At 37.6% G+C, this 144,179-nt stretch overlaps 8 protein-coding genes and 3 long non-coding RNA genes across 21 annotated transcripts; 7 read left to right on the top strand and 4 right to left on the bottom strand.

Moving 5' to 3' along the window:
* The first annotated feature begins 7,624 nt into the window (after positions 1 to 7,624).
* Positions 7,625 to 24,495, top strand: LOC309491104 (troponin I, fast skeletal muscle-like). 4 transcript variants are annotated; one of them, XM_082160553.1, is made up of 11 exons: positions 7,625 to 7,736; positions 10,521 to 10,552; positions 10,646 to 10,682; positions 11,367 to 11,495; positions 13,320 to 13,409; positions 13,531 to 13,707; positions 15,180 to 16,492; positions 18,956 to 19,045; positions 20,149 to 20,251; positions 22,872 to 23,089; positions 24,464 to 24,495. In XM_082160553.1, the coding sequence occupies exons 2-7, from the start codon at positions 10,545 to 10,547 to the stop codon at positions 15,264 to 15,266; spliced, it is 528 nt and encodes a 175-aa protein (XP_082016679.1). In that variant the 5' UTR covers positions 7,625 to 7,736; positions 10,521 to 10,544; the 3' UTR covers positions 15,267 to 16,492; positions 18,956 to 19,045; positions 20,149 to 20,251; positions 22,872 to 23,089; positions 24,464 to 24,495. The 4 variants fall into 4 exon arrangements, with proteins under 4 accessions (XP_082016679.1, XP_082016677.1, XP_082016678.1 ...); XM_082160551.1 differs by having other exon boundaries at positions 15,180 to 16,097; positions 16,196 to 20,251; XM_082160552.1 differs by having other exon boundaries at positions 18,956 to 20,251.
* Positions 23,001 to 28,868, top strand: LOC309491106 (troponin I, fast skeletal muscle-like). The gene is made up of 7 exons (XM_082160556.1): positions 23,001 to 23,089; positions 24,464 to 24,495; positions 24,603 to 24,639; positions 25,295 to 25,423; positions 26,304 to 26,393; positions 26,515 to 26,691; positions 28,575 to 28,868. The coding sequence occupies exons 2-7, from the start codon at positions 24,488 to 24,490 to the stop codon at positions 28,659 to 28,661; spliced, it is 528 nt and encodes a 175-aa protein (XP_082016682.1). The 5' UTR covers positions 23,001 to 23,089; positions 24,464 to 24,487; the 3' UTR covers positions 28,662 to 28,868.
* A 391-nt stretch (positions 28,869 to 29,259) lies between these two features.
* On the top strand, positions 29,260 to 33,121 carry LOC309491098 (troponin I, fast skeletal muscle-like). Of its 3 annotated transcripts, XM_082160542.1 has the most exons (7): positions 29,260 to 29,567; positions 30,767 to 30,799; positions 30,993 to 31,029; positions 31,121 to 31,249; positions 32,227 to 32,316; positions 32,410 to 32,586; positions 32,697 to 32,951. In XM_082160542.1, the coding sequence occupies exons 2-7, from the start codon at positions 30,792 to 30,794 to the stop codon at positions 32,784 to 32,786; spliced, it is 531 nt and encodes a 176-aa protein (XP_082016668.1). In that variant the 5' UTR covers positions 29,260 to 29,567; positions 30,767 to 30,791; the 3' UTR covers positions 32,787 to 32,951. The 3 variants fall into 3 exon arrangements, with proteins under 3 accessions (XP_082016668.1, XP_082016667.1, XP_082016666.1); XM_082160541.1 differs by lacking the exons at positions 29,260 to 29,567; positions 30,767 to 30,799 and having other exon boundaries at positions 30,850 to 31,029; positions 32,410 to 32,590; positions 32,704 to 33,121; XM_082160540.1 differs by lacking the exons at positions 29,260 to 29,567; positions 30,767 to 30,799 and having other exon boundaries at positions 30,853 to 31,029; positions 32,697 to 33,118.
* A 26,401-nt stretch (positions 33,122 to 59,522) lies between these two features.
* On the top strand, positions 59,523 to 103,640 carry lsp1a (lymphocyte specific protein 1 a). 2 transcript variants are annotated; one of them, XM_082160466.1, is made up of 13 exons: positions 59,523 to 59,721; positions 67,158 to 67,304; positions 72,701 to 73,073; positions 73,160 to 73,299; positions 78,259 to 78,517; positions 78,688 to 78,828; positions 84,158 to 84,201; positions 85,026 to 85,107; positions 85,415 to 85,555; positions 87,604 to 87,702; positions 94,194 to 94,286; positions 94,407 to 94,515; positions 100,894 to 103,640. In XM_082160466.1, exons 1-13 carry the CDS (start codon positions 59,663 to 59,665, stop codon positions 100,917 to 100,919), a joined length of 1,713 nt encoding a protein of 570 aa, XP_082016592.1. In that variant the 5' UTR covers positions 59,523 to 59,662; the 3' UTR covers positions 100,920 to 103,640. The 2 variants fall into 2 exon arrangements, with proteins under 2 accessions (XP_082016592.1, XP_082016591.1); XM_082160465.1 differs by having other exon boundaries at positions 59,524 to 59,721; positions 78,256 to 78,517.
* On the bottom strand, positions 62,250 to 67,144 carry LOC309491143. Its single transcript, XR_014202935.1, has 2 exons — positions 66,202 to 67,144; positions 62,250 to 66,005 (listed from the first exon to the last, which is right to left on the bottom strand). It is a non-coding gene; the product is annotated as an uncharacterized lncRNA (long non-coding RNA).
* Positions 89,828 to 90,755, top strand: LOC309491150. The gene is made up of 2 exons (XR_014202942.1): positions 89,828 to 90,039; positions 90,093 to 90,755. It is a non-coding gene; the product is annotated as an uncharacterized lncRNA (long non-coding RNA).
* prr33 (proline rich 33) lies at positions 97,232 to 105,176 on the bottom strand. Its single transcript, XM_082160416.1, has 3 exons — positions 104,538 to 105,176; positions 104,217 to 104,262; positions 97,232 to 100,729 (listed from the first exon to the last, which is right to left on the bottom strand). The coding sequence occupies exon 3, from the start codon at positions 100,712 to 100,714 to the stop codon at positions 97,715 to 97,717; it is 3,000 nt and encodes a 999-aa protein (XP_082016542.1). The 5' UTR covers positions 100,715 to 100,729; positions 104,217 to 104,262; positions 104,538 to 105,176; the 3' UTR covers positions 97,232 to 97,714.
* Positions 105,177 to 108,249: 3,073 nt separating this feature from the next.
* tnnt3a (troponin T type 3a (skeletal, fast)) lies at positions 108,250 to 115,299 on the top strand. Of its 2 annotated transcripts, XM_082160528.1 has the most exons (12): positions 108,250 to 108,294; positions 108,606 to 108,645; positions 108,716 to 108,757; positions 110,489 to 110,507; positions 110,606 to 110,651; positions 110,742 to 110,858; positions 110,968 to 111,045; positions 112,892 to 113,005; positions 113,092 to 113,204; positions 113,280 to 113,370; positions 113,497 to 113,537; positions 115,096 to 115,299. In XM_082160528.1, the coding sequence occupies exons 1-12, from the start codon at positions 108,265 to 108,267 to the stop codon at positions 115,130 to 115,132; spliced, it is 768 nt and encodes a 255-aa protein (XP_082016654.1). In that variant the 5' UTR covers positions 108,250 to 108,264; the 3' UTR covers positions 115,133 to 115,299. The 2 variants fall into 2 exon arrangements, with proteins under 2 accessions (XP_082016654.1, XP_082016655.1); XM_082160529.1 differs by lacking the exon at positions 108,250 to 108,294 and having other exon boundaries at positions 108,611 to 108,645; positions 108,744 to 108,757.
* A 1,406-nt stretch (positions 115,300 to 116,705) lies between these two features.
* myod1 (myogenic differentiation 1) lies at positions 116,706 to 118,737 on the bottom strand (the record flags this gene model as incomplete). The annotated part of the gene is made up of 3 exons (XM_082160527.1): positions 116,706 to 117,561; positions 117,696 to 117,774; positions 118,228 to 118,737. 3 exons carry the CDS (start codon positions 118,735 to 118,737, stop codon positions 117,323 to 117,325), a joined length of 828 nt encoding a protein of 275 aa, XP_082016653.1. The 3' UTR covers positions 116,706 to 117,322.
* A 1,420-nt stretch (positions 118,738 to 120,157) lies between these two features.
* Positions 120,158 to 127,675, bottom strand: LOC309491100 (ferritin, middle subunit). Its single transcript, XM_082160544.1, has 3 exons — positions 127,290 to 127,675; positions 126,117 to 126,263; positions 120,158 to 121,183 (listed from the first exon to the last, which is right to left on the bottom strand). The coding sequence occupies exons 1-3, from the start codon at positions 127,455 to 127,457 to the stop codon at positions 120,893 to 120,895; spliced, it is 606 nt and encodes a 201-aa protein (XP_082016670.1). The 5' UTR covers positions 127,458 to 127,675; the 3' UTR covers positions 120,158 to 120,892.
* An 11,181-nt stretch (positions 127,676 to 138,856) lies between these two features.
* Positions 138,857 to 142,799, top strand: LOC309491125. 4 transcript variants are annotated; one of them, XR_014202915.1, is made up of 7 exons: positions 138,857 to 139,134; positions 139,246 to 139,351; positions 139,451 to 139,523; positions 139,606 to 139,678; positions 140,204 to 140,485; positions 140,705 to 140,828; positions 142,409 to 142,799. It is a non-coding gene; the product is annotated as an uncharacterized lncRNA (long non-coding RNA). The 4 variants fall into 4 exon arrangements; XR_014202916.1 differs by having other exon boundaries at positions 138,858 to 139,134; positions 139,455 to 139,523; XR_014202917.1 differs by having other exon boundaries at positions 138,859 to 139,351.
* Positions 142,800 to 144,179: the final 1,380 nt, after the last annotated feature.

Raw genomic sequence — 144,179 nt, 5'->3', positions numbered from 1 at the left:
CACTTTTTTTTCTGGTTTAAAATGAAAGTTTATATTAAAGCCCCGAACTTATAAGTAAGTTGAAACCCAATCCTTACATTTAAAAGTGTAATTCGGCAATTTCTCAAAACAAATAAATAAATAAAAAATGTCGCCATTGGTGCGCAATGCAGCGAAGGATCCATCTATTGTATCCTTAATTTCACAGGAAGCGAAGGACACATTTTAAGGAGCCTTCGAAATTGGGACAGCCTTTGTCACGCCGCAGTGACACAATGGATGCAGCCTTTGAATTGGGACGCAGCAGGGGAGTGTTTGGTAACCTGTCTGGAAAGCGGAAAACAAAAATATCAGTGCAAATATCAACTAATCCACTACCTTACGCTTGGAGCATTGGTTTGGGTGTTTTTAACCTAACCTTTACCCCCGGTTTCACAGACAAGGTTTAAGCCTAGTCCCAGACTAAAATTCATGCTTGAGCTGTTTTAACTGAAAGCAACTTGCACTGACCTATCTTAAAATATGTCAGTCCAATTGTTCTGTATAGAGATGCACATCAGTTATATATTTTTTCTAAGGTACATTTAAAAAAGATACTTAAATGCCCTTATTGCACTAAGGCCAAATCCTGGCTTAATCTAAGTCCTGTCTGTGAAACCAGGCCTTGATTACTATTATATATATATATATATTTTTTTTAAACATAACCTTTGATTCTTCTTTTCCGGGATTAAGGATGAACGTAATCAGGAAGAGAGCTGGATGGAGAGTTGCAGAAGTCTCTAGCGATATCTACTGGTCATGGTGGGAACTGCAGGTAATCTGCATCTTCAAACCGTAACTAGATTTACATGACTGTGTGTTGTTATGCATAATTGTAAATAACATGCACAATATAACTGTACAATAACTGTACATACCATGCAATTGATAAAACAGGATACCGACTGCTATTTTTTTTTTTATAATCAAACTGTAGCTAACTGTAATATAAACTGTAGCCTATGTGATGTGCAGTGATAAATGTGTCAATTTTAGTATTCTTGTTGTTGCATAATGCATAGCCTACCTCATTACATTACCTGTTTAATTAAGTAAGTGGAGTCAATTACCTGTTATGTCAGTGAAGTAAATACTGAATGGTTATTTTACTTTTTTATTCCAAGCATGTGTACAAAATTTGGTTTGGTAAACAGGAGGTTGATGTTACATTTGGTTTATGTATCACACTGTAAATGGAAAGTTACGCTGAGAGCTTTGCATTGTGGGATACAGTATTACATACAGCATAGATACAGCAGTAATTAGTCATGCATACAAAATATGCATAGTGGGCACAGTATATGTACATATTGAACATGCTATATTGAGTGTTGTTGAGAATGCTGTTCCAAATATTGCCAGTGTGGTAAAGTGTGAGCAAAAATATGCATGACATTACTTGGTTGTTGCAAAGTCTTAAGTTGTTTTTACATTGCTGAGTTACCAAAAAAAAAAAAAAAAAAAACCTAATTAGAAATAATTTGTCATTAATTAATAATAATAATAATTCATGGATTTCATCCGGTCCCTTTCAACAGGTGTATTAATCAAGCACAATGCAGTCTGCATTCATAATCTAGGTGCTTGATTTTATACACCTGTGGAAAGGGACCTGATGAAACCCATGAATAAAATTATAAATAAATGTAACAAAAGTATATTTCACTTGCTGATTCGACACTTTTGGTTCTGGTGTAAATTAATAATGGGCAGCAAATTTCACCATTATTTTTTCACTTCTTGATTTGACACTTTTGGTTGTGGACAATTGTCTTGGACTTTATACTGCCATCTGCTGATGTGGATGCAGTTTTAGTCTCGTGTAGCCAGACCTTCAGATTGATGGCTCCATTGGCCAAGGACCACCCAAGAGACCACCTTACTGACTTGTAAAGCAACCAATCCCAGTTTGTTTTGTTCAGCGTCATGTTTAGGGGCGTGGAAATGTAAAGTCAATGACAGACTGGCATGTAAAACTCTTGGACATCTTTTAAGGAGTCTATGCAACAAACTTTACATACTTCACATACTTTTGATAATCCAGCATTTAGTTGACCCTGATAAGCACTCATTGTCACAGTTGTAAACATGCCGGCTTTCTTCTTCCATGAGGGGGTTTGGCCTTTGGCGTCACAATGGCTTTGTTTCCAGACAGACAATTTAAGATCACGATACAGATTTCTCCTGAAAATCCTGTAGAAATTAGAATTCAACCAATAAGATGGTGACTTCAAAATGACAAAGTGTTTCACATTTGTGTGCCTTAAGCATCAGACGTTTGTTCAAGGCAAGGCAAGGCCTTGAGTTATCCCATCACAGGCAAATTTGTTGCCGTTATTCATTTATTCCTCAACCAAAAGTGTCTGAAAACAGGGGAATTATCAAGATAAAGTGAGTAGTATTCAGCTGGTCATGTGATCTCAACATGGCAGCCTCCATTAGAGGGGGTGACCTGCCCCTTGCTGAATAAAGCAGATACTTACATGACTGTAGTCTCCATCTCCTGTAATTAAACATCATATTAGACATTAAATATGCAAAACTTGTTTTTTTACAGTTAACAAAGCTATGTGCTGTCTATGCCTCAGCTTCTGTTTGATTCAGTTATTGTTACGTTTACAGAGTAAAAGATGATGGTCAGCTAATGAGGAGAAATTCATCAGTGGAACTGGTCCAAATTAACCACATTTCCTCTGTTGAATGTGAAGTTCTTTAAGAACAGTTCAGTAAGAAAGAAGTTCTTTTAGTCAGTCATGATCGACGTTAAGTCGACGTGCCGAAGTTATTGGGATCACTTCAGGGAGCCCTATCATCTTCAAGTGTATACAGAATGAGCCAATGCACATTGTCGTGCGAGATTTGCATCTCGCGCCCTTTCCCGCCCTAGCCTGGAAATCCAGACCTAAATCTGAATCGATTAATGAAAATCGGCCAGCTCGAGGGGCGGCACCAAGCATTCGTTTGAAAATCTCACTGCACGCAATTGGATACCACTACGACCAATCACAACAAGCCCCATACGCTTAGCTACCAGCGGAGCTAACTGGTAGATTAGACTTTTGCCGTATCCGGTCGGCAAAATAGCAAAAAAGCCCTTCTTGCAAAGGAACAATTCGAGCGCCTTCGAGCAAGTTCCTCTTTTAGATAAAAAGCCAAGTCTAACTCGTTCATCGTTCATTTTAGTTTTAGTCTAGTCTTTGTGTCAAGCTGTCATTTTAGTCACGTTCATACTCTTTTTAGTCTAGTCAAGTTTCAGTCGACTAAAAGTCGGAGAATTTTAGTCTTATTTTAGTCAGAATTATACATGACTATATTTTCATCTAGTTTTAGTCGACGAAAACTGATAAAATTTAGTCTAGTTTTAGTCAATGAAAATTGTATTTTAGTCTCTTTTTAGTAATGCAATTCTATTTAACCCAGTCAATATAGTAGCCTGGGTTTCCCCATGCTGCCTTGAGCGCAGCGCGATTTTATTCACGCTGCTAGGCAGCCTGGAAACCATGGACCAGATTTTCCCCTCAAAAAGGGAACCAATCACGGAACGGGGAGGGAGCAGCAAGACGATGACGACATCTATGCGACACACCGAAGCAGTTTGTTTATATCTATGGATCCAACATGGCATCAGACGCGAAGTTACCTTTCGATGCAGCCTTAGATAGTGTTCTAAGTAGTTTAGAACGCAAGTTTATTTCGTCTTCTTCCTCGTCGGATTTCTGCCGCTCTACATACGTCATCTGGTATAATTGAAACGATTGGCTATGAGCTACGTACAGGCGCATTTGATAGCACCCAATAAACGGCTCTGGGCATTCGTAAACCACGCCTCAAATACGAGAAAATGAACATGTGGTTCCCAGACCACGTCTCAATGAGACGAGGTCTGACGTTAGCCAGGCTATCAATATAGTGTACCACTATGGAAAAATAGCAAAAATAGCAAACAGAAAAATAACACTCGTCTCATTCGTGGAAGTTCTTTGTGACATCCAAGATTTATTGTATTAAAATTTAAATGCAAAAGAAAAGGCATGAGAGTTGGCCGTTTTAGTCAATTTTAAGTTTTGATTTAAAATGTTTATTTTAACTCACCGCAGCTGCATCTTCTAAATAATGCCGCGAGTGGGGCTTGAGGAAGTGACGTCGCCTGCGTCTGCGCAGTTCGACCTGATGCAGCCCCTGAAGTGAGCCACGGGAAACAGAAATACTGCAAAATAATAATAATGCAACTAAACGAGACGAAATAACGTCATAACATTTCGTCTCGTTTTGGTTAAATGAAGAGACATTTTAGCATAGTTTTATTTTGTAAATCACATTTAGTCTCGTTTTTATTCGTCAACAATATTGCATTATACATTTAATTATAGTTATCGTCACATGACCAGCATTTACGTTGCGTCTCATCTCGTTTTCGTCACATGATAAAGGTTTGTTGACGACGATATTTAGTCATCATTTTCGTTGACTAAAGCAAAACTAGATGCACGCACCTTTGTCTTTCGCTTCGGAGCAGAGCTGTCCTGTTCTCTTCAGTGTGTGTTCAAGACTAACAAAATAATCTGCTTCGTGTCTATACGAAGCAGTATCTTTTTCTTGGTGTTGTTGTGACAGCGCGATCAGTGGCCACAAGCTTTAAAAGCTCAACAATTGCTGTTCTAACAGCACATACATTTGTGTTGGTTCGGTGGGCGTTTCCCATTTTGAGATTGCACAGCAGGCTGCACTATCCCTTCTTGTGCAACAATAGCTGCCTCTCGTGTTTGGGCATTCAACACGCTAAGGCTGCTTTTGTGAATAGCTCATGTTCTCACTGTGGGAACATGACTATTGCGGTGTTGAGGTCGAGACTGGCTTACCTCAAGGGATGTGCAGTCCCCTTGCCTATGCCCTGATCTAGTGCCTATTCTGGTCCCCAGACCTGAGGATCACCGCGAGGGCTTCCCCGCCGAGTCAACCTTCGTGGGCGCCTCACGCCTATGCAACACTGCAAGCCGTGGAGCTTCCGTTGGAGCGCGCTGATCCTTCTCATGGATGACCAGCCGTTTCCTTTGGGGCTCCCGCTGATGATCAGATGTCGATCGCAGCATCGGAGGGGGAGCTTCAGTCTTCTGGGGATGAAGACTCGGCTGCGTTGCCTCCTTCTGTCTCGTTGCCCGAGATGGACCAGGAGTGGATGGCTATGCTATCCCGGGCCGCTGAAAAGGTTGGGCTCGTGGCGCTCGCCCAGGTGCTCATGGACATGCATGAGGGTGGTTCTGACACAGAGCTCCTGAAGGAGCTACGTCCGTTGACTGTCCTACCTGCACGTTCGATTGGTCAGGCAATGTCCACCATGTTGGTCCAGGAGCGCCACTTCTGGCTCAACCAGGCAGACATTAGGGAGGCTGATAAATATCGGTTCCTGGACTCCACCATCTCCCGGGCTGGGCTATTCGGCGACACAGTCAAGAGCTCCGCCCAAGAATTGTCGGCTGCCCAGAAGCTGACGGAGGCGAACCGCTGCCCATCTGCCGGCCGAAGGCGCTCTCCTGCGACGTCCTCCGCTCCCGCTAAGCCTCAGCAGCAGCCTCCAACCAGGCCACAGCGCAGAGCCAGTCACAGGAAGGCGGGCCAGCCTGTCCAGGCCGCTGCCAAACCAGGTGGCAAGCGGAAGTGTAAGCGACCCTGAGACGGGTGAACCGGAGGTGGAAGTTACTGCTCTTTGGGAGATGGTGACCGCACCACTCCCTCCCCCGGAGGAGGACCGGGCGGATAATCTTTTGTTCCCCTTTCTTTTTGTTCCGCCACAGGTCTCTCGGCCATTGGTACCCAAAACTTCAATAAAAGAGCAATTATCAAGAGACGTTATGACAGTTGAAAACTAAAAGAGCACCTCCTCATCTTAATATGTTGTGTAATTGCACTTCTCCGTGCTAGAATGCTGTCCCGATGAAGCCTTGATTCATGCTGTGGCTGCATTATAACATTCATATAGTGTTAGCATGTGTCTTGACTCTGTTAACCTCTAGACAGCGCTGAAAGATCCAGAGAGAGCGTGTTTGAATTTGCTGTAGTATTAATAAGAATGTAGTACATAATTTAACAGCGGGAGTGATGGCTACATTCGTATAGTATTTGCTTGTGTCTCGACAGTTACAAATAAAGCCACAATAAGCTCATGGTGTGAGCTTGTTAATCATCTTAATACATGACGCACAACAGACTTGCACAAACACATGTTGGTACACTTTGAAGGGTTGCCTTGTGAAAGCGAACAAAACCAAGAAGAAAATGCAACATTGTAACAAATTAAGTCCCTGTTTCGGAACAAAACAAACAATCTATAGATGTGAAATTGCCCTATAGGCTATATCATGTATATTGAGTGAAATTGCCCCATAGGCTATATCATGTATAATGTTCTGCATAAACAATTTCTTGAAAATGGCTAAAGACTCAGCAGCTTGGGTTGAGATAGGCAGGTCATTTCACCAGCATGGTACAGTCAAGGAAAAGGACCGTGAAAGTGATTTTGTGCCTCTTTGGGATGACACCACAAGGGGACGTTCACTTGCAGAACGCAAGCTTCTGGAGGGCTCTGAAGTGAGTTTAGGTATAGGGGTCCAGAGCCATTGGTTGTTATGTAGGCAAACATTAGTGCCTTGAATTTGATGCTATTGGCAATCAGTGCAAATTTATGAGGAGAGGTGTGACGTGTCCTCTCTTCGGCTTGTTAAAGACCACTCTGGCTGCAGCCAGGAGAGGACCAGAAGACCAGCCAGGAGAGCATTACAATAGTCCAGTTTGGATAGAACAAGAGCTTGGACAAGGAATTGTGTAGCATGCTCTGATAGGAAGGGCCTGATCCTCCTAATGTTGTATAAGGAAAATCTGCAGGACCAAGTAGTTCTAACAATGTGGTCTGTGAAGTTTAACTGATCATCAACCACAACTCCAAGGTTCCTGGCTGTCCTGTTATGGTTATGGTTGACAAACCTAGCTGAATGGAGAAGTTGTGATGGAGTGTTGGGTTGGCCGGGACCACAAGCAGTTCTGTCTTAGCAAGGTTGAGTTGAAGGTTTCTGAAAATAGTCCACTACCAACTGTCTTACGTTTATTAGTAAGCACTGCTGACTTTACAATCCAGAGGATCATGTTAGGTAAAAGCAGGGGGGAGCACAATAAATCACAATAAATCACAATAAATCAGTTGCTTCTATTAATTAAACATAAGAAACTTAATCCTTACAAAGCAGAAATAGCAGCTTGTCTTCTTCCAAAAAAAAATAAAAATAAAAAAAAGAAGTAAAAAAAAAAATAAAATAAAAAATAGTTATAGCCAAAAAAAGAAAAAGAAACATAAGTGTTATTCTCCAACACCCTGCATGTTAATCAGTTAATTTGGCAGGTGAACGACTCCTGACAGCCCTTATCAGATCATATTCAACAACTGCCTTGACCTAATTCTTCTTGTTAGTTTCATTATCCTGACATCTGGAAATTTGTTTTCTCCAATAGTCTATTTTAAGCGGTATGATTGGCGGACATTAAAAGTGGATATTTCAAGAGGCTGGCAAACCAACTGTGGTTAGTTACATTACCATAAAGAGGGGAGACGAATGATGACGCCAGGTTTATATACCGGTTTATAAGTGTAGTCCTGCTGCTTGTGGTCTGCTTCCTTCAGATATTCTTCTTTCAGGGCTGAACTGCTGCTTAACTTTCTCATATAGGTGAGGACAATGTCTACATTTTCATGGTTTGATTCCATTTTGTCTCATCCAAAGATGCTTGACTTGTTTTTGAGGTGTTATTCACTTGGAATTTACTGAACTCATGCTTTGGATTGTATTTTTAGGATGACAAACGTATTTCTGTAAGCAGTTTATAGTGATTTGGAACTATAAAATAAACTAAATAATACTTATTTTTTATTTTATTAAGTGATTATTTTAGCATTCATTTTTGTAATTAATTTGTATAAAAAAAAAAAAAAAAATGAAAGTAATTTTAGAGTATTGTACACAAATTATGTAATCCTAAATTCGTATTAAAGATTTAATTTTCTTGCTACTGAATTAAATGCCAGTTGAATATCTTGCAATGCGTGTTGGACTGCCAAAATGAGCTTGGCACAAAAATGACATTTTAAATGACTGTATGAACATGAATATGTATGCTCAAATGCCTCTACAAATGCTAATACATTTATTGTTTATATCATTAAAGGGATAGTTGAAAATTCTGTCATCATTTACTCACCCTCAAGTTGTTTCAAGCCTGTATTAATTTCTTGTGCTGAGCACAAAAGGAGATATTTTCAACATATATTGTGGGTTTCTATACCATTGACTTCCATGGTAAAGAAAATAACACTATGGAAGGCAATGGGGACCAGAAACTGTTTGGTTAACAAACATTCTTCAAAATCTTCCTTTATATTCAAAAGAGGAAAACAACTCATACAGGTTTAAAACAACATGAGAGTGAGTAAATTATGACAGAGTTTTCATTTTTGGCGGAACTAACCCTTTAATACTATTTGCACAAAAAAAGAAAGAAAGAAAGAAAGAAAGAAAGAAAGAAAGAAAGAAAGAAAGAAAGAAAGAAAGAAAGAAAGAAAGAAAGAAAGAAAGAAAGAAAGAAAGAAAGAAAGAAAGAAAAATAACCCTTCCTTAGATATCTCTGTCGAACCATGCTAAGCTTTGAAGGGATCTGTTATAAATATGCAAGAATACAGCATAATAAATATCTGAATACAGAAAAAAACACGATCTGCGTGATTTATACAGCTGTCTTCGGACAGGGTCAGATTAGTTGTATTGTTGACATATGCATAGATTGTTCCAGAAGCAGGGAGACTGAGATACTGGATATCAGAGGGGGAAATTCACACCCCTCCCTCTGGATCTCAAGACATTTACAAGTGCTGGTTCAAGTGGCGGCTCCAGGATTTTTTTTCTTCGGGCTGCTAAGGAGGGGCTTAACAGTTCAAAGGGGGTGCTAAGAATAAATAATCCCTAACGAAAAAAAGTATACTTTATTGTATTTGAAATATATTCCCTTTTTCAATAGTACATTGCACATATACTATCTTTAAATATATTAAAAGTATATTAGCATCATGCTTTTAAGTATTTTCATTAACAACTTTTAACACACTTTAAAATAATTGTACTTTAGTATATTATTTTCTAAAAAATATATTAAAAAAATATATATACTTGAAGTGAAAATTCTGTTTATTTGCACTTTACTTAAAATATATATTTTAGGTAGCCTATATTTTTAACTGTGTGATGAAAATTATCATTGTAGCAATGCATTGAAGTATACTTTCAAAATACATTATAGTATACAATAGTATATTGTACAAAGTATAGCTAATTAATATTTGTTTATTAATGTGCATTTGTTATTGAAGACAAAGAGTACAATTTGTAGTATTTGGAATTTAAGCCAAAGGTATTACTGAGCATAGCCTATACTTTTTACTCAAATATAAAACACTTATGGTATTTGGCTTGTATGTTTCGAAGACACGCGTAATGAATTTGTAATGTACTTGTAACAAATAAAGTACACTTTAATATCACTAATAATCAAGCATGTAATTAGTCCCTACAAAGACAAATACTATAACTTGTCGACTTGCAGTCCCATAGACATTATAGCCTATACGTGTAGCAACGTATTATGTCCATGTATATATTAGAACAGATAGTGAGGGCTTTAAAATGGCGGTAAGCTAAATTTAGGAATGCGCTTATGCTTTTAAAACGCAAACAAAATGGAAAATAGCGTGGGTGTCGAGACGTGTTTACAAAAGTTGAACTTTTGACTTTACACAGCATTTTAAAACATGGCGCGAGAAACTGAAAAAGCTGAAGAGATGCAATAACGGTCGAAGACGCTTGTTTAATGCATTAATCTATGTGTTTAGATCTAAAACAACCTTTTCTCTTTATTTTTTTCATCACCAGGCTAGCTAGGGCGAACAAAGGGCAAGAATTTATATACAAATCGATATTATTTGATGTTTATAACGTGAGTGAATCTTCAAAAAGATCAGGGTAGCCTACGTTAGATACTCACCAATAGCAGATTACAAGAGGACAATTTGTCTATTATCTTCTGAACTATTCCGAGATGTGTCAAAAGCCCGTAGTCTTTTTATTCATATTTAAAGTAACACACCACCATTTTTTGAAATAGGGGTTATTCACTGTCTCCCCTACATTTAGATAGGTGGGCAAATGCATTTTTGTCTCAGTCCATGCATTGTCTTAGTCTGGCAGCACCACCGCTAGCTTAGCTTAGCATAATGAATGGAATCCTTTGTTGCCGGATAGCATGTCGTGAGTAAAAGTGATAAAAAAAAAACAAATAAAAAAAACGAATTACTTCTTGAGGCCTGTGTATTCACAACGAGTACGCATAGCATAATAGTTCATAGTTGTTTCATCTCTCTAAAAATGTCTTTACATTTTGTTTGCTCTGTTTTGCACTCTGTACAGGGGTGAAGAAAACAGGGGCCCAAAATGTCTGAGTGAGTATATGAATATCTTATTTCATTGATTTCATATCAAAGAAACGGGAATCTATTATTGTTAAATTGTAATTCTTTTATCATCCATCACAGAAAAAAGATGACATCGAGCCGCAAGCACCATCTCAAGGTAGAGTAAAGAATACACAGATGCTTTTGATACTATATAATATAATAATATAAAATATTTATTGAAGACCTCATGAAATAATATTTGACTTTTGTGACTGATTAATATAATATAATATAATATAATATAATATAATATAATATAATATAATATAATATAATATAATATAATATAATATAATATATTAATATAATATAATATAATAAAGGAAAAATTGATGACGGGTCGTTGAATTATTATAAAATAATGCACAACCGAGTTGGTAATGCGGTCATGGCACGAAGCGGAGTAAGTTTATCTGCTTCAAGAACAGTGCCGTCATTACCTCGCTAGTGAAAATGACATGTAGCTTTTAAGTTGTTAAACTATTTTACTGATATTACTTTGTCCAATCAAATGCTTTGTAGGATGAGAATGTCCCTCATTCTAATACCATCTACAACAGACCAGCAAGTAGCACATCACATCATGGCTTTGAAATAAAAAGTAAAATCCGACCCTTTGAAATGTCCCACCCTCCTTTTTCAATAGGAAAGAAAACTGTGCACATCATGTGATTACATGTGGTCTTTACAATAATTTCTTCTGACTGCTTTTATGTTTGTCAGTATGTGTGTTGCTGATAAAAGCACTATAATGGTGTTGTATGAAATCCAGGGTCTAACTGATGTATTTGCCCTACAGAGTTTGGTGCTTAGCATTGCAAAGGGCCTTATGGAGAAAGAAGCCGCTCAGCTAATTGTAGACAGGGAGAATTACATGGCACAAAACTGCCCTCCTCTGTCCATGCCCTCATCTACAGCGGATCTGCAGGTCTGTCACCACATTCACCAAATGTTCAGAATGCTAATTGAATTAAAAGTCCTTGTATGATTTTATATGATATATGAATATGATTCACATGTACATCACTTAGATGTTTATTTGTTTGTTTTCATTAGGAAGACAGAATTTTTTTGTTAGATTATTTTAAAGCAACACTAAGTAAAACATTTTTTTTCACTAAGTAATTTTTGAATTAGCCTAATTGAACACTGTCTGGGTGTATTAAAACTTCAGGATTACATTCGTATAGACCTGCAACAGTGGTAAGGTAAAGCTAAGAGTGCTCCAGACCAACCTTCCGAACGAATGACTTACAGAAGGTATACTTAACTAAGAACGTTTCGGGAAACACGTATAAACGATAAGGTACAGCTTAAGGTGTAACTTAAGAACGATGTAGTGTTAAGGAGGTTTCGGGAAACCCAGCCCTGGCCACTACTACAGATATAAGTCAACCAACTTTACTTGTCTTATAATAGCTTTGGATTGGCCATGCCGTGGTAAGACACACCCAGATTTAGGTTGGTCAAGCAGCACTTTTGCTACCCTAAAAGGAAATTCACTTCTTGTCTTTGCAAAACACGTACACTTGAATTAGAGCCAAAAATTAGTTGTCACTAATCTGATGCAAAACTTGCGGTAACATACGAATCCATTTAATCTACTTGGGAAAACAATTTCAAAGTCAGTCGGAATAAAATCAAATGTAACAATTTATTATGTCAGGTAAATGTATCATGCCAATTTCATAATCAGTTTATGAAAAATAATAAATACAAAACATCAAATGCTCTGGAATAAAGAGAGAAGATGCGAACCTGACATTATAAAATGATGTGAAGTGCCTGCATACACTCCGCATCACGGGCTAATTTGAGTTACAAATCGCCACAAGCCTTCTTCAGCATCTCCCTAAATACTCAGACCAAGGCAGAAACCTCTTTTCAAATGTAAACATGAGTTCACAGTGGGAACTTGCATTCAGAGTTTACACCTTTTGGGAGCAGAATGCCATTTGCCATGATAATTGTTCATATTAAACCATATAGATTTTGGGGTGAATTCAGGTAGGGATGGGTGAAGGGAATGATTTGTAAATTGGGAGGTGATCAACTCAAGTGTGATCATGTCTCGAATGGGGATGGTAATATAGCAAGAGAGTTAAAATGTTAATTTCGTTTATTTTTCATAGAGTAGCCCTCTCTTCCAGTTCTTCCAGTTTCTCCAGTCTTACACCATAGACGCATCTGGAAAACCAATGAAATATATTTCAATTTTACTAGAATGGCATTTGAAAAATGTTTTTCTTGACGTTTATGGTTGTGAACGGACAAATAGGCTCTTAATATTGTTTATTAATGCTTGATTTTTGTGGCTTTTAATAAAATAATATAATATAATATAATATAATATAATATAATATAATATAATATAATATAATATAATATAATATAATATAATATAAACATTGATGTACTCATGTTATTTAGATGGCACCATGAAATACTTTAAGAAAATCATAGTAAACATCCAGAAAAACAATGGAATTTTATCTAGATTTTGCAACAATCTTCTCTTTTGGATATTAGAATGGCATTCAAAATATTTTTTTCTTGACATTTATGGTTGTGAACAAAACAAATATGTTCTTAGTATGTAGGCTATATTAGTGCTGTCCAGATGTTTCACTGATGTCTCAGTGATGAATATGCGACTAGGCATGATAAAAGTTATATTGCATACTCTTGAAACATTATGATGCAAAACATGGTTAGAAAAGAGAGCCTGACTCTTTCAATGTCGTCCATTCAGGAACTGTGCAAGAAACTTCACCATCAGATCGACACGGTTGATGAGGAGAGATATGACTTGCAGAGCAAAGTGGGCAAGGGAGATAAAGAGGTAACTTATAAACTATAATACTCAAACATACCTTATGATGATGATGAAGGTGATGTTTCTGTTGAGTCTATATATTGGGTTCTCTGAGGTCTGTTTTGACTCTAGTCTAATGTGTGTATAGATTGAAGATCTGAAGATCAAGGTGGTCGACCTGATTGGCAAGTTCAAGAAACCCGCGTTGAAGAAAGTGCGCATGTCTGCCGATCAGATGCTTGGGGCTCTTCTGGGCTCCAAACACAAGGTGTCTCTGGATCTGAGAGCCAACCTGAAACAAGTCAAGAAGGAAGTCAAAGAGGAGGTGAGTGAAATATGATGCTGTGACTTTTCCTTTGTGCTTATAGTGCAGAGCAGATGTGAAGTTATATAAATCCATGAAGCCATGAGAGGCCGTCCATTAGTGATTTTACCATGGGTAAATCCCCCTAACTGGCCTCAAGTTGCTCATTGCTTGTAGCATAGGTGAACATATAAACAATAATATAAATATTTGTATCACTTATCACATAAATATGAATAAAAAAATAATATTTATTATTAAAACAAATAAACCATTAGAGGCTCTTATCATGATTTACTACTTTAATAAATATGTTTATTGAGTAAGTAGTTAATAATGCATTTTTGTGTCTTCCTTTGGTTTATATGTCAAGTCACATTTATTTATACAAGTCACATTTTTATTGTATACAATACAGATTGTTTCAAAGCAGCTTCACATTAACAAACAGTGTTAATGTTGTAAAATGCATCAATTATGAAACAAATTCAATTTAAGCTGTAAAGCAGCTCTTCAGAAGGTAATATTAGGGCAGTCAATAGATTACGATTTTAATCACGATTAATATTCTTTAACGTGTTCATTTTCTCATCATTTGCTATATCCAGCAAAATAAACTATCCGAAGGATGATTTTCACAAAACTGCATTTTCTGCAAGTTTTGTTTTTCATGGTAAATGTAGGTGTCTTTCCAAAAAGGACACTTGGAGACTCCAAAAGGACACCTAATAACCAAATGAAATAAACAGTCCATATAGCTTAATTCATAAATGTATGCACACAAAAGCACACACGGAAAAGTTCAGTGTACAGTATGTGTACAGTGCAACAGCAAAGAGCTTGTTTAGAGCTTTTTAGTGCTTGTTTACATTTTAGACAGTTGCAATAGTTGCAATACTCAACACAGAACCACATGGAGATGACAATAAATAAATAAAAATCCCTAAACCAACGGCCTTGACCTGACTACATTATATGCCTACTACACTACAGTACATGGATCCATTCAGAATGACTAAACACAGGAACATACACATGCCAGATAACAAAACTATCCTCCTGAATGTGTGGAAATAACGTGAATGTACCGAAATGTGTCTGAGCATAAATACAATGTGCGTTTGTTTGCGCATCAATATCACAGACTCGCGTGTTCTTACTGTACAACTACTGTACATTATCACAATCGTGTTTACAATCCTCATCCATCGAGACTTTGGTTTGCTTTATCCAGTCGAGAAACGTTGTCCGGTATCATCTGTTCTGATAAACTCCTGACTTCTTAGATCATCTAACTGCGTGACGTAAATTTCGTTAATGATGCAATTGTGCGTGCTACCAAGGTTACCATATAATTATTTTAAGCGTTAATGATTTTTTTATTAATTGCATGCGTAAACGCATTAATGTTGACAGCCCTGATATAAAGTATACAGGCCTATGTTTAATTGAACTACCATTTCTTCACACTCAATTCCTCTCTCATAATCCAGGTTTCAGATGTTGGGGACTGGCGTAAGAACGTTGAGGACAAGGCCGGTATGGGCGGCAGGAAGAAGATGTTTGAGGGTGAAGCCTAAATTCCTAGACATTTCTTTAATTATTGTGGAAATTCGTCAGTGCTATGCAATCATTTATCTTTTTTGCCATAGTTTTGTCTTTAGCTTTCAGTGCCTCAAATGAGCATTTGCTTCATGCAGTATGTACAGTATATGTCCTGAAAGAGAATTGTGTATCATCGCTGAGCCATGACCATTAAATGAATGCTTTTGAGGAAAATCCCTTTTTTGTTTGTTTTATTACGCATGCTTTGGTTCTTTCACTCCCTTACACTCTTTGACTAGTGCTTTGTTTGGATTGTAATGAATACATATTATAGTGCTGAAATTAAATTTGGTCGGTATACAGCTTCCAGATGAAATATGGGTGGCATTTTAATTTAATTTGGTTGGTACACAACTTCCAGAATAAATATGGGTGTCATTTCAACTCACATTTATGGAGATCTCCTCTTTTGCTGTATGGTGAGTAACTTAAAATACTTTTTTCTGAAATATCTCTCATTATTTTGCTATGGAACCCTTTATTTGTTCTGTCAGATATGTTATGGATCTTGGTGTATTACGCATTGTTTCCGTTTACAGCACACGCATAAGCATCTTGAATGAAGGGGAATGTTGTCCCGCCGAGGATGGGCTCGGGATATTTCAGGAGCTCAGCGGCCTATTGGTCTAGCCTGGAACCCACTTCCATAAACAGGAATAAAACAGAGTGTTTCCGTCTTTCTAGACATGCCTGGCTTTGCTCAGAAAGTCAAGAAAGAGATCAACCGCCGTATTCCTTTAGGTACATTTGTCAGACTGGGGAAAATTTGGAAAACACAATGTTTTCGTTTCTGGGGCACCATTCCTGTTGCAGTGAAGGTTTAATATGATATTGCATATATTTTGAATATTATAAAATATGTAATACAATTTTTTTTTTTTTTGCAAATTCATTTTTTAGAAAGTGTTAATGAACACTGCCTCATGTGTGGGCTTCAGTTTGTTAGATACATTTTTTTTTTAAATTGCACAATCTAATGAGGGGTTATTTATATGGAGGGGGTTCGGGTGGAGATGAGGGATTTGATATTGTGTTTCAGGTGTGTGTGTTCTATTGGTTCTCTGGATGGATCTACTACCATAAAAAGAGAGATTGGATTTCCTTGGTCATAGGGGAATACAATATAAACTTATGATGCCCGCTCCCTGCAGAGACCCAGTTCTTCCTCCATTCTTCTGGCTGTGTGTGCCTCAGCTCATAGGTGAGATGCTGTTTTCTCTGCTTTTTCCTATGATTATCCTATTGTTAATGTTGTAATAGCATCTTGGTGAAGCTTGACCAACTGCACTGTGTACATTTTTGGCGTTGACAGATAATTTAATATTTTAACCAAATTTAGCTATTTGTGATGCATTTGAAAGGTGTTTTTACTGCTTGTTTATTTTTTATTTTCAATTTTGTAAGCATAATTTGAGATAAGTAGTTTGTGCATGATATCATTTTTCAGAACCTTTAAGAAAAGTTTGTTCAGACTTGGATTGATTTGTTGGGAAATCAATTATCTGGTTTTATTTTGTCTTATTTGTCATGGGACATTACATCTGTATTCTTGTTGGGAATATAGAAAACTGCTATTGAAAAATCACTGCACTATTCTGACACACACTTGGTAGATGAAAGATAATGGGCCCTATCTTGCACCCAGCGCAATTGACTTTGTACACCGACGCATGTATCATTCCTATTTTGCACCCGCGCACAGCGGACTTTTCCCTCCACAGAAGCACGTCGGTTAACTAAGAAATACACTTGCGCTCCCGGGGCGGTTCAGCGCAAAGAGGAGGCGTATTCCGGCGCAAACGTTCCTTCATGCTATTTTGCAGGTTTAGAAAACAATTCCGCCATTAACCGAAAAAAAACTAGTTTAAAGTCAGAGGCGCGTTGCGCATGTTATTCATATGCTATTTTAAGGGCGCATGCTTGGCCATAATCAATGTAGCGTGTGCACAACGCGCATACACTTTGATTCTCTCACACAGAAGCAGCCGTTTTCATTTTTTCAAATCATACATTATTACGATAGATAGATAGATAGATAGATAGATAGATAGATAGATAGTTTATTATAAAAGCATACATCTAGCTTACACATTTACCCAAATGATCATACGCCTGTTTAACCGAAGCTAATTTGGGTGGGTTTCTCCCATCCCCAACGTCATTTCTCTGTGTTTCACGGCCCGGGACGAGAACGTCTGTCTCCTCGGCTGTGAACCGCTCCTGGCGCGCGCCTGGCAAATCCGCCGTTATAATAGCAATCCGCTATAGAACAAGAGCGCCTGCTCTTAAAGGGAATGTGAGATGTCGCTCTGATTGGTTTATTTCACGTTACGCCCAAACCACAAATATGAATAATGAAGCTACTTCAGACCAACCCCTTTTAGATTTGCGTCGGGCGCAAGAGTAATTTATCCCGCCGGTATAATAGCAACAGCGCCCAAGACCCGCCCACAAAGTTACTTGCGTTTTGCGCTTGATACTTGCGTTTCAGATCGTTAAAATAGGGTCCAATGTGTTGATTTGAGATTTAGAAACTCGATTCATTTCGGCTGTTAGGACTAGAGGGTGATATGCCAATGTTTATCTTGCTGTCAAGACCGAATCTTAAAATAAATAAATAAATAACACTTCAGCTGGCGTGTCTAAAATGACCCTCAGGGATCTCTTTGGTGCTTTAGACAATGATGCTATGGCTTAAATCTGGGGTATTAGCATTGTTCAAATGTAAAGGACTTTACTACATATTTACTCACATTATCACAATGGTACTCATTGTCATACCTTTGACCTGGCATTGCAATTTGCATTCTAAAAGTAATCCTGACACAGAAGAAGAATAGACAGTTGATAATTGATTCGTTTTTAACTAATTATTATATACTTTTTTTTTTTATCATATTAGGGACATTTATGTTGTAAATATTAAATTAAGTTTAATGTTATTTGACACATTTACTTAAACTATAATATAATATAATATAATATAATATAATATAATATAATATAATATAATATAATATAATATAATATATGTGAGTTAGTATATGACAGAACTTTCATCCAATTGAAAATAAATTGTGATCATTTGGTCATACATTTAAGTTAGGCTCAGCCTTTAAATAAATGGAATTTAAAACTGTGAGAAAGGGCATCCTTAATTTCACAGGAAACGAAGGACGCATTTTAAGGAGCCTTCGAAATTGGGACAGCCTTTGTCACGCCGCAGTGACACAATGGATGCAGCCTTTGAATTGGGACGCAGCAGGGGAGTGTTTGGTAACCTGTCTGGAAAGCGGAAAACAAAAATATCAGTGCAAATATCAATTAATCTACTACCTTACGCTTGGAGCATTGTTTTTTTTAACCTAACCTTTACCCCCGGGTTCACAGACAAGGCTTAAGCCTAGTCCCAGACTAAAATTCATGCTTGAGCTGTTTTAACTGAAAGCAACTTGCACTGACAAATCTTAAAATATGTCAGTGCAATTGTTTTGTATAGAGATGCACATCAGTTATATTTTTTTCTAAGGCACATTTAAAAAAGCTATTTGAATGCCCTTATTGCACTAAGGCCAAATCTTGGCTTAATCAAAGCCCTGTCTGTGAAACCAGGCCTTGGGGTTTATTTTTTTTATTTTTTTTAACATTTGATTCTTATTTTCAGGGATTAAGGATGAACGTAATCAGGAAGAGAGATGGATGGAGAGTTGCAGAAGTCTCTAGCGATATCTACTGGTCATGGTGGGAACTGCAGGTAATCTGCATCTTGATGACCGTTTGTTGTTGTACATAACATGCAATTGATAAAACAGGATAAATGTGTCAATTTTAGTAGTCTTGTTGTTGCATAATGCATTGCCTACCTCATTACATTACCTGTAAAATTAAGTAAGTGGAGTCAATTACCTGTTATGTCAGTGAAGTAAATACTGAATGGTTATTTCACTTTTTTATTCCAAGCATGTGTACAAAATTTGGTTTAGTAAACAGGAGGTTGATGTTACTTTCCAAACACATTATATACTCTCGGAGAAAACATCTATTAACCAGTTAATATGAATGATTTGAACATGCAATACACACACAGATTTAACTGCTGTACATAATTTAAAAAAAAATCTTAAAATTAAATGAAACCACTTCTCATAAAGTAGAACACAGACTTATTTTCAATGAATGATATATGCATTCTTTATAACAACTTGCACACATCATTCTTTATTCTTTCAAGCAGACATTTTTTATAAATTAAATATAATGAATCCTTATTAAAGCTATTAAAGAGCAGTGAATGCTTTTCTCTTTTTCTTTTGTTGTTTGATTAATATTAAAGGAATAGTTCACTTACAAATGAAAATTCTGTCATAATTTACTCACCCTCAAATTGTGTCAAACCTGTACAAGTTTCTTTCTTCTGCTGAACACAAAGGAAGATATTTTGAAGAATGTCGGTAACCAGACAGTTGATGGACCCCATTGACTTCCATAGTAGAAAAAATAAATACTATGGAAGTTAATGGGATACATCAACTGTTTGATTATAGACATTCTTCAAAATATTTGCTTTTGTGTTCAGAAGATGAAAGAGTGATGCCTGAGGCCGAGACTAATGCAGTTTCGAGCAAAAGTTTGCAGTTAGTGATAAAGATAAAGTGAGTAGTATTCAGCTGGTCATGTGATCTCAACATGGCAGCCTCCATGAGAGGGCGACCTGCCCCTTGCCGAATAAAGCAGACACTTACATGACTGTAGTCTTTTTCATATTAGACATTAATATGTAAAACTTATTTTTTACAGTTAACAGAGCTTCTGAGATGCCTCAGCTTCTGTTTGATTCTGTTATTGTTACTTTTACAGAGCTGATGATGGTCAGAGAAATTCATCAGTAGAACTGGTCCAAATTAACCTCGTTTCCTATTCTATTGAATGTGAAGTTCTGTAAGACACCTTGAAGCTGATGGTAAGTTCAGTGAGTCTATTTGTTTGTGATTTGAAATGTATTCAGAGCCAACTTGTTTTTAGGCTAATTATTCAAGAAAATTCTACTTTTCTACACAATTAATTAGTTTAAAATTGGGAATTTGGTAACACCAACCAATAGCCAATTAGTTTTACAGCCATTTTTTTAACTGGAAATGTATATAAATAGCAGTAGTGTCTGATTCTGTGAGTGAGCACATTAGCTATCACATTTGAAAACCAAAAGAGCACCTCTTCATGTTAAAATGTTGTGTAATTGAAGCCTTGATTTGTGCTCTAGCTGCATTATAACATTCCTATTTTGTTTGCGTGTGTCTTGACTCTGTTAACCTCTAGACAGTGCTGGGAAATCCAGAGAGAGCGTGTTTAGTATTAATATGAATGAAATATATCATTTAACAGCGAGAATGGCGACTACAATCGACTACATAGCATGTGTTACAAATAAAGCTACAATAAGCTCATGGAGTGAATACAATTATAGTCAATCATCTTTGAAGCAGAGGAAACTCTGACCAATAAGAGAACAGTTGTACTAGCATGTGACTTGCACAAACACGTTTTGGTACGAATTGAAAGGTTGCCTTGTGAAAGCAAACCAAACCAAGAAGAAAATGCAACATTGCAACAAATTAAGCCCCTGTTTCGGAACAAAACAAACGATCTACAGGTGTAAAATTGCCCTATATGCTAAATCATGTATAATGTTCTGCATGCACAATGTAAGAAATTAAATACAGAATTAAATTTATAAAAGACAAAAAAATTATACTAAACAGAAAACCAAGTCATTTTAACTGATTTAGAAGGAAAATTAGAATAAAAGCGAAATTGCCAAGTAGCTTGGCTTGTTTTAGCAAACTTGGATTCAGGGTTACGTTCATTTTGGAATGTAACACCTACTTTTCGTGATCCAGTCAGGATAAAATAAAGTCTCAATTATAGAAATGGCACATTATAGAAGTAAAATATATACTACCTATACTACACAGTACATGTAGAAAGGTGTTTTTTAATAGATATATAAAATAGTAAGTGTTAGTATTAATGGGTCAAGCGTTGACAAAAAGATTCAGACGTTTCTTGAAAACGGCTAAAGACTCAGCAGCTTGGGTTGAGATAGGCAGGTCATTACACCAGCATTGTACAGTCAAGGAAAAGGGCCGTGAAAGTGATTTTGTGCCACTTTTGGATGAGACCACAAGACGCCGTTCACTTGCAGAACGCAAGCTTCTGGAGGGCTCTGAAGTGAGTTTAGGTATAGCGGTCCAGAGCCAGTGGTTGTTATGTAGGCAAACATCAGTGCCTTGAATTTGATGTGAGCGGCTATTGGCAATTCCATGCTGGAAGGCCAGCCAAGAGAGCATTACAATAGTCCAGTCTGGATAGAACAAGAGCTTGGACAAGGGCAGTTCTAACAATGTGGTCTGTGAAGTTTAACTGATCATCAACCACAACTGCAATGTTCCTGGCTGTCCTGGATGGAGTTATGTTTGACAAACCTAAGTTGTGATGGAGTGTTGGGTTTGCTGGGACCACAAGCAGTTCTGTCTTTGCAAGGTTGAGTTGAAGGTGGTGGTCCTTCATCCAGCAAGAAATGTCTGTCAGGAAGGCTGAGATGCGAGCAGCTACCGCCAGATCTGGCTGGAATGAGAGGTAGAGTTGTGTGTCATCAGCATAGCAGTGATAGGAAAAACCATGTTTCTGAATTACAGATCCTAGTGATGACATGTAGATGCAGAAGAGAAGTGGTCCAAGCACTGAGCCCTGAGGCACCCCCGTAGCTAGATGCTAGGTGACTTAGACACCTCACCCCTCCACGACACCCTAAAGGACCTTCTGTACCTGAGAGGTATGACTTGAACCATTGGAGTGCAGTTCCTGAGATGCTCTTCATCATGAGGGTTAAGATGAGGATCTGGTGGTATGTGTCAAAAGCAGGAGACAGATTTATTAACTGTAGAGTCTAATGAACATGCTATTATGTCATCTAAATCATCTGACAAAGGTCGTGGAGAATATTTCTCAACTGAAAATAACTCATAATTGTAATTTGATGAAAATAAGAACATAAAACATTACATAATGTACATCATATCCTGTTGGAATTTATTAAAATGGTAGTAGCATCTCTATGACCAACAGACACAGTCTTAGACGTTTCTGTAAATAGTACACCACCAGCTTAACAACTGAGTAAGTATTTGTAAATGATCTTATGTGTATTAGTAAGCACTGCTGACTTTGCAACCTAGGATCATGTAAGGTCAAAGCAGGGGCGAGCACCTCTGTAAAACAAAATAAAAGAGTTGTTTCTATTAATTAAACATATAAGAAACTTGATCATTGCAAGGCAGAAATGGCAGCTTGCCTTTTCAAAAAAAAAAAAAGAAAATAATAATTTTTCTTAGTTATAACCAATAAAGGAAAGAAACATAAACACAATAAGTGTTATTCTCCAACACCCTGCATGTTAATCAATTCATTTGGCAGATGAACGACTCCTGACAGCCCTTATCAGATCATATTCATCAACTGCCTTGACCTAACTCTTCTTGTTAGTTTCATTATCCTGACATCTGGAAATTTGTTTTCTCCAGTAGTCTATTTTAAGCAGTGTGATCAGCGGACATTAGAAGTGGATATTTCAAGAGGCTGGCAAACCAACTGTGGTTAGTTACATTACCATAAAGAGGGGAGACGAATGATGACGCCAGGTTTATATACCGGTTTATAAGTGTAGTCCTTCTGCTTGTGGTCTGCTTCCTTCAGATATTCTTCTTTCAGGGCTGAACTGCTGCTAAACTTTCTCATATAGGTGAGGACAATGTCTACCTTTTCATGGTTTGATTCCATTTTGTCTCAAGCATCCAAAGATGCTTGACTTGTTTTTGAGGTGTTATTCACTTGGAATTTACTGAACTCATGCTTTGGATTGTATTTTTAGGATGACAAACGTATTTCTGTAAGCAGTTTATAGTGATTTGCAACTATAAAATAACTTCAGAGGAATATCAAATATTTGTATTTTATTAAGTGATTATTTTTGCATCACTTAATAAAATACAAATATTTGATATTCCTCTGAAGTTATTTTATAGTTCCAAAATCACTATAAACTGCTTACAGAAATACGTTTGTCATCCTAAAAATACATTATTCTTTCAATTAATTTATATAAAAATATATGTCATTTTAGAGTATTGTGCACACATTATTTAATTCTAAATTCGCATGTATTAAAGATTTTATGTTCTTGCTACTGAATTAAATGCCACTTGAATATCTTGCAATGCGTGTTGGACTGCCAAAGTGAGCTTGGCACAAAAATGACATTTTAAATGACTGTATGAACATGAATATGTATGCTCAAATGTCACTACAAATGCTAATACATTTATTGTTTATATCATTAAAGGGATAGTTGAAAATTCTGTCATCATTTACTCACCCTCAAGTTGTTTCAAGCCTGTATTAATTTCTTGTGCTGAGCACAAAAGGAAATATTTTCAACATATATTGTGGGTTGCTGGTCCCCATTGACTCCCATAGTATAGAACATAATACAGTGGAAGTCAATGGGGACCAGAAACTGTTTGGTTAACAAACATTCTTCAAAATCTTTCTTTATATGTAACAGAGGAAAGAAACTCATACAGGTTTAGAACAACATGTGAGTGAGTAAATGATGACAGAATTTTCATTTTTGGGTGAACTAACCCTTTAATACTATAATTTGCACAAAAAAAGAAAGAACGAAAAGAAACAGTCCCTTAGATATCTCTGTCGAACCATCCTGAGCTTTGAAGGGATCTGTTATAAATATCCAAGACATCTGAATACAGCAAAACACGATCTGTGTGATTAATACAGCTGTCTTCGGACAGGGTCAGATTAGTTGTATTGTTGACATATGCATATATTGTTCCAGAAGCAGGGAGACTGAGATACTGGATATGAGAGGGGGAAATTCACACCCCTCCCTCTGGATCTCAAGACATTTACAAGTGCTGGTTTCAAATTATAATGCAGAAAATATAGCCCACTCTATATGACATCTCTCTTAATGCGTATATCACAAAATAACCTTTGAATTAATCAAGACTAAATATTGTATATCAAAAGGTAAATATATAAAAGGCTTTCTAAAAATGTCTTTAAATATTTCTGCTCTGTTTTGCACTCTGTACAGGGGTGAAGAAAACACGGGGCCAAAATGTCTGAGTGAGTATATGAATATCTCTGTTATTTATTTTATTTATTTCATATCAAAGAAATGGGAATCTATTTCTTGTTTTGTTCAATTGTAATTCCTTTATCATCCATCACAGAAAAAAGATGACATCGAGCCGCAGGCACCATCTCAAGGTAGAGTAAAGAATGCACAGATGCTTTTGATATTATATAATATATTATACAATATTTAATAAAGACCTCATTAAATAATATTTGATTTTGTGTCTGATATAATATAATATAATATAATATAATATAATATAATATAATATAATATAATATAATATAATATAATATAATATAATATAATATAAGAGTAATTGATGACTGGTCGTTGAATTATTCGAAAATAATGTACAAACCAATGCGGCCGCAGACAACAAATTTCTGAGCGAGTGTGTGTCCGTACTGTATGTGTGTGTGTTTGAGTGGGAGAGCAGGATAAATAGAGTATGTGCTTTCAATTTTTATCCTATTGTTTACTATTATATAGTCAATCAGATTCAAGCATTCAACAGCCCCGTAGTAATTATTATATTATATTATATTATATTGCAAGAAAAAATCACAACATGGCTTTGACATAAAAAGTCAAATCTGACCCTTTGAAATGTCCCACCCTCCTGTTTCAATAGGAACTGTGCACATCATGTGATTACATGTGGTCTTTACAATAGTGTCATTTCTTCTGACTGCTTTTATGTTTGTCAGTATGTGTGTTGCTGATAAAAGCACTATAATGGTGTTGTATGAAATCCAGGGTCTAACTGATGTATTTGCCCTACAGAGTTTGGTGCTTAGCATTGCAAAGGGCCTTATGGAGAAAGAAGCCGCTCAGCTAATTGTAGACAGGGAGAATTACATGGCACAAAACTGCCCTCCTCTGTCCATGCCCTCATCTACAGCGGATCTGCAGGTCTGTCACCACATTCACCAAATGAATTAAAAGTCCTTGAAACTACAAAAATAAATATATATATGATTTTCGTTCTCTCATAGCACATGTACATCAATAAGATGTTTTTTTGTTTACGTTTTCATTTGGAAGACAGAATTTTACAATACATTGTTTACAAAAACAGTAATTCAATATCATTACCATGCTCATGAACTTCAGGGTTATTATCATTACCTAAAACTAATGTTATTTCAGGTTGTAGCCAAGGCGACATTTGAATTCTAAAATAATTAAAACTAAGAGTGAAATAAAAAGTTATAGAAACTTTTTTTTTTTTAAAGCACAAAAAAAAACTAAAAAAAAACAACAAATTTACTAAAACTTAAAACATTAAAACATTTACTAAAACAAAAACTTTTGATTTGTTTTAAAGTAATCCGCAATTTTAGTAAAATAAAATAAAATAAAATAAAACAACTGATGCACTCGTTTACAAGGCACTTCGAAAATACTTCAAGAAAACCACTTTTGTGGCTTTTTATAATATAATATAATATAATATAATATAATATAATATAATATAATATAATATAATATAATATAATATAATATAATATAATATAATATAAACATTGATGTACTCATCATGTTATTTAGATAACTTTTGGATATTAGAATGGCATTCAAAATATTTTTTTCTTGAACATTTATGGTTGTGAACAAACAAATATGTTCTTAGTATGTAGGCTATATTAGTGCTGTCCAGATGTTTCACTGATGTCTCAGTGATGTATATGCGACTAGGCATGATAAAAGTTATATTGCATACTCTTGAAACATTATGATGCAAAAGATGGTTAGAAAAGAGAGCCTGACTCTTTCAATGTCGTCCATTCAGGAACTGTGCAAGAAACTTCACCATCAGATCGACACGGTTGATGAGGAGAGATATGACTTGCAGAGCAAAGTGGGCAAGGGAGATAAAGAGGTAACTTATAAACTATAATACTCAAACATACCTTATGATGATGATGAAGGTGATGTTTCTGTTGAGTCTATATATTGGGTTCTCTGAGGTCTGTTTTGACTCTAGTCTAATGTGTGTATAGATTGAAGATCTGAAGATCAAGGTGGTCGACCTCATTGGCAAGTTCAAGAAACCCGCGTTGAAGAAAGTGCGCATGTCTGCCGATCAGATGCTTGGGGCTCTTCTGGGCTCCAAACACAAGGTGTCTCTGGATCTGAGAGCCAACCTGAAACAAGTCAAGAAGGAAGTCAAAGAGGAGGTGAGTGAATGGTTAAAGTGAAGATCAGATGTGAATAGTTATCTAAATCAAGCGTAGCGTCAGTTACCAGGTCACGTTAGTCAAGCTCGCGTCAGCTGATCCACGTCTACCTAAAGGAATATGACGCCTATCACCGTATACATAAGCTCCTTCAGTATTATCAGCAGCTATCACGTTTCTCAGGAGCTAATTACCCTCCTCCATCCCCAGCTCCTCCTCTCTCTGGCATTCTGATTCCCGTTGAATCAGAATAAATTCTCAAATTATGTTGTACTTTAAAATCTTGAATTAATGATATCTGCAATACATTCATGTTGGTTCTGTTCTGTTTCCCCTAAGGGGGGTTATTGCTGCCCAGAACAGAACCATACCGCCAGTCCAAACTGTATGCTAATTGCCAATCGTATTTGACGATAATGGTCCTGACAGAAATAATAATGCCATGAGCCATGAGAGGCCGTGCATTACAGTGATTTTACCATGGGTAAATCCTCCGAACTGGCCTCAAGTCGCTTATTGCTTGTAGCATAGGTGAGCATTTAAACAATAATATAAATATTTGTATCACTTATCACATAAATATGATCAAAAATAATATTTATTATTAAAACAAATAAGCCATTAGAGGTTGTTATCAAACGTTAACCATGGCAAAAATCTTGCTAACGTATGAGCTCTCATGATTTCCTGCTTTAATAAATATGTTTATTGATATTGAAAATGAGTAAGTAGTTAATAATACATTTTTGTGTGTCTTCCTTTGGTTTATATGTCAAGTCACATTTATTTATACAAGTAAAATTTTATTTTATACAATACAGATTGTTTCAAAGCAGCTTTACATTAATAAACATGAAAATAACAGTAATGTTGTAAAATTCATCAATTATCAAACAAATTCAATTTAAGCTGTAAAGCAGCTCTTCAGAAGGTAATATTAGGGCTGTCAATAGATTTTAATCGTGATTTATCTTGTTTAACATGTTCATTTTCTCATCATTTGCTGTATCCAGCAAAATAAACTATCCGATTGAAGGATGATTTTCACAAAACTGCATTTTCAGCAAAGCTTTTTTCATGGTAAATGTAGATGTCTTTCCAAAAACGACACTTGGAGACTCCAAAAGGACAACTAATAACCAATTCATACATTTATGCACACACGAAAAAAAACCGAAAAAAAAACGTACAGAACAAAACTTTTCAGAGTTCAGTGTACATTATTTGTACAGTGCAACAGCAAAGAGCTTGTACAGAGCATGTTTACGTTTTAGACATGTCAAGTTGCAATACTCAACACAGAACCACATGGAGATGATGCTCTTCAGAAACAATCACAGAATATGATCACAGAATAAATAAAAAAATTAAAAAAGTGTGTTTAAACCTAAACAGACACTGGAATGAATAATTCACTGAGTCTCTATTCTCTCTGCCATCTTTGATGTAATCAGCCTGGTTTTCTTTACATCAGTGCTGTTTTGGACTGATTGTTTCAATGCATTTGCTAATTGGCTAATTATATAGAAAAATGTCTTAATGGCTTAAAATGATCTGATCGCAAACAGAAGCAAAATCGGGTTAAAGGGTTCGAATAGAAATTTCCGCCTATTAGCGTTACAGGTTATTGTGGCCATTGTAGATGCTCAGAGTCAGTCTGAAAAACTCTTCTAAGATCATCTAACTGCGTGATGTAAAGTCCGTTAATGATGCAATTGTGCGTGCTACCATGGTTACCACATAATTATTTTAACGCGTTAAGGATTTTTTCATTAATTGCATGCGTAAACGCATTAACGTTGACAGCCGTGATATAAAGTATACAGGCCTATGTTTAACTGAACTACCATTCCTTCACACTCAATTCCTCTCTCATAATCCAGGTTTCAGATGTTGGGGACTGGCGTAAGAACGTTGAGGACAAGGCCGGTATGGGCGGCAGGAAGAAGATGTTTGAGGGTGAAGCCTAAATTCCTAGACATTTCTCTGTTTAATTATTGTAGAAATTCGTCAGTGCTATGCAATCATTTATCTTTTTTTGCCATAGTTCTATGTCTTTAGCTTTCAGTGCCTCAAATAAGCATTTGTTTCATGCAGTATGTACAGTATATGTCCTGAAAGAGAATTGTGTATCATCGCTGAGCCATGACCATTAAATGAATGCTTTTGAGGAAAATGCCTTTTTTGTTTGTTTTATTACGCATGCTTTGGTTCTTTCACACACACTCTTTGACTAGTGCTTTGTTTTGATTGTCATGAATAAATACTATAGTGCTACTGTATGCTGCTTTTTTCTTCTATTTTGATCAGTTTCATTGCTCTATAGGTATTCCTTTAATTCAATTAAAGTAAAATTTAATTTAATGAAATTTAATTTGGTCGGTACACAACTTCCAGATGAAATATGGGTGGCATTTTAATTTAATTTGGTTGGTACACAACTTCCAGAATAAATATGGGTGTCATTTCAACTCACATTTATGGAGATCTCCTCTTTTGCTGTATGGTGAGTAACTTAAAATACTTCCCTCCCCTTTTTTTTCTGAATCATCTCTCATTATTTTGCTATGTAACCCTTTATTTCTTCTGTCAGATATGTTATGTATCTTGGTGTATTACGCATTGCTGCCGTTTACAGCACACGCATATACGTCTTGAAGGAAGGGGAATGTTGTCCCGCCTAGGATGGGCTCGGGATATTTCAGGAGCTCAGCGGCTTATTGGTCTAGGCTGGAACCCACTTCCATAAACAGGACTCCCAAGATCTGCTGACCCATCAGAGTCTAACATATATATCCTATTTAACTTTTCTCTCTCTGAGGCTCACCAGTCTTTCCAGTTCTTCCTCCAAGTGTTCCTCCTCTTCTTCTCATTAGGTGAGCGTCATTCCCGAACTCTCTGTAGATCTGTACGAAAAAGGACAAAGGCACATCTTTGAATGCAAACATTTGTGCATAGATTTAGATACTATTTATCTCCTAAAACAATTACGTTACTGATGAATCTTTCCTGTTGTTTAGAGACATACTGTCCTCTAAGTGCTTGATTTTTACATCCATATGTCCAGACAGATAAAGTCTATTAATATTCATGAGTATACTGTAAAAAATGTGGCTGCGATTTAGTTATAACAACTTAAAATTTGTTGAGATAACTTAAATATCCAACTTAACTAAAGTTAACTAAACTTAATATTTTAAGTCAAGCATGAACACATACTTTTTAAAGTTGAAACAATGTTGGATTTTAAGTTGTGATAAATAATCGCAGCATTTTTTTTTACAGTGATAGAATATGTTGATAAGTGTGATTTTAAATGTAGTTATGAATTACCTGATTAAGTATACATTTTGTATATCTGTATTAAATGATATATAGAGAATTTATATGAACTTGAAATGTATATATTGAAAGGAAACAATATTTAACAGCAATACAATTTATTATAATTGTTTCTCTCAAAAAGTTAAATATTCATTTAAATGTTCTATTTTAATATGCTCTAATTGATATGACAGTTTATTCTGTTTAAATCACATGAGTTAGACTGTAGTTGTTATTGATAAAATATATCTTTATCATATTTTTATAATTAAAATGATATATCAATAAATTATGACAACATGTTTTTTTTACATTGCTTTACTCTTCAAAATAAGTTAAGCAGTTGTCAACTTTTTTACATGTTATACAAGATTCAACTCTAATTCAACATTTTAAGTCAATTTAATGTAATTTAATTTGAAATGACTTAAACATCCAAGTTGATTGTACTTAATTTAAGGTAGTAACTTTTTTAACAGAGTATACAATAGTATGATAATCGCATTTGTCTTATAGCCTCTGAATACAGCAGCTGATCGCTGGGATCATGTTTATGACCTTTTGAAGTCGTGACAAATGTACTGACTCGAGCATCTCAGACTATTGAGCTAAACTTACAGACTCAGTGTCCCTGATTGAATTTCATTTCTTAACAAACTTTACCTGTTTAAAACCACGTAGAAGTGCTTTTCTTGAGTTAGCCAATTAACTAAATTGCCTATATCTAATGAGTAATTTCTATCCAATCCAGGGTGAAAACACACTAAACCACCAAGATGTCAGAGTAAGTATTCTAATTCTGATTGCAGTGGGTTCTTTATTGGTTACATAGTGTAAAACCTTATAGACTACATATGTGTAATTTTATTTGAAGTTATGTTTGTTTTGAATAGAATAGTTTATAATAGAATCCCTTGCACTCTGAGTAAGTACAGAGCTCCGTTTGATACTCATGGCGAACTTGTTTTCATAAACAGAAAAAAGATGACCTCCAGCCGTAGGCATCATTTGAAGGTTAGACAATTTTACTGTAATTTCACAAAACACATGTTTTTTAATTGTTTTGTAAAGCGTATTGTTGACTTCTCTTCCTCTAACCCCTCAGAGCCTGGTGCTCTCCATCTGCAGCGGTCTGCTGGAAGCTGAAGTCAAGCAGGCTATTGCTGATAAGGAGGCGTACATGAGTGAACACTGCCCTGCTCTGGATATGCCTGGATCCCAGCAAGACCTGCAGGTGACCGCGTTATTGCTAGTTTCACCAGTAACACTGTAAAAATTATATGATAAAATAATTTATGACAACATATGTTTTTGCATTGCTTTAACTCAATAAAATAAGTTAATCTTTTTTTTTTTAAAGTTATTCAAGATTCAACTAAGCCATTTTTATTGTTAAACAATATTTAAGCAATAATTAGTTTGTCATCATATCAACGGGATAACAGTTTTTGCAATATTACTGTATTAGTATTTTGTTTTATGTATATATATATATATATATATATATATATATATAACTATCAAAAAAAAAAAATTAAACTGTATTTTTATAGCCTTCATTAACCCTTTGTTAATGTTAGTTAAAATGTATGCTCATGTTCGTTCACAGTGCATTAACTAATGTTGACACAACTTTTGATATTAAAATGTTTTAGCAAACATTGGTATTAGTCAAGTATTTACTAGACTAAGAAATGGAGTTTTGTTTATTAAAAAAAAGTATTGTTTATTGTTGTTTCATGTATATATATATATATATGACCACATATTATTAAACTTTCATATATAATTAGATCATATGTAATTAAGTAACCACATATTAATTCATATTTATTAAATATAATTACTTATATTAATATAATTGTTTATATATAAAAGTTGGTAACACTTTATTTCGATAGTCCCCTTTAGACATTCTATTGACTATACATGTAAGTAATTTTGCATGTACATCAGCCTAACACCAAACAGTCTACTAATGACTGGTAGTTGACATGAAGTTACTTATAGTTAGTAGAATGTCTAAAGCAGACCAGTGTAACCTAAAAGTTATATAAAGTTACATTGCATTCAATGTTCATGTTTTTAGGTGCTTTACTTGTGAACTGAAGCAACGGCCACCATGCTCTACTGTTTGAGCTACAGGAAGATTATAGAATGCTTACATCATTTTTGTATGTTTGATAATCAATATCATATATCATGTATCAGGAACTGTGCAAGAAGCTTCACCAACAGATCGACACCATTGATGAGGAGAGATACGACTTGGAGTCAAAGGTTTCCAAGGCAAACAAGGAGGTAAAGACCATGACACCTCAATGATCATTTGATCAGTGATTCATCCATTTAGTTGTTTTTCCAATTGTTATTTATTATTATATAATAATATAGATTGAGGATCTGAAGCTCAAGGTGGTCGACCTGATTGGCAAGTTCAAGAAACCCGCGTTGAAGAAAGTGCGCATGTCTGCCGATCAGATGCTTGGGGCTCTTCTGGGCTCCAAACACAAGGTGTCCATGGATCTGAGAGCCAACCTGAAACAAGTCAAGAAGGAAGTCAAAGAAGAGGTGGGTTGCAGATTCAGAATTTTGTGGGGACATCTCCAAGTGTGATGTATTTGGGCTTTATCCTCATCTCAGCACGTTGTATTCATGTCTGCTGTTTTTGCGTTCCACAGTCTGTAGAACAAGTTGGCGACTGGCGTAAGAACATTGAGGACAAGGCTGGTATGGACGGCAGGAAGAAGATGTTTGAGGGCGAGGCTTAAGATGTATCGTTTTTATTCTCCCATATGTCTTACATTTTCTCTGCCAAACATCTTTCTATCCTGTGAACCTCACGTTCAAATAAAAAGTATTTTTCCTGAACTATTTTGCACATTGTACATTGTCCGAGTGTTGAATGGCATGGCATTAAAGATTAGTGTATACATATATGCCTTTGTGTTTTTGCTCAGAGTTGCAGTTCGACTGAACAGCCAATAGCATTCGCATGTTCATTACTGTTCAAAGGTTTGGTGAAAGAAGACTATTATGCTCATCAAGACTGCATTTTATGATCAAAAATACAGTAAATACAGTACATTTGTAATTGGTAAATCCAACAATACATCTTTTATGCCAAAAATCATTAGGATATTAAGTGAAGATCATGTTCCATGAAGATATTTTGTAAATTTCCTACCGTAAATATATAAAATATTAATTTTTGTGAGTGAACGCAGCAGAATCGCGAACATAAATGAATAACTTTAAAGGCGATTTTTTCAATGTTTCGATTTTTTTTGCACCCTCAGATTCCAGATTTTCAAATAGTTGTATCTTGGCCAAATATTGTCATATAACAAACCATACATCAATGGAAAGCTTATTTATTCAACTTTTACATTTACCCATGTGATAGTTTTGTGGTCCAGGGTCACAAATGTTAAAATGTTCCTGTGATCAAAGCTGAATTTTCAGCATCATTACTCCAGACTTCAGTGTCACATGATCCTTCAGAAATCATTCTAATATGATGATTTGATGCTCAAAAAACATTTCTGATTATGATCAATGTTGAAAATGTCTTCATATTTTGTAGGAAAACCATTTTTTTCAGGTTTCTTTGATTAATAGAAAGTTCAAAAGAACAGCATTTATTTGAAATGTATACATTAAATGTATATGTTTTTTTCCCTTCACTTTTGATTAATTTAATGCATCCTTGCTGAACAAAAGTATCAATTTCTTTCGAAAAAAACACATACAACTGCATATAAGTACAACATACAACAATTGCCTACACAAAACAGATTTAATATTCAATTTTTGTCTGCAGTATGTGTTTATTTGATGAAAGATCCTGAAAGGCGTAAAGGAAGATTTAAACTCATTTTCATGTATTGAAAAATGACTGCATTATCAGTTAATATGGTATTGTATGGTAATACAATGGTACATTTTCATATAAAATGCTACTAATCAATTACAGTATTCATGTACCATTTCATTTCCATGGTCCTTTGAGAATACCATGGTAATACCATTCTACCATGGCCCAAAAATAAAACATGTTAATTATGTGGTTACATTTGTTATTTTTTCTTAGTTCATTCCGCTTTTGTAAACATTAGTGAAAAAACTCTAACCATAGCGGTAACCTCTGGTTATTAATATGGAATTATGCTTCTTGTTAAACATAATCTGCTACCATAGTACTGTGATGGTATTAGATGATAATACAATGAAATTTCCATGCTTTAAACATGGAATGAAATTAAATGATCATGGTAAGGCTGGTAATGACTGTGTCCAATTACAGGCTATTAAATAATTGTATGTCATCTTGAGGCCCCCTGGTTGAGAGCCACTGAATAATATAATATAATCTGATTAAAATATAATATAATATAATATAATATAATATAATATAATATAATATAATATAATATAATATAATATAATACCCTGTTTATAAGTATGCTTTGTTTTAGTATCATTAATGGGTGTATTATTATTGCAAATTAAATTTTTCTGGGGTCCATTGTAAAACCCGAGACTTTTTAAGTATAACTTGCGGGCAAATATTTAGATTTAAAAAATAAACTCTCCATCTCAATCATCCCAGCTGTTCTTACTTAGAATAATACTGGGTCTTGCCATTTCATTTTTCACAAAGACAACAGAGGAACCCCCAGCACACTCACTATCCAAGACCCTGAGCCATTTCAGGCTTGCACTTTCACACCCAGCTCACCCAACATCTTCTGTTTCTGGATCCAGGGCACTCAACTCCCTCCATGTAAGGTCAGGGCGCTCTGTATTTAATAGCTTGTGTGGTCCGTGCATGCTCAGGGTCCTTCTTAAGTTTCTCCAAGGAGCTCAAGTGTTGAACTGCAAGGACTTGCTAAGAATATCTCCTGACTCTGCTGCACTAAATGCAAGAAGATGCCAAACTATGTCGAGGACACATCATTTCCAAGGGCACTTAGACAAGACACCCTGAAACCGAATACAAGGGTTATAACATTTGGAAAACTGCATGCCACCATGAGACCTGGTGTCCTTTTCGACCATTTAGGAGACTGAATTTCAGTTTAAACAACCACTTATGTATATTATTAGTATTGGTGTTATTCATTTTATTTGACCCCTCTGAATACTGCATTAGAATCAAATGCAAATGGTACGAATGGAAAGAGTTTTTATTGGCTAATGAGGTCCTGCTTCCAGGCACTCCTGAGGCTGTGACGCATTATTATGTCAGTAATGTCACGACCCATCTGTGGTCTCTGGCCCTTCACAGTCACATGAACTTATGAGAAACAGCTGCCTTTAACTGGCACATATAGGCAACACGCAGAATCCAGGGTTACACAGGACTATCACAGCTACTGCACTGAAGTTTTGCAGCGCTGTAGAATCTTAAGACCAGTTCACGCCAGACAATAACTATAAGGGTAAAGTTTAATAAGACTTTGGTAAATCTGAAATATGATATAAAAAGTCAAAATGATGACAAGTCTTGCGATACAATTGTGACATACTAAGTCATAATTATGAACATTTTGACATAGTTCACAACTCTTTATTTCATAATTACTACTTAGTATGTCAGAATTTAAAAATAATTCAATTAAAAGTCACAATAATGAGATGTCATAATTATGACAAGGTCAAAATTATTATATAAAATGTCCTAATTATAACACAATTGTCATAATTATGGCTTAGTATGTCGACTGGCAACACAATTGAGACTTATCTCATTTAGAAGTTTTGTTATATTGTTATATTGTTACTTATCTCATAATTTCAACTTTTTATCATTATTATGATTTTATCTCATAATTCTGACTTTGCAACTCATAATTTTGACGACTTATTACAATTATGACTTTACAGATCAGAATTTTGACTTTATATCTGAATTATGAGTCAGTGTTTCATAAGTTTGACTTTTTATGTCATAATTCTGACTTTTTATATAATAATGTAGAACTTTTCAAATAATCTCATAATTCTGACTTTATTTCATAACTTAACTTCATAACTGACTTAATTTTATAATTATTACTTAGAATGTCATAATTTCAACGTCACAATTATGACTAAGTCATAATTATGAAATAAAACGTCAATTATGAGATATCATAATTATGACAAAAGGTCGAAATTATTATATAAAAAGTCATAATTAGGACAAGAATGTACATAATTATGACTTAGTAGATCACATTTGTGACTGTTATAATCATTACTTCTCATAATTTCAAAGTTTTTCATTATTATGATTTTACCTCATAATTCAGACTTTATTAGAATTACGACGTTACAGCTCAGATTTGACATTTCTAACTTAAGAGTTATTAGTATGTCATAATTCTGACTTTTAATGTTCTAATGATGATTTATCAAATAATGATTTTTTTTTCATCTTATGTGGCAGAAATGGGCTTTCAAACAGGAATATATAGATAAATATAATAGGAACTATATTGTTAGAATCACATTCAGAATTGTGTTTATTTGAAAGAATTAAAAGTGGAGTTTCATGTCAATCCTTGCATTATTCAACTGGTTTAATTTGATATGGGATTTAGAAAGTAATAAGTCATCAATACTTTTGAGAGAGAGAGAGAGAGAGAGAGAGAGAGAGAGAGAGAGAGTAATTAGTACAGTCATTTAATTACACTGTTCAAGATGTAATTAGTAGCCTGTAATTAATTACTTTTTTAGAGTAACAAAATGTATTCAGGTTGATTCAGTAATCATATAGGCTTATATTTGTTAATTTTTGATTATCACAACACATCTTGTTAGGTTACCTGGCAGCTTACAGCTTAGCAACCACATGTTATCAATGACTGACAGGAGTTGTCTCACATTTATAACAGAAAATATAAAATGTAACTGTTTAAATTTCATATTTACACTTTAAGCCTTTCTGATACTTTCATATCTATAATTAAATTTCATTACATAAGTGAATTTTTTTTTCAATTAGTGTATATGTATATATATATATATATATATATATATATATATATATATATATATATATATATCATTTGATGTTATTTACATTTTATTTGATTCATTTTTTAAAGAGAGAACAGGAATTTTGGAATGCAGACAGAATAGTAAATGTACAGTAGTGTGGTTTCAGTGACAGCGTCCACTGTCAGACTCACTCTGCTGGTCAACTCTACCACCATCTGGTCATTCATAACACAGACATCAGATCAGGCAATTTTCGAGACAGGATGCCATAAGAGTGGCAGAACAGACAGTTTAGGTTCTGTAATGTCAACATTTGTCATGATTACTTTGTATATACAAACATTCATTGGTTTGTATATAAAACCAGAAACTGGAAATCCAATGTGTCAGTGGCAAATACATGTTAAGATACAACCTGATTATTACAGATGCAGTTTCTCAAAACAAAAATATTATTTGAGTGTGGCATCATGCAGGCCATGAGAATGTCACCTTGTGTCTTGCTTGTGGATATTGCACTTGCTGGGAATCAAAAAATGGATCTTCTGTTCCCATGGAAAGTGGGATTGTGATTACATCAGCTAAACAGGAATGTGCCTGGGTCTCATCTGGTGTTTGGCCATTAGAGAGCAGATTAAGTCATGTCATATATTTGTGTGTTTTCGTTACCAAATATAGGAGTCAAAACAAGATTAGTGCAAATGACATATTTTAGCAAAAATAAAACAGAAAGGAGGCAATAGTAACCAAATTTTTCCATTCCTGATGTATACATACTCGTGAAAAAGGGAGTGTGATCACATTATTTTTTAAGATGTTTTTAACAAAACAAAACAAAACAAAACAAAATATAGATTTTTCTTCTCTTGTCTGAAGTTTTGATGCATTTTGAGAAAATATTTCTAGGTTGTTGGATAAACGTTAACATGAATGAGATGCTCATATGTCTAACAAATCTTTTATCATGGCTGTGAGGTAACACTATAGTTATGAAATATCAATTCAATTACAATTAATTCATTATTAAGAATTATAATTAATTATAAGCATCTATATATTTTTGAGATCTGAATTTATAAACAGCTTCAAAATAAATGTTATTCCTGGATAAGAAAACAAACAAATTGAATCTCAGACTATAAATATATTTTACAGTTTAAACTGGGGCATAAAAAATGATAAACATTTGAGGGCTTTTAGAGATGGTCTGAGAAAAGAATTATGGGATTTAGATGTCATGGGATTTTTTAATTTTTTAAATCATTTAATCTTAGTCCTATGGTGGGAATTCAAGTCCTTATTCAACAATTCCTTGCCTAAAGCATTTGGGTTCAGTTAGCATATTTCCAACTAAACAAGCAAACAGGTGAAAAATAGATAGCAAATTGTTAGCAACTTGCATATTTTACTAGATAGTTTCAAAATTCATGTTTGAGGTACAAATATGTGTAAATTATGTTTTAGAACAAAACATTATTAAGAGCACTTATGCTTGCCACCTTGCTGTAAAGAACTTAAACATGTATGTTTCTCATCAAACCTCCAGAATCTGACAATGAAAATACCCAGCCTCCTGACCTTACATGCTCTCTTATTCTCTTAGAACTGACTCCATTTTTATTCTCACCAAAATTCTAGCTTTTTGAATTGCCAAGTTTCTTGCACAGGTTTGGCCTTGGCCCTCGATCAGCAAGCAAACTGTTGTAAACATCCACTGACGTCACCAACCCCATTTGCACCTATTTGCCCACTTGTAAGAAGTGAACCACATGGCATGTGATTACCCTATTAGAAAAAAAGTATCACCTCTGAGCTGTTATCTCAGTCTATTGGAATGCACTGCACGCTGTACCTATTCCCAAAACACAGCAGGGTTAACAACCTCTGGAAAATGAATTCCTCATACTGGGGACAGATTATTGGGGCATTAGTCTGTCAGCACCTGATGATTTGCCTTTGTGCTGAAGAAACAAGAAACTAATCAAAACAGGTAGAATCATGAATGATATTCCGAGTGATATAACCTGATGTTAAGGTGAATAGGGCAAATTATTAATAACTGAATCATAAGAAAAAGAAAATAGTCGACTCTGATTTTCATTATCGATTTAGTTTGTTGTGCATGGAAAACTACCGCTGTAACAACGCTTTACTTTGGAAGAAATGTGAGACACAAACTCGAAATTTTGAGAGAAAAAAAAAGAATGAATTGTGTGATATAAACTCAATTAAAAAGGTAATTGTGACTTTTTGAAACAATTATACTTTGGAGAGCGGTGTGCAGGTGAGGATTGGAATAGTTCTTCTTACAGGAATGGAGACACACAGGAGAGACGAGACGATGGAGATGGAGACGCTGGAGACAATGGAGATGGAGACGCTGAAGATAATGGAGATAATGAAGGTTTGTGAGATCAAGGTAGTCCTCTACGCATAAACGAGACCGGACGGGGAACTGAGGTGAAGAGTGTGTCTTTATAGTGCAGGTGATGATTAGTGATGTCCGGTTTGTGAACGAATCGTTCTTTTGAACTGGTTCTTTTTAGTGAACCGGTCGAACCAGTACACTAAATCGGACTGAATCGTTCGAAACAGTTCGCGTCTTGCGTCAGCACTGATCCACAACTACTCACTTTCGGACATGCCTGACAGTCCCTCTGACTCGAAATAAACCAATATCCCGGAGTATATTTTACTCCAGTAAAAAAAGTTCACTGAACTGAGACATGTCGTGCTGAGAGAAGTGATGAGCACGAGCAGCTGATACTGAGCATGCGCGTACTCCCGAAACGTACAGGTACAGCGGTTCTTGGATCACCAGTACAGAACCGAGAACTGTTTCTTTCGGACACGTTCGACATACTGAGAACCGATGCACTGATGAGCTGAACATGCGTGCGATTTTTTCAGAGGGATGAAATGCATGTTTCTAAGTATTTTGTTGAACATCAATAAGTGTAACAAAATAAAATGTTGGAAACATGTTTATCACATAATTACTGTATTTTCACTGTATTATCTTAAAGATTGGAAACACAATGAATGGATTGTAAAACTAAACAATTATTATTGTATTAAAACATTATTTTCAGGACAGCTAATTTAATTTCTAAGTAAGTTGATTTGATGTAAACTCTTGCCAAGGTTTTAAGGGTGCAAAGTAAATGTTTATAATGTGTTAATCAAAACATTACATATTAAACATACTGGAGACATGCATCGACTTTTTAGTTTTGTCGACTATAGGCTATATTCAGGTTTCAGCAGTTCTCAGCTCAGCGCACGTATACCGCTACAGCTGTTCTCTGATCACCAGTACAGAACCGAGAACTGTTTCTTTCAGATACCTTCGATACGTAGAACTGATGAGCTGGAGATACTGAACATGCGTGATAGCATCTCTAAACCGAACTTTCTTTCGGCCAAGTGCATGCTGTGCTGATACATGAGCAGAGGTGAACCGAGGACTTAAATGAGGGGCCGAATTCGGCGAAATGTAAGTTTATTTAATAACAAATAAAATAAAATTGATGAAGACCAGTTTATTCCCTTTATAGGCTATCGTTTAGACATGTAAAACATCCGCGTTTGCACATCGCCTGTACAGGGTTCATTTGCAAAGGGTTTCGCAACTTGCGGAACAAGAAGGGTGGGGATTAGACAATAGACAGCTGAGCACATGGAAACACAGCCAATGAGAGCTCTCACTGACTGAGTATTCACACATCATGACATGAAAGCATGCTGTCGCAGATAAACATGAGCCATGTGCAACACAAAACACAACATGAAAGCAAACGGCCGTTGATGTACACAATCCGCATGCTACACAGAACACAGCATAAAAGTTCACGGCCGATGATAAACAGGAGCTGCATGCTACACTAAGTCAAGTCAAGTCAAGTTTATTTGTATAGCGCTTTTCACAATACAGATTGCATCAAAGCAGCTTCACAGTATTTAATTAAAATAATACAACAAAGTTTGTTTCAAGAGGAATTTATTGATTGATAAAATTAAATTAAATATCCCCAAAATATCCCCAACTGAGCAAGCCAAAGGCAACAGTGGCAAGGAACCGAAAAACTCCATCAAGTGACCTAATGGTGTCCTAAAACTCCATCAGGTGCCTTAATGGAGAAAAAAAAAACCTTGGGAGAACCCAGGCTCAGTCGGGGGCCAGTTCTCCTCTGGCATTGGATAGAGGCCGGATTGTAGTTTGAACTGTAGGATTATATGAATGCCTGGCTGAAGAGATGCGACTTTAATCTAGTTTTAAACTGGGAGAGCGAGTCTGAGCAACGAACAGTATCAGGAAGACTATTCCAGAGTTTTGGAGCCAAATGTGAAAATGCTCTCCCTCCTTTGGTGGTTCTGGATATCCTAGGTATGACCAAAAGCCTTGAATTTAGTGATCTCAAAGAGCGCGATGGATTATAGGGCGATAGAAGATCCGTTAAATAGACTGGAGCTAAGCCGTTTAGGGCTTTATAAGTCAGTAGCAATACCTTGTAATTAATACGGAACTTTATAGGTAACCAATGCAGTGATGATAAAATCGGTGTTATATGATCATATTTTCTTGATCTCGTAAGAACTCTAGCGGCGGCATTTTGGACTAACTGTAGCTTGTTTATTGAGGATGCAGGACAACCAGCTAATAAAGCATTACAGTAATCCAGTCTAGAGGTCATGAATGCATGAACTAACTTTTCTGCATCAGAAACTGATAGCATATTACGTAGCTTAGCAATGTTTCTAAGGTGGAAAAAGGCTGTTTTTGTAACATAAGAAATATGATTTTCAAAAGACAGGTTGCAATCGAGTATAACACCCAGGTCTTTTACTGTAGAGGATAAAGTAACAGGACATCCTATGATGTTAAAGTTGTATTGTGCGAGGTTTTGTGGGCGGTTTTTTGAACCGATAAGTATTACCTCTGTCTTGTCTGGATTTAATAAAAGAAAATTACGCGTCATCCAATCTTTTATATCTTTAACACACTCTGTCAATTTGGAAAATGTAGCGTTTTCATCCGGCCGTGATGAAATATATATTTGAGTGTCATCAGCATAACAATGGAAACTAATTCCATGTTTCCTTATAATATTTCCAAGTGGCATCATATATATTGAAAATAACAGAGGGCCTAATACAGATCCCTGCGGCACTCCATAGTTTACTGGAGTTATGATCGATTTTTCTCCATTTAAATAGACAAAATGGTAGCGGTCAGATAGGTATGATTTGAACCAGCTTAGTGCTTGTCCTTGAACACCAGTATAATTTTGTAGTCGATCTAAGAGTATTGTGTGATCTATAGTATCGAACGCAGCACTAAGATCAAGTAAAACTAGTATTGAGATACAGCCTTGGTCAGAAGCTAAAAGTAAATCATTTGTGATTTTAACGAGCGCAGTTTCAGTGCTATGATGCGGTCTGAATCCAGACTGAAACTTTTCATAGATATCATTTTGTTGCAAGAAAGAGCCCAGTTGAGCGGACACCACTTTTTCTAATATTTTAGACATAAATGGAAGATTTGAAATGGGTCTATAATTTGCTAGATTATTATGATCTAATTGTGGTTTCTTAATGAGAGGTTTTATAACTGCCAGTTTAAATGTTCTTGGAACATGACCTAAAGATAAAGACGAGTTAATAATATTGAGGAGAGGCTCTTCCACTACAGATAACACTTCTTTCAGTAGTTTAGTTGGTATAGGATCTAATAAACATGTTGTTGTTTTAGATGAAGTGATAAGTTTATTTAACTCTTTTTGTTCTATAGTTGTAAAGCACTGTAATTGTTCTTTCGGGGTGATAATTGAAGCTGAATTGTAAGGCGCGATTGAAGATTGAACGTTTATAATTGTGGTTCTGATGCTTTCTATTTTCTCAGTGAAGAAGTTCATGAAATCATTACTACTGAACTGTAACGGGATATTTTGTTCGGGTGACGTCTGTTTATTTGTTAGTCTAGCCACGGTGTTAAATAGAAACCTTGGATTGTTTTGGTTGTTTTCTATTAGTTTGCGGAGGTGCTCAGCCCTGGCAGCTTTTAGGGCCTTTTTATAACGTGACATACTGTCTTTCCACGCGATTCTAAAGACCTCTAAATTAGTTTGTTTCCATTTACGCTCTAAAATACGGGTTTCTCTCTTTAAAACATGCGTAGTATTGTTATACCATGGTGCTTTATTTTTCTCTCTGACCTAAATACAACAATACACAGACAAAAGAGCATACTGCCCAAGGGAAACTCGAAACTACATGCTCACACAGAGACCAGACGATAGGAGTTTCAGAGTTCTTTCACCAAACCAAGAATAAAACCTGACCGAAGTGGCAGAACCCTGATAACTTCTGTTCATAATGTCTGTCTCGAAATCTTTTATATTATGAAACTTATACAAATATATTAAACATGGTTCCATATATTTGTAACATATCTTTTAATACAAGTTGCAGTGCAGTGCACATCGGGATGGACTGACTTCATACTCAGAGTATTCCTTTAACACATAGTTGTGTTATTCTTGGAGACTCTAATGAGATTGTAGCTCAAGCTGATGGCATGGGCTCTGGTTTTCACTCCATTTTAAAAGGCTATAAAATTGTCCAGAAGCTTTGTCCAAACAAGCTGGAATTTATGGAAAAATAGAGAGCAGTGAATGTGTCATGATATTGGCCCACAAAATCTGAACATAAGGGCCATGATGCAATTTAAGGAAGGAAAGATACTGAAGTGGTAGTGTGGAGTGCTGGTTCAATTCCTGCTTGATCTATATCACAGTGTGGCTTCAAGCAAGGAGTAACCCCAGTAACCCAGCTTAACCCCAGGTTGCTCCTGTTTGATTGCCCAAAAATGAAAATATACAGAAGTTAAGTGCCAGGTCTTCAAACATCAGAGAATCTTCATCTCCTGGGGTAAAAAAACATGGCAGTAATGATAGGAAGTTTTTGCATGTCATTGATCCATAAATTGCTGCCATCAAAACTCACTGGTGTAATTGTATCAAACCCATTTTACAATTGTAAATTTACAGCTGAAAAAATGTATAAAGAATTCTGCCATAATTCTATACAATACCAATACATCAATATATCAATACAACTCTCAGCCCACTAATATATGATTTTAGTGAAAACAGAATCCCCAAATTTGTCCATTAAATAAGGCAATATTTAAACCAATAAATATATATAATAAATATAATTATCAAGAGTTTAGATACCTTTTCCAAATTATTGTTTATTTTTATTTCTGCTGAGAAACGTCTCGGTTGCGTATGGTAACCCTCGTTCCCCAAGGAGGGAACAGAGGCGTACGTCAGAGATGAACTGACGGATGGGGATCTTGATGAGAGACCAATCCACTTTGAGTGTAAACTAAATGAGCCAATGCACATTGGCATGCGATAATTGCAACAGCTGCTATGCATCGTGGCGCGAGCATAAAATGAGTCGCATCTTTGTTTTTCCGCTGAGGAGCCAGACTTGTGACTCGGCCGTACAGCGGAAGCTCAGCAACTGTGGCGACGGGACGTACATCTCCGTTCCCTCCTCGGGGAACGAGGGTTATCAAATGCAACCGAGACATTCCCCTTCGTCAGTCACTCTCTACGTACGTCAGATGAACTGACGCATGGGGATATAGCCCTTCCAGTGCTCCCCTTGAGTCTCCTGGCCTAACCGCAGTGTTGGGCAGAAAGTTGGAGCTCTAAGCAGAGAAGGTCTGTCACTGCTGTTCCGCAAGACCCACTCAGTGTGACTTACTGGATAACGCTGGGAAAGCGTGCCCTTGGAGAAGGGGACGCTGCGGAAGCCACATCCTATCCCGGAGGGAGGTACTGTTGCGGTTACACATATGTAGCCAATTAGGTTAGTGCAACATATGGCAGTCTCTGGGGTGGTTCCAGCCTAGTTATAGGGGAGAAAGAAAACCAGCAGAGACGATAGATCAGACTCTGTCGAGGGAAAAGGGGCTCGTCCGCAGAGGAGCTGATCGTGGAAGAATACACATGTGGGGTCGACACTTCTAGTTGAGTGTGCTCGCAACCCGCAACCCCCAATCCTCTGCTTGGAGACAGCCTTTCCTTTCTGCTGGCCTCCGTAAAAGACAGAGACAGACAAACAGACAGCTGGTGTGAGGTCCTAAAGCTTTGTCTTCTGTCCACGAATAACCGCAAGGAGCGGACGGGACAGAGAAAAGCCAGGGCTGGGTCTGCCTCCTCTGAAGGCAGCGCTTGCAGGTTCACTACATGATCCCTGAAGGGAGTGGTAGGAACCTTGGGCACGTATCCAGGCCAGGGTATCAGGACAACATGAGAGTTGGCCGGCCCGAATTCTAGGCACGATTTGTTGACCGAAAATGCTTGCAGGTCCCCTACCCTCTTGATGGAAGCCAGAGCAGTCAGGAGCAGTCTTCAGTGACAAGATCTTTAGCTCAGCTGACTGCAGTAGTTCAAAGGGAGGTCTCTGCAGTGCGCTGAGCACCAGAGACAGGTCCCCAGAGGGTATTCAGTCTCCTCGCTCCCCTCAGGAACCTGACGATCAGGTCATGCTTTCCCAACGACTCACCTTCAACTGCATTGTGATGTGCGGCAATAGTGGCAACATACATTTTGAGGGTGGAGGGAGACCCATCTTACAGGAAAGAAAGCACGACTGATCGGACTTCTTCATGGGTCTTCCTGGTGGAAGCCAGCACTTATGCCTGGTAGACCTGCAGGAGCACCATAGCATGCAGGGCGGAGGCAGCTTCCCCACAGGCTGAGAAAGCCTTGTCCGCGAGAGTGGACGAGAACTTACACGCCCAGGAGGGGAGAGGGCGGATTACCCCGCCAGGAGGTAGCGGTCTTGGGACACAGCTGCATCGCCACAAACCGCTCCACCGAGGGGATCTCCACGTACCCCTTAGCTGCTCTGCCATCGAGGGTAGTGAAAAAGGTGCTGTCCATGCTCTGGTAACCTTATCATGCACTTTCGGAAAGAAAGGCACTGGGGCGGGGCGCTGAGAACCAGTACGGGCCGCGCCAATATACCAATCTTCCAGACGCGAAGGTTCGATCTCAACACTTGCGGCGGCCTGGGAAAGCATAGCCGTGAGTTCTGGGTCTGACTTGGGCAATGCTTCCACACCCGAAGGGGGCATCGCAGCCGAATCTTCATCCCCAGAGACATTAGCTCACCCTGCGAAGCAGCGACCGACATTTGATCAACCGGTGGAGCTCCAAAAGAAACGACTGGCACCGCCATGGACGGGCCAGCGCACTCTCTTGGAGGCTCCGCGGTTTGGGGTGTTAGAGAGGAGTGAGGGGCCCGAGGAGCCTGAGGAGCCCTGTGCCTATAGCCCAAGCACGTGATACAGCGATCATGGCCGTCAGCCGGAGTCAAACATTGAACGCATCCAGAAACACACGTTCTGAATGACATCTTGAAAAAGATCGTGTTAGCTCTTTTAGGAAGTTGCTCTCTCTGGTGCTGAAGCGCTCCGGGAGATGGCCGTGGCTACACAACAGGGTGATAGTGCGAGACTGTGCGAGCACTCACTCTCTTAGAACGCAACATCCGAAACCAACAGCTGAATAAAGAGCAATCTCATTGAAGGCGCACACTCTCGGAGAGATCGCGACCAGCACTGCTTGCACTGCTTCCCAAAGAGAAACTCTTCCAGCAAACACTCAGAAATCGATCCTTGTTGAGCAGGAACAGAATTCACTGTCTGGCTCCGAAGCGAAAGACAAAGATGCGACGCACCTGCACAGCAGCTGGTGCAATTATTGCATGCCAATGTGCATTGGCTCGTTTAGTTTACACTCAAAGTGGATTGGTCTCTCAGTGAGATCCCCATCCGTCAGTTCATCTCTGACGTACGTAAAGAGTGACTGACAAAGGGGAACATGTATCATGACAATTTAATCTTTATTTTAAATTTTAAATTGTAATTAATTAATATGTAGATTTAAAGTAGAACTATTTTTAGTAACTTGGTCCTCCATTGTCCAAACTCATTAATATTGTATAGTTTATTTTGAATTAAAATATTAACAAATTATTGTATTAAGAATCATTATATGTTGTTTGCATGACTTAAATAATTGCCACATTTTACAATTTCTTTCTTTATTCTTTTTCATCAACTACAAACTATAATCTTGATCAATGTCATGACTAGTTTATTTAACAAGCAAAATTGGTTATCTCAATCTATTACTGAAATTGAAAAAAGCTAAATAATTAAGGTATGAATTGTACATGAATTTGTCACAACAAGTAGTTATTTCATGTATCAAACATTATAACGACAAAATGTAGTTCTCAAACATAGACAAAACTCTGTTGGCAAAAATGAACAATTGTTGCTAGTCAAAGAACTTTTGGACAGGAATGAACACTTCACTGGGCAGTCCCACAAATCTGTCTGACCTTAGAATTTATGGCATGACCTGAGAGCACTGGAAAAAGTTATATAGTCTTCTGAGTCATCTCTTACCCTGAAGACCTCAATTATTGTCTCACCAGGGAAGAGATTGTTTTCTTCTTGCTCTAAGGATCCTATAAAGGCCATTTGTCAAACTCCAGGGGGCTTGTCATTAGCCTCTCTCAAAGTAACTTACATCCAGCCACTCTCCCATAGAGCTGATTGATAGCATCCTATTGAGATGGTATATCTTTTTGCAGGACATCCTATCTCAGTACTCAACAACCTTTACCTAAATGTATCCATACTATGTAAGTGGAGCATAAAATCTGGACAGTCACAACCAAGATGGCGTACATAACCAGCCAGTCCATATCTTCATGGGAGTCCCACAGGGTTATGTTCTGGGCCCTATTCTATTCTCTGCATATGTAAAAATGGCTGGCTCCAAATCAAAATTGCATTTTGATTGCATTGTTTTTCACATGCCCATGTAAAACATGAGGTGGTTTCAAGGGTATTGCTAAGTGGTCAATAGGAGGATATGGGTGGTTGTTAGGTAGTTACTTATTTGCCAAAGAAAACTGTAAAAAGAAAAAGAAAAAAAAAAGGCTTATGTGTGTTCATGTGTATTTGAGAGGGAAGGACTGTGTAAGTGGGAGACAACAGGAATGTGGTTAATGGCTTGAAACTTTCTGTGTTTGTGTGTGTGAGGGAGCGCAGAACTCTGCATTCCCATGGTGAGTCATAGGTCAGCCCATAGTCCTGTAAGATGACAGAGCCAATTTCCTGTGATTATTAGCATTTTCTTTTTTTATCTGTTAGTGAAGACAAGCAAAAAAGAGAAAGGTCGATTGAGAAATACACGGTCAGCTTCTGCCCTAACACTTACTAAAACTCCAGCACCACTAGCTTAAAATGCTCCATAACTATTCTTCAAATGTGCTATTAGCTAATATCACACATACAATGTTCCCACTAACTGACAGACATCACTGAAATAGGTGTCCAGGGAAATTTTAGTGGACTGCATGTTCTTCCAGGGATGGTTCGTTTTCTAGACTCTAGACTGAGTTTGCTGAATAGTCCTCTCTGTGGAGCTCCATCTTGAATTGATTCAATGACTCACTCATTTAGACAGTAACATTTTTTTGAATGAATCATTGGGTTCTAATGTCTCACTCATAAGACAGTCACTTGTTGCCACCTTGCGTAACAATGTAACCTGCAGAAAGGCCAGCAGAAAATCCCCACCACAAAAGACAATCCAATTTGAGAACTATTATATAGTAGGCGATAAAACTATGTGAGAAAAGTAGTATGTCCAAATTCATAGTATTCATAAAACCTACTACTTATGCAAGATTCTGAAGTGTGCATCCAGTGGATACTTTACTATCCCATGAGGCCACGAGAGTTGTGAATAGCAACTGATGCTGTACTGTAAGTCGCATGACGAATGTTGTACGTCCGGATTACTTTCATACTACACACATTCATAGTATGTAGAACACTTTTTTAATGGTTGAAAATTAAGTTTTTCATCAAATGCTGTACATACTTGCCTGAATGCAATTTCGGATGCAGTGTTCACTTGAGGTCTGCAAAAGATTTACCGCCTACTAATTGGCCTCTGAACTTCTTTCGTCAAAGAGTGATTTTCTGTTTCACATAACAAGACTCATATTTACAAGGTTACGAGTTAAACTGTAATACTATAAATAATATTAATATAAAGACAGCTGTGCTGGTGCGAGACAGTATTGACATGTTTGACAAGACCTGGGCTGTCATCCTGGAACCTATCATAACTTTTGTGTCAGTCTGTCCACAGGTTTTTGGATGTCTACATACATGTGTAAATCAAGGGGCAACATTCTAATCTGAAAAATGAAGCCTACCCGGAAGTGCGAAAAACTGCAATACATTGAAAATCCGCTAGAGGGAGGTCCCAAAAGGGAGCAAATGTCCATAGACCCCATGTTAAAATGTCCGTTCCCTTTCAAGGGAACTCCCGTTGCGTCGAAAAGCTGACGCTATGGGAACGCTTTGCGTGATGACGTCTTGAAGCACATGTAAAATCAGTCCAATGGTGTGGCGGAACGTCAGAGGCGGGTGACGTCACGTACCAGGAAGCTATAAAAGCCGGCCCGAAACAGAAAACGAAAGCTTTCTGAGTCTTCAGTTGCGCTCTGTGTTGAATCTGTCCTTGTTATTTGGTGTTGTCTGTCTATATTATATATATATTCAGTATGGCGAGCAAGCAGCAGTTTAGAGTGTGTGTCCATCCCTGCCCGCGTTATTTAACGGGAGGTGATACTCACACTCTTTGTGTTGTTTGTTTGGGTGAGGAGCATGCCCAGTCAGCACTCGAGGGTGGTGACTGTGTGCATTGCGACGCGCTTCCATTGCGCACGCTCCGATCCCGCTTGGCTCGGTTCAATCCCGATCGCGTTCCCCAGGGCTCGGGTGCGATCTCAGACCTGGGGTTCGCAAATGGATCTGTCAGTGGATGTTGAGACGGGTTCTGCCTTATCTCAGCATCAATCTGACAGATCCAGTGCCTCTCATCAGGGTGTGGAAGCACGCATTGCGGTTTCTTCCCCCCCGATAGAGGCACCAATACTGCAACTGTCCAGCTCTGAGGAGTTGGATGTTGTGAGTATTGAAGCTGAGTCTGAGGATTCGCCACCTCAGTCTCATGCGTTTGAGGAACTGCTCGATGTTATTACTAGAGCAGTTGACAGACTATCTATTGAGTGGCCAGAGGATAGGCAGGACGTTCGTTCGAAAAGTAAGCTCGACGAACGCTTCCTGCCATCTCGCACACAGCCTCAGCGAAGAAGCCTTCCGTTTTTCCCCGATCTCCACACTGAGGTGTCGAAATCGTGGGGAAAACCGGTTTCATACAGAGTGTATGCACCACAAACATCCCACTATTCTTCCATTCACAAATATAAAGAATATGGTTATGGGGAGATGCCGAAGGTGGAGGAGACGCTTGCGAGCTATCTCTCTCCAGCAACGGCATCTTCCCTGAAAGCTCCTTCACTTCCCTCTAAGCCAGTAAAATTCACATCATCTCTGGTTCATAAATCGTATGCAGCCGCTGGTCAAGCTGCAGCGTGTCTGCATACGATGTCTATTATGCAAGCCTATCAGGCAGAATTATTGGGGGATTTAGAGGAGGGCGGGGGAATTGGTCCTGACACAGTGGCTGAACTACGCAGAGCCACAGATCTGTCTCTCAGGGCCACCAAGGAGACCGCTAAATCAATCGGGCGGTCTATGGCAGCCCTGGTGGCCACTGAGAGGCATCTGTGGCTCAATTTGAGCGATATAAAAGAGAAAGAAAAGCACGTTCTCTTAGATGCTCCGGTTTCCACTGTTGGTTTATTTGGTGATGCAGTAAACAGTGCGGTAGCTAAATCTCAGGAAGCTGCTAAACAGGCAGCTGCATTACAAAAACTTCTCCCCCGCCGTTCTTTCATTGAGGCTGCTGAGCGGGAGCAGCCTCACTCCTCTAAAAAGAGCGCTGAACATCGTGCCACTCAAAAACAGAGTGTGTCCTCTCGTGCTCCCCCACAAAAATCTCGGGGACACGGAGGGCGCTCTCAAACCCAGCAGTCTTCGAGGGGTAAAACGGATCTGCGGACCGTTATTACCGCCAAGAAGGCTGCTGGGGAAAAAGTCCTGATGTCTGAGGGCTCAGGACAAATGAGGGTAGTCCCCCCGAAGCAGAGCGGTTAACACCTCTTTTCACGGTGCCCGTCTCTCTTCGGTGCCCTCAGGGGACCGTTCTGCCAACCCTGCCACCTCTGGTGTTACAGGGCGCAGCGGTCTCCGGCGAGCACATATCTCAAGGTCCACCCGGAAACGTAGTGGCCTCGGGATGCCCGCCCCCTCTGAGGAGGGTGCTAGAGCAGTCTGTTTGGTCGTTCCCTGCCGGTGCGCCGTTACAGGGCGACGAACCGACTACTCAACAGCAGGAGAAAAATACGGTGCCGTCTCTCTTCGGTGCCCTCAGGGGACCGTTCTGCCAACCCTGCCGCCTCCGGTGTTACAGGGCGCAGCGGTCTCCGGCGAGCACATATCTCAAGGTCCACCCGGAAACGTAGTGGCCTCGGGATGCCCGCCCCCTCTGAGGAGGGTGCTGGAGCAGTCTGTTTGGTCGTTCCCTGCCGGTGCGCCGTTACAGGGCGACGAACCGACTACTCAACAGCAACAAAATCCAGAAACCAGTCTCGAGAGACTGGTACCTCTAGTAGAATCTTTGACAGCGTGGAAGCTACTGTCAAATGTTTCTCGTTGGGTCCTGCAGACCGTGGAAAAAGGGTATTAGATACAATTCTATTAACGCCCACCGCGGTTTATGGGGGTCCTGCCCACAGTGGTGGGCCCCGAGCAGGTTCTGGTTATGGAACAGGAAGTAAACACTCTGTTAGAGAAAGGGGCCATAGAATATGTACCCCCCTCCAACAGGGAAACCGGGTTTTACAACCGGTACTTCATAGTTCCAAAAAAGGACGGGGGATTGCGTCCCATTTTAGATCTTCGAGTTCTGTACGAGTACATGCAGCTCAAGTTCAAAATGTTAACCTTGAGACAAATCGTGCCACAGATCAGGTCCGAGGACTGGTTTGTCACGATAGACCTCAAGGACGCATATTTCCATCCGTCCGTGTCATTGGAAGTTCCTGAGGTTTGCTTTCGGGGGCAAAGCATACCAATATCGAGTTCTTCCATTCGGCCTAGCTTTATCACCCCGCACTTTCACCAAATGCGTGGATGCAGCTCTGGCGCCTCTGCGCCTCCGGGGTATTCGCATCACGAACTACATCGACGATTGGTTGATTTTAGCTCAGTCGCATTAGATGGCGGTTCAACATCGAGATGTTGTTCTCGCCCATATGAAAGAGTTGGGGTTACGGCTGAACGCCAAGAAGAGTGTGCTTTCTCCATTTTAGAGGACCACTTTTTTAGGCGTGGTTTGGGATTCAGTGTCGATGCAGGCGCGCCTGTCATCGCCACGCTTCGATTCCATCCTGGCAGCTGTGAGAAGTGTAAAGCTAGGCCAGCTACTCACTGTCAAACAGTTCCAGAGACTGTTGGGTCTCGTGGCAGCAGCTTCCAACGGGATACCTTTTGGACTGCTGCACATGAGGCCCCTGCAGTGGTGGCTCAGGACCAGAGGGTTTTTCCCCGAGGGGCAACCCATTTCGCACAATCAAGGTCACGCGGTGATGCCTACGTGCCTTGGTTATGTGGAAGAAACCTTGGTTCCTGTCCCAGGGCCCAGTGCTGGGAGCTCCTTGTCGTCGCAAACTGCTAACGACGGATGCTTCCCTCACGGGTTGGGGAGCGATCCTGAGGGTCGCTCATCTCAAGGTCTGTGGGAAGACCATCATCGTTCCTGGCATTCTATAGCCTAGAGATGTTAGCTGTCTTCCGGGCTCTGAGGAGCTTTATCACAGGTCTCAGGGGACACCATGTGTAGTACATACGGACAACACGTCGGTAGTCGCCTATATCAAGGGGGTTTGCGCTGGCATGCCATATCCTCTTGTGGTCCCAGGGGAAGTTGCTGTCACTCAAGGCAGCCTACATCCCCGGGGTCCAGAATATAGGAGCAGACACTCTGTCGAGACAGGGGCCGAGGCCCGGGGAATGGTGGCTCCACCCCCGAGGTGGTGGAGCTGATATGGAAATTATAAGTGGATCTGTTTGCGTCTCGAGAGACGTCTCACTGTCCACTTTGGTTCTCCTTCACGCATCCAGCTCCTCTGGGACTGGATGCTATGGTACAGACGTGGCCGAGGCTACGTCTGTACGCCTTTCCCCAGTTGCTCTGCTCCCGGGAGTTCTGGAAAGAGTTCGCAGGGACCGGGTTTGCCTGCTTTTTATAGCCCCGCGCTGGCCGGGCAGAGTATGGTTTCCCGATCTTGTGTCCCTCCTCGACGGGCATCCTCTGGAGTTACCCGTCAGGAGGGACCTTCTGTCCCAGGCAGAGGGCTCGATATTTCACCCTCGGCCAGAACTGTGGAACCTGTGGGCTTGGCCTCTGAGGGGGCCCAGCTCATAGAGTCAGGTCTCTCAACCGAGGTTGTTGAGACCATTCTACAGTCCAGAGCTCCCTCCACGAGGAAACTTTATGCCCTGAAGTGGAGAGTATTCACTTCTTGGTGTAGTGACCGTCGGTTGGACCCAGTCCACTGCCCAATTGGTACAGTGCTGGAGTTCCTGCAGGAACGGTTCACTGCAGGTCTGACCCCGTCCACTTTAAAGGTCTATGTGGCGGCCATAGGTGCTTACCACAGTCCTTTGGGTGGAATGTCTGTGGGGAAAGACCCCTTGGTATCTCGTTTCCTTCGTGGCACTTGGAGGTCCTCCTCCCTTTCGAAATCGGACCAGGAGGCGAATAATTTGCTTTGCCCTGTTCGGGCGTTAGACGCGTATGTCCACAGAGCTGCCCTGTGGCGTAAAAGTGACTTTTGCTCCCCTAACAAGGGAGGTCCAGTGTCTAAGCAAAGGATGAGCAAGTGGGTGGTTGAGACTATCTCACTGGCTTATGAGGCGGCTGGACAGCCTTCTCCTTTGGCTGTCCGGTCGCTCTCTACTAGGAGTATGGCGGCCTCTAAGGCCCTTATATCAGGAGTATCGTTACAGGACGTCTGTGATGCGGCAGGCTGGTCCTCACCGCACACCTTCGTCAGGTTCTACTCTCTGGATTTAGACTCTACTCTAGGGTCTCATGTTTTGTCTTCTTAGTGCTGCTCACATGATTACACACAGGACAGACATTTGTAGCTATGGAGGCGTTGGTATAGACGTTCCCATAGCGTCAGCTTTTCGACGCAACGGGAGTTCCCTTGAAAGGGAACGCCTCGGTTACGACTGTAACCTCGGTTCCCTGAAGAGGGAACGAGCGTTGCGTCGCCTTGCCATATCTCCTTCATGCCTGTCAGCGCGACTTCAGACTTTACGAAGCTTTCGTTTTCTGTTTCGGGCCGGCTTTTATAGCTTCCTGGTACGTGACGTCACCCGCCTCTGACGTTCCGCCACACCATTGGACTGATTTTACATGTGCTTCAAGACGTCATCACGCAAAGCGTTCCCATAGCGTCAGCTTTTCGACGCAACGCTCGTTCCCTCTTCAGGGAACCGAGGTTACAGTCGTAACCGAGGCGTTTTCACAGCATAAATTCATGTTTTTACAGGTTGGTCCCATGGACTTTTATTGTATTTTTCGATAGGTTCCGAGTGCCTGACAACTGTGAGGGGAGTGAATTTTTTTCTAACTCGTTAGTTTAGATCGTATTTAGATATAAAATGTATGACAAATAAGGGCGTGGTTAAGTTTGATTGACAGCTTGATTGACAGCTGATAACGAGCATAGGCTGCGCCAAGGAGAATGACAACATAAGAAGCGCCATTTTTTTATATACAGTTGAAATATAATACTACTGTTTCTGTATCATGAAATGTAGTTTTAAGAGTTTTTCAGGCGAGAATGTAGTTGTTTAAAGCTCAAATCTGTGGTTTATTTATAAAGATTTATGAAAATTTAATCCAGGTTTTGAGATCCAGACGATCACCGGGCGCTCGGCGTTCATGTACCCCGCCTGGAACAGCCTTTCCTCGGCTAGTCGTTCTGACGTTTGCCGCTGACTCTGGCGTCTCTGTAGTGGTTAAACATGAGATATAATTCGTCTTGTGTATATCTAACGGGCGATTTTTGGTCTCGTGAATCTATAATTTGTTCCCTGGCCAATCGTTTTGGCTAAGGGGAAGTTTCATAACTTTATAAGCTATTTAACTTTGCCGTTGTATGGTTAGACTAGAGCGCTGACTTTGTATGTTTGACTGAATTGTTTGCTTTATTTGTATAGCTTCTTGTACCATTTACTTATACTTTTATAATGGCTAATATTGATAAAACTGAAATTTAACAAAAAGAGACTGTGTTGAGTTTTGTCATTTTAAATTTTAATACAATGAAGATGATCTGTAATGTTGTTTACTGCAACATCTGTTGTTTAGTACAAATGCACATATTGCCTGGACCATATTACAATGTTTAATATTTTTATATTATATTTAAACGAAAAGAGGCAGGGTTGTGTTTTATATTTCGTTTTGTTATAAATAGGCAAACGTTATATGCAGTGAATATAATCAATACGCGTTGCCTGAACCACATTTGTGTGGCTATAATGTTTAAGATTTCTTTAAATGAAAACGAAAAGAGTTAGTGTGGTGTTTTATAACATATTTCGTTGCCTAAAATATACATACAGAAATAACCGGAGTAGCAGAGCAAGCTGAGTGACGCGCGCTGTTCTGTACTTGGAATAACCGGACTCGCGTCCTTTACCCATGGATTGGGCAGAAGGTGGGCGGGGTTAGGATTTCCCAAGATTTTCCAAGATGGCGCCGCCCATACCCCCCATAAACGGCTTCAAAACCGTTCTTCAGAAAGTCTATGGGTGACGTCACAGACGCTTTGTCCATATTTTTTACAGTCTATGGTGTAAATACAGTTTTTATACTGACATGAAAACCAACAATTACAGAAAAAAATCAAGTGACCCTTACGAAAAAGAATTTCATATAAAATTTTCTGTCCACTTTTTATTTACTTCTCAGAAATATACTTAAAATTGCACTTAAGTATACTTGACTTAGACTGACAGAAAAGTCTAAGGGCCCTATTTTAACGATCTAAGCGCATGGTCTGTTAGGACGTGTCCAAATCCACTTTTGCTAGTTTAACGACAGGAAAAATGGTCGGCCCACCCAGCGCATGGTCTAAAAGAGTTGTCCCTATTCTCTTAATGAGTAATGGGTGTGTTTTGGGCGTAACGTGAAATAAACCAACCAGAGTCTCATCTCCCATTCCCTTTAAAAGCCAGTTGCGCTCGCGCCATGGCGGATTGCTGTTTACATGACGGAATTTGCAAGCGAAAGACTGAACGCAGGTAACGGATCTGCTCGTGTGCAAGGTTAAAGCGCAAGCAGACCATCTACGGGACAAGCCAGATTCCACCAAATCTTTATGTTCACAATAATAATATTTTACATTGTAATCCTACATATTTGGCTAGATTGTGTGCTGCTGCGCATCCCTGTTTGTGTAATAAGGAGAATGTACAAGAGTTGTGCAGTCAATGGTCAATGGTTTTGTTGCTCAATGGCACACCTAGTTTTCAGACCAGCATGCCCATGGGCGCACAAATGGGTGCAAAATTTTGCTATTTAAACAATGTGGCGCAGGACGTGAAAATTACAACTGCGTTGGGCTGAAACTAGCAATAAACGGATGTATAAACGGATGTCAGATGTATGATAGGGCCCCAAGTATATTTGGCCTATACTCAATCGAGATATACTTAAAAGTATAATTAATTATTCTTACATTGTTTGAAAATACTGATTTGTAAAGAAAACAATAAGTACAGTATGTTATGTATTGGTATGTGTATACTTCAAAGTGTACTTTCATAAACTAAAAAATGTGCTACAAGTATTTGATTAGTAAACTATCAGTATACCTATAAGTTCACAATAAAGTTGCAGTACAAACGAAAAACTTAGTTGTAAACTTGTTGTGTATTGAAAGTTTACCATTGTTACATTTAAAGTATATTTAAAAGTATAATTTTATACACTAAAAAGGGGGCCAATTTAGTCCCAAGTAGTATTGAAATAGTACACTTACAAGTATACTTCTAGTACATTGATATTTACTACATAAAGTATAATTAAAAATATACTTAATAAAATTAACATGAAGTATACTTAATTTTGTAAGTGGTGTTTCTCAGGCTTAAGCAATATAATTTTCCTTTTGGGGGTTTGTAAACTATTCCTTAAATTCAAAACATCATCACAATCCTATATGGCAACTACATGTATAATAGAAACTCAAATAGAAACTTCAGATAACTTAACTGAAGGACTTTATTTCTTCCTGATATCCACAAATTCCCCTTTCTCTGTGTGGGCTTGTGGGTCAGTGTTTAAGTGAGGGCCGGACTTGTTAAACAAGGCTCAGTAAAGTGTTGAAGACTGCAAATGCTGAGTGCCGTTATTGTCTGAAGAGAGACCTAAACAGTCATACAGGCCTGAATGGTGAAGAGTTTACCATAGTTACCGGGTTAACAAGGCTGTTGCTTCAGTAGATGTGTTTATGTGTGTGAATGTGTCTGTGTGTTGTGAACCAGAGAATGAGACCAGAGAGGGTGTAAACATATTGATTTTGAAATCCGCTAGAAACATGCGGATTAGTTTGACAATTAAAAGTGAATTTAGTAAAAAAATAAATATGTCAGTTTAATATGCAAAGAAAAGTGTAAACACTGTGTGACTGTGGTGGTTACAAAACATTGTTCTGTTTGTTTGAGCTACCTAACATAACAATGGCTGAACCAATGGCATGAGTTTGGGGCAGGGAAACCATTCAAAAACCAAACAATTCACCTTTAAAGAATGTATCAAGCAATCTTCTAGAAGGTGATAATAGTACAATATAATAGTATAATAAGATGAATGAATGTTTTAGGAAATGTTATATTTATGTGCTGTGACTGGTCACCATTTCTAGATCATTGTCAAATATAAAAACACATTATCACTCATAGGTCACTCATTAAAAAAAGTATATTTTGAAACTTTTCATCTGAAAACCCTGTATTTGTGTTTCTTAAAATATGGGCATTTTGTCCCTCTCGACTTTTAGAAAATATATTTTTTTTCTTTTTCTTTTTAATAATGAATATTTCCACCACAATGTCACTTCTACCACATCTCAAATTCTTTATTTGTGTTTAATAGTATTCTGTCGTGGAAATGACACTGATAGAAATTTAATTTTTAGGAATAAAATGGCTGACTCTTTGTCTTGCTGAAAGGTATTATCATATCTAGCATTCCATATCCTAAATAAGTATTTATCCTAAATACACACAACTAAATAATATTTTCACACATTTGTGCATAATTTGACAAACGTGCAGCTTGATTGGTAAGGACACACACACAAAATAATATTTCTCTTTGTTTTAATTGAAAGTTTGGGTCTGGGACAAGAGTAGAACAATTAAATTATTTTTAATTATTTAAATTCATTTTAAAAATAGCAAACATAAATGAAGGAATGATGTGCCTCTGTGACACATTTATTTTGATCCTCTGTGGATAAAATACTAAATGCATAATGGAAATGTTGTAAATGCATACTAAAAAGTTTCCAAGACAGTTTTAATGGTGACCTTCATATAACAAAAAGAAAAAAAGGTGAAATCTATTTTAGTAAAAATCAACACCTGGGGCAAAAAAGTTGAAGAAACATACCTTTCAAAAGTTTGGAGTCTCTTAAGCTCACCAAGGCTGCATTGATTTGATAAAAATGCAGGAAAAAAATGTAATTGTTACAATATAAAATAACTGTTTTCAATATTAATATACTTTAAAATTGAATTTATTCCTGTGATGAAAAAGCTGAATTTTCAGCAGTTGCCCTCCTTTATATTCTTGCGGATTTATTTCTTTTTCAGGATTCTTTGATGAACAGAAAGTTCAAAAGAACAGCATTTATTTTAAATAGAATCTTTTGTAACATTATAATCGCCTTTGCGGACACAATTGATCAATTGAATGTGTCCTTGCTGAATAAAAGTATTAATTTCTTTCAAAAAATTTTAATTAAATACTGACCCCAAACTTTTGAACGGTAGTGTAATTATGTCATCATAAGTATATGAGAAAAGCAATGGGGAGAATCAAAATGCTTTCTGAAGTTTGTTTGTAAGCATGTCTGGGAGCTTTGCTACCAATGTAAACAGAGTAAAAGAAAGGCTGAATTCTGGGTTTGGGACGGGGGTCATGTGGGGGGGCTGGATTCATAGCATGGGGTGTGGGGTATCAACTTACATTTTCCCCTGGGACGGCCACATGACCCTGAAAAAGAGGGAAAAGGAGGGGGAAAAGATGTTAGGTTATGGTCTGAGCTCTCTCAATGAGAACCACATGCAGGAAAGGGAAAAAAAGAGGAGGAGAGGAGGAGGGGACAATGTGTGACTAAAGCCAGTCTTTGAGACGAGCCCGAGTGCCGCGTGGATCTCTCCTCAAAACCTGAGCGTCCAAGGAAAGAGCGTGAGGGAGTCTTTGTGAATCAGATTCCACGGAATTCAAAACATCTCAGAAAAAAAAAGAAGCTCGGAGAAGAAAGAACAATGTCAAGTGCATTCATGAGACAAAACTCCAGCAAGCAAGGTTTGCAGAACCTCTTGAGGTGAGGAATTTGTATACCAGACTTTCGCATCAAATTTAACGTTTATAGCTGGGATCTCAGGTGTGATGATGGACAGTTTGTTTTCATTGTTCTTTTGCAATTGCTAATGTCAGTTTTGTGGGTAATGATGGGGTTATTGTTTGAACTGAAGTTTTTTAATTCATGTAAATATTTAATGCACATGTATTCAATGCCATGTTGTGTTCTTTAAGAACCTGTCATCCTTTGTTATGGGAAGATATTAACTTTTTACATTAGGGTAATGGAAATGTCTGTATTTGGTTAGTTGAAATAACATTAAGATGTTAGGTTAAATTATACATATAATGGAAGCTGTATTTCTTAGGTCCTCTAACTGGTCGTTATTTCTTAGTTTTTTCATTTTTTTCATTTTATTTTGATAAAAAATCAAAATAAACATTAAATCATTTGTCTTTAATAGATAAAAATGAGTTTTGGTGCAACAGAATTTTTAAATATGGATAATCCCTCAATTCACAAATGTCTCTCAATTAATATGAGCTGATAAAATGAGCTAAAACGACATGTATGTAAATGCCAACATTGTGATTATGATTGCTTAACAAATAGGCAAAAACAGATGTTTACACCTAAACAAGACCTGAACACATACTAAGGTTGATTTACATATAGTATATATAAATACAATAATTAACTCTCAGCACATTTTACTACATTCTAGCAATTTGTCACACCTTCATGCCTTGTTGTCTTTATAGAGAAATGCATGATGTGTCGTTTACTGTGGCTTTTATGAGCTGGAATTTTGTCATGGTTCCAGAGAAGAGTTTATTGTTTGTGCTGTGGGATTGTGGATAGATGACGGGACAGGAGAAGGGAGGAAGGAGAGGGTTGAGGGCACTTGATTAAAGATGTGACCTGTTGACATTCATTGGCAATGACACACATCAATATGACCGGTTATCTCTAAAGGTGTTACAAGCCAACTATAATTTAGGTAGTAAACTGTAGGTTTATTAACTGTAAACAATGAAACCGGCATTTCACAATGTACTAATTTAAACATAAAAAACTTCAGTGGTGAACTACCCAGCTGTTTTGCATGCACAGAAGTCGATCCTCTTTCCTTAATCTAATTAAGCTGAGTTGATCAAACTTAAATAAATTGTATAAATGACACTATTTAAATATTTTATGTTAGACTCATTAAATACGTATTACTCCTAGTTAGTTATGTTGAAGTAAAGTAACCAAAATTTAAATGTGTCATATCTATGAAGGGACTTTTTATTTTTTGAGTGTACAAACATAAACCGGTCTTTACAGAATTCCCCCGAAAATTTGTCACAAAAAGCTTAGTTCACCTAAACATGATAGTCATTGTTTACCCCTCATGTCCTTCAAAACCCGCATGACTGTCTTTCTCCCATGGGACACAAAAGGAGTGGTTTAAAGATAAGACACACAATTTGTATAAGGACAAAAATAGCATAACCTCTCAGTACACTGTAAACAGATATTATTGGTTTAACTAATAAATGTAAATAACCTGGTTGCCTTACGAATTTAAGTTAATTGAAGTTAAAATAATTGAGTTAGTGCAATGAAGGAGATTAGTTTAATCAACAGAAACTCAAAATAGTATGTTATCTGATCCACATAAATTATCTAAGCTGATTTGACAAAAGAAAACATTTTGTGATAACAAATCAGGAAAACAATTTTTCACTTCTGTACAAAAAGGATTTGAGGTGGATCAGGTGTGCTTTGTCAAACACAAACAGGTTGCATTAATGGCAGACAGGATTTATTCCCCCAAGGCTTTTCAAAGCTGCCAAAAATCAGCTTTTTCTCACACTCAACAAGCTGCTTTATCTATTAACGGCCTACATTCATCAGAACTGCTGCGACACGTTCCGGATATGTCAATTGCAACACTGTGCATGCAGTATTTTTTTATACACTTGTCAAACCCCATTACAACCTCTACAGATTGTACAGTACACACAGCACGTCACACTGACTCTTACCGCAAAATCGTTTTAGATTTTTGGTTTTGTGGTGTTGATTCTGTATTGTACAAATTTTACACTAATGTTTGTATCTTGCACGAAACATCTTTCTCATTGTGGTCAAAGCCGTGACCCCTCCGATCTGTGGACTTTAGGTGAGCAGCTCTTCTATTTACGATTCTCTGATAAGAGCTGCTGGAATGCAGAAGGCTTAGCCGTTTGACTGAAAGGGGGAATAAACTTTACCATCCCTGTGGCAGTATGCTTTTCCGAAGGTTTTAGGCAACAGAGTAGAATAAACACTGAGGGCACTGTGTTATGTTTAGTTAAGCATTAAAGACGTATATATAGGGGGAGTGGGGTAAGATGAGCCACTAAAGATAGGCTCTAGGCAGTGAGAATAGAGATAAGAGGTAAAATTCAGGTTAGTACTGTATATTTTAAAATGTCAATCATTTGAAATTAGAAGAATGTGTCTACTCCTAGGCCATAGAAATACAGAGAAACATAAACTACATTATATATATATATAAAAAAAGCTCACTTTAAAAGTAAACTATACATTTCAAATATAAAATCTAAACATACATGAGAAAAATAAATATATATATTTGCAAATCAATCATAATCCCATTCCAGAGCCTTTTTTGTTGCATGTTATGCACATTTTCAAATACCAACTACACTCTTAAAACTAAAGGTTCTTTTTTTTGGCATCTATTGTTCCATAAAGAACCTTTAACATCCATTGAACGTCACCATTAAAATAATAGGTTCTTTATTCTTAAAAATGGATCTTTATATTTTTTAAATGTCCTTCACACTAAGAAAAACAATATATTTTTAAAAACTTTGGGGAAATAAAAAGTGTAAAAAGTAATTTAGGAATCTATCCTCTCATTTTATAGTGTGCTAAAAAAAAAAAAATTTTTAGAGCTCTCCGATAAAATGACATAATTACAGATGTTACAATCCTCATGATTCATGATTCATCATTGAAGCTTAGATCAGTGCTTTGAAATGTCTTCAGCCGTTTAGGGAACACTGGAAAACGTATGTGAGGTTTGCAGTGATGTGACCACACGCTGACAGCAGGAAGATACTAACATGCCTGGGAAAATAACTCTCCTTTGCTCTTTAAATCTGTCCTTAGAATGACATCATCTGACTCACAGTCACAGAGGCAATAAACCTCACAGCTGCCCTTCAATTCAGATATAAAATGAGAGAGGAAGAAAATAACAGCATCCATCATTCAAATCTCAAACACAAGGATTTGCTACCCTGCAAACAAACACAAAACAAGGATATGCTTCTCTAACAGTTTTTTTTTTTTCTTTCTTGCTAACAGGATTGAATGACTTTGCTGAGGTAAATGTAACATAACGTGTTGTTCACACACTTTTTTAGGACCTTTTAGGTGAACCTGATTTCACAGAGTACAACATGTTCCTGGATCACCACCTTTGTTGATCCTGGAACAACATTTCACTCAACCAATCAGATTTAAGGGACAAGTTTACAGTTTATGTCAGGTTTAGTCTTACAACCAGGGCTAGGTGTTTCTACATCAGTGTTCACGTAGCGATATCACGATAACATTTATTGTTTGAATTTCACAATAATCTAATTCTATGCACAATTTTTATGTGGACACTGGGCAGAGACACATTGTTTAGAACAGTGAAATCCCTGTAAATCCCAGTAACATTAACCTGATCGCTATATTGTCTTGTCTTCTATTGAACAATGAACGACTTCCAGTTTCTGTCAGTGTAAACAGGGCTTATTTAACCCAAAAATTAAAGCTCTGGCTGCATTCGAATGTGCATACTTCTGGTGAAAACTAGTATTTGAAAAAGTAGTCTGTCTAAATGCATTTATAAAAGGCAAAAAGTACCCAGATTTCACTTCTGGCAAGATTCTGCAGTGCAAATCCAGTGCACACTATCCCATGAAGCCTCGGGAGAGCATACTCACACTGACGCTGCCAGAAATCGACTTCCAGTTGCTTAGTTGCTGGTGTAAACAGGGCTTTAAAAGGGCTAGTTTACCCAAAAAATCATTTGCTCACCCTCATGTTGTTTCAAACCTTTATGTTTTTTCTTTCTTCTGTGGAACATAGAAGGTATTTTGAAAAAATGACTTAAAACATATGAAAAATAGGTTGTCTTGGACCCTTTTGACTTTCATTATATGTTTCAAAAACAGTTTAAATATCTTCTTTTGTGTTCCACAGAACAATGGAAGTCATACATGCCTTCAATCAATGATAATGACACCCTGTCTGGAGAGCATGTATCAGACAATTGGTATTTTACTGATCACTGATTTCACATTAATAATTAAAAAGGAAAAGGGAAACTCAGGTCGGAGGTCAACTTCCATGTGACCCATTTGTGACTGACCCATGTAGCTCATCTTGTGCTCTGCAAGACCAGACTTGGCTGTGGTAAATTAGAGCAGGCAACAATGGCGAAAAACATTTCCCAATCCATCAAGCTTTCCAAATCCTTTCTGCCCCAGGGCACCAAGCTGTGGAAGTTGAGTCAACACATTGTCAGGGGAGGTGATACTGAATATAAGCCAGGCTCTTGTTTGCTTTTCCCTTTCTTTCTCTCTCACTTTATTGTTTCCATTTAATTCAGAAATGGGTCTGAGAAACATTTTGTCAGTCTGTGTTTGACAATACGCTCACCATGACTGAAAATCTGTTTTCACTTCCATAACTATTGAAAGATGGTATTTCCAGACATAAAGGGAAAAGGCTACATAATCAGACTGATAGTGGTACATAAATCTGATGTTGAATGACATCATTGGCAGGATTGACATCATTCAAGTGACTTCTGCCAAAAAATGAAGTAATCCCGTCTGAGAGATTAACAGCCTATAATCAGAGGCACGGGAACTGTGTGTGACAGATCAGATCCTGCCATAAGCCCTTTGTGAAATTGTATGGTTGGTTTCAAGATGTAGTTGGGTTATGAGTAAACTGGTTTGTACCAGTATTGCTGAAGGCAGAGTGCCACAGGTAACTGCAGCCATACTGATATATTCGGTACATCTCGATTGCAAGTCTAATTGGGTGATTCCGTGTCAAATCAATCAAATTTCTGAAACTTCCCCAGCTCAATTTTTTTGATTTTGTTAATATTTTTTTTTGGAGGAAAGACAAACAAAATGACAATTTTCACCTGAGATTTGGGGCCAAATTACAAGGGGATATAAATGACTTTAGAAAGATGGAAGCATCATTATTTTATTTGCACACAGAAATTGACAGGTCTATTAGTAAAATCTGTTGACTTTGTAATCTTTGCAGTCTTTGTTGCATTATATGCCAGCGGTGTATGGGAAAAAGCACTTCTTGTGTTTTTGCATGTAATTTGCATGCCTGTAACTCAAGATGTGTAAAATATTTCTTAATATGCTTTAACATTTTGGGGTTTAACAAGCTTTTCTTTTGGAATCTATATATTTTAAGGCCCTATATGGTTCAATTTCAGCGATATTGGGATCTCAATATATGGCGCTTAGAGTAAATTGTTAAATTCACTAAAGTCACTTGGCACACAGCTGATACTTATTGTAATTAAAGGGGAATATCAGAAGATTATATAATGTTGAAACTTGAAATTTATTATTTTTCTCTCTATCAAAACAATTGCATAGAACATATACAGTATCTCAGTGCCAAGGATACACTGAAATGGTGTATCAGAGATATTTGTCATTTTGACCACCCCCTCCCCCTACAAAAGAGTGGATTACTCAGTAGATATACAACTATGACATTTAATATTTTGCCTTTCTTCTTCATTTATGCATTTCTTTCAGCAGAAAAAAAAATCAAAAACACATTTTTAGCCGATCAGTGACCCCTTGTTGAGTTGACAGGGAATGACCCAGCTGCAAGTGCTTTTCTCTAACAGTTCAATAAATAAGAAACTATTATTCTGTAACTTGTATTTAAAACTAAATTCAGCCAGTTAGATTGTATATTTTTCTTTGCTAGTGAAATCAGTTCCAAAAAGTAAAATTCCTACATTAAAGTACGATTTTTGCTGCAGCAAAGCATATCTGCTAGTCAGCAGAACCTTCTGAGAACAATGAACTTCTTCAGTGACAACAATGACTCTTTAAATAGGGTCCTTTGATCAAGGAGTTCATTGAAGAACTTTTGTAGGATTCTTGTGTTGCTTTGTGGTTCTTTGGCAATTAAAAATATCACAGTGTTACATAAGTTCTTCATTTCAACATGTTGTTTTCTGGTTCTTTGAAGCACCACTATACTGTAGATCAGTGGTTCTCAATTCCAGTCCTCGTGATCCCCTGCATATTTTGTATGTCTCCCTTATTTAACACACCTGAACCAGATCATCAGCTCATTAGGAGAGACTCCATGAACTGAACTGAGTGTGTCAGATAAGAGAGACATGCAAAATGTGCAGAGCAGTGGGTCACGAGGACTGGAATTGAGAACCACTGCTGTAGATCATTCAATAAAAAACTCGAAATAAGAAGTTGAGGAAAATAAAAACGTTCACAAATGGCATCAAGCTGAAACCTCTTTTGAATATCGATAAGACAATATTGATCAGTCGACATGCTTTTACGGCAATTTGTAAAGCCATTGAAGCAACCTGTGACCTCAGATGTAATCTGGCCTGAAATTCTTTTGAGGGTCATTGGTGACCTGTGTTCACCCTTCATTGATCCACAATCCAGACTGAGTGCCTAAAGGGATAGTTCACCCAAAAATCATTTACTAACTCTCGTGTCCTTCAAGACCTGTACGATATTCTTGCTTCTACAGAACACACAAAAAAAGATATTTTGGCGAAAGTTGGCATCTACTCAACATTGGAGCCCAATGACTTCCATTGTATGGATGACCAAAAAACCACAAACTTCAAAATATCTCCTTTGTGTTCCACAGAAGAAAAAGTCATACAGGTTTGGAATGTGAGTAAAGGATTATAGAGTTTTAATTTTTGCAAAAACATCGACCCCCTTATGATTTAGGAAGAGCAAAGTTAATACATTAGTAAATAAAGCTTCAAGTGGCAAATTAAATTAGTTTGTTTGGCCTACTTTTCCAAGTCTTGGCGACATGAAGAGCATGTTTGTGTATGTTTACAGGCTAGATAAACACAGAGATGCCTCAGTATCTTGAGTGTGAGTTTGCATAGGCATCCCATCTGTCACTCAAGCATTGGCGGTGTCGAATGCCAGAGCAGATGTTCCACTGGCTCTAAATCTCAAACAAGGGACTAAACAAACAATTGTTGGAGATTTCTTGAAGAGGTCCATGGATCATAGTCAACAGCACTCTAGGCTAGGGGGTCATTTATCATTCGACCACGATTCTCATCTGGGTCAAGAAAGAAAAATGTATCTTGTATAACAAGGGGCTCATTCTCACTTCTTTTCCTGCAGAGTGACGGCCCAGCGAAGTGTCGAAGATGCTGAGGAGATCGAGAGAGAAAGGCGACGTCGGGCCCGGGAGGCTTTCCGCAATCAACACAGCCTGTCTAGATCTGCCGGGTCCCCTCAGGACAGTGTGAACCCACCTGAGGCCAGCCTGTAAGTATCAACGTCATTCTATACTTCGCACTTCACCTGGTATTTGTTAAGCTTGTTTTGTTGCCTGGCAGATTTCCATATGTAATATGGAAATGTGGACTTGCAACATGTCTGGTTCTCATTGCAGCTTATTCTGGCCAAGAGCTTGTCCACATAGACAGAAGGAGACGTCTGACCGACATGTAAACAACTGCAGTTTTTGTTTAGTTTTTGGGTCAAAAAAGAATGTCCATAATAAATAAAAGGAAACATTTAGTTTAAAACAGAAGTGCCATGTTCTTTGAAATGCAATCTTTGTATTCATGTTGTTTTCATATGGTTTTGAAAAACATGTGTAACCATCAAATAAAAAGTAACAACGTATTTTCCTTTCACATTGAAAACATGAACACATCTTAACCATTATATTATTTATGGTAACAAAAATGTTTTAAGTCGTTATATATATCATTTCTTTTTATATAAAAATAAAATATTTTTTATATATATACCAATTACGGAAGTTTGTTGCGCATGACCCGCATTCTTGAAAAGAATCCTTATCATGGGAGATATATATATATATATTAGTTACGAAACTTTATTGTGAATTAAAAAGTAATGCATTACTTTACTAGTTACGTGAAAAAAGTAATCTGATTACATAATGTATTTTTTAATAGATTTACATATCTGAAAAAAGGAGCGTCATGTCATTGATAGTAAGGTTGGACTTAGCAAAATGTCAGTTTAGTTTTCTTTCTCTCTTCTTTTCTCTCAACCAAAGACATGTGCACATGTATAGTGGGCGGCACAGCTGGTCTCTCATCATTACCTAATCTCTGAAGAATTTTCAGCAGGGCATGCCTTTGGAACAGGGTTTATGTCATATCCCACACCATAGTGCTTTGCTTTTAATCAAAGAAACATTATGGACCTCACACACATACCACATATTTTATATGTGTAAAGTTAAACACAGCTGTCTGAGTCAACCTGTTCAAAGCACAAATAGGTCGTCTAAGGCCACTTTGTAATTATCCCTGATCAGAGATTAGAAGCTCACTCTTGGCTTAGATACACATGAATCATTTTTAAGACTTTTTAGATCGGTTCAACATGAAAAGTGTTTTTCAGTAATGCATGTGCAAGAGTTTTTGAACTAGACTCATACAATAAGCTTTATTGTAAATAAGCATGGCTATTCTGTATTGAATTGTATTGACTGATTGTTGATGTTCAGTCGTTATGCTTTGCTGAAAATCTGTTTAATAATCTTGTGGAATGTGCTTGGCATTCCTTTCCGGCAGCTCCTGGGCAGATTGCATAGATTTTAATTCAAGGCGTCGCAATGAACAGAAAATAGTAAGAGGTGCAGATGGTGTCTATGAAAACAGCTTTTTTTTTATCTCTATTTTGAGTTCTTTAAGTGCAGGTGTGTGTGTTTTAACTTTTTGCGAACCCTTTGAATAGTCCCTTAGACAAATTTACCATGGTAAAAATAGTTCCCTTTTGAGGGAACTCGTGCTGCGTCGAGAATCGACACATTGGGGAAAGCCTTCAGCGTGACGCGTCTGAAGCCTGTAGGGAACTAGTCCAATCTCGATTGGTGTTGCGTCATTACGTCACTCGTGACGTCGCATGTGACGGTGATGTGGAAGCTATAAAAGGACGCCGGATCACAACAGTGTCAGCTTCTGATTGGTCGAAGCAAGTCGTTCTCAGGAGCGCAGGAAGTGTGGCCGAGGTTCTCAGGGAACACAGCTGGAAAAACATCATACAGAGTAGTATGACAATAATAATCTCAGGTGCTGTTTATGTGCTTTATTGAATGTTAGAAGTTTCTAATGTGAGTCCTTAATTGGCATACTGAAAGTGACAATGGATAATTCATCTCAGATCTTGAAAATAAATTAAAGGAAACAAGAACGTCCAAACTCAACTCAATGTGAACAAAGTGTATTCTATGACACAGACTGCTTCAGCCACTCAGTATATATTTTTAATGTTAATGGTGTTGTATTTATCAAATTATTTATGTGCTTATCCATTTTGTTGCGAGTGGAGTGCACTTGTAGATAGACTCCACCCAAATGCTCTTCTGATTGGCTGTGATTTTTGATTAAATGGTTAGTTCACCCAAAAATGAAAATTCTGTCAGTAATTACTCACCCTCATGTTGTTCCAACCCCGTAAGACATTCGTTCATCTTCGGAACAAAATCTGACAGCTGGATCACCTCTCCATAGGCTTCTAAGGGACTGAAACTTGCTGGCCCAGAAAAGTTATTAAAGAGATCGTTAATATAGTCCAAGTGACTACAGTGGCTCAATCTTAAGTATATCAAGCGACGAGAATACTTTTTGTGCGCAAAAAACCCCCCAAAATAATGACTTTATTCCACTATTCATTTCCTTCCCTCTGGACCTCGAGTTAGTTCACGTAGTGTTTTTGCGCAGCGTGTCTGTGTTACATGTCACCACGTAGGCTCACTATTGGCCGACGCTGGTCATGTGTGTAATGCCTGTGACGTACAACACTGACGCGCTGCGCAAAAACACTACGTGAACTAACTCGAGGTCCAGAGGGAAGGAAATGAATAGTGGAATAAAGTCGTTATTTTTTTATTTTTTTTCGCACAAAAAGTATTCTCGTCGCTTGATATACTTAAGATTGAGCCACTGTAGTCACTTGGACTATATTAACAATCTCTTTAATAACTTTACTGGGCCAGCAAGTTTCAGTCCCTTAGAAGCCTATGGAGAAGTGATCCAGCAGTCAGATTTCATCAAAAATATCTTAATTTGTGCTCCAAAGATGAACGAATGTCTTACGGGGTTGGAACAACATGAGGGTGAGTAATTACTGACAGAATTATCATTTTTGGTTGAACTAACCCTTTAATTTTGTTGGCCCTCATAGTCGCGTCACATCTGGTGTGGAAAAATTGTTTGTCGCTGGAATCTTATCGCAATGCGTCTGAATTGTACATGGTGTTAGAAGAAAGAGTTATCTATAGGATCTTAAAGGGATTTGTCAAGCGGATATAGAACCTATGTTTCCCATCATGAGATTCACGGATTTAGTTTTAATGAATTAATTATGTTTTAATTTTATTTTTATTTTTTTAAATTAAATGTTATGAATTAAACAGATCGTAAACATGCTTTATCACTTAAAATACATAAACAAATAATCCATTAAACAAGTATTATTCAATTATTTAAGACATTTCTCTTTATATCATTGGTCTCAAACTCAGCTCTTGAAGGGCCACTGTACGTAGAGTTTAGCTCCAACCAGCTTTAACTCACCTGCCTGGAAGTGTATAGTAACCCTGAAGACCTTGATTAGCTGGATCATGACAGTGGCCCTCCAGGAAATGAGTTTGAGACCACTGCCTTACCTAGAACCTTTTTGGCATAAAGCCTTCTTTAAGATTGAGTCAAGAACCCTAGGGTTCTATATAGAACCCCACTGAAGACTGTCCCCCTTTTCTAACAGTTTCTATGCAGTAAAGCGACAATCCACAATCCTGGGATGCATTTTTACATTCAATCTACACTACTTTTTAAACTAGCATACGGCTTACTGCCTGTTTTTTTTGTTTCAAAGTTACGTGAAACAGTTCGCATTATGGAACATTATGCATGTCATCAAAATCCTCTGGTTGCCCATGGCAAATGAAAGAAAACAACAACAAACAACCAACCACCTGTCAGATCCTCACACGCACCTCAAACATCTGTTTTCTGAGGAACGTGTTTGAAGTTGGCCTCTCGTGTTAATAGGCTGGCACAGTGACCTCAGCACATAGTTTCTTTCATCAAAGTAACACCATCACAGGTGCGTGGGCTCAAGCGGTGTTTTCACTGACTGGAGCCGTTCATGCCTGACTGACTGTTAACTTGCCCAGATTCCCTTTGAATGTGATTATATAGGTCTGCCTCTCGTTCAAGTATCAGTGTCTTACCCCAAAGTAATGGAGTCTAAATCAACTAAAAGAAAAGGCCAGGTTTTTGTTCGTTTTGGGAGAGCATGATCGAGTATACTTATATTAAATACCTATTTTGTAAATTGAATTGAAACATATATCAATTTAATGTAAAAACTGAACACAGGCAATACAAGACAAAAGAATATTAAAATAAGAGTTCATGAACAAAATCGGAGGAATCGTGACAGCAACATGCTAAATCATTCTAGAAACATGTTAACAATGTGCTAAATGATGTTAGGAACGTGTTAAATCATGCCTGCAACGTGCTAAAACATGTTAGCAACGTGCAAGAACATGTTAGCAATGTGCTAAAACATGTTAATCACATTTTATTGACTGAGTAAAATCTTCTAACTACAAGCGTTTCAAAGTTATTTCAAACTTTAAGATAAGGCTTTGTCAAGCCAACATCAAGGTTTGTCATCAAACTTTTTACAGTAAAATACTATTACATGGTTTTTGGAAGTAAAAATCACATGTGAAAAAGTGTAAGTTGACATTCTGTCACCGTCTCTTTCAGGCAAGTCATTTCACTGAGTGCCATCTTTGAAACGCCTCTCGGGCAGCTATTTCAGTCATGCAAGCACAGCTTCTATCTCTTTGAATGTGGAAACATCAAATTCTCCAAAGCTGTTCACCAAACTTAGGATTAAATTGTATGTTTGAAATCAACAATGAAATCTGACAAACAACTATTTCATAAATGTTGTTTCTTATGCTCAAAAAGCGTTAAAAAAACATATTTTTTTCAGGATAGACCAGCTAATGTGCAGTAACATGAGTGCAGTCTTTGTATATAAAGTATTTGGTGACACTTGGTTACTTGATGTTTTTTATCTATTTAAATACCTGTTCTTAGTTGTTGTTTTTATCAGTTATGTACATTAGAGTTTTATGTTACATCTTATGTTGTTTAACTGATGTTTATCGCAATATTTTAGTTTCATATTTGTTATCATGATGGTGTTTAATATTTGTGTGTTTGATAGTTTTTCCCTCAGTTTGTGGAAAATCAACTTCTGATGAACTTTGATTTATCATGACTTTCTCTTTACCAACTGTTTTTAAAGTCGGCATGAAACGGAAGTTGCAATAATCCAATGTGACATATATCCAAGTTAAACAGCTTCTTGAACAAGAAAAAATGTAGAGCAGGACTTGGTGTGTGGGATTTGGTATATTAGCATTATTTCAATTGCTGTCTGTTTTTTAACCATAAATTTCACATTATTTTAAAGTGTAGAAAATAAATAGTGATTAAAAATGAGTTAACATTTTTTAGTTTAAGTTTAAAAGTAAGATTCAAATCTTCGTTTCCCACGTGAGCACCACAGCTGAATGCACATGCTATATCTGCCAAGCAATGGCTCTAAGAAGATTTTATACTCATAGGTGTGTTGTTGTTGTTGTTTTTCAGCTACGAAAGTGAACTCAAACCCAGCAGTACTATTGCTGTGGATGAGGATGAAGGTTTCAGCGATTGGACCCAGAAGCTGGAACGGAGAATGCGGCCCAAAATGGAAGAGAATGGCAGTGGAGAAGAGTTGCAAGAGAAGGATAAAAATGTGAATGCAAGATCTAGACAAAGAGAGAAGACCAGCTTAACCACCTCCAAACAGTATCAGCAAATTCAGGACAGGGAGGAAGAGGAGAAAAGACCAGAGACGAGGAGCGCTGAGAGACGAATGGAGATCAGTGAAAGGGTGAGCAGTCAAAGACCAGAGGAATGGCATGATGACACGACCGACAGCAAAAGACAACAGGAAATAAAACCACCAAAGGAGAACAAGGTGCCAGGAGAATTGTTGCAATATTAGAAGTACAGTACATCTTACCATGTATGTTACTATGTCTAAATCATAACCATCACTCACAGATAAAAGAGGAGAGGAAGGAGGTAAAAGTGTCATACACGTCTAAAGTCTTCCTACAGAAAGACAGAACGCCTAATGGCAATGGAGAGGCATCTGCAGAGGAAATTACATCACATCTTATCAAAACCAAAAGATCACCAAGGTAACTTGATTCTACACACTTTCTTACCCATAGGTTTTATGCTGCATTCACGGCATGTCGTAATTAACGTAATTACCAACCCATGACATTCTACTAAGAGCTGTTCACATCCTTTGACTCGGAAGTATGCGTTTCTATGGCAACACTATCAGTGGCAATATGAAACTGGAGCAGTCAGGTGGCACAGCGGTCATGTGGTACAAGTCGGAGTGCTCACGAAATTCCCAGTTTACAAGTTCTAATTACGAGTTCTACAAAGATATGAACACAGTTTATATTTTTTAAGTTGTAATTTCATAATTACAATTGCCCCTATTATGCTATTTTAAAGTCTCCTAATTTTGTTTTGGAGGTCTCCTACAACAGATTTACATGCATCAAAGGTCAAAAAACACTTCCGTTTTCTCATAATATAAATTGCACATCACCACATTTTTTATTGATTCTCAAACAACTCGTCTGACGATTCAATCTCTCTAAATCCCTCCTTTCCAAAAGCCCGCTCTGCTCTGATTGGTCAGATGGCCCAGTAAGTCAGTTGTGATTGGTCTAAAACTCAGCAATTGTACAAAATGTAAAGACAGTAACAATATCGTTGATTTTACCATATCAATCCGAGCATGAGTTATGAAACATTGGAAGAACTAGTTATTCAACCCAAACCTCCATCACAAGGACGACATGAGCAGGATGTTTCTCAGTGATACACTACTCAGTTTGAGGTACATTATGAGATGTAACAAATGTAATTCCTCATAGCATTCCATCAGCATTAACAAGTGTTTGTCCATCAACAAACAGATGTGTATATTTCTAATTTATTGCAGTGTACATGTGGGAACTGCATCATATCTGTATCAACAACGGTGCATACGTTAGTGAGCACTGACGTGAATGACTGATGTAACATTAAAGTTTGTCAAACAAATCTTGCTCCATCCTTTATCTTTACTCAAAGTAGTAAAAACAACAGACAATCTGCATTAATAGACACATTTTTCAGTAATAGTGGCCCACAGCTGATTAGCAGAAGTATTTCAGCAAGACCGGAGACACGCAATATAAAACACAAAGCCATTATATGTCCCCCACAGCATAGGAGCTCCATTCCCCACTCATGATCGCCCCCCAACTCGTGAGAGATGCATCCGTCGTTAGCGTGACGCGAGGAGCTCCCAGCACGGGCCCTTGGGACAGGTACCAAGGTTCTTTCCACATGACTAAGGCGCGAAGGCAGCGCCGCGTGACCTTGATCATGCGGAGCGGGTTTCCCCTCGGGGAGAACCCCTTGGTCCTGAGCCACCACTGCAACGGTCTCATGTGCAACAGGCAGCAAGGTATAACGTTGGATGCTGCTACCATGAGGCCTAACAGTCTTTGAAACTGCTTAACAGAGAGTGGCTGGCCTAGATTTACTTGTTTCATGGCTGAGAGAATCGTAGCGATACGAGCTGGAGACCCCCATAATCCCATACTACACCCAGAAAAGTGGTCCTCTGTAATGCAGACAGCACACTTTTCTTGGTATTAAACCTCAACCCCAACATTTTCATCTGAGCGAGAACGACATCTCGATGCCGAACCGCCTGATTGTCCGATTGAGCTAGAATCAACCAACCTCAGGAACTTCCAGTGTTGTGGAAGGATGGATAAATAGAAGTACATGCATCCTTTAGATCTATCGTGACAAACCAGTCCTCGGACCTGATCTGTGACACGATCTGATTGAGGGTGAGCATTTTGAATATGGGCTTCCCTACTGAGCAATTTAACAGGCACATATCTGAAGTACCGGCTGTAGTACCCGGACTCCCCGCTGGGAGGAGGAACCCGCTCTATAGCCTCCTTTTGCAGATGAGCTTTTACTTCTTGTTCCATTACCAGAGCCTGCTCAGGGCCAACCACTGTGGGCAGGACCCCTCTGAACCGTGGTGGGCGAGACCTGAACTGGATAGTATAGCCTTTTTCGATCGTTTGCAGGACCCAACGAGATATATTTGGAAGACATCTCCACTCTGCCAGAAAATCTACTAAGGGTACCAGTCTCTCGAGAATGGCCTCTCAAGTACTTCAAACAGCAGACACAGTGCCCTGAAACGGCGCACCGGCAGGAAACAACTGGTCTGACTGCTCTAGGACCCTCCTCGGAGGGAGCAAGCGCCCCTCTGGAAAATGCTCGCTGGGACCCTCTGTGCCCTGGCATAAAGGCGGGGTTGGCAGAATGGCACCCTGAGGGCACCGAGGGGAGACGGGCACAGTATAATTAGGTGAACAGCGTTTTACATCGGCAGGGACTTCTTTTTAGACAAGCCGTCTTCGAAACAATAACGGTCCTCGTATCCGTTGACTTCGCCTGAGAGCGCCGTGCCACATCCCCTTCTTTTTGATGCTCTGCTTTTGTTGCGCCCGGTGTGAGGAGCAAGTCGACGGCCGGGGCTGCTCCCGCCCAGCAGCCCCTGAGACATGAGTGCGGAGAGACAGGAATTTCTGGAATGCCGCCGCCTGCTTTTTTCTTCCTGAAACCTTACGATGACCGTGTTTACTGAGTCACCAAACAGGAAAGCAGGGGAAAGTGGGGCGTCCAGAAAGAAGGTATTTTCTCTCTCCTTCATTCCTGAGAGGTTCAGCCATAAATCCCTCAACGTGGCCACCAGGGCTGCCACAGAACGGCCCACTGACTTGGCCGTCTCCATGGTGACACAGAGATAAATCTGCTGCCTGACGTAATTCTCGAATCACGTCAGTGCTGACCTCCTCACTCTCACTCATGTCTTTTAATAGGTCGGCCTGGTTTGCCTGCATGATTGACATAGTGTGTAGGTGTGCCGCGGCCTGACCTGCCGCCGAATAAGCTTTATCCACGAAAGCTGATGTGTTTCTGAGTGGTTTGGTGGGTAATGCCGGTGCTTTAAAGGACAATGCAGACTCAGGGGAGAGATGGCTCGCAAGCGTCTGTTTGGCCCTTGGCATCACCCCATAACCGTGATGTCTAGACCCATGAATATTTAAATATGTGGATGTTTGTGGACTAAACACACGGTATGAAACCGGTCTTTTCCATGACTTCGACACCTCAGTTTGGAGGTCGGGAAAAAACGGCAAGAACCTGTGGAGGCAGCACACAAGAGGGCAGAAAGCGTATATCAAGCTTGCTTTTCTGCCTGGTCTCCTGTTCATCTGCTGGCCACTCAATGCTTAATTTAGCTACAGCACGAGTGAGGACCTCCACAAGCTCCTCACATGCAGGAGACTGAAGTGACGAGTCTTCAGTATCTCCTGTCCCGAAACTAACAACATCCAGCTCCTCCGAACTGGATAGTTGCAATACCGGTGCCTCACTCTGGGCGGAAGAAACCGCAGTGCGTGCATCCAAACCCTGAACTGAGGCACTGGATCTGACAGGTGAAGGCAGAGAAAGGGCTGGGCCCGTGTCAAACCCCTCTGTCAGATCCATTTGCGAACCCCACGTCTGAAGCCACCGCTCTGCCTCGGCAAACTCCTGCCTATCAACTTCTAAGGACAGACAAAAACACAGACAATGATTCACACAGAGCACTTGCTGAAGACACAGAAGCTGACGCTGTTTGATTCAGGTGTGCTTTATAGTTTCCTGGTTGATGACGTCACCCACCTATTACGTTCCGTCGTGCCATTGGACTGATTCCATACGTGCTTCATGACGCGATAACACAGGGGCATTCCCACAGCATTTTGACACAGCTCGAGTTCCCTTGAAAGGGAAGTCTTTATTGTCACTTTTGGTCAATGTCCTTGCTGAACTTCATAAAACCCCCTGTTTAAACGGTACTGTATATATTGCATTACACTAATGAGAAAGCTAAAAAAAAAAAAAAAAACTTTATTTTAAAAATACAGCCTGTGTTTCCCCATGCTGCCTTGTGCGCAGCGCGATTTTATTCACGCTGCTAGGCAGCCTGGACACCATGGACCAGATTTTCCCCTCAAAAAGGGAACCAATCACAGAACGGGGAGGGAGCAGCAAGGCGATGACGACGTCTATGCGACACACCGAAGCAGTTTGTTTATATCTATGGATCCAACATGGCATCAGACGCGAAGTTACCTTTCGGTGCAGCCTTAGATAGTGTTCTAAGTAGTTTAGAACGCAAGTTTATTTCGTCTTCTTCCTCGTCGAATTTCTGTCGCTCTACATACGTCATCTGGTATAATTGAAACGATTGGCTATGAGCTACTGTACGTACAGGCGCATTTGATAGACATTCGTAGCGCCCAATAAACGGCTCTGGGCATTCGTAAACCACGCCTCAAATACGAGAAAATAAACATGTGGTTCCCAGACCACCAGGCTACTGTTTAACTGTGAGTCAAAGAAAAGGAAAATTATGTATTGACTAAATGTTTTTGAGGAGTCATTATTTATGTTTTTGATAAATAGTCACTGTATTGGATAAATAATAACTGTCTAAAAGACAATTTGACTAACATTATAAGTTGACTTTAGGGGGAAAATTAATGTACAATTTGGTCCTGTTAAATTTAGAGGCTTACGTCATATATGTTATAGACGTGACCTAATATTGTAGCTGCCAAAAAGTCTTGCCAGGAAGCTTCTAAAAGGGCTGTTAAGGGAGCTGGTTAATATCTACTCTTGTATAGCCAGACCTTTAACCGTAGGGTCTGGCCCATTCAACTGCCTATTCTGGCCAAAAACTATCCACTTTGACAGAAAGAGACAGCCTGACTGACCAACCTGTTCTATATTTATGAGCTGTTTTAGGTTATCTGAGATATATTCATATTTGAATGTGTGGAAATATAATAATCTCTGTGAACAAGCACCAAAAATGTCGAAAATGTATGACTGGATGCTCAGAATATATGCCTGTTCAAAAGTATGTACTGATTGTTTCTCAGAAATAACAAATATGCCATCTTGAGACTAACCCCATTTTCCTGTTCTCCACTCTTCTCCAGCAGGACTGTAGATGTAGATCAGCCCTTTGAAACTAAGAAAGACACGCATGCCGGTTTGGAGACAGAGCTAAAGCTCGAGAAGATTAGACGTAGCCACCAGGAAAAGGAGAGCCAGGAAATGGAGCACCTACGGCAGCGTCAGGCCGAGGCTGAGCAGGAGCTAGAGGAACTGAAAAAGAAGAGAGAGGAACGCCGCAAAGCTCGTGAAGAGGAGGAGCGGAGGAGAGATGAAGAGGAACAGCAGAAAATAGCCAAACAAGAGGTGGCTGAGCTGATTTAAAAACACAAATATTAGTCCAGCCAACGAATATATGTCTTTAAATGCTTTTCAAACACTCTGTTTTGGTTGTGGGAATGTTAAACTGTCCAGGTTTCTTCCAGAAGCAGAACATTATTTAAAGATTCTATTTCATTTTGTATTAATAACTACAGGAGGACAAGAGACAGATGAAGGAGGACATTGAGAGGAGGAGGATGGAAGCGGCAGAGAAGAGAATGAAGAATATAAACATCACTTCCACAGATGGTGATGACCCATTTAACCCTCTAAACCCCATCAGTCCAACTTTCAAGGTAACAGTAAATATCTTCATAAACATTCGTAAAGGGATAGTTCACCCAAAAAGGTAAATTTGCAGTTAATTTACTCACCATTCAGTAGAACAGTAAAGAAGATTTTTAGATGAAACTGTGGTCCTTGGTGATTTGTATAATGTAAGTCAATGGCTCTATCGTCACTTTGAGAGTCAAAAAAACATACTGCAGGCAAAACAAAATGAATGCCCGTGGCTCTTGATGATTTATTGAGGTCTTATGAAGTGAAACGATCGGTTGCATTGTGACGCATTGTGACGTATGCACTGGAGCTCAAAGCGTTGAGAATCTGTGACAAGCCAATCTTCCCGATTGAGGTTCCCGATAGGTTGTTGTATCCAGGATAAGCACAAAATATGATTTTGATGAACAATACAACACACACCCCTCAGCACATGTGTGAGTTTGCTCACGCACATTCGTCATTATGCAACAGGAAGCTTGTGCTTCAGACTGTCGTGAACGCGCTCAGGACCGTTTGCCAAGGCTGTGGATTACAGGTAATAATGATGTTGTAAATAATGTTCAGTTTCTTGCACAGACCGATCATTTAGCATCACAAGACCTCGATGTATCGTCAGGAGCCATGGGTATTCATTGTGTTTTGCCTGTATATGTTTATTTTTTACCTTCAAAGTGACAGGAGCCATTGACTTGCATTATACAAATCACCAAGGACCACAGTTTTCTTCTTTACTGTTCAATTGAAGAAAAAAAATGTCACCTACATTGTATTTTGGATGGCCTGAGGGTAGGTAAATTAACAGCAAATTTTCATTTTTGGGTAAATAATCTTTGAAAATATTTCTTCAATTGCATCTCTACGAAAATCTAGAAATGCTTTTACAACCACAACAAATAAGCAATTCTCAGACAGTGAACATTATGATAAATAATCCTGTTCTTTTTTTCAGAATGCAAGCCCCATTTTATTTTGTAAGTTGCTTGTGCTTGTTGTGCTGTGATCATAACCACCTGTTTGCAGTGTACATATATTATAAGTGGTTGAACACATCTTTTGAGTCAAGTGACGTGCATGCATATTCATATGTTGATCTCCAGATAAGAATTACAGGAATATTTCATGTTCAAAAAAAATTAACATGTTTTTAAGTATCACAGAAAATAATTATTACCTGTACTTTGTAAAATCAAACAAATTAAAATACATCATTTTATTTGGTAACTGTCAACATGTGACTCATTACTGAACTTGGGATATTCCTTTAAATTGGTTTAGTTTTTTAAAGTTTTTGTTTCTTTGCTTGAACTACCAAACTACCAAAACTGTTTGAAAAGTGTTATTTGTTTCTTTGCTGCATTTGCTTTACAGTGAATTATAAAACAGCTGTGTTTTTACACATGCACTTATGGGACTTTCATTGTTGTACATCCTGTCAAATTTATTCTGACTCATTTGTCCATTTCTTGAAGACGTTTCATCAGTTCAGACACAACCGATGAGTTGAATTTCATCAATAAATGGAAAAACACATGTTTAGAGGCTCCAGAAAAAAAATCAACATGACATTTTGTGATGATTAAGCATTTGCATAGACATATTCATTAATGAACTGTCCTAGATTTTCTAAAAACAGGATCATACATCCAGAAGTTGGAATAAAATGAAAACAGCATAATGGTAGATTTCATAACCAGTGGTGCTTGCACAACAAACAAACTCCTAACCCTAATTAGAGACCAGAGTATCATAGAGACTTGTGGCATGGATAACCACCAAGAAACCAACCAAACCATCTTAAAAACCAAATAGCAACGCCCTGGCAACTACCCAGAATTATGGCGATGAGGTTGCACAGGCAATATGTCTGCAGACTCTTTAATGCCTGTGGGATCTCTAGTCAAATCTTTCCAATCTAAATAAAGTAAGATTACTCAGACACTTAGTGGTTCAGTCTAAACACAAACTGTAGGTCATGAGCCTAGCAAAGCTGGAATTTATAGCTAGGTTGGCTTTTATCCACTGGTATCCAAGGTCAACCCACAAAGATGCAGAACATAGTGTGAGGGGCACAAAACCTGGACCCCTCAGCAATGGAAAACAAGTAACTCATTTTCCTACATTGCAAGATCTTAAGGTCTTAAAGGGATAGTTCACTTTGAAATAAATTTTTGGTATGTTTTAGCTTACCTCAAGGGCATACAAGATGTAGGTGTCTTTTTTTTCCGCAGTAGTTTCAATTTTGATATTTTTAGGTCAAACCGTTCTTGTCAATGCAGGTCTATGGTCACTTGTCTCAAATAGCATGCACAGAGTCCAAATTAAAACAATTCCCCGTCGTCCAAATTAAACAATTCCCCAACGTAAGTACACATTGATGGCCTAAGACACGAAACGAGCGGTTTGTGTGAGAAAACGAACAGTAACCAAGTAGTGTGGACCAAGTGATCTGATCTGACGTGTACGCAGACTGGTGCATAGATATATACACTAGATGTCGCCTTAAAGACATTCGTTCCAATGAACTGCCGTAGACAAGGCGACATCTAGTGTGTATATATCTATGCACCAGTCTGCGTACACGTCAGATCAGATCACTTGGACATGGCTGCGTATAAGTGGTAAAAATTATATAAATGCTGTTCGTTTTCTCACACAAACCGCTCGTTTCGTGTCTTAGGCCATCAACGTGTACTTACGATGGGGAATTGTTTAATTTGGACGACGGGGCATTGTTTTAATTTGGACTCTGTGCATGCTCTTTGAGACAAGTGACCATAGGCCTGCATTATATGACTGACAGACAAGAACGGTTTGACCTAAAAATATCAAAATTGAAACTACTGCGGAAAAAAAGACACCTACATCTTGGATGCACTTGAGGTAAGCTAAAACATACCAAAAATTAATTTCAAAGTGAACTATCCCTTTAAGGCCAATTCACACTGCACCGACAGACGCAGACCAACGCCGTCAGTCACCAAGGAACAGCACGTCACTTCTCAGATATTCTAATTCCGATTTAGCATGTTCAGTCGGAGAAAGCAAGCTTTGACAGAAGCCAACATACTGACAGGGGTAACACACTGATCAAAGTTACTGTTGCCGTCTGTCGGTGCAGTGTGAATTGGCCTTTAATGCTACATCTACATTCTCCGGATACATTTTAAAACAGCGTTTTCATTTCAACGCGCTCCCTGTCCACACACACGTTTTCAAGCGTTTTCCAAAAGTTGCTAATCCACACTGAAACATCTGAAAATGCTTAAATCACCTTACTGCGCATGCATACATACTAAATAGTTCACAAGATGACATAATAGACATAATAAAGTTCTCAAATTTATCCATCTGAGAGAGCATTTTCAAAAATCTCTGTCAAAAAACAACAAAACACATTGTCTCATGTGGACGGAAGGCCAAAATGGAGAGAAAAAGATAAGTTTCAAACGAAAATGTATTAGTGTGGACAAGTGACCATATCTGAACATCTTGAACTTTTATGTGAAGTTCTTGAGAACAAAGCAGATTTACACATCCTAATCTCACATACAACGGAAGGCGTTTCTTGAATTGCGCAATATCTCTCAGGAATTCAAGAGTGCATTATGGCATTCTAAAGGCTGCAAAAAAGCCATAGTCCCTGCTGTTAGGTTTATTGTACTAGAATCAGGTTAGGTGCTTGTTATGTTGTCCATTCCTCATTCATTTATGCTGTGGTATAGTATTCTATCTACCCAAGATGTTAAATCAAATGTGATAAATATTAATGGCTTAATACCACAATATATTAGGGAAACACTACACTATCGGTCAAAGTGTGCACCACATCAGCATAGAATTATTTCTGAAGGATTACTGTATGTGGCGCTGAAGACTGGAGTTCTTCAGAAAATTCAGCTTTGCCATCACAGGAATAAATTACATTTTAAAGTATATTCAAATAGAAAACTATTTGTTTAAATTGTAATAATATTACACAATTGTTCTGTTTTTACAGTATTTTTTTTTTTATAAAATAAATACAGCCATTGAGAACATTAGAGATTTCTTTCAAAAGCATAACAAATCTGAATTATTCTAAACTTTGTTTTGACCGGTCGTGTAAAGGCATCAAGCTTAATCATTTCTCATAAAATTTCTCATAAAGTATGTTGTTGGGTCTTCACTCACACTAAGTGAAATGCCACAATTATTCAGGAAGAGGCTATCTGTTTTGTATCATGTGCCATTTAGGGGAGAGGCTATCTGAAATAAATGATATAACAGTTTTGTACTCTGTGTTTTGGGGACCCTGAGATTCTTAAAAAGTAGTGATTGACAGTTGAAACTACATTCTCAGTGAGCAGAGGTTAAAAAGCCAGCGGGCTCAACAGCAACACAAGGGACACTTAGTCTGAGGAAATGAGAAATGACTGGGACAAAATTGGGCAAATTCATATTTACAATTGCACCCACCATCTGTTTGGCCTCATTCTTCTTTCTACCACAGTCATTTTAATTGACATTAAAATGACATTTTGACCTCACAAGACTTATGTCTTCGTTTGTAAAACCCTCTAAATGACCTGGGCCCGTATTCATGCAAATTCTTAGTGCAAATAGTTGCTCCTAGTGACAAAATTCTAAGAAAATCCTTAGAAATGTGGGCGTTTCCCCTTAAAATTAACGAGAAGATCCTAGTAAAGATAAAAGTTATTCACAAAGCATCTTAACCCTTAAAAGAGCTCTTAAGGTCAAAAAGTGTTAGGAGAAGGGAGGAGGACTTTTAAGAGGATTAAGAGTTTATTTAGCAGAGGAGAAAATGGCATTAAGACTGAGAGGAAAAAGACAATGCTGCAAACAATGGATGACAGCATAGGCATTATGGATTAGATTGTGCAGGGATGATGTTGTGACCGAGACACGCTAACATCTCCGACACAGCGCAGAAAAGCCATAGCGTCAGAAATTAAAGTAATCATTACTTTAAGATATTTGGCAACTGGGAAAATGCAACTATGCAGCAGTGATGATTTGGGACTTTCACAACCTTCTATAAGCAGAGTGATCACACAAACAATTATTAATAACAGCACTATATTAAAACCAATATTCAAACCACCACATAAATAGACACGCCAGCAATCTTAAATGAATCATTAAACTTAAAGTCTATTCACTGATATTTTTCCCTCCAGTGAGTTCAATTCACTGACTGAATGATCCAGTCACAGCAATTCTCGAGGTAACAGTTCACTGGAGGGTAAATGACTACCTTTTGTTGCTTAATCACTGCAGAACTGTTTTTCCAACTCTGCTTGCAACTTTTTTTAATATTAAACTTTTTTTATTTTTTTATTCTAGATCACAGAGAGAACAGAATCACTGAATCGATCTTTAAAGAAAAGGTGAGTTCATTCAACAACATAACATTGTAATAAGACACAGCAAACAAGCATGCACTTGACCTTTTTGGCCTCAGTGACTGCTATAAATGGCTGATTCTTACAAGTATGTTGGCAAAATGGCTGTTGTCTAAATGTAAATATTGGCATGGGTGGCACAGGTCACTATAATACTTTGTTTGTCCATCATCTTGTCAGCAATGATTTATGGGTCGGCTAACTTTAACCAGACTGTATGCTTTTCCTGATGTCTAGTAAGATATTGTGGTGGATTAAAACAAGACTTATCACCAATATACACAAAAAAGTTCAGGACACTATGTAAATAATAATTGTAAAAAATGTTACACCTTTTTTGTTGCAATTTTGTAACTTTTAAATGCAAATATTATATATGTACAATTAGTAGCCCTATACACATTATATAAGACTGAATATGTTTTTATGTATTTTGCTTGCATTTCAGTTTTATTTCTAGTATTACTTACATACTGTTATATTTTTATAAGTATTTTGAATTAGCTTTTATTTTTTCAGTTTTCATTTAAATTTTAGTTTAAGCTTGTAATGTGCATTTGGCAATTTTTTTATTTATATTTCTATATAGCTTTAATTTATTTTTATATCAGAGTTAGTAATCATATTACTTAACTTAAACCTACTTCAGTTAGCTGCCAATGCAACATTTCTAATTTTCAAGTTTATATATATATATATTTTTTTTTGTGTGGTTTTTTTATTCAATGATTTAAAAATATATATATTTTATTTAACAATAACAACACTGGTTCATATGTACCAATCAAGAATTTTTGTATTGAAAACAGTAACAGTTTCAAGAAGTCCCAGAGACCCGTACTCCTGCCCAAGATTGATGGCAAACTGGAACAATACACAAATGCAATCGAGGTTCAATTTACAGTCTCATCCTAATATATGTTATGCTTTCATGTATTGGTATATATTAGTTTCTAGTCAAAGTGTGCACAGCAACTTTTTATTTTAGTGTCTAATGCCTGGTTTAAGAACAGTCTCTTAGTAAAAGCATTATTTAGGGCTACCAGGCCTGTCTCTGGCAGCATTTAAACTAATGGATTAGATGTTTATATTTAGAGTATCTCTACCTCCTGAGACAGTCTATTGTTAAATTTGAATTTTCTTAGAAACAATACATCACTCTTGACTCACTGAGTCTGACTGCCCTAATGTGTTTCAGATCTCGTCTAAAGAAGCAAAGATGACTAAGCCAGTAGTAGTGGATATGCCATGTGTCTCTGCTCCGGTGGCCTCCAAAAAAAATCTGTTTGAAGCAGGAGAGGCCTGGAGTCAAACCAGCCTAAAAGGAATGCCCTCAAAGGTCAGAAATCAGACGGTCATTTATTTACTCCCACAAATAAAAAAATAAAAAAGGCATTTCCTACTAAACGTAGCAAACTTGTCAGTTACGTATGTAACCCTCTTTCCCTGATGGAGTCGGATGTAGCGTACTGATTGGGATCGGTTTGAGAGACCGATCTACTTCGAGTGAAATAAAACGAGCCAATGCACATTGGCATGCGATAATTGCATCAGCTGCTCTACCTCGCAGCGCAAGCATATAATGAGCAGAAGGTCCATTGCATCTTTGTTTTACCGCTGAGGAGCCGAGCGGAGCCTGGAGTCAACGGTGGTCCAGCAATAGTGGCGACGGGACTACGGCTCCGTTCCCTCCTACATGGAACAAGGGTTACATACGTAACCGAGACGTTCTCTTTCAGTTCAGTCATGTTCAACGTAGTCGGATGTACCGTACTGACTGGGATCCCAATTAACCTTCCTCCTCTGGGGAAGAGCAGCTGACTCTGGGTCGCCCGTCTCAGGGCTGCTGAAACGGGTGGTGCCGTCTTCCTGCGAAAGCCTCAACGTCACAGTAGAGCTGGCTGTGGTGGAGGTTTTTTTTCTTGCAGGGGACTGACACCCTTGGCGACGTATAGACTGAGGGGCAGCCCCCGAGGCTCAGGTAGCACATCGGGGAAAGTTCTTGGTTACCTCAGCCTACTTCTGAACTGTGGAGAACCGCTGGGCAGTCTCCAACAGTGTCACCGAAAAAGGCCACCTTCTGAGAAAGCGAACTTTGGCGATGTCTCGCACCTCTGCAAGGTTTAGCCAGGGGGGCGCTCCTGGACCACCAGGGTGGACATCATCTGGCCAAGGGCCAGGGCTGTGACTTTAATTATGGTTAGTCACCATGCGCAGCTCAACCCCGACTCAGAACTACCCTCGTGCATTATGAGTGTTTTGGCCTTCCACTGTACTTGCAGGGTGGCCATCACATGCAGGGAAGGGGCGGTCTGCAGTAGCACAGCCGCCCCATCATTGAGGGTGAGTGAGAGAGGAAAAACGTTTTCTGCAGATTAAGGCATGTTTGGCTTGCCATATTGGCGCCAAAATGCTTCCATACTGCCAAAGTTTTTCACAAACATCCGGGAAGGCATGGGGGCGGGGCAAGGCGATTATATGTCGCACTGCACCCCCAGAGTAGCCCGGGAAAGCATGGCTGTCAAGTCTGAATCCAATTCAGCATGAGCACACACACCATTATTGTGGGATAAGATAAGATTGCAGAGCAGGAACAGTAGCCTACAACTGCTCGGCTTCGAAGTGAAAAGCAAAGATGCAACGCAACTGCTGATCATTATATACTCGCGCTTCAAGGCAGAGCAGCTGATGCAATTATCGCATGCCAATGTGCATTGGCTTGTTTTATTACACTCGAAGTAGATTGGTCTCTCAAAGCGATCCCAATCAGTACAGTACATCCGACTACGTCGAACGTGACCGAACTGAAAGGGAACTCTTCACTTCACTTACCTTTATGTAGTTTGAAAAAACCCAGATATTCTGAATATAGTACTGGGTGTTCTTATAGTAAAATGAAAGGGAAGCTTTCAAGATGCAAGCGCAATAAAATCATTAAAGTGTTCCAACACAACTTATGATATATTTCAAATCTGTATGGGAGGTCTGTGTGAATGAAAAAATGAAAGAAAAAGTCAAATTAATATGAAATCAGCTATTTCATATCATACCTTTAAATATTATGTGGGAAAACAAAGATGTCAGGGCTCTTCTATTATTACAATAAGATTGTGTAAGTATGGAGGTCATGAGGCATGAGTGTAGCAGCGTGAGATAGGTCATGTAGTCATGTAGTGTGGAACAACATCTGTTCTTTACACTTTCACACTCAAACACACACTATCAGTTTGCCAGAGTCTGACACACATAAAGATCCATCAGTGGGGAGCTGTTGTGTAGGAAGTCTTGGGTAACATTAGCCAAATCAATCATAACTTTATGAATTCATTATTGCTATTTATACGTTTTTGCAAGTGTCCTAATTTATGTACGGTTTTACATTTTTAGGATACAGACATTGTGAAAGTCGGAGTAGCAAATCTGATCAACCATTGGGTGAAAGGAAGTCCAGAAGGCGGGAACAGACACTCCCCTTCCACACCATCTGTGAGTCTATTAATGAACCTGGGTAATGTTAACCACTGGGCTGGGGAGTTAAATGTATTTGACCCATGGTGGAATACAAATTCTGATCGTAATAAAGTAAAAATATCAATAGTAATCAAGTAAAATCACAAAATAATGCATTTATAGTGCCCCCTTGTGGCAAAATGATCTACAGCAACTTCACTTCTTTTCCCTTGTTTTCCACAAAATCCAGTTCATCAATCATCATGTCAAATCGATTAACATCGTTTGTTAATCAATAAATTGGAAAAGTATGGTATCAGAGGAGTTGCATTAGATTGGATGAAAAGTTACATAACTAACAGACTACAATTTGTTCAAATGGGGGAATACAAATCGGAGTGCTTGAGTATCACCTGTGGAGTACCACAGGGGTCAATATTGGGTCCAAAATGATTTATTATGTACATAAATGACATATGTAGGGTGACTAACCTCTTAAAATTTGTGATTTTTGCTGATGATACTAATATATCATGTTCAGGGGGAAATCTGAAGCAGCTTTTGGAGGTGGTCACATCAGAAGTTAATAAGTTAAAAATATGGTTTGACTTAAATAAATTGTCGTTAAATCTAGATAAAACAAAATTTATGCTGTTTGGTAATCGCAAAACCGACACACAAGTAAAAGTTATGATTAATAATGTTAAAATAGATAGAGTGTATGAAAATAAATTTTTGGGTGTGATTCTTGATCATAAAATTTGTTGGAAACCCCATATCAAATATGTTAGAACAAAAGTAGCGCAGAGTACTGGAGTAATGGGGAAAGCAAGGCATGTATTGAGTAAAAAAGCACTTTTTATTTTGTATTGTTCACTTGTGTTGCCTTATTTAAATTATTGTGTTGAAGTATGGGGCAACTCCTACAAAACCACCTTACAAACATTAAGCACAATACAAAAAAGAGCAATTAGGATAGTAAATAAGGTAGGATATCATGAGCATACTAATTTACTATATTTAAAATTGCACACTCTAAAGTTTAATGATCTTGTTAAATTTAAGACCGCTCAATTAATTTATAAAGCAATAAATAAACAGTTGCCTAGAAACATACAACAGTTATTCACAGATAGGATTGGGGGTTATAACTTGAGAGGGGATTTAAATTTGAGTCAACAAAGGACTCGGACAAAACTCAAAAGTATGTGTATTTCGATTTGTGGGGTGCTTTTGTGGAATGGTCTGAGCAGTTCGATCAAACAAAGTGTTAATGTTGCAATTTAAAAAAAGGTACAAAAGTTTTATTTTTGATAAGTACAGAAGTGGAGAGGGTGAATGATAATTCATTATGGTTGTAAATGCTCCTTGATAATGGTTTTTGTTCATGCTTTTTTCTTTGTCTTAATATTAAGATAAAGCATTATTTTAATTTAGTAGTTTTTTTGTTTGTTTTTGTTTTTTTGTATTATTTAAAAAACGTTATGTTTGATTTATCTTGTTCGATTGTGAATTGGTTTGGGTAGTTACTGGGGGTAGGTCTTGATAAGCCTAGGGCTTCTACCTATCCCTTTTCGAACAGGTTGATTATTAAGCTAAAAAAAAATAAAAGAAAAAATAAATGTTTATTTATTTGTATGGATATTTCATACGCATTGCTGTCTTGTTTAATTTTATTATTATTTATTAATTGTTCGAAATAAAGATTTCATTCATTCATTCAAATAAACTGCAATATTCTCTGATGTGGATATGTGCTTTATAATGTTAGTGGTTAAGGTCTAAAGAAAAATCATTCAGATCATTAAATCCAGATGTAATGAACATTGTTTCTATCAAATGTAAGGACTTTTGAAGACAAAACGTTGCTTGCTTGTTACTTTCTTTAAAAAAAAAAAAGGTTGTTGTAGGCTACACAAAAGCATCATAGCCATATCTATGAATCATTAATCAAGTGATGCTTAAGTACATAAGGATTATGTCTCTTTAAGTTTACAGCCCCTGGTTTATATCAAATAAATAGTTCACCCAACAATCGTTTACTCACCAACGCGTTGTTCCAAACCCGTTTGATTTACTTTCTTCTGTGGAACACAAAACGAGCAATTCTGAAGCCTGTGCTGGTATCTCTTCCATGCAATTACAATGAATGGGGAGATTTCCATTTTCTGAAAGGACACAAAAGCACCATAAAAATATCATTAAAGTAATCCATACCAAGGTTATTATAGTTTTGCATTTTTAAATTAATTAAATGAGTTTTTATTTTAATATAATTTTCAAATTTGCAATACATTTCAATTTAGTTTAGTTTTTATTTTGTTAACACCGTTCTATTTAGTCTTTATATATTTAGTTTCGGTTTTAGTAATTGTAGTTTAGCAGAGCTAACGGAGCACTTCCAGAGCAGACCAAAGCAATTTCAGCAAGTTTAATGTTTGCAAAGTTTACAGCTAACTCTTGTGCAAACCTCTCAATAATAAAAAAAAATTGAGATTGAAAAAGAACCAATCAAATGCAACTTAAAAGTAAAAGTAAAAGTAAAAAAAAAAAATATATATATATATATATTTTTTTTTTGCTGGCCTTAAGAAGCCTATAACGTTACAATATGTGGTCAACAGTAAACCTGTAACATGTCTGTAGCCAACATTAGGAATTAACAACCATCACTGTCAATGCAAAGAGCAAGAGTCTATTGTCCCTCAGCAGCAACTAATCTCGTATTCTGGTAATTTATAAACACTTTACTTAAGCATCTCTAGGCTGTACACATAGGGATATGCCAATGAGGAAATTCCCCTATTGATTAATAAACTTGTAACAACGCTGGTGTTACCGATTACACTGCATATTATACAAGAAAATATATGTTAACGACGCTCCAGATCTGTAGCGCTTATTTTAATCTTTAACGTTAGATCTTTCCTTTTCTTGGAACAAAACAAATGCTAAAGGTTGATTCAATGTTACTTTTAATGAAAAAACACAACAATAAAATAATGCAATGACAAACTCGGTTATATAACAGAGAACTTTTATTAACAAAACAAATAAGACTAAAGACATGGTATACCCGCGTTGTAACACAAATAAATGAAAGGTCTTTGATTTTTTCCTTACTTTAAAACTAGTGCTTATTTTGCGGTTCATAATTATTAATGAAAACATCACCAATAAAATAGTACAATGACAAATTTACTTATATTTAACATCAAACTCTTATTAACAAAATGAATAAGACAGATGATATATACCCACAGTAACACACACAAAAGATCTTCCCCTTACTTTCGTGGTTCATTCATATTTTTTTTAATGAAAACAACAACTGTAAAACAGACAAACTCTCGTCACGTGACTCCTGCGTCTCTGCAATGCTTCTGTGTCCAACTGAACTATTTTGCAAAACAACGGTGGGGGAGGTGGGCAAGTTATTTGACCCTGTGCTCAAAAAACGTTCCCACGGCTATGGACGTTGGAGTTGATTTGGAGGAAGTTAGGCCAGGCGGAAGTGGACTTATTCACATCCGAAGAGATGACGCACTGTCTGCTCTGGTTTTCCCTCATGCATCCAGCTCCACTGGGGTTAGATGACATGCTGCAGACAGGGCAGAGGCTGCTCCTATACGTATCTCCACCAATCGCCAGGACAGAGTTCGTCTACTGCTAGTAGCCCCATTCTGGACGGCCCAAGCATGGTTCACAGACCTGTTGTCTCTCCTGTATGGTTCTCCTTGGGAGATTTCCCCTCAGGAGTGACCTTTTGTCACAGGCTGGGGGCACAATCTATCATCCCCGGATGGATATGTGGAAGTTGTGGCTCTGACCTCTGAGAAGGTTCAACTCCTGAACTCTGTTTTTTCAACTGAGGTTGTTGAGACCATCTTAAATTCTAAAAGCTCCCTCCACGGTGAAACTATACGCTTTTAAAGTGAAAAGTCTTAGCTATATTACACTATATATTTATGGTGCAGAGAACGTCAGTTGGACCCAGTGTACTGCTCGGTTGATTCAGTGCTGCAGTTCCTTCAGAATCGTTTTTCTGCTGGTCTTTCCCCCTCCAGGCTGAAGGTTTACCTTTAGTTTACCCCTCCACCATAGCTGCTTACCACGCACCTTTGGGAGATGGATCTTTGGGGTGACACAATCTGGTATCTCGTTCCCTTCGTGGCACATTGAGGTTAAGGCCTGCTGTATATGCAAGAGTCACGGTCGGGGATTTGGTTGTGTTTTAAAGGGGCTGTCCCAGGCCCCCTTTGAACCTATTGGAACTATTTCAGAGAAGTTCCTTACTCTTAAAATTGTTTTTTTTGCATGCTTTTACATCTCTGTTGCCTCCCCCTTCCTAGAGTTTGCTCCTGGTAGGGTTAAAGCAATCCCTCACCCTAGACCAGGCTACGTCCCTAAAGTTCCAACTAATGTAGCACACTCAGTAGTCTTGCAGGCCTTTCATCATCCTCCATTTCAGACCAAGAGAAGCTTAATGTGCTTTTCCGTGTTAGGGCTCTTGAGTGTTACATCCACCGGTCAGCTCAGTGGCTTAAGACTGCCGTTTTACCCAGGTGAGGTTCCTCGATGTCCAAGCAGAGAATAAACAAATTGGCTGTTGAGGCTATCTCTATGGTTTATAAGGCACATGACCTTCCGTTGCCTCTAGTTTTGAGGGCCCATTCTATTAGGAGTACGGCAGCATCTTAGGCTTTGCTGTCAGGAGTTTCTCTCCAAGTGTATGATGCAGCGGGCTGGGCCTCTCCACACACATTCATCAGATTTTACAGCCTGGATCAAGACTCTACACCAGGGTCTCAGGTGTTTATGTCCTAGGCTGTGGTCGTCATGATTCACACTATGACATGCATTTGTCAGTATGGCACAGATGGTATTATTGTTCTCATAGCATCAACATTCTGTTGGGACAGGGCCAACATTCTGACGCATGCGTAGAGTTCCCTCGAAAGTGAACGTTACCCATATTTTATTCACAAAAGAACATAGAAAACATATCAAATGTTTAAACTGTAGATATGTACCGTTTAAAGGAAAAAATTAGGTCATTTTGAATTTGATGGCAGTAATATGTCTCAAAAAAGTTGGGACAGGGTCATATTTATCTCTGTGTAGCATCCCCTCTTTTCCCCTCCTTCTCAGGGAGCCAGGGTTACTGTCGTAACAGAGACGTTCTTGAGTTCAACTCACTAAATGATCTAGTCATTCATTTAGTGAACAACGTCTTAAAGTCCCACTCCGATCATATTTTGAGCTATTTTTAAACATTCTCAGTGGTCTTTAAATGATGATTATGCCGTTTTTAGCCAAAATCACAAAACCTGTGCCGTTTTCTGGGACTTCGCTTCAGCAGAGCGGCAGTAGCTCATTAGCAATTCGCCTCTGCGTTGTGGGCGGAGCCGTTGGCTGAAGCGAGATACATAGGCAGCAACAGCCTCTTTCTGTCTTTCTTTCTTTCTGTCAACACAGAAAACATTTCATCACTGGATAGTTTTTTTCATTTAATTAAAGTGTTGTTTTATGTCAGCTGAATGTCCGGAACGCTTTTCAGAGAAGATAAGGCAACTTATTTAGCACAATTCACACCCAGCGGCAATTCAGAAAAAGAAAAAAAAATCTCCGAATGCTCCACATGAAACTTTGGTCTTCCGACCTTTTACCGCCGTGTCGATTTATTTTGATTAATATGTGCGAGGGAGAGAGAAAAGGTCTTGAAAGGTGAGGTCTTGTTTACATTTTCGCCTGGCTCCGAAGACAGAGAGTGCGCGCGCGCGCGTCCGGGTCTCTCTCTCTGCTCGTTCTTTCAGTTATAAACATGTCCTGTCACAAGCGCAGCAGTTCATCTACATTACTCACCGATCAAATAAGACTTTGGCGGGACAAAAATTCACTTTGGCGGGCGCTAAAACAAGTTCAATGCAGGAAAATCCATGCGTGAATTTAACTGAGTAGTACATGACCATGCACTCGCACAAATGCGACCACATCAAATTTTAACTCGCACATTCTCAAAAAATGGTCGCAGTTTGGAACCCTGGAACGTAATCCATTCATCTCTCACAGCAACATGTTTTGGTAAAGCATGAAAGCTAATACCAATATCTCTCCTTTTAGCATTGCAACCCGCTACCGCACATAGGTATTGATCCGCCATCGTCTTCTCTACTCCTCAGAACCTGACCGGGCGGGCCCCGCCCAGTGGAGTTACTACGTCACAACTCCAGTCTATTTTAGCCGGCATTTTAGCGTCTGCTACTGATTCACAGCCATTTGAATGCAGAAATACTCAGAAATACAACTTTGAGCTTATTTTTCTCAAGATATGTCCTCTAGCATAAGAAAAATGCCACAAGAACATGTTAACACCTAGAAAAACATGATTTTCATCGGAGTGGGTCTTTAAATTTCAGGTGAACTATTCAATAAAAGGGTGCTATAGCCAGGAATAAAACAGCAGATTTAGGAGAATAAAGTCATTCTCAGCAATGTTTATTGTTCCTTCTAATGTTCATTCACAGGATCTTAAACCTGGAGATGTTCTTCAGAAAAAGAACATGTGGGAAATTATTGGAGAAGGTTTGGCGGCAGAGAAGCCAGGACTGGGAGGAAAGGTAAATATTCAAAGAATCTTGTATTAATAAACCTCAAAGTCATAAAAAATAGGTTGAGAATGAGCCACTTGCTTAATGCCCTTCTCTAATATTTCTTTTACTCACCTTTTATATTTTTAGGGCTCCTCCTCAGGTAAACGGTACAAGTTTGTTGTGACAGGCCATGGCAAATACAACAAGATTCCCAATGAAGGTGATCGTTACAGTGTCTACCCAAGTGGAAAACCAAGTGAGACACATTCTACTATTTTACATAATAAATCTCAAATATGAAAGCTTTTTAAATTAAAAGAACAACTCTGTAGAAAATTACTCCTTGTGAGAACGTTTAAATGGGTCATGAATTTTTTTTTTTATTTCATGTTTCCTGAGGTGTGCTTATAATGTTAGTATGATTTTTCTACCCTGACTTTAGTCCTATAATTTGAACACTCTGTTGGAAGGAGCGTCTCTGCTGTGAGACATCAATGTAAATGCCCACTGCTATGATTGGCTATAGCATTTTGCATATTAAATAAGTACAAGCCCAATTCCAAAAAAGCTGTGTAAAATGTAAATAAAAACAGAATGCAATTTGAAAATTGCATAAACCCATATTTTATTCACAAAAGAACATAAACAAAATGTTTAAACTGAGGAAATGTAAAATTTTAAGGATAAAATAAGGTAATTTGAATTTGTTGACCATAACAAGTTGGGACAGGGCCATGTTTACCACTGTGTACCAACCACTCTTCTTTTTACAACAGTCCGTATACGTCTGGGAACTGAGGAGACCAGTTGCATGGAGTTTTGGGAGATAAATGTTGTTTACTTCTGAGAGAAGTCTCTAGATACACTTTTTATACCCAATCATGTTACTGACCTGTTGCAATTAGCCTTATTAGTTGCTAAATGTTCCCCCCAGCTGTTTCTTTTTAGTAACACTTACTTTTCCAGCCTTTTGTTGCCCCCGTCCCAACTTTTTTGAATGGGCATCAAATTCAAAATTACCTTTTTTTCTTTTCTTAAAATGGTAAATTTCCTCAGTTTAAACACTTGATGTTTTCTATGTTCTATTGTGAATAACATAAGGGTTTATGATATTTGCAAATCTTTGCATTCTGTTTTTATCTACATTTTACACAACGCCCCAACTTTTTTAGAATTGGTGTTGTACATCTGGAACTCTCTCGAAAATGTTTACGTTTTTACTGTTACAGATGTCGAGATTAATTAATCATGAAAAGTGTTAATTATAGTGTTATATATAGACGATCTACTGCCGTCGCATGAAAGGTTGCAGCAATGAGCATTGTAGCCGATGACAGACATGTCTGTTGAGTGCATGCATGCAGTGATCTCGTCATTACAACTCAATTTCTGCACTCGTAATGAATGCTTTCATCATAACCAACAGTGCAAACATGATGTAAATAAGAGATTCATTGTTCAGTGTAGACAGCATCATTGATTATAATGGGAGTTTTGGTGAGAGTCCAGAACTCTGATAAACGTATAAACTCGCGTTGTGTTATTGACAGCTCCAGCGATTATAAAGGGAGGGTTCTTTGATTACTTTCTGTATGTAAATTAATAACAATTTAAATAACAGATTATTTTAACGCTATTAAGAGAAATAATGTGAAGTTGACCGTTTAGTCACTAGCTTGATTTACAGATGCATAGACAGCAAAAAAAAAATTATGAGACAAAGAACGTCTGCCTGTACATGAATCCTTACATATCAGAAATCACTGACCACAGATCAGGCATTAGAATTAATACGGTTACTTATGTTGTGGAATTACAGTCGGGTTCATATCTTACGATAAAAGTTTGCGAAGCCTGACACTACATATATAACATAAGCACTTAAGAAGACTAATGTATGATATCTAAACTAAACTATGGAGAGCTAATATAATGCCTGTTAAAAATAGGCTATACCTGAAAATAATTTAAAACTTTATGTTAACCTTGCAATCTGCAGGATTTTCATATGACTGTTTGATCATATATTTGACACTTGCATCTCAAACAAATCACAGTAAGCTGCTAACACAATGCAAATGTTTTCATTCAATGGCTAGTGCCATAAAAGTGATGTAATACAAAATAATAATAATAATAATATAATCTCTTAAAACAGGTATTTTATTAGAAAAAAATATAAAATAACATTAAATCTAGTACAGTGCAGCTTAGAATGCAAAGCATTATACACATCACTGCCAGTAAAGAGAAAATATTCTCAGTCTGACGGTTTCTGCAACAAAAGACAAACATGCAAAAAAGGCCAAGCCTACAACTTAACATTACCTAAGCCTGAAATGAGAACATGCATGAGTTGGCAATCAGAATTCACTGTTATTCATCTAATCACATGGAAAAACCAGAGCATTTATATTTAAGGTTTGTAAAGCCCATTTTAGGGCTCCATCAGTGAAAGCTATTTGTCAACACTGAGCACCAAGTATGCAATCGGCAGAGTGCACCATGCCTTGCTTTCAGTACTAATAAGGCTTAGAACAAATTCCAAAACTTAGCATACTTACTGTTTACATCTCTCTTATACTATCTCTTAATTCTTTCTTCCACTGTTAACCAGTTCCACTTTGCCCATCCACCTAAAACTTACACTCAATTGTTCATACACCTTAAAAAAAAAAAAAAACATACAATAGCAATTTGTCCCTTGGCCTTGACACCATGTTATCTTTAAAGATCGACAAGAAGAATAAAAAAATGTATGTATATATATATGGCTTATATTCACAATACTTTTTATGCTGTTTTCCATAACTGTGATCCTTCATTAAGCTACATTTGGCTGTAAACTAATTTTGCTATGAAAATGGTGTGGTGCTTTTTATTGTAATGTTAAAAAAAGAATGCCGTAAGATAACTTAATATTTGTAGATTTCATATTTGTATACCCAATACAGTTTCTTGATTTTCTTAGATTTTGTGTCTTGTGGCAGGCTGGAGTCATTATTTGTCTTTTTTTTCATTTCGAAATGTTTTTTTTGGGGGTTTTTTTGACAAAGATGTTCAGGGATGCACGTATTATTAAAATATGACCATATTTGACATGCTTATAAAAAATGTCAAGATAAGTTTTGAAAGTCTTAAGGAAAAAACTAATTTAAAACTTTCAAAAAGATAAGATTTTTTTATTTTCTTTATTCATTATTCTTATTAACTTAAATGGCTAATGCCAACTGACAAGTGGGCAATTACTTTAGTACTGCAAACTGGTTATTGTGCATTTGACAAAGAGTCATTTAATTTAATTTAATTACAAACTGACCTGTTATAAAGTTATAAAATTAAAAGTTTTAGGGAAAGAATTGTGTGAGATAATAAACAGAACTCTACAATTGCAATGACAGCTAACAACATCCTTGCCTGTTATTTTTTATGTTATCCAGTTAGATTTCACTGGTTTAATAAGTACTGAAGCCTTTGGCTGTTCTATTAAAGTCTTTTGGTTCTTCGTCTTTATTTTTGCGGCCTATGAGTCCCATTTCAAAAACTGTTGCAATCTTTGTTGCTGGTCGAGAAGCTGCCTCTCTTAGTCTTCTGGCATCAAACCGTGGGCTGTACAGGAGAACTGGCAAACGCTGCGCAAATGAGGGAATCTCTTTTTCTGTCTTCTGTCCTGCCTCCATCTTCTTTTGCTCCTCAGTTTTATTGGATTCAATTTGTTGTATTATGTTCTCTTTGGTGGAGAACATTTGGAAGAGGACAGCATCCCACATCTTTGCTGCCCTAGGGGAGTCTTTACTGTCCTGGCTCTCACTAAGCTTATCTTCGTCTTCAGACTTGTTTTGCATTTCACTTGTATTTTGATCAGCACTGGCATGGACATCATTCTTTGATCCAGGCTCCGCCTCTGGAAACTTGGGTTCCTCTGCTTCGACCACCATGTGTTTTTTAAGGCGAGACCAGCCACTGAGTTTTGACTTCATGCCTTTTGGTTTCTGCATCACCTTCAAGAGAGGTTCTGCAGATAGGGAAGAACCTTCACCCTCCTCCTTTTCACCTGTAGGCTTGATCACTTGTTGGGGACCAGCTTTTTTCTCCCCTCTTTCAACCTTTACATGTTCAGTGTCCTTTGTTTCAAGGTGCTTTTGGTCTTCTTTTGGTTTAGCCAGAGGCTTAACCACATCTTTAACTTCTCCATTTTCATAAGGTTTTTCAGAAGAAGCAGATGCAAGATTCTGCTTCTTAATCCTCTCTAACAGAGATATTTTTGCCTCGGTTGGCTTCTCTTGCACTTTGGTTGTTTCAGCATTAACTTTACTTTTTGACAGCTTTGGAAGTGCTGGCTTTCCAATGTCTAGGTCCGGCAATGGCACAGCCTTACTTTCGGGTTTAGGAGTTTCTTGCACAGCTGGAGGGGTTGGTTTCATTTGGGAAAGTCTGGGAGACCCATAGGTTGGAGTTCTGACTCTTGGCGTCACAGTACTTATAGCCTTTGGTTTTGCTTCTGATGGTGGTGTGTCAGCTACAGATACCACAATGGTTGGAATTTTAACATCAGGAATTTTTGGCACAGGTTTCTTGGGGACATCCTCTACAGAGTTAGCTTCTGGTTTAGATGCTGCCTTTGGAACTTCTGGAGGTGGAGCTACCATAGTGGTTTCATCTTTAACAACAACAGACTGAGGTGGCTGGTCTTTACCTTGCTCTTTAGACTTTACCTTAGACTTGTCATTTGTCATGGTCACATTTTCATCAGATTGAGGTACTACTGGTTCTTGTTTTGGAAGATGAGTTGCCTCTACACTTGGTAGTACAGTTGGTGTAGAAATGCTAAAACTGGGCGAGTAACTCTTTATTCCTCCATGGGCAACATATTCAGCGGGAGTCAAACCATAATATGTTGGTTGGGATTTAAGTGCTGTTGGTGTTTTGGGTCTTTGACCTGCAAATGGAGGGACTCTAAATAACGGTCTTTGATTGCCAACTGAAGACAAGCCAGGCTGTGCGAGTTCAACATTGGGTGCCGTTGGGGTTTCAGGCTTTGGATGTTGATTTGCATTAAGGTTTGGGCTTTCCTGTATTTGAGTCTTTGGCTTTGATGACTCGACTTTTGATAGGTTTTCTGAAGTGGCAATATCTAGTTTTTCTTTTAAGACTTCAGTTGATTTGACATCTATGTCCCCATTTTGAAATATTCCTGAATGATTGGTGTGATTCACCTGATTTGAAATTTTTTGAATTTCATCATGTGGACCAACCAAGCTTGAAGTTGGCGTTTTGGATCTTCTGCCCTCCATGTGCACAGGAGAGACAGCAAATAAAAGTGGATTTGGTCTTGAAATCTCAATCACAGATACTCTAACACGTGACACAGTGCCCGAGGGTGTCTTGGGTCGCCCTGAAAATGTTTTTGTTGAGGTTAAGTCATATGTTGGTGTTTTTACTCTAGTTGGTGTTGCAACCCCTTTTATCTCAAGTGTTGTACCTTGTTTTGTCTCGAGTGTCGGTGTTGCATTTTGTTTAATCTCTGAAGCAGGAGTACTGACCCTCTTCATTTCAGAAGATGGAATTGTCTCTTTCTTGATTTCAGAAGTTGGAGTTTGGGTTTTCTTAAATTCTGAAGTTGGGGTAATCCTCTTGATTTCAAGCGTCGGTGTTACAACCCTTCTGATCTCTCTGGTTGGTGTTCTGTCTCTTATTTCCGCTGTTGGTGTTACTATCCTTCTAACCTCAAATGTTGGTGTTGGGCCTCTCATTATCTCTGCAGTAGGTGTTTTACTCCTTGTTGGTGATGCATAAGGTGTTATCAAACCTGCTGACTTTGCCGTATAATTGGTGATCTGAGGAACTTCAAACAATGGTTTTGTTGTTCTAGAAACATTCAAAACAGTTGGCTGAGGGCTTGGAGTTTTAGAGGTAATTACATGGGTGGTAAGAGTTGAGCTGACTTCCGCTCTTTGTGCAGTATGCAGAATAGTGATTGGAGCCGTAGCATGTGTGTCAAGTCCTGGTATTGGTGAGGCTGTGTATGGAAATGCTGGAGCTAGGTGTTGGGGAGTGTTGTGGCCCAGAGCCACATTTGGTTGTGGTGAAAACCTTGTTGTCTTGCCATATGTGAATCCTCTGTGATGAGGATAAGGGGATGCAACATGCTGATACAGTGGTCGGACGTTAAAGCGCGGATGTACCGTGCCAATATAGAAAGGTGCCTCTGGAGTTTTAGGAGGAGTTGAGTGATCACTGTGCTCCAGGTCAGGGCTTGCTTCATTTACTGGAGAGAGGCTTGAGCGGAAGGGGACCGATGGTTGTGAGGCCTGGGCAGCAGCTTTTTTCTTGGCTGTCTTCTTGAGAAGTTTCTGGAGCCGGACATTTTCTTTCCCAGGTTTGGGATGCAAAGGTGGTGGGTACTGCTGGGATAGCAGGCCAGCCTGGGCAGCATTGGCGATATTGCCAGCCATAAATATGTCAACCCCCTGAAACAAATAATAGATATTGTGTACTTTGAACATGACAATAATGATTGTTTTTGCTAATAATGGTAACAAAGTGCAAAACATTCCAAAAATAGACAATTTTAAAATAAATCAGCAAAAAAGCTTTGTTGTTCACTAATACTGTTGTTTTCTTTTTCTTTCAGATGAATTATCCAGCGATGACTTGTGAGGAATTTAATTCAGCAATAGCATCTTTCCAGATTCACCAAGAACATATATACATTAACACACACACACACAACTAATATATATACTGTGTGTATATATACAGTACAGGCCAAAGTTTGGAAACATTACTATTTTTAATGTTTTTGAAAGAAGTGTCTTCTGCTCATCAAGCCAGCATTATTTTATTTGATCAAAAATATAGAAAAAAAAAGTAATATTGTGTTATTTTATTACAATTTAAAACAATTGGTTTTCAATTTATTATACTTTAAATTATCATTTATTTCTGTGATGCAAAGCTGATGTTTCAGGATCATTACTCCAGTCTATCACATGATCCTTTAGAAATCATTCTAATATGATGATTCATTATCAAAGTTGGAAACAGTTCTGCTGCTTAATATTTTTTCATAACCTGTGATACTTTTTTAGGATACTTTGATGAATAAAAAGTTAAAAAAAAAAAAAAAAAAAAAAAAAAGCAGCAATTTTTTAAAAAATATAAATCTTTTGTAACAACAATATACACTACTGGTCAGTAATTTTGGGTCAGTAATTTTTTTTTTTTTTTTTTTTTTTAAATAAATCAATACTTTTATTCAGCAAGGATGTGTTAAATTGGTAAAAAGTGATAGTAAAGAAGATTTATATTATTCTAATTTTTATTTTTATTTTGAATAAATGCAGTTCTTTTTAACCTTTTATTCATCAAATATATTAGGCAGCAGAACTGTTTCCAACACTAGAATGATTTCTAAGGGATCATGTGATAGACTGGATGTCACATGTGACACTGAAGACTGGAGTAATGATGCTGAAAATTCAGCTTTGCATCACAGGAATAAATTATTTTTTAAAGTATATTCAAATAGAAAACTATTATTTTAAGTTAGAATAATATTTCACAATATTACTGTTTTTTTTCTGGTTTTTTAATCAAATAAACGCAGCCTTGAAAAGCATTAAAGACTTCTTTCAAAAACATTAAAAATAGTAATGTTTCCAAACTTTCGGCCTGTACTGTATATAAATATATAAATATATATCAGGGGTGGGAATCTTTTGGTTACAAACGATTACATTCAAATCGATTCTCGATTTTAAATCAAATTTCGATTCGATGAAGATTTGATTGTAGTTTACGGTTTTGTATTACTTTTCTTATTTGACTGCAGTAGACAGTTTAAGACAGTTTAATAGGTCTAGAAGAAAAAGAGATTCAGCCAAAATTGTTTTTTTGTTTTTTGATTAATAAACGTATGGCAACGTATTAGGTTGCTGTCCCTCAAAGAACAAATGCACGGATCTAATATACTGTTACAAATCCGATTTCCTTTCAACTGTCTATGTTCATGTAGGACATAACAGATTGTGTTTATGTGAATACTCCACACGATGTGCATCTTGACATAATTGTGTGTGTATTTTACCATTCAAACGCAATAAGCTGTGAAAGAGAACTGATTTCGAGATTGCAGGCATCTGAGAGGCAGCATCTGAGCACCGCATTGAGTCCTTTTTCGCGGCTTATTGTAATTAATAACACTCTAATGTGTCAATAGCTTTAAGTAGTACAGCGAAGTTGAAGTAATGTAACACTCGAAAATATGGATTTTCGAAATTTGTGAATCTATGCGAATTGGCAGAAGATAGAATCGCGATTCACATGTGAATCAAATTTCCCCCCCACCCCTAATATTTATATATATACCTAAAAAACAACATAAGGAAGAAACAATTGCAATGTATGTATACAATGTATTACAATGTATATGCTTATCTGTCTTTGATTTTTGATGATTGCTTAATTTTTTAATGTTCTGATGTTCTAATGTTTTCTTAAAATCTATTTGTCATATATACAAAAAAAAAAAAAAAAAAAAAACTTATTCTCTGAATTCTTTTTTTTCCTCAGTATTTTTCTGCAGTATTTGTGCTAATATTATGTCCACTTTTAACTTTTAACAATGTATGAGTGTGAACTGAATGTGAACGTCAAATAGATAGTTAAGATTTTTGTCAACTACGTTTTTATATTGATTTTCTATGCTATTTTTATACTCTGACACATTGTTACATTTATATAGACTTTAAAAAAATAATAGATTAATAGTAGAATAATCCCAAAACATATTCCAAATTCCTGCATCTGATTCGTATGCCTTTTAAGTCATTACCAATCTTTGTTTTACACCTTGGCGTGTTATATTTTATTACAAATATGACATTGATTTTCATTTACCTCTCTGCTATTGTTCATCGTTTTGCATAACACATAATTGACTACACTTTTTGGTTTTCAAGAAAACACTGGAATTAGTCCATTTATACTTATTTATAATATTAATATAATCCTGTTTGTTTAGTTATGAACTTTTTTCTACCCAATGGTATCATGGTTAAAAAAGAATGTGATTTATATTCCATTAACGTTTTGTTTTTTTCTTGATATTTTGTATGATTCTTAATTTTGATTTTGTAGGAATCAAGTTTATGACACATTCACATGCAGTAAACTTCCACCCCAAATCTAGGGTGGCTCCTTAGCCTAATTTTAGGGTGAAAGCAAATGAGCAAGTAATCTGCTCTATGTCACAGAGTGTGGTGCCACTCTCCACCCTCACTGTAAACCAATGCCAAGGGGGGCAGCCACTGCTTTAGCCATAGGTAGGACAGCTACATTAAATTACATAATAAATCACTGAAAATGTACTACCAATCAGATTCAGTGGTGTCTGTTGACGCACAACCCAAGATCATATATCAAAGAGCTGCTTTTATGCTCTTTCATACATTATTGATTATTACTGGACTATTAAAAAAATATATTCATGAATCCTCTCCTGGCTAATTTGTGCAATAATATAGTATAATGTATATGAATCCATGAGTTTATTAGCATTTATGGAAAAAACTTAACATTTAACAATGTTTAGATATTTGACTACAAAATACAAAAACTGAGCTAATATTCTTTACTAATATTCTTTAAAAATATTTTTTTTCTTCTTTTTTTTTTTTTCTTATTTCGTGTCCGTATAACACAATCTTTTGCAACAGTTCAAATGTAGGCCACCTGTAAGAGCTTGTAAAAGAAGTCTCCAGCCCAGAGAGACACATATGAGAGGAGTTCATCCTTTTAAGGGCCTGGTAGGCTGGGCAGTTTGGAGAATTTCCAAGATGCAAGTTCAAAAGAGGAAAGGGCGAGAATAGCAAAGCAGTAAAATCATGCACTGCCTAATTGCTTCTTAACAAAACAAAAAAAACACACTTGTATGTGTGTGCTTAAAAAACTTACCAAGAGATGACTGTAAGACAGTTGAAAACACTTCAGACAAGGTCCCCTGTAAACATAAACATACTTGAATTATGCAACTGTATTTTAAAGAAAATGACATATATAAATTAGACATAAAATATGGTTGCATTGAAACAAATATTGGTAGTATAATTTAATTTTAACAGTGTTATATTACACTCCCTGATACAGAAAGTTAGCCTGCTATTAATGCCTTTTCCCAAAGGACAGACATGGCATGCACTTCCACACTAGGTATTCATATAATAATAACCAGAAGACAGAAATCAAATTTCAAGCGGTTTTGCTGTGGTTTTATACCTGCGTGTCTGCTGTTCAGGGGTGTCCGGCGGCTGCCTGCTTGTCCCAGCTTGGACTGTCAGAACGGGAGACTCATGTTGAGTTCAACTATTCCCCCTTCCTTCAAATGGAAGGCACAGGCTCCATAGCAGTCCAAAAATAAAACCCTGAGCCCGTTACTCAGAATGCACACTGACTGGTGACGGTGTAGAGGGAACCGTCAGCGAAGCAGGGGGGATCCAGGTCACCTTAGATATTACCAAGTGCCCCCCTCCCCCATGACACCAGATGCACACCCTCATTTACACATCTATAAGTACAGCACCCCCTACAGTTAAGAAGAAGAAGAAGCAGTTTCCTTTAAAGGGCTATTACAGGTCAACTCTGTAAAGTCACCATGAAACTGGAGAAATAGCAAACAACGATTCAACCATCCAATCAATTCCTGATGAACAAAATCAAGTCCTGCCCTATATTTATTTTTTCTTGTTCAAGAAGCAGTTTCACTCGGATATACGTCACAATAGGGAAGAAAAAGCTATAGCAAATTCCGTTGATGTCGACTTTAAAGTAGACCCCTGCGAACTGTCGTTTGCAAGACATTTCACTTTCTCAAGATATTTGAAACAGAATTTTTCAGATTTCATATTGATTGTCAAAGGTTGTAGTGCAAACAAGCATCAAGTGTGATTAAACTTTTTAAGTTGAACTTTTCTTCAATTTAAGTTGAAACTTAATCCCGTGAACACACCAAATATTTATGGAAGCCTCTGGCAAGGAGTAAGGGTTGGAATAAAAAGCCAGACTGATATGATTACACCAGTAAGCTCATGTGTTACATGACAGACGTCAATCCTTCTGACATAAATGATGAAGTTGAAATTTACACTTGTTTACAATATAAGAGAACACTGTGACTGACTTGTTAGCGTCTCTCCAACATGAAACTCTAAACAGCACATTTCAGAATGTAACTAACTGGTGAAATTTACAAATCCTCTGTATGCAGAGTGGTGTGAGCGGTTTCATATTTAAATTAGTGCTGCCAATCAATAATTTTTTTTTTTTTAAACGACTTAGGGCCTGTCCACACGGAGACGCGTTTCGCTGTATACGTATACATTTTTTATCGTATTGGCGTTTCGTCCACACGGATCCGGCGTTTTCGGACACTGAAACCGCTATTTTTTTAAACCGGGTCCCAAAGTGGATAAATCTGAAAACGCCGCCTTTGCGTTTTCGTGTGTACGGCCAATCCGTACATTTTGTGAAACGATGATGTCATCACACCAAGTGTCAACTAGTCAGACACCGTTAAGTCACAGCAACAACATTTATGGTTTTTCATATTGTTCAACAAAGTTCTTGTTTAAAAAAGAAAAAAGAAAAGAAAAAAAGAAGCTACTGTGCCTAATATTATTGTTGTATACAGCCATAGTATACAGCGCGCAAGGTTTATGCGCATGCTTTAAGTCTTCTTCTCCGTTTTTAGTGTATGTCTGTGGCAGAATTACAGCGCCACATACTGGTCTGGCATGTATACTACATCGTTTTGAGTCGGTTTCAGTGGTTTCGTGTGTACGCAGATATTTCTTGAGACGACGCTGTGTTTACGGAATTTTTTTTTGGAACGGGAAAAAAAATATCGGATAGAAAAAGCTCTGGCTTCGTGTGGATGTGGCCTTAATCGCACAATTTTCTGTAATTAATTGTGATTAATCGCACCAAATATTAAAGTTTTTAATATATTTTATAGAGTAATACTTTCACATTACATCTCCAAAATAACACAGAAACAACATACAGTGTATTATAAATATTTGTTTAATGGTATCTTTTTACTATACACTATAAATAAGGGTTAGTATCACTGATACCAGCACTGACACTGATGTCTCTATTAAATGGATTTTTAATGTGCAATTTTAACATTTAATAGGCTTTAAAATATATAACAACTTTTAATTTAAGTGTACTTAAAACAATATTCACATTAACCCATTGTAATAAATCTCACATTTAGCTGTGCCTTTAATATATCAGGGCTCAACGCTAAGGTTTTTTCTACTGGTCCAGTCGGGCCAGTTCAAATTTTTACCTGCCCTGCTAATATGCATAAAAAAGTTTCTATTTTCATTGTTTTTGACCCATGTGACCTTGTAAACGGTGCTTTAAGATTTGCAGGTAGTTTGTGTGTGTGTGCTTTTATCAAATTTAAATATTAAAAAAAAATAATAATTAGCTAAATTAACATGTACATTTTGACAGCCCTAATTTAAATATACTATTTCTTTATTATAATGAATGATTATTTATTAATTTGCTAACTATTTACTATAGCATTTCCTGTTCTTATGTTTATCTTTCCACAAATTAATGCTGACAGGCTGGAATGGCTACGATTGTAACCACATTGAATGTCTTTTACCAACAGAGCTTAGAGTTACTAAGTTTCACCAAATTCTATTTAAAATAATTTACAGAAATGTATTGGCATATTAGTGACCTCTAGACATTTATAATGAAAAAAGGTAAGATGTTTGTAACACTTATGTGGACTTGGGAGCGAGCTCTGGGGCACACCCCAAAACCTCATCCGACGCATCTATCTATTATGTTGAAAATAACACCAAAAGCTAAGTTCAATCCACTCACGTTCGTCCCTTTCAGAAAATGTATTAATTGTGCTTACGTAGTACCACAGCAAATATAGCAACAGTGTCTGGACTCACTCCTCCAAACTTACGCCTCTGTTACATTTCCTCAAACCCTTATTCATCTCCTTATTCAGTGCCTGGGCCAAGTTCTGGACCTTCCCTTTTTAACCCTTCCCACAAGAGAATATCCACCAATGGGAGATTTAAACAGATCAGGTGTCACTATAACAGAAATGCATGTTTGCTGAACTTTACAGCCAGTCTTCGTCAGCAGGGAGCTCACTTCTTTCAGCTTTTCTGAGGTAAGGGTGAAGGAGGGGATGAGTGCAGAGTGTGAGGAAATTGTGAAATCAGGAAAGTTTGTGTGTAGTTGTGCTTCAGTTTAGACTAAGACAATTTGTGATAAGTAGCGTGTGAACTCATCAGGTTTCACACAAACTTGCGGAAATCATAACCTAATGAATTTAGTTAAAATATAATTTATGGACTCTTAATTCTAAAATGGGTAGCTTTAAAATTATGTTTAAATTTACATTTCATTGATTTTGAATTGTCTGAATAACATATTCTATTCAATCTATATATGATCGTAACATGCTATGTCCAAATATAGATAAAAAAAAAAAAAAAAAAAACTTGAGATGGAACTTGGAAACTAGATCCTGAACAATGTTTGGGCCTATTAAGTGCAGCTGTCTAGTCATATTCGGCCGAGATGCTTTTAGGTATTGCTCACATCCATTTCCTGATTATTATTCAAAAGTTAACAACTGATTTATTTGTATTTTTTAAATTAATCAAACCCTGTAATTATTATTTAAGATTTTGTAGTATTTTGTATTGATTTGTTCCAAAATATGTGTCCTGCACTATATATAAATTGGGAAACAACACAAATCATCTACAAATATGCAAATAACACTATATTTTCCAAGATATGTGTTTTTCTACTACTTGTTTGTCTACACAAGAATATGTTCTGAAGGAAAGTGCCTTACTATTGAGCTTTTCAATGACTTTTACAAGGCCAAGGATCTATCAGGCAAAGTGGAAACAAACTTTTACATGTACAAGTATGGATAAGGGCATTTATGATTGATCAAGTGCCAGCCAGTTCACAGGTCAGCTAATAATACAATTTGGTCAATACTTAGCTAAATGATTTTGCACATTGCACAAAATTTGGAGGGAGTATTTGCATCATACATTCCTAGTCCTCTCTGACATTATTGATGATTATTACATTTGGCAAAAAGCCCAAAGTAGTTATATATTTTTTAATATATATATATATATATATATATATAGAGAGAGAGAGAGAGAGAGAGAGAGAGAGAGAGAGAGAGACTTTGATTTTTTAAGTATTCATTAAACTCATTGCAGTCTTCACTTGAGGTTCTGATTTGTGCAACATTATTTCATTTTCTTTTAGTCTCAAAGTCCACTATCACCATGTCAGACACAGAGGAGGTGTAAGTATCATAAAGTGTCTATACATATTGAACTGGATTTCTATGAAGTGCACTAAGGGGGCATAATCAGGCTTCTGTTTTTTATTTTCTTTTTACAGTGAGCATTTCGAGGGTGAGTAAAATTTTTCAACGTTTTCTTGTAAAATCTTGTTGCCAGAGCATTTTTAAAAACAATTATAAACGGTGTAATGTATTCGTTCACCATTTCTCCCAATAATCGTTCTTCTTGTTAGAACGTGGTGAAAGTAGGCAATCACAATGGGACATATGTAATAACTGTGCAATGTGTGATACTTATGCACTGGTCATAAAATAATTAAGAAAATAAAAGAATGAATAATTATTATGAAATTAATATGAAATTTGAAATACATTTATCTAGAACATCCTGGTCTACGTCCTCCATCTTTGAGTTTTTATTTTTACATTGTATTTGATTGATTTTATTACACAATAAGGCAAATCATATGTTATTTATCTTTGCACTGAATCTGTAGTGTATACATTGTACAATGTGGAGTGTAAACATGCCCCCTCATTACCATACAGACATAAAAATGTATTAATAACTAAATGTGGAAATAGATTAATGTAAAATATATACATAAATGTAGAAATAAATGTAAAAAGAAATAAAATAATACATAAATAAGGACTTAACATAAACTTTTTAAAAATGTAATAAATCTATTTATTTTTAATGTTGGCGGATTCGGTACCCCACAGTATTACAGTTAATAATAATGTCTATTCTGTTTTTGTTTTTTGTTCTTGTTTAATGCTTGCGGTCACTGAAGGGGAAGGTATGTTGATTACAGATGTATCCCACTTTATCAGTGTTGAAGGGACTTGTTTCAGTTGTCTGCAGTCTCCACCTAGTGGACAACATCTATAATGCTGTGGGCAATAACCTATTCACTCCTAGTGGACAACCTCTATAATGCTGTGGGCAATAACCTATTCACTCCTAGTGGACAACCTCTATAATGCTGTGGGCAATAACCTATTCACTCCTAGTGGACAACCTCTATAATGCTGTGGGCAATAACCTATTCACTCCAAGTGGACAACCTCTATAATGCTGTGGGCAATAACCTATTCACTCCTAGTGGACAACCTCTATAATGCTGTGGGCAATAACCTATTCACTCCTAGTGGACAACCTCTATAATGCTGTGGGCAATAACCTATTCACTCCTAGTGGACAACCTCTATAATGCTGTGGGCAATAACCTATTCACTCCTAATGGACAACATCTATAATGCTGTGGGCAATAACCTATTCACTCCCAGTGGACAACATTTATGATGCTGTGGGCAATAACCTATTCACAGATTAGGCTATGTAATGAAAAGGGTGAAATAATATTAAATGATAACAACCGTGCAGTGACACACTGTTTGAGTTCTGCATGGCATGTACTGAAAACTGACCAACTCATTTTAAGGAGCAGATCTGCTGTTTCAGGAAAACTTTTGAATTGGACACATGTAGCTCTAAATATTTTAATAATTTTATATTTTTATTTTATTTTATATTTCTATATATATATATTTAAAAATATATATTTAAATCTATAATCATATTTAAATTTCTTCAATTGGGATTAATACAAGTCACAATTTTTTATAAAATAAGGGTGTTTCTGAGCATCACGGCTATGCTTGGATGTTTGATCTAAAATCAATGTAGATGTTTAATAACTTTAATATTTTAATAACTAATCATTTAAAATTAATAATAATTAAATTTTCCAACGTTTGCTGTGTACCGTTAACTGTATTGCCCTGAGTGGATTTCACAATAACACATGTACTTGTCTCCTCTTCACTCTTAATACAGATGAGAAGCCAAAGTTCAAGTAAGTATTAGACACTAGCCTATATTTTCACATTACTGCACATTAATCGAAATAATTTAATCTACGACAAAATGCTCATTTTATTTCTTTGACTCCAGGCCATCAGCACCCAAGATCCCAGATGGTGATAAAGTGGACTTTGATGTAAGAGTTTGTTCCTATTTGATGCTCTTTAAAATGGCCATGTATTTGTTAGTGGGTTAAACAACTTGTTTCTTGTGTGTCTGAACGCAGGACATTCAGAAGAAACGTCAGAACAAGGATACACTTGAGCTGCAGGGCCTCATCGATGCTCACTTCGAGCACAGGAAAAAGGAGGAGGAGGAACTCCTTGCCCTCAAGGCGAGAATTGTGAGTGAACATAAACCGAGAAGTAAAACAGTCACGAAATCGTTGGCATAGCTTGATCTTCTTCAGAAAGTTGTAAATGAACATGTGAATGTTTTCTGTCTTCAAACAGGAGAAGCGCAGAGCTGAGAGAGCAGAGCAGCAGAGGATTCGAGCTGAAAAGGATAAGGAGCGCCAGGCGAGACGCGAGGTGTGTAGCACTAGCGGTTTCCATCCAAAGTTGCGAATTTAATTTATGCGCAAAATTGGAATATCACATAAAACATTCGCGAATAAAGCAGCGTTTCCATCCAGTAGCTGATGAGAACAAAATCGTCAATTCCTGATAAACTGACGCTAAATATCAGAAAGATATAAGAAAAATGGAAGTTGCTGCAGTAGGACAAGCCACATAATATAATAATTATCGTATATAATAACTGACTTGTGCCTCAGAGCACTCAGATGAAATGCAATAAACGAGGTCATGTTATCTTGCTTTCGGAGGCCGACGACTGGTGTTTGGGAACGCAGTCGTGTAAGACGTTTCCGGGAGGTAATTATACCAAACCACTTTGACAACAGACAGGCATTTCAGAACGACCAAAATGAGATCTGTCCGCTGGTTGGTCCAGTTATGCCATCCCATCACAAGTCACATGTCTTTTTTGATGCGCATCATAGAATTAATTTGGTAAAAGTTTTTCCATCGCAGTTTATGCGCATGTTTTCTTATCGAATAAAAAATGTATCCGGCTCAATTAAGCGCACAAGTTTTTAATGAATTTTACGTGCATCTTGACGATGTTTCCATCCAGCGTTTTTTATGCGATATCCCAAAATGCGCATAAAAATAGGTGGATGGAAACATCCTGACCTTGCAAGGCTAGAAAGTGTCCATCTTCTAGCAAAAGCATCAACATTAGTGGTCGACCGATATCTCCAAGGCTAATATATCGGCTGATATTTGGCATTTTTTAATTATCAGCAAAACTCAAAAAGGTTTTGGAAGTGGGACTTTTATTTTGATAGAGCTGATAATGCCAGGCATGAGCACACAAGCTCCCATTCTCCATCTTCATCTCTGTTTCTGTTTAACGGCTCTGTCTAATAAATTATTTGACAGAAGTGTTAAAGAAAGAAAATCACTCTAAAAGCATTAAAGAATCAAGATGTTGCAATCTAAAGTATAAATCAAATTATTTTACAGATTTAAAAAAAATCAAATGACATTTTTTATATACATTTTCAAATTATATTCCTAATTTAGTAAATATTATATAAAATAAAAAATTTATTTCAGCAATTAATTTCAGCAATAGATCTACCTATCGAGAGCAATAGGCCTCGATCTATAGGCCAACCTGAAGGCGTTTTCACACCTGGCTCGTTTGGAGCGTTTGTTTCCGAAACTGGTGTGTTTTGTCCAGTTCGGTTTGTTTAGGCATATATGAACACGGCAATCGCTCGGATCCGCACCAAAACAATCGCTCCAAAATCGCCTGAATGAGGAGGTCTCAGCCCGATTGAAACCGAACTCTGGGGCGGTTCGCTTGAGGTGAGAAAGTAATCCGACCCAATAGACCAACGAACCAAGCGCTATCATAATTCATAACTGAAAATGTGCTATATAAATAGCAGTAGTGTCTGATTCTGTGAGTGAGCACATTAGTTATCACAGTCGAAAACCAAAGAGTGACTCTTCAACTTAAAATGTTGTGAAGGTGTAGCTTTTCTCTGTGCATTGCAACAATTCTGTCCCGACGAAGCCTTGATTCCGTACTGACGTATAAGTGTTTGCGCGTTTCACGACAGCTATGGATGATGCAGTGGAAACTGTGACCAATAAGAGGACAGCTTTACTCACATGTGACTTGCATAAACACATTTTTGTACGAATTGAAATGTTGCCTTGTGAAAGTGATCTGAACCCTGTTTCGGAAACAAAGCAAATGATCTACAGCTCTGAAAACGCCCTAAGATATCGGCACAGGCCTTAAAAAACAACAATAATGGGTCGACCACTAACTGACAGAGTGTCCTGATGTTTCCCACAGGAGGAGAGGCTGAAGAGAGAGGAGGCAGATGCTAAGAAGAAAGCAGAGGAAGATGCCAAGAAGAAGTCAGCTCTTTCCAACATGGGCTCCAACTACAGCAGCTACCTGCAGAAGGTAACTCTATTTAAACAGTTAAAATGAACTGAGGAGAATGAACTGAAACAACAATGACTGAAACCCAAGGCTCTGTTGTCCTTCAGGCTGACACCAAGAAAGGTGGCAAAAAGCAGACAGAGAGAGAGAAGAAGAAAAAGATCCTGGCTGATAGACGCAAGCCACTCAACATCGACCATCTCAGCGAGGACAAACTGAAGTGAGTTATACTCTGTTATAAACTGTTAAAGGGAGGCCATGCAAACTTACTTATGTCTTGTGTCCTGGGCTTCAGAGATAAAGCACAGGAGCTGTTTGATTGGATAAAGTCCCTGGAATCTGAGAAATTTGAGCACACAGAGAAGTTGAAGAGACAGAAGTATGAGGTGAGAAAACAAATAGCGAAAGAGACAAGAGGACAGGAAACATTTATGAACCTGTATATCCAATTGTCATCAGTTTTCCCTTGAGGTAAATTTTGATATCGCTGATAAATCTCTGATCTTCTACAGATTACTACACTCCGCAAGAGAGTGGAGGAGCTCGGCAAATTGTAAGTGGCATGTTTCTTGAATGTTATGGCGCCCCCTGCTGTGCATGGCCTGTGTGTGACTGCTTCAGTGCATTGACAGATCTTCTGTGATGGTGAAAACAAAGTGAACCTAGGGTACGTTTTCACGACAAATGGAAAAGTTTTCCTTTGCGTTTTTCGTGTACAGACGAGAGACGACAACGTTGTCAAAACAATCCCCATTCACACAGATCCGCGGAAATGATTAAAATCTCTGTATTATTCATGCCAGGCCAGTAATTGGCAATGTCACTTTGTAAAGAAAAAATACCATGAACACCCCAAAAGTTACGTTTTTTTTGTTGTTGTTTTTTCTGAAAATGGTGTGTAAACGGCCCCTTAACATGCAAGAACACTGCACTCGCTTTCTGAGAACAGCAACATGCTAATCTGCAGATTTATAGACACAAGGAGACATTTGTAATACATTTTAGGAATTACTTAAATTATTATCAATATGCAGAAATTGAAAATCAGCATTCGTTCGTTATGTTTCTCTATTTTCCACCAAGCTGCCTTTGCATGTAAAGCTATCCATAAAATAGGCTACATAACAGAAGCTATGAGATGTCATAACATGCTTAATGTCACAGACAACATTATTACTTCTTATTGTAAAAACTACATAATTTATTTCATAAGTTTCATAATTATTTTTATCTTTTTATAAAAAAAATGTTTAATGTTGTTTATGTCTATGAGGGGTTTTTAATATGCTTTAAGACAAACCATGTACAAATTCAAAAGACAACACCATTGTTGAGTATTTTCTCCTTAAAACTGCAGTGAACCAAAGACAGTCTCAAAAACGCGGTTTGAAATCGCTGGTGTTTCTGACATCACAAACTACCCTTTAACCAATCAGATCAACATGTGATCTAGTGGATCTCTGAGCTGGTGTGAGTGGAGGCGTGGCTAATTTGCATATTAATATTCAAGGGTGTAGAGTTACATTCAAGCTATTTTAAGGCATGAATACATTACATTATTCAAGGTAAAAAAAAAACGGTTAAATATGTAATTTTGGTGATCAAAGATGAGTTAAAGGGATAACATTAACTACAGGGGAACATTAATTATTATTATCATCATTAATTTACAGGTCTAAGGAACAAGACAGAGGAGGTTTATGAGAAAAAATAAATAAAGATATAATATAAATTATAATAATAAAAATACAAAGAATAATAATAATAGGCCTATATTTTGATCATTTAAATATTAATAATACATGGAAATAAATGGAAACTCTAACTAAGAAAAAAGGACAGTAGGGAATATGGATTTACGCCAGGACTGATGAGCAGACTAGTTTAAACTAGTTCTGTTGAATTCATTTTTGATTGAAGCTGCCAAAAAAACATCATTAGGCCTATGATACTGTGACAATAAGCCTAAGTGAAGCCTGGGTTGAACGAGCTGGTATGTGCTTGCTGTGGTGTGAAATGTAAATTCGAGTGTTACAGTGTTAATTCGGTCGAGTGTTAAATCAAAGCATAATTTTGCTCACATTGTGTGTTTTGACTACTTGACATTGCAGCAGCAAGAAGGGCGCTGCCGCTCGTCGCAGAAAGTAAGTGCGTCGTCCTGCAGGCCAAGACCTCCACAATGATGACGGACAAGATACACCCTCATTCTGTGCTGACTGCACAGGACTAGTTGTTGATCAACCCACTCTTCATCGTCTTGGAATGTAGTTTAATTCCTTATATGTCATGTAAATAAAGTGTGACTTAAAGCCTTAGTACTTGTTCTTATTGAAACATCAATAAAATCGTTGTTTTTGGAGGTTGTCACCCAAGACCATTTCTTTCTAATTCCACGAGTGCAGAAACAAGGTTCGATAAAAAAAATTATGTCGGGTGAAATTCGTGAGTTTTATTGCACACGGATAAAAATTAAGACGCACGGTTTCTAAATAATGTTACACTGTCTCGTATGTGCACGTAAGTGATTAAACTCGAGATTCTTACCTTGTCTGTGCAAATATATTCAATGTCCATCTCCTGTCACGCCGGTAAAATGTAACTTTGACAGGCGGAAGGATTTAGTGACTTATCCACCCACAAGTAACCTGTCACGCGTATCCAGATGTGAGATGTTCCTCCGCCTTCCACAGTAGTCCCAACAAAATCCAAGTTTCCAGGATTCAAAATGTCTAGCAGTGTCGGCTATAGTCAGTTTGAGTTTGTTTTTAGGCTACACGCTGAGGTACGAGTCCTACGTGTCGAAAGTATTCTGTGGTAATCGACAGTCACAGATCCTGTCAATAACATTTTACATTTAAATTCTAAAAAGAATTTGAAATTGGTTAAATTATTTTGATGAGAAAGTAGGCTAAAAAAGTGACGTATTTGCTCATAGAAGATTTACAGTGTGACACACGTATAATAATGCACAATATGATCAGTTAGCTACAAATATGAGGTGAGCATTATGCAAATAGGCTACACCGTTCAATAGGCTACACAAGATGGTGCTGTTGTTATAATATCATATCTGTCAACCATTAGCCCTATTTTTTTTTTATTAATTTCTTACGCGAGAAATATAGGCCTTTATCCCTGAGATATAACAAACCTGTTATTAAAAAAGTATAGGCTAACATTTTATAGTTTTTTTTATAAACATAATCAAACATTTTCGTATCGGTAGCCATTGTATAGCTTAAAGAATCCTAAACTTGTATATAGGCTATTCATATTTGAATGTAGCCTACATCAACTGAATAAAATTGTTTATGGACGGTGAAGCGTTATCGAAATTCGATTAATGTGAAACGAAAACCTTTTACCCCTTTTTAACAGGCTATTCCCTCAAAAGTCCTCGAGCAGGCTAAATTATTTCCTCTAACTTTTATGTTTAGCTTTACGCTTATTTTGATTAAGATAAAAAAAAAAAAAATTGGGGAAGCTTCGAGAAAAACATTCTTAAATCAACTCAAGTTGCCAGGGTTCTCTGGAACAGCATGGACAAAAGGTAGGCTAAAAATGTAAAATATTATTTTATGTCTTTTTTGTGATAAAAACAAACAAAAACAAAAAACTTAAAAAGAACTCAACTGGTTCCCCCTGTCACGCTAAATCCGTTTTGTTTTTCAATAGTGCCATTTTAATTTCATGGAATAAATCACAAAACCCCATCAAATATTTGAGTATAAATAGTTATAGGCTATTTTTTATTAATCCGACATTCACTCATTTAAGAAGTATAAATATAAAGTTTAACACAAGACACAACAAGCTAGTGTTTCAAACAGGCATCATCATTAAATACAATAATATGTTTGTTCGTTTTCGTCGCTTTAACAAAACAGATCTTATTTACACATATACAAAAGTGGTCCTACTATCCGTATCTGGATTACGATTCTCTCGTGAATAATTAGGAAATAAAAGGTGATGGTGACAGAAAATATATTCACAAAGGGGGAGAAGAAAAAAAATATGGTCACATTTTCACATGGATACAATAATATAAATAAGCGTAGTTAAGAAACTCACTTGCTGATCTGCCGAGCCATTTTCAAAAAGGAATTAGATTTTCCACAGCATAAAAAGAAAGAGAAAGAAAGAAAGAAAGAAAGAAAGAAAGAAAGAAAGAAAGAAAGAAAGAAAGAAAGAAAGAAAGATCATTCGTTCCTAGTTTCCAGCAGTGGATCGAAATAGTCTTTCTTTTGTCGTTAAGATCGGATTTGCATTTTTTTCTGCTGAATGTTTCTTGATTCAGAATGTCTCTTTCAATTTGCTTTGAAATGTTGCGGATTTTTAAAGCACTTGATAGATGGGATCCTGAGCCTGCTGTTGAGGGCAGTTGGCCGGGGACTGTGCAGGGGCCCCGCTCTCACTCAGGACAGACCCCTCCTGCGGAGAACACGGGCTCCCCTCGTGCCCCTCCGGTACCGACAGCACGGGACATGCGGGGGTCTCTGTGGAAATCCGCTCCACGATGCTGGACAGACAATCCAAACTCGACACCACTGAGCTTTTATTATTCCGTGCGTCAGCTGCAAAACAAAATAACAGATATTTTATTTAACTTAAACTCAAATGTTTAATTTGTAATGATTTTAATTAAGACGAATTTAGTAAGTCGATATTTATATAGGCTATGTTCTGGAAATGTTTCGACTTGACGTACCATTTGGCTTGTCGTTGAAGTAAGAGCTGTCATAACTGTGCCGTCTTCTCGACTGACATGTAGGGCCCATGAAATCCATCTAGAAAACACGAGAACATTTTTTTATTTACAATGAAGACACATAATTAACAAAGTGCATACACAAATCATTTACTTAGGCATATAATTAACAATGTTTCATTCATTAGCGATATCTTTTTTTGGCTGTTGAATGAAAAATGTGTTTTCACATGTTTCCAAATTCTAATCAAATAAAACACATTTACACTAAAAAACGATGGGTTGTTGGAACGGTCAAAAATGGACAAACCGAGTTCGTTAGTTTACATTTTTAAACCCAACGATTAGGTTTGTCCATATTTTACCATTGAAGCAACCCAGCGTTTTTTAGAATCTACTTTTCCAACGTATAGAATAAACCATTAATGAATGAACGGACAAATAAATATTTGGTCAAATAAATAGGTAAAGAATATAATTAGGCTACTATTATAAAACCACTACATCTGTACATAAATAGGCTCCTTCTCACCATGCCATCAGAGCAGTTGGATCTCGGGCTGGAGGCATCCGAGTCTCCACTGTAATGCTCCAGGACAGGGTAGTAGTTTTCCTCTTGACCCCTGAGCAGCGCCTGCAGAGACTCGATGTAACTAATGGCGTTTCTCAGAATCTCCACTTTTGGCAGCCTCTGGTTTGGGTTGGTGGACGTGCATCTCTTGAGGGTCTCGAAAGCATCGTTGACTTTGCTCAGTCGTCTCCTCTCCCTCATGGTGGCGGCTTTGCGGCGGTCAGCATTGGTCGTTTTCCTCTTGCAGGCTTTGCATGCCCACAGCAAGCACCTGCCGGCCTGGTGATGCCCACTGGGTGCCCTCACGTGCTCGTCCTCGATGTGGTGATGCTCGTCGGGCTTGAGCAGGCCCACGTGAACGAGCCTGGGGTCCAGGTCTTCAAAGAAGTGCATGTCGTTGGTATTGAAGCAAGGATCGTCGTAGAAATCATCAGCTGATGAGATGGGGAAGGGAATATCCGACAACTCCATCTTTATGAATAAAAAAAAAAAAAAAAAATGTATAGGCTTATAACTAGGCTAGCCTACTTGAATGCTTCCCAAGTAGTAAAGTTTTTAAGGATTTAGGAATATTAAGACAAATTCCTTCAGATCCTGAAACAATGTATTGCAAGAGACAACCGTTTTAAAACCGCAGACCCTCAAAAGGTTTCTTTGCTTGTACCCTTCAGGTACTTGATGCTGGTCAGAGATCACGGCCTGTTTATATACAGCCCAGCCAGTCTGGGGGCGTGTCCTGCAGAGGACAGTTTGACCAATGAGTATGTTCTCTGAGAAAGAGGGCGTGGTTTTGACGGACTGCCACTGCAGCTAATGACGGCGTCATAAAAATGTTAAAATGACAAATTAATTTATAAATAATGATATAAGTTACTCTTACTGCTTTTGTCGCGTGAATATTTGGACTGAAACTTTTTTTTTTTATTTGTTTATTTGTCATCAAATCAAAGATTTAAGCTTTTCAGCTTTTTTTCAACACTTTTTTCAACGAAAAAATTCGAGGAAGGATTTTCCTTTATATTTTCTAAGGGTTTCTTTCCTCTATCATTTGTTTCTAATTAATAAGTAAATAAATGTGTTATACTGTATTTGATAAGAAGACAAACAGCAGGGATTTCAGAAGGCTAATTTAACAGAAAAAAGTTATCCATGCGTTAATGTTTTTTTTATTTTTTATTATTATAATTTTTTTTAAGTGTTCCATAATAAAACACTGAAAGGCTAATAATGCCAAATGAAGACTAAATTCAATCATTCATCGGGAATCTCAAACAAACGTGAATAATAAATAATAAAATATATAAAAATAAAAACACCATAATTTTAACAATAAATATATGCATGCGCATGTGAATAATAGTTTAGACTTAAATGTAGGCCTATTGAATGGTAGGATGCTTATCAGTAGGCTATATGTTGTTCAGAACTGAAATAAAAACATAGGCTAGGCTACACTGAATAATGTTAAGTTCAAAGTATTTTGTTTAAAGAAATTGATAGGCTTTTTATTATTTTATTTAATCAATTAATTGATTATTTATTTCATTACTCAGAAAATGACTACTAGGTAAAGGTATTGCCGTTCATGATCTGTTTATGATTTGGCCCATTTTATTTAGCGTTTCTTGGATTAGCAGATGGACGCACAACAGTCCTACAATAGGGGGCGTTAAAGAGCCGGATGAGAGGTAAAAACTTCAATTCTGTTTCAAAAGTCCCAAATATGCTGCGTTATCTGTCTTGTGTTAGTAGGCCTACTTGTTGCCTGAATACAGGCAACTGGAGTTTAAGTAAGATTGCATGTTAAAAAGTGTACAATAATAACTCTGTCAGCCTGACAACTTGTTGTTTCTTTTTTATGCTATAAAGAAAAAATGCACAATGGCATATGAAATGTGGACATTGTTTATTAAAACCAGTGCAGGATAAATATGCAAAAGTCAAAACTTAAAATAACCTTTTCATTTGAAATAATGTTCACAAATCAAATTCATACGCAAATATAACATAGGCTATATATTTTGTTTTGAGAAAATAATACAAATAAATCTCTCACACAGATAATAAACAGGACAAAGCAATGTTCCATATATAAATGCATCTAAATTTATGGTCTGAAGCACTAATACATGAAGAGAAAATAAGTTTAAACTCTTATCTAAACTTCTCATTCTTGTCATTGAAGAATACCTTGATTTTACAGGAATGCTAATAAAATAATGGTAACATTTTAGATTAGGGGACACATACTCAATATTAACTAGGAGTTTTCCCTCAATAAACCCCTTATTACTGCTTATTGATAGTAATTAAGGAAGTTGCTGTAGTGGTCCTGATTAGGTATTGGGTAGGACCAAGGGATCTAGAATATGGTCATGCAGAAAAAGGTAATATGTGCTTTATAAGTACTAATTAACATCCAGTTTTCAAGTAATATGCATGATAACAAGCAACTACTTAATAGTGAATATGTATTCTCTAATCTAAAGGGCGACCAAAGTTATTGGAGTGACTATACTTGTTACATACAAAACTTGAATTATTGTGAGTGTCTCAGCTATCCATCCATTCATCTGTTTCAGTGCGATATACACATCATGCGTCCTAAACGATTCGAAGAGGAAGTCTAGGCAGTCAGGGTCTCTTGAAGCTGGTCGATGAGGTACTCGCCGAAGCCACCTGTGCTGTCACTGGTGCAGCCCACTCTGCGAGCGCTGGTCAAGAGGTCACCGACGAGCTTGACCTTTGGGACGAGGGGCTCAACGAACTGACTTTTGATCACGCTGGCGGTGTGTGGATCTCCGTACTCACGAGCCAGTTGATTCAACTCCACCATGACGCTCATCTCCTCCTTCCACTGGTCAAGCATGATCTCCAGACCCGGAAGGACGGCGCACACATTTTCAGTGACTGGCCTCTGCGCACAAACATACAATTAGTCATAAGCCTAATTTTTTAAGTTGAAACCTATCACGCTTATAAAAGCTACTGTGTGTTAAGAATTAGAAGTATACACTAAACTGATGTAAATGTTACATTAATTATAAAATATAAGGTAACACTTAGTTTTAAGTTGACATAGTTACACGTTACTACATGTACTACTACTAGTAATAACAGTATGCGGTTACACTTTATTTTAAGGTGTCATTGTTGCAATGTAATTATACATTTAAGTACTGAGTAATTGAGGGTTAGTTGCATGTAATTATGCATAATTTACTGTTATTACTATGGTAAGTACATGTAACACATGTAACAAGGACACTGTAAAATAAAGTGTTACATGCATAATTACAATCTAACTAACCCTAACTGTAACTCTATAGTAAGTACATGTAGTAAATTAATATTACTCAGAACTTATTTAAGTAAGTACAATGTCACCTTAAAATAAAGGGTTGCACTTTATTTTAAGGTGTCCATGTTACAGTGTAATTATGCATTTAAGTACTGAGTAATAATAATTAACCACATATACTTACTATAGAGTTAGAGTTATGATTGGGGTTTGTTTTAGGGTTAGTTGCATGCAATTATGAAAAATGTATAGTTATTACTACAGTAACTACATGTAATATGTAACAAGGACACTGTAAATTATCAAATTGAATGTAGCCAAATATAATTTTCGGTCCTGGATGCTGATTGGTCAGTACTGTTTCAGCACCCTTCTGAAATCTAAGGGAGTGTTCACACTTATAGCTCGGTTCTCTTGGTTCTTTAGGTCTGGACCAAAAAAGAAAATGATATGTTTCGTCTTGGTTCACTTTTCACTTTTAAGACCGAATCTAAAGATACAAAACAACAACAACAACAACAAAAAAACATATATATATACATATATAAGACGTAAAATCCAAAACAAGCTGTGTGCTGGGCTAAATGCGCTCGTTGTACAGTATGTGTGTACATAATATGGTATTTTGACCAGCGGAGAAATCATCAAGAGCTAATAAAATGTGTAAAGGAGTCAAAACAGCAGCTGGAATCCCTCCGTCAAACACATTTAGATGTCTTTGGTCCTTGTTGCATTTATATTTCAGTTGAACCGCACCAGAGTTCGTTAGGAAGCGGACCGAGAACCATCTTTTCAGCGTTCTCGGTCCGCTTGTTTGGTGCACCAGAGTTCAGATGGCAGCGTTCACACTTATTCAAATCAACTGCACTAACAGAGCAATCGCACCAGAGTTCATTTTAATCAAACCAAACCTGCTAAGTGTGAACACACCCTAAAAACACCCTACAGGCTCCTGGACTTTACAGACGCATGTGAGAATGCAGGTCTATGTCAAGTGTGCCATTTGGGACAAGGCCAATGTAACACAGCTTTGAGTGCCATTGAAGTTACATGTGATTTTCTCAACTAAATTTTGAGTCTGACCAATTGATTTGGTATTCATTCATTCATGTTAGAATCACTGCAATGAATATTTGAGCCAATGGCAAAGAAGTCCATGATGAAGAAAAAAAAAATCATACTTTTTTTTTTGTTTGTTTGTTTTTTTGTTTCAAACACATGTGCCAAGTTCTTAGAAATAGACGTTTTGTAATACTTAAGGTAATTGAAATACTGAAATAATTTCAAGGTACCACAAATATCACAAATTATTTATGAAAAAAGTCATACCACATGACATTTTACAATTCTTTTACAATAATTCTTTTCAAATAATAATAAGAAATTAAAATGTTTTGTGAATTTTTTTTCTAATAAATAATAATAAAATATCATGCAAACTACTTTAAAAGTTTTTCTTGTAAAAAAGTTTTTATAATGTATACATTTATATATTTATAGGAAATAAGGGTACGTTTACACGACAACAATGTACTAAAAACTGAAAAGTTTTTCATTTGCGTTTTTTGTGTACAGACGACAACGTCGTCAAAATGATATCCGTTCACACGAATCCGCGAAAACGACTAAAAACGAGGTATTATTTATGCCAGACCAGTAGATGGCGATGTCACTTTATAAAGAAACACTACACACCTATAGACTGAACACGTAATACACATGCGCCTGACGTCACCATTTTTTTTACAAAGTCATGTTTTTGTACTTTACGCTGAGATGATAACGGTGAGATAAGACGATAAGCGTTTTCAGGGCCCCCAAAATGCCATTGTCATAAAAAATTAACAGCTAAAACGTACAAAAGTTTTCCTGTTTTTAGTTGAAAATAGTTTTGTGTAAACGGCCGCTTATACTTTTATTCAGCAAGGCTGCATTAAATGGACCAAAAGTCAAGTCAAATCAAGTCACCTTAATTTATATAGCACTTTCAAAGCAGCTTTACAGTGATAACAGGAAATTACAGTAACAGAGATTGTTTTGGCTTTACAGCAGCTCTAGAATAAAGTTATTGTCCAGCTAAAGTTAGTTTTGATTGATTCACTTCCATCGCAACAATCATTAGTTACTAACTTAGGGGCCGCTGAAACGACACCGTTCTAACAGAAAACCCTTAAGTTCTCTTTGCGCAAAATTTAAAAACGTGAACCTGTGAGAACGCTGATGGCGTGCACATGCGTATTACGTGTTTAGTCTATAGGTATGCGTTTTTGAATATCTATGTGCGCAGGCGTGACAGTAAAGACATCTGCTGTTCTTTTAAACTTTCAATTCTGAAAAAAAATCATAATAATAAATAAAAAAATTTATATTAGGCAGCACAACTGTTTTCTGTTGTAGTATTTCTGTGTTTTGTATGTTTGGATGGGGTTTCACTAGTCTAGTTCAGTTTCCTGTGTTTTCAGTTCCTTGGTTACTCACCGTTTGATTATCATTTGCACCTGACGTTCATTAGTTTCTCTGCATATTTAAGCCTTGTGTTTTTTTGTTTGTTTTTTTTCATTTTGTGATCTAGTCATTATTAGTTTGGTTTTTCTGTTCCAGTGTTTTTTGTATCTAGCTTTTCTAAGAAGTTTACCTTCACTGCTTGCGTTTAGATGCAGTGTATTTTGTGTTATTTCGACCAACGCGTGACTTTTTTAAAGATTGATAATACGCTGATTTCACGCAGCCGTTATTTTGAAATCGAAAGCGAGGCTCCGGTGGGAAGAAAACCGGAAGTGTCGCCTGTAATCACAGGAGAGTCGTGAATGCGATGGCGTATTGTTGTGTTTAATGATGTTGTGTCAATTCTAAAAATGTACATACATTTCTTTCATACTTTAGACTATATACAGTGCAATTCATTTATAAATAAAATATTTTTTTTATATATAATTCAGAATGTAAAAAAAGAAGCAGGAATGAACTATATATATATCCTATATTGAATAGTAACATCCAATAGTGTAAATCGCGGCAGCAGCTTCAGGTTGGTAATCCAAGGCATTGTTGTTTATCTTTACTTCCGGGGTTCTTCCCACCGGAGCCTCACTTTCGATTTCAAAATGGCGGCTGCGTGAAATCAGCGTATAGTAAGAAATGCTTCTTGAGCAGCAAATCAGCATATTAGAGTGATTTCTGAAGGATCATGTGACACTGAAGACTGGAGTAATGATGCTGAAAATTCAGCTTTGATCACAGGAATAAATTACATGAAAAAATATATTCAAATATAACGGTTATTTAAAATTGTAATAATATTTCTCAACATTACTGTTTTATTGTATTTTTTTAATAAATTGGCATTGATTTAAGTAACTTAAAATTGTTTCAAGAGCTTTGATAAAACACTCAAAAGCTATCTAAATTGATTAATCCTCATATCAGTCATATTTTAATTGAACTACAATTAACGAAGACAGCACACAATTGTTTCCAAGTGTGCACAACCATCACCCAGCGCGGAGGAGCGGATAACAAGGTGTTCAAAATCGCTGCTGATGGACCCTCACCAGTCCCAGTCCGGATCAATTTTACACGAGTCATAAAATCAGGGAAGGGTGGATACTGGATAGTAAAATTTTATTTTTTTTTTAAATAGAAAGAAGAGAAAACAGTATAGAGGACGCAGTGTAAAGTGACAGCATTGCAAGTGCCACGGAATCCATCTGGAACAACAATTAATGCACTGTCCTTCCGCCTTCACATTAATCTCCCCAATTTTCTGGAACTCAGGGGAAACATATACCCTAACAGGCATTAAAGAGGAGATCTCTGCAAAACCCCCTGCCAGTTTACCCCCATCGCTCTCTTTTTCTCAGACCTCCACCCCCCTTAAGTGCTGCCCCATACAAACAGAAGTAAAAGGATATCTTCAGGTTTAATGGGGAAAAAATAGGCTTATGATTAATAATTAGGGTCTGAGTTTTCTATTTCGCATTTTTAAACATGAGTTTAAATAAATGAGATGCCTTCTATCCCAGCTAACGAGGAACATTCTAACCTAACGTTCTGTCAAAAGCCCCTTTCACACAGCAATCCCGGTAAGTTACCGTAAAATTGCCCGAATGACTTTACCGGTAAATACACAAATATGCTGTTCACACAAGCATTCCGGCTTTTTTACCGGTAAGAGACCATTCACACATCTGCTCCAAAATACAGGTAAATTCTGTGATGTCAGTCATCGGAAAGGACGGAAATGTTTAAACTACTTGTTTCAGAACATTCAGAGAAGATTCAAAAGTAACATTCGCTAAATGTTTGCAGAATGATAAAATGGAATGTTTTATTAACGTTCACATAACCAAGTAAAAACGGAACGGTTTAAGCATTCAGAAATAAAGTTTTCATAACTTAATGGGAATATTAGCAAAAGTCTTTGTTCTTAGAAACATAATTATGTTGGGCTGCTCCACAAGGTGCTATTTCTTTTAAGAATCAATATGGGTCACTTGTGCCAAGTCTTGTGGTGGTCCTCAGGTTAACAGGTTAGGTGGGCGAGTTATACCTGAATGTTCTTGCCGCAGAATTTCCCTCCCCGCTGGGACAGGTAGTGCAGCATTGCCTCTGCCCGTTCTAGTTCTTTCACTGATTCCTGATGAAAATACGCAGCCACTCTGGGTAAAGACAAGTCACTCTGCTCAAAGATTTTGGCCTAAACAGAAAGGAAGACAGATCTGATTCAAAACGAAACTAACTGGAAAACAGTGTAATGATGTTGCCAACCAGTTTCCTGTAAGTGAAGAAAATGGGTTAGTCTGTCAGTCCATTATTTCTGCTTTCAGAGAATATATTTACATGTTTGTTTATTTTTTAAAACCAATAAAGTAAATTTTATTGTGAACTATACTTATTTATAGACAAATTCTACTGATTTATTAAAAATATGTAGACATGCCGTAGTAAAAGATTTAGGAATGTTAGGCTACACAAAAATTTGGCAAGAGAATAACTTCATTATTGTTATTATTATGTAAAAAGCAGTTTTGTTAAAAATATTTGTTGTCATGTGATAAGAAGCCATTTTATTGTCATTTGACAAGAACCAACAGAGAGGACCCCATTAGACCCTCATGACTGTGGTGAGATTTGATATTCATGATTTATCATATTTGTCAACAATGTAAATAAATAATACATTGGAAATGTTGATTGATTTTTGTAAACAAACCAGCAAAAAAACAACAACAACAAACCATTAAGCTGTCTAAACTACAAGGCAAAGTGTTTTAGTAGCCATAATTTCAATATTCCATTTGATAGGCTATTTTGTGTCATGGAATACATATTTTATTGGATATTGGATAGGCTAGGCAAAATTTTTTATTTATTTTTTACTCTAAAAAACCAACATGAAAAGTAAATTTTTTTAAAGATTGACAACCTTTTTTTGTCCCAATTATGTTTTAATGAAAGTTATACATTGATAAAATCCAGTGTTTTTAGGGCGACAATTGGCTCAGGGTGTTGGTCGCATCTTGACAACAACCCAAACTTTTCCATTAAACGCAATTAACTAATGGCATAGAATTCTATAAATATAAAACTTTTTAAAGCAATGTTGTAAATGAATGTAGTTTATTCTACAATAGCCTACTGCTACACGGATGATTTGGGGTGTTATAATGTAGGCTAACTGTCAATGCGCATCATGTTTACAGTAGACTAGAGTTCTTCTTACCAGCGCTTCCAGTCTGTAAGAGACCTCCATGAGTAAAGTGGAAACTCCACACAGACTTTCCTCCACAACAGTCGGGAAGTTTTGTCTGACCTGACTCCCAGCAGTAGATAAATGTGTTTTACACAGAGGGAGGCAAGTTTTTATTCGCTTTACTCTCGGTTCCGACATGTTTATTTTTCCGCTGTAACGTTCATCAAAACTCCCTGCACACTGTCCTCGGCGATTTCAGGCGTTTCGTAAGCTATATCCTCACATGACGCTATTATACGTCGTGTTTACGTATTGTGAAGAAATAAGTGATGAACTAATATTCAAAGTCGACTGCTGCTGGATAAATGTAGACGCGGAAAGACTAAACATGCGAGCGTTTCCCGTTCATTCTGTCAAGTTCATCCGGTATTATGTGGGTGGATAAGTAGACAAGCTGCCCTACAAACATTTAGCCAAACATTTAACTATAGTAGGCCTACATTTAGGTAGCCTACTATAGTTTTAGCGTAGTTTATTCAATATTGATACAAAATGATCTAGAATAAGGGATCTAGTTTTATTATCATTATATTAATAATTTAATGGCTATTGCCATGCTGAATATGTTTTTGAGCGCAATAATAATAATTGTGAATGTGAATAATCATGTTTCAAAAATCTTTTGACATGCTTTAAAGTGCACTTTGATGTTTTGACTAAACATGTAAATGACTTTGATAGTCATTTGATTTAATGACATGATTATATAGCATACTGTATTGTGTTATTTGAGATTATGTTTGACTGGGGTGGGAGACCAGTGTAACCAGCCAGGGTTTATTCTGTGTTTTTAGGCTACTGTTTTTCATTATTAATAACATAATGTGTTTTAATAGTTTATTGATTTAAACAAGGTTATATGATGAACAATTCATGATTTTATCCTTTCCCCCCATTTTTTTTCGAATCTTTTTTTTTTTTTTTTTTTGTCTAAAAATGTTTCTAAAAATAACAATACCTTTTTCCTTTTTCGTTATCCTGCATGAACTATACAAATAAATATCTCATCACAATTTTGACAGAAATCAAGGACTTATTCTGCAAGGGCACATTCATTTAATAAAAAATGGCATTTATAATGTTAAACGGCCATTTCTATTTTAAATAGAATATGTTCATGTGGAATTTTATCTCATGCGTTCTGCACAAGTTCTCATCTCAACCCAAACTTTATGTCTAAAGCACTTTCAAACACCACAATGTGGAACCAAAGTGCTGTATAAGGAAATATAAATGAAAACAGGCATAAAAAACAAGTAGCCTACCACAAAACAACAAGCAACAAATTACACAGCTTTTTTAAATGCTAAAGAAGACAAATGGGTTTTTAATGCACTCTGAAAAACATTTAATGTATGGGATGTTTTTTTAAGGACAGGGGAAGCTCATTCCAAAGCCTTACAGCTTCTAAAAAAGGCCTGGTCACCTTAACATTTCAAACAATATCGAGGAAAAGTAAGATATAATTGATAATTTGAGCGAAGAGACCTATTTGATTGATGCAGACTGATTAAATCAGTCTGCAAAGCTTTGAATACATATAACACCAATTTATAGCCTAATGAATTCTGTAACGTATAATGACCAGTACAGTGACGTAACCATGTGTAGTTTGATTAATACAGGAGTTACAGTATGTGCTTTCTCTTCTTAGTACCAGTTAGAATCTAGCAGCTGAATGTTAAACAAGCTGCAGGTGTGAAAGAGACCTGGATCACACCCAGATACAATACTTTACAGTCAGCTCAGAGTCAAAAATGACACCAAGGTTTTTTACTCTAGAAAGTTTTTTTTCGCTGGAAGCAACCAGACGATCATTAACATCCTCCACACATTCCTTTTGACCAAATAGAATAAACTCAGTCAGACATTTATACAGAGAAAATTCCCCACGTTTCAACGGTAGATACATTTGAGAATCATCAGCATACAAATGATAATGAATGTCATGGAAGCGTACCTAATAGAAGCAAAGGGAGAACAAGACTGGCCCCAAAATTGAGCCCTGAGGAACCCCACACACAAGGGGGGCAACAGAAGAACAATAGTTCCTTAAACTAACTGAGAAAGTCCTATCCTTTAAATATGAGGAAAACCAATCCAAGGCTAAACCCTGAATGCTAAACTCTAAGGTGATCAATGAGACTATTATGAGAAATAGTGCCGAATGCCGCGGTAAGATCTAACAGTAATAGAGCAACACAACTTCCAGAAGCAACACCTTGTAGGATATCATTAGAAACCTTCAAATAAGGGTTCACATCACATTTGTGTGATTGGCTTGTATACTCAATCAGACTTATTCATCCATCTATTATAATTGTTTACCATCCAATCTTTTTTTTTTTTGTGCTATTTTGTCCATTTGTAAAAATCTAAATTTGACTTGTGTGTTAGTGATTTACAAGAAAAACATATTTATATCAAGTCTTTTTCCTTTTTATAAAGTACAAGTATTATGACAACATACTCCTTTTCCACTCAAACCAAATCATTCGGTTGTCTTTGGGGTCTTCACTATGTCCCCCCTCCCTTCTTCCCTGGTGGACTCGTCTCTTGTTTCATCAGTGGCCCGTGTCATTGGGCCCTCCTCAGTGCGGATGACTGACACGAGGGACTGGGAAATCCCCGGGGGCCAGTTGGGTCTGGATGGAAGAAAGGGGAACACTCAGAGTACATGGAGCATTGGGTCAACAGGACCTGCACCCTTGACTTGACCTCTGCACCTCTCAGACACATATACAATGACCTGAGCTGAACTTAAGTGTAACAAATTACAGACACACTCAGGGGGAACAGAGCTGGATCAGGCTAAATTTCAGTTTGAATTTGGAATTAAGGTTTCAAGTGTGATTCACATTTCTGAGTTACTTCAGGTCTCAACCTGTGGCCCTTGTAGTGTGGTGGGTATGTGTTGTATTCCTTAAGATAACAATGTTACAGAGTTGTCATACATTTGGGCAGATTGCTGTGTAGACCTCCTTCAAGGATACCACCTGCCTTTTGTCCATGTTTTGTCTTTGTCTGTGAGTTTCTTAGTGCAGCTGTCCAAAAGCACTCAAGTCTTTCTGTCTTTTTCTTTTTCTTGCTCTTGTTCATTGCCTCACCTGAAATATTCTCCATTATTATGACTCCTCTTTATACAGTTGTATGAATCCAGTGACCATAATGTGTGACTTTATATATATATATATATATATATATATATATATATATATATATATTTGATTATTCTTTAACCCTTTTATATGGTGTTTCAATCAGGTTTCATTCCATAAAAAAAAAAAAAAAAAGTTTTATTCAATTATTCAACCTATTGTCATGGGTGAATCTCTTATGACTGCTTTCTCTCACAAAGGCTGCAATTATTTTATTAAAATACACTAAAACAGTAAAATTGTGAAATATTATTAAAATTTAAAATAATTGTTTTCTATTTTAAAATGTTTTCTTGTAAAGGCTAAGCTTAACTTTCAGGATTCTTTTTAGGATTCTTTGATTAGGATAGCATTTATTTGAAAATATTTTATTTATTTATATTTATTTGAATTATTTTGTAACATAAATGTCTTTACTTTCACTTTAGATCAATTTAATAGAAATATTAATTTCTTAAAAAATATATTTTGTGTCTATAACAAACATAACATTGCAATACAGTATATATGTAACCTTTTTATTTTTTTATTTTTTTGCTTTTGAGGTGAAATATGACCCATTCTTGATCCTTGATGTTTTTGTGACTTTCATCCTTAAAGTAAGTTTTGCTCATGTTGGCTCTATAATATATATATATATATATATATATATATATATATATATATATATATATATATTAGGGCTGTCAAAAGATTAATCGCAATTAATCGCATCCAAAATAAATGTTTGTGTTTAAATAATATATGTGTGTGTACTGTGTATAATTAAATTTGTATATATAAATACACACACATGCATGTATATATTTAAGAAAAATGTGTTATTTATATATAAAAAAATTATATTTATATAGAATATAAATTATATATAAATATATACAGTATATGTATGTAAATATTTCTTAAATATATACATGCATGTGTGTATATTTATATATACAAAATAATTATACACAGTACACACACATATATTATGTAAACACAAACTTTTATTTTGGATGCGATTAATCGCGATTGATCTTTTGACAGCCCTAATATATATATATATATATATATATCCCCCTCTGAGTCCGACCCACACCTCAACGTGGTGAGGGGGTGAACAGTTAAGTAGGGGACTGCCTACTCGGGCTATGCCATTAGTGATGAAGCTGCTCACACCGAAGTATCACCTAGGGCATTACGCGAGGTGGAAAGGCCTTGCAGGAACCCTGAAAATGACTTGCCATGTGGGCTCCAGCAAAGACTACCATGGTGTCTTCTGGCTACAACTCGGCACATCACGACATTGGCGAAGACAGCACCGCAGCGGAGCAGGCACAAGAAAACTCTGGAGGGCGGTAGGGTTCCCATCTTGGGATCACTTCCGGCCAGCTTGCTGCGCCAGCAGTCACCAGCCTGCACGTCTCAGGTTCTGAGCTTGCTGGCAACGGTCACTGTTGGAAAAGAGAGTGGGATCGGTCACACAAGCTTTTCCCGCTATAATCCATTCATTGTGATGGTATGTCACAGACGCCAAGTCCTGTGATGATGGGCAAGTGGCGACGGGTGCAGGTGGAAGATACCACTGGGAGCACTTAGTCATGAACCTGCACATAGGGCCGCCTGGGTGTGATGGTCATATGATTCTGAACGACTGTACCATCCGTATCCTGCCCAGGTGACAGACATCGCTCGTTCCACTCACTCTGCTGAGTATCCAATTCTGCGGTCGACAAAAAGTACAAAAGATAAAGACAAAACTGCGTCTAGCCTCTTGGAATGTGTGCACACTTTTGGACTCTGCTGATCGTCACGAACGGAGAACTAGAATCATTGCCCGTGAACTGGCGAGATACAGAATAGACATTGCAGCTCTCAGTGAGACAAGAATTTCTGGAGAAACCAATCTCACAGAAGTCTTCTACATTGGGCAGCCCGAAGGTCAGCCAAGGCAGGCAGGAGTTGGATTTGCAGTGAAGACATCCTTGCTACCACTCCTAGAAGTGAAACTTTGCAGCTTTTCGCCAAGGCTGATAACCTTGCAGCTGATGCTCAAGAATGGCAACAGTGCTGTCTTGATAAGTGCCTATGCACCCACAATGACTGCCAGTGATGACCAGAAGGAGTCTTTCTATGAACACCTTAACACTGCCTTACGTTCAGTGTCTCATAAACACCGGCTTTTCCTTATGTAAGACTTTACTGCGTGTGTGGGACGTGATGTCATTGCATGGCCGAAAGAGAACACAAACGGCACGCTGCTGCTGGAGATATGTGCGCAACATGAGCTGGCGATCACAAACTCCTATCAGCAGGCGAACAAGTACAAGACCAAGTGGCAACATCCTCGATCAAAGCACTGGCACGTGTTGGATTACATCATCACCCGGCAGGAACATCTCAGGGAGGTCCATACAACTCGAGCCATGCGGGGCACAAGCTGTTGGTCTGACCACCAACTGCTGCGTAGTGTGGTGTCTCTGGACCTAGCTCCATCTCGTCGACATAAAGCCAAAAGGCGGAAGCGACTCAATGGTTCTAAGCTTCGTGTTGACTCTTGCCATATTAACTTCTGTCAGACTCTTTCAGACAGGCTCAGCACCTTGGACAATCAAGCTGTCATTAATGTTGAGGAGACATGGTCCAAAATCAGGGATATCCCGTACAACACAGCTGCTGAAGTCCTCGGCTTCACTACATCCAAACATAAGGACTGGTTTGATGGTCCAGGATGTTGAAGCACAAGCCCTGTTGAACACCATGCACACAACTCACTTGCCGTGGGTCAATGATAAATCCAGCACTGCAAAGAAGTCAGCATATACTCGGGCAAGAGATGCAGCACAGACCCGCCCGCGTGAAATGAAGATCAGATGGTGGCAGTCAAAAGCTGAGGAACTTCAACTTGCAGCGGACCGATATGATTAAGGCAGTCTATGGGCCCTTGAGATCCTCAGACGCTGGGTCGACCATTTCAATTGGTTTTGAACCAGCTGCTTTTGATGACTCAGTGCTTGGCGACATAGGCTGTTGGACAACAGCCTCAGATCTGGACGGGGAAGAAGTCGCATGTGCCATTAAGCAGATGCCCTTGGTAAAGCCCCGGGTTCTGATGGCATTCCAAGTGAGGTGCTGAAGGAAGGTGGACTATCTTTTCTCGCTGCACTCAATGCTTTATTCAGTAAAATATGGAGCGAGGAAGCTGTGCCTCAAGATTTTAAAGACGCATTGATTGTTCACATTTACAAGCGCTAGGGAGACATTCCAATCCAGTTCCGTACAGATGGCCGTGTCTTCAATCTACGCAGGCTTCAGGCTTGTACAAAGACACATTTAGCAATTCTGCGTGACCTCCTGTGTGCAGATGATTGCGCACTGATGGCGCACACCCTTACCGAAGCTCAGTCACTATTCGATTGTTTTCGAACTGCAGCTTCTAGGTTTGGGCTCACTGTCAGTCTAAAGAAGATAGAAGTCATGCTTCAAGCTGTGAACAAGTTAAACTCCAATCCACCGGTAATTACTGTGGGTGAGACAGTGCTGATGGCCGTTGACAAATTCTGCTACCTCGGTAGCATTCTCGCAGCTGATCTGACAGCGGACTCCGACATCAATGCCCGCATCGCAAAAGTTTGTTACCTTCGGTCGACTATCCAAGAGAATATGGGATGAGCGCGGCATTCAGCTGGACACAAAAGTGGCAGTATATAAGGCAGTGCTCACAGTGCTGTTGTATGGATCTGAGTCCTGGACCATTTATTACCGGCAGATTACCAAACTTGATCAGTTCCATATGCGCTGTCTCCGTCGTATTGCACATGTCAAGTGGCAGGATAACGCCCCAAATACTTCAGACCTGTGGCATCACTGGTATTGAGGCCTTACTGCGCAGTTTCGCTGGTCTGGACATGTTTCAAGACAATTTGAAACTATGCAACATGGACCCAAATGACCTTGAAGAGATGGTTGCAGACAGGACATCATGGCGAGCACAGTGCCATACTGCCATACACTTCTTTGAGTTCAGCCGCATCCCTACTGCAGTAGACAAACGAAGACGCAGAAAGCGCAATGCCTTAACAACATCTATAACAACATCTAGGCAGTTTGTGTGCGACGCCTGTGGCTGGCCATGTGTGTCAAGGATTGGCCTCTATTCAAATCGTAGGACGCAACAATAACTGTGACGAGATCTCACATCCTGTGAGATCACAACTGTGACAAGATCATGACATCCTGCGGACTGAGGCACCTAGATTGGGATGCCAGGCGTAGCGACTCTTCAGGCCTACACATACAGAAACTCTTACATAGATACAGATATGCAATCACCAACCCCCAGCCCCCATCCCACGCCTTCGACGCTTTTTACCACCAGTCTGACAGGCGGGTCTGTGACCAGCGCCGAAATGGCTGCAGGACCGGATGGCTGCTTGCCTGTGCTGGGTTACCTCCAACCCCCCTGTCCCCTCCCCTGTTGCAAGTCTTGTGTGTTCATGTTGTGTACTGATTATGTGCAAATGTGCTGAGGTGTTTTACTGTCCCCAAACTGTACTCCCTATTGGAACATAGTCTGGGGGTTGCCTTTTTTTTTCTCCTCAACTCTCCTCATGTTATGCTGTATCTCTTAATAACTTCAGGTCGGTCCTAAATTGCATTTCGTTGCCTTGTACCTGTACTTGTGTAATGACAATAAAGTTGAATCAAATCAAATCAAATCTGTCATGTCGACAGCTCAGACCATTCATATATATATATAAACTCTTATGACACCAATTTCAATTACCCAGTAGCATCACATTGAATATCAACGTCCAACAATCATTACAACAAACATTAAGCACATATTCACATGCATAGGCCTACAAATGCTGCTCTGATGCTTGTTGGTAATGGGACGAGTGCTTTCCACACCTGCTTTGAGCTGTAAAGACGGTGAACTGACCTGACGAGACATTTTTACAACAACCCTGACTCTGTGTTTGGACAGGCCCAGCGCTAGATTACATTACCAATGGATTACACAATGGACAATGAGTGGACAGAGGGTTCTGTTGAACATGTGGGCTCGACCGTGTTGCAGCATTACAGGGATTATAGCCCCAAAAACAGATTTATGAATATGTCATCCAGGAGTCAGTCATAGTCGCTGCTTGTCTTGCATAACTTCAACTCTGTCGGCTTAAAGGGACGAGGCCTCTATAGCTGCAGTGTCTGGCCTTGTTAAAGACTGAGTATTGTCTTTACTTATTGATAGTCTAGGGTGGCTCATCCTGGCTAGACATCTCCCCCTTCATGTTACCCAAACGCAGCAGAGGCTTAACTGTTTAACCCGTTAGGATATCATTTTCTGACCAAGCAGAGGACAATTCTGGCATCATTTATTGAAATTTTGTGTGGTGGTTAGCATGAGCTAAATAATTGAAAAGATTCTTGTGTAGAATGATGCTAATTATCTTCCAACTGTGATCATTCTGTGGTTATTTTTAACCATGCAAATAATTTTTTTGACTTTTGGTGTAAAAGGTGTTCCGCATTGTAGCTTATACATATATACATGTATAAATATACATATAAATTTAAAAGCTACAGTGAGGAACACCTTTTACACCAAAAGTCAAAAATATATATATTGATTATAGTGTTTACATTTCACCAAATTGATATGTATATATCACATTTATATCATGTATAAATAGTATGTTTAACTATGCATTAATATAAATATATGCAATATAAATTATATGTATTATATAATGCATAGTTAAAGATACTATTTTTTTTTTAATTTTTTTTTTTTTTATCAGTATTCAGTGTATACTTTTATATACTAAGCCATATGCTAGTATTGCAGTTCGAAAAACACACCTAGTTTTGTTGTGCCATCCCAAATCCTGCACAGTAATTATGGGAAGTCCTTTCAGAAGTATTCCTCTTTAGATGTCTGGAAGGGCTGCCCAGTTGGGTCATTATGCCCGCTATGTTAATCCGCCCCGTTTTATCAATTACAGTCTAAATTGTTAAAGGATATTGTCTCATATTTCTAATACATTCTTTAAAAATCACCCAAGTGTTTTATTTCAGATTAATGAGGGTGTCTGATCCTTTATAGTTTACCATCTCATTTGTGGAGCTATTTTTGTGGTTGTTGATCCTGGGCATCAGGGAGTGTGTGTGTAAATTCATACTGCATCAGCATCGGAATGTGGCCTTTTGCTTTTAATGCCCGTCTCTCATCGCACGACTCAAAATATAAGATGTAGCTCCTACATCTGAGACTTAAGAATTTATCACAGTGCCTTGGAACTTGTTTTTAACAGAGAAGAAGCATTAACACATTGGACGTGACTCATATTTTTATAGGTTTATTTTCGTTACAGACTAAATCCAAAATGGAGAGAAATGTGGAACTGCACCCAACAGCAATTTTGTTGTGTATAGTATTGTCTTCATTTAATAAATAATCTCTTAATTTGGTGGGGGGAAAAAACTCATAGATTTACATTAAAAGAGGGATCCAAGCTATATCCAGAAATCAAAAATAGCAACAAACATGGAGTGTAGGGATTGTTTGACTTCAGTCAGTAAGCAACCAGCCAAAACACACTAGGAAAACACACATATTTTGTAAATCTTTACATTTGGTCAATATATCATCTGTCATATTAAATAATCTTAATCAATATTAAACTGTTCTGACTGCATATACTGTATGATTTACACATTCCAACTAGCATTTAACTTGTGAATTGGTGCTATTTTGTACGCAAGTAGTAATATTACATTTTTGTTGCTTATGTTTTTGATTAATCTTATATAGATTGCATATAGGATAAGTGAGTTAATTACCTGCAGGCAAAGTGATCGGGGTGTTCATTCACTGCATGTCAGTTTCAGTTCACACACCTCGAACCCTAAACGTATTAAATATGATTGAATTATTAAACACAAAATATTTTTTTCTAGATTTTTATAATAAACATTTCTTAAGATCTTGTGGTGACGTGTCTTGTCATATTTTTGTCAGTAGTGTGTTTGTGGCTGGAACACATTCTCACCCCAAATCGTCTCTTTTTCGTCACTTTCAACCATGCTTCAATATCCGACGCACAAAGCACCCTTTAGCGTCCATATGTGACGCTTCGGTTATGGGTAGGTTTAGGCGTCATATAACTGACGCTTTCGAAAGTTCGTCAATATCCGACGCACAAAGCACCCTTTAGCGTCCATATGTGACGCTTCGGTTATGGGTAGGTTTAGGTATGTGGTAGGGTTATGCGTCTCATATGAACGCTAAAGGGTGCTTTGTGCGTCGGATATTGAAGCATGGTTGAAAGTGACGAAAAAGTGGTGTTTGGTAACACTTTATGGTAACACTTTACAATAAGGTTAATTAGTTAACATTAGTTAACATTAGTTAACTACCTTAGTGAACATGAACTATGAATGAGCAATACTTCTTCAGCATTTATTAACCTTAGTTAATATTCATTTCAACATTTACTAATATGTTATTAAAATCAAAGGTTGCATTTGTTAACATTAGTTCATGCACTGTGAACTAACATGAACAAACAATGAACAGCTGTATTTTTATTAACTAATATTAACAAAAATTAATAAATACTGTAACAAATATAGTGCTCATTGTTAGTTCATGTTAGTAAATACATTAACTAATATTAACTAATGAACCTTATTGTAAAGTGTTACCCACTTTATTTTAATGGTCCATATAAGTAGGCTATAGGTAACACCCATAAATGTAACTTTGCAAATATGTAAACTTATTCTTCTAACCCGAACCCAAACAGCCTACTTATACTCTAATGATAGTTAGTTGACATGTAGTTGACAAGTTACTTATAGTTGGTCAAATTTCCTTTGTTTATCAGTAGTTTTGTCGACTAGATTAACACTGCTAGCAACCGGCTAGAATTCCCTGGAAACCATCCACAACATCCTAGCATTGTGCTGGCTAATTATGCAAGGTAATTCACTCATAGCATAGATCGTTTTTTTGGCTTGTTCACGCCGCAGGAACTAGGAACGATTTTAGTTCTAGGGACTCCTTTTGGAGGAACTAATTTAGCTCCTACTTCAGAGTAGTGTCTAAACCAGCACTAAAGGAGCTACCAGTGACGTAAGTGTACGCTGATTGGCCAAACGCACACGAAACACCAACACCCGCCATTAAAAAAAAAGCTTTGTAAACACACAGATTATAGCCTATATATTTACTCCAGAAACTAACTGTACGAACATGGAAAACAGTGATAGATGAGCCTCTTAACCTTTACGCCAAGGAGAAATTTCAACGCAACTTTGAGGGGACAAACGAAACATGATTATGTATTTCTGCTCAGCTAGCAACACTGGACACCTTTTCATATACTCACTGTAACGGATTTCTGTAATTTGAACAGTATTTTACTGTAATATGTACAGTAAGATACTGTAAAATATGTATACAGTATGTTACTGTAAACAGCAAAGGATTATGGGAAAATATAGGGTCACTACTGTAATTCTTCACTACTGTAAATCAATTTACAGTAGTGAACTTGCCCGCGAAAAACTGACCAATGGCAAGAGGGATTTCTTTTCAAGTGTTTTTTTGAGGGGTGAAGTGGCAGTTAATGCACGGACAAAAGATCATGTAACTCACCAAAAAGGTTAGTATATAATTTCTATTTTATGTAAAATAAACATTTTCAAATGTTTTTACTTATGTTAACAGCAAACTAACATGATGTATCGTTTTGTTTTCGTCTGAATGGTTTTAGTGTCTTTTTTTCCTGACTGTCGTCAGAATGTTTTTTTTGGTGCCTTTATTACTGTCTTTTTTCCTGACTGTCGGCCGGGTCGCTGTCACGGTGATAATATTAACTGGTGAGTAAGTTAAGTTCACCTATATTATTCGCCGAAATATTCTTTAGTTAAAACTATAAAAAATAATGGTTGTGTGTTCCTCTGCCTCTTTAACGCAAGTTAGCTCATCAGGCGGGCGGAGTCGACGGTAACGTTAACCGAGCTAACAGCGAACTCAACGTGAAATACTGAGGTAAAGTGAGATAGACGAAACCCTTGTTAAAGTGCGGGTTTTAAACAATATTTTCACGTAGGCCTATATGATTTATTTTCAGGTTTGTGATCTGGATAATGCCATCTGCAACGATGGAGTGTGTTGGAGCCTTTTCATTGTGATAACATCAACTGGTATGTAACGTTATGGTCACCTTCACCTAAATTAGCCGAAGTAAACTTATTAAACAGAGAAGCATAATAACTTTGGTATGTTCTGTCTCCTCTTTCACAACTTTTTGGCAGATGTACAGCGTAAATACTGAGTAAAACTTAGTTAAAGGGATAACGTAGTACACCTTAAACAGAAAATTATGTATGTCATCATTTACTCGCCCACAACGTGTTCTAAACTTGCATGAAGTTCTTTCGTCTGAACATTTATGTAAAATAAGATATTATTAAGATATAAAATAAGATATTTTGAATAATGTTGGTAAATAGTGGCTGGTCCGCATGGACTTCTATAATAGAAAAAATACTTTGGATGTCAATGGGGACCAGTAACTGTTTGTTTGCTTATGTTCTTTAAAATATCTTCTTTTGTATACAGCACATTAAATAATTTAATGGAAGTTATGAACAAGTTGAGTGAATTTTGAGTAAACTAACCCTTTATCCAACACCATTGTTAATTTCATCTTTTGTTTTATTTTCAAGTTTGTGGTCTGAATTATGTCGTCTGAAATGTCGGAGGTGTATTTTGGAGTCTTTTTTGTGATTGCCTTCGTAATGGTGATAACATTTACAGGTGAGTAAGATGACATCAACTAAATTAGCTGAAGTATGCATTAGTTAAGCAGGCAAACATGTTCTTTTCTGTTCTTTATTTTGAATTTGCAGCGGCCATTCCCTCCGGACTGTACATCACTGCTGACGCTCTCCACTAATACACAGAACGGGTTGACGTTGGAGGAGGAAGAGGAGAAGGAGGAGGAAAGGGTTAGCAATATACCATTATCAATATAGCAAAGTTTTGCTAACTAATATTTTTAATGTTGTTTAATTGATTAAAAACTATAAACACCATACAACATTATATCTTACCTCATCTTCACCCCACATGTTATTGTTGTTAGTAATAAGTTCTGTTATTGTATTTTAGTTTTTTTTTCTGTAAACTATAACACTAAAAGGCTGCTGTGACTTTATCTGTTTCAGGAGAGTCTGTTCTCAAAGCAAAAACATGGATGCTGACAATGAAGGGCAGAATCATCATCCAGTTACAACTGCTAACAGACGACTCTTCAGCATTAGCTGTCTATTTTGTCGAATGCAGAATCAGGTAAACCAATATATTTTTTTTTTTTTACATTACATTACATTTACATGCATGCATTTGGAAGTCACTTTTATCCAAAGCAACTTACATTGTATTAAGTTTAATTTAAATTATCCATTCCCTGGAAATCTAAGCTACAGGAATATTGAAAAAGAATGAAGCTTTAATGATTTTAATGTAATGTATTATGGGGTAATACCATCCCTGTAGGTTAGGGGTGGAAATTGGCAAAAATTTGATGATTCGATAGTATTGCGATATTTGGGCCACAATTCAATATTATTGCGCTTCCTAACATTGCGATACAGCAAGTATTGCGATTCGATTCTGCGATATATTGCGATTCATGTCCCCCATATTATTCAAAGACATTACAAAAAATAAGACTGCTCAACTCACTACAAATGTCACATTAAATCTGTGAACATCTTCTACACATTTACTGGAGGCTAGTGCAAAAACTTTGTCCTTGAACATTCAGGACACAGGACCTTATTACAGAACGTAATTATATGAACGCGTCACCACCGCATTAGCACCAAAAACATGGAGATTTTATTTTAGAGAATAATTACACAACCTATTCGATATACTATAATTCTATAATTAAATAAACTAATCGAATATCCAAAAATTGTGACTCATCCCTGCATTTAATACCTTGTTTTTTTCCCAAAATCTTCACTTACGTCTCGATTTTCGAAGGGGATTATAAACGTTTCTTCCTTGGTTCGCTTTTATTTAGGCCTATTACATTCACATTCTTTACTGTGGTAAAGTAGAAAAACGTTGTAGGACAGATAGCCTACATTTTTACTTGCACGTCAGATTCATTTCAACACAGTTTTTGCTTGTTATTAGACATGTACGGCGCGTCAAGTTTATTTGATTTTTAGTTTCGCTCTCTTTGGCAGCGCAATTTCAAACATAGCTTAAATGTCTTGCCCTTGTGGAAGATTAAATTCACTTTTCATACCTTTTACAACAAGTAGAAAACATGAAGATATCAGAAAATAGATCGATGGTCTCTTTCCTCCTCGTGTCATCCCTCTCAAAGCACAGAGCGGTATGGCTTCATGTGGAATCACGTGTCTTTGTGTGGAAGTATTAAACTTTTTTATATAGATTTAACTTTTCTATTATGTAAGTTTCTAATATTTACTGATATGTATTTGAATGCTTTACAGGCTTTGTGTTGCTTCTTTGACGGAATTGCTCAAATAAAGACTTTTTTGCTCGAATAAACTAAATTTTTTTATTTCAATTTTCATAATAACCCCCCAACCACTGCAGGTAGTTGGTCCATTACCACCGCAGTGGTAAAAAAAACTGCCACCGTCACAGCCTTATAACCTATATTGGAATACTTTGCGCTACTGTATCAATATAATTGCGTGCGCAAAATATCGCGACACTGAACAGAATCGATTTTTCCCCCACCACTACTGTAGGTGGATTCAGAATCAGATGTAGTGCTTTTATTAACGCCAAAGTACATGCAGCATCAAGTTTGAGGGTTAGGGAAAATTCTGCCAACACCGGTCTGAAAAAATTATATATTTTTTCCCTGCTTGTGTTTGCAGGTTCATTCTGAGAGTCAACCCTGATGGCACCAAACACCAAAGGCACAGATCAGATGGAAATCTGGAAAGGTCCAAAGAAAAGCATCAGCCTGAAACCCTCAGTGTTTCTCATCAGAGAGGTTGTCAACTTTGACTGGCAAAATTACTGAAATGTAACAACACAACACTGACTTTGACTGTATTTTATTGTTTTAAGGCCTGTTTTGCTTTTCAGTGTGTGTACGTTTTTGCCATGCTACAGATATAAATGGTCACCAGGAGATTAATTCTATGGACTTTGGAGATGTTGCCTTTTTTTTTCTTCAGCTAGTGGCTCCTAAAGGTCAAGATTTGTAATTTGTACTTCTAAAACAAAATGTTCAACGATTAAAAAGAATATTATAAGGACAAATGTTTGTGAGTTATTGTGATTTTTTGGGGGGTGGGGTAAACATAAATAAAAAAAAGAAAATTTAAATGAAAAAAAACAAACAAAAAACAATACTAATACTGTAAATGAAAATACGGTAATAATACTGTAAATGCAAGTACAGTAAATGATACAGTATACTGTAAGTGAAAATACAGTAATAATACTGTAAATGCAATTACAGTAAATGGTACAGTATACTGTAAGTGAAAATACAGTAATAATACTGTAAAACATTTTACAGTAACTTACTGGCATCCAGCTGCCAGTAAGTTACTGTAAAATTTACAGCAACCTCTTTACAGTGCTGTCTACTTTCTATGTATAACAGTTCTATCTAATAACGTATTGGACAGGACTGTTAGACAGATCGTAAACTAAAGAGCATGGAGAATGCGAGCCCTGTGTGCTCAGGCTCTGGCTGGCGTTCTCAGCGCCGTCAAAATAAGTGCGGCTTACTTCAGAGTTCCTACTGGCGGTGCGAATGCAACCAGGAAAATTTTCCTAAGGGAACCATTAGTTATTGGGGAACCAACCTGGTGACTAGTTCCTAGAACTAAGTTCCTAGAACTACCCGGTGCGAAAGCCCCTTACATGTCAACTTATTATATTAACCCGAACCCCTTATACTACCAACCATACCCCTACTCATAACAGTCTTCTAATACTCAAATTTAACTCTAATGAGAGTTAGTTGACATGTAGGTGTTACACGTCTAACGTTACTTATAATCAACAGAATGTCCAAAGGGGACCTTCAAAATAAAGTGTAACCAATCGTTCAACCTATGAATCCCAGTACATACTGTGTACATTTATTATTCAAAATGAACGGACGAATTGTCAATGCTAAGTATGGCGAGCTAAATGAGGGGTCACTCTTCAGGTTCGACAGCTCTTGACAGAGTAGTGGAGGCAGGCTGTAGCTTACAAGCACAGCTGGTGAATACATCAATGGGCCTTAGCTTTTATCGGGGCCAGCAGCTGTCTATAAACAATACTCGGTAACGTCACCCGCACAACTTGGCCCAGCCTGGCAGCTCACTAATTGCCATCTAAACAGGGTGGAAAGAAGGGCAAAGAAAAATACAATGGTGGATCATAACACTCCGAAGCTAATCCTTCGGTCGGCACGCTCTTTCATGGCTGGCATTTGACACCGTCCCTAAAGTCATCCCCAGTGGAAAGACTCTGTTATGGGGGCCTTTATGGTTGTGTAAGGAGGGTTTCGGAGTGTGCGTCTCCAACTCGTGACTGTCGTTTGTAGTGTTGGTAAAGGTGTAGTTAAAAGCACTGTGAGTCAGATGCATGCCGTCTTGTTGACGAGCAGCGTGCGTTATGGGGATATGATATGTGTGCGCG

Source organism: Leuciscus leuciscus (genome assembly GCF_965113295.1).
Source record: "Leuciscus leuciscus genome assembly, chromosome: 25".
Classification (NCBI taxonomy): domain Eukaryota; kingdom Metazoa; phylum Chordata; class Actinopteri; order Cypriniformes; family Leuciscidae; genus Leuciscus; species Leuciscus leuciscus.
Note: the sequence above shows the minus strand (reverse complement) of the source record. Positions and strands in the feature narration are given on the sequence as shown.

What these genes read in the sequence shown, in the direction of transcription:
- LOC309491104 (XM_082160551.1), top strand. An exon ending in GCCGCAAGCACCATCTCAAG is followed by an intron (nt 10,683 to 11,366) that starts GTAGAGTAAAGA and finishes TTTGCCCTACAG; the next exon opens with AGTTTGGTGCTTAGCATTGC. An exon ending in AGAAGGAAGTCAAAGAGGAG is followed by an intron (nt 13,708 to 15,179) that starts GTGAGTGAAATA and finishes CTCATAATCCAG; the next exon opens with GTTTCAGATGTTGGGGACTG.
- LOC309491106 (XM_082160556.1), top strand. An exon ending in CATCTACAGCGGATCTGCAG is followed by an intron (nt 25,424 to 26,303) that starts GTCTGTCACCAC and finishes TCGTCCATTCAG; the next exon opens with GAACTGTGCAAGAAACTTCA. An exon ending in AGAAGGAAGTCAAAGAGGAG is followed by an intron (nt 26,692 to 28,574) that starts GTGAGTGAATGG and finishes CTCATAATCCAG; the next exon opens with GTTTCAGATGTTGGGGACTG.
- LOC309491098 (XM_082160540.1), top strand. Translation starts at nt 30,892, where the DNA reads ATGTTTGTTTTGAATAGAATAGTTTATAATAGAATCCCTTGCACTCTG. An exon ending in GCCGTAGGCATCATTTGAAG is followed by an intron (nt 31,030 to 31,120) that starts GTTAGACAATTT and finishes CTAACCCCTCAG; the next exon opens with AGCCTGGTGCTCTCCATCTG. An exon ending in TTTCCAAGGCAAACAAGGAG is followed by an intron (nt 32,317 to 32,409) that starts GTAAAGACCATG and finishes ATAATAATATAG; the next exon opens with ATTGAGGATCTGAAGCTCAA.
- lsp1a (XM_082160465.1), top strand. Translation starts at nt 59,663, where the DNA reads ATGTCAAGTGCATTCATGAGACAAAACTCCAGCAAGCAAGGTTTGCAG. An exon ending in AACCACCAAAGGAGAACAAG is followed by an intron (nt 73,074 to 73,159) that starts GTGCCAGGAGAA and finishes CATCACTCACAG; the next exon opens with ATAAAAGAGGAGAGGAAGGA. An exon ending in AGAAAATAGCCAAACAAGAG is followed by an intron (nt 78,518 to 78,687) that starts GTGGCTGAGCTG and finishes TAATAACTACAG; the next exon opens with GAGGACAAGAGACAGATGAA.
- prr33 (XM_082160416.1), bottom strand. Translation starts at nt 100,714, where the DNA reads ATGGCTGGCAATATCGCCAATGCTGCCCAGGCTGGCCTGCTATCCCAG.
- tnnt3a (XM_082160528.1), top strand. Translation starts at nt 108,265, where the DNA reads ATGATTGATCAAGTGCCAGCCAGTTCACAG. An exon ending in ATGTCAGACACAGAGGAGGT is followed by an intron (nt 108,646 to 108,715) that starts GTAAGTATCATA and finishes GGGCATAATCAG; the next exon opens with GCTTCTGTTTTTTATTTTCT. An exon ending in ACAGCAGCTACCTGCAGAAG is followed by an intron (nt 113,006 to 113,091) that starts GTAACTCTATTT and finishes GTTGTCCTTCAG; the next exon opens with GCTGACACCAAGAAAGGTGG.
- LOC309491100 (XM_082160544.1), bottom strand. Translation starts at nt 127,457, where the DNA reads ATGTCGGAACCGAGAGTAAAGCGAATAAAAACTTGCCTCCCTCTGTGT. An exon ending in CTTACAGACTGGAAGCGCTG is followed by an intron (nt 126,264 to 127,289) that starts GTAAGAAGAACT and finishes CTTTCTGTTTAG; the next exon opens with GCCAAAATCTTTGAGCAGAG. An exon ending in TCTGCGGCAAGAACATTCAG is followed by an intron (nt 121,184 to 126,116) that starts GTATAACTCGCC and finishes GTTTGTGCGCAG; the next exon opens with AGGCCAGTCACTGAAAATGT.